Below are 144,179 nucleotides of genomic sequence, written 5' to 3'. Positions count from 1 at the left end.
TGTAAAATGGTACCATCTCCTGGCCCAGTCATCCTTGGCTAGATGGCTAAAAGGAAAATGCCCAGCTGTAGAATCTGGTGGACTTGAGTTGTAACCTTGTACTAGCTGAGTAACCTTGGGTAAGTAACCTCAGCTCTGTGAACCTCAGTTTCTGTATCTGTAATAATTACCTTGAATATTTGAAGTAAGGATTATATGTATTAATGTAGCTCAGTGTTTGTCAACTAGCAGGTGCTTCAAAAATGGTGACTTTTTGGTATTACTGTAGTAGACATGTCTTGGGGTGCTACCCATTCATAGCACTCTGCTCTGGTGCTGCTTCTATCCACAGCCCTTGATGAGGTGCCTGGGTAAGGTGCCTGTGTTTGTACTGTGTGGTTTACCACTTAGTCACAGCTAACTGGGTGAGAAGGTTGCTTGACCCAGAATGGGCTCAGATGCCTATAGGAATTTGGAATTGGAACATTGAGGAACTGAGCCATTGAGTTGTGGGGAACGGAGTTGAAAGGCCATGTAGTCTTGGGGACTGAGGCAACCAGGATGACTACCATGCATGCTGAGGTAGTGGCAGAGGAAGCCCTTTAATGGAGAGAAGTGAGGAAGTGAGCACAGGAACAAGGGAGAAGAGATAGGTCACTCAGCCTTTAAAAGACAGACTTACAGTTCTTAATATCTTCCTGGTTCTCATGAAGGCAGGTAGATTCTTTCCTGCCCTTGGAGTCCATGGAATCTGTATCCTTATAAGTCATCCTCTCTTCTCCTGGGCTGGCTTGAGAGTGTATCTATTCCTTGTCATGAGAAGATGGATGGTGAGAACCGAACAGATAAGAAATGGAGGTTCGAGAGGTACAAGGTATTGGCGAGTCTAGACACCCAGTCTAGGACTCATTCTACGTCTCTCTGCTGCCTTGTAATCCTCCTTATATAACAAGCACACGTATTATAGCTGCTAACTGGGGGTCTGAGGTGGGCTGGGGAAGGAAGGTCTGTCACAGAAGATGTGGTGTTAACCTTGCCCTGATACTTTCCCTTGCTGACTTCTGCTGCTTCTCCACATTCCATGCAGCTACTTTCCCAGGCTCAGCTCAGAGTAATGGAAGTGCCTCTGGTGTCTTCCTCCTTGAGGTGAGTACCAGCTCTCAGTGGCCTCCCTGTCTGTATTTCTCTAAAGGGGAGAAGTTATTGGGTTAGTGGGGCTAGATCTCAGGGTATCTAGTTCAACTTGACTCCTACTCAATGAAATCATCTGTCTTGGAACTCAAGTTTCTCTGACCTTTTAGTGCTATCTGTGGACCAAAGCAGAAAACCTGTGACCTGAATATAAAGAAGAATCCAGAGAAGTCCTAGGGGTATCTCTGTCAAGTGTTCCCATGATGGCTGGTTTGAACTTAGAACTCACTATGAGCATCACAGGGTCTGGAGTGTTGAGGGAGTCTGATAGTACCTCCGAAGTGCTTGACTGTCACATGGGCCAGAATGTGGAGCACCCCATGTGGGGTTGGCTGGAACTGTGCTTCCCAAGTTTGAGTACATTGAGGGCTACCTACATCAAAATCACAGGGGTTCTTGTTATACAAATCACTGACTCTCTTTCTGATTCAGAATGTCTAGGATGAGACTTGGGGGAGCTACAGTTTTAACAAGTATCAGCCATGATGCAAACTACCCTCAGGTAGAGGGCCTTGTTGACGTCAGTCTAAGAGTCTTTGAAATGGTCCTTCAGCAAACACCATGCATGACAACTTCTGTAGTCTAATCTCCTACCCTCATAAATAGATATTGTGGTTGAACTATGTTTCCCCCCAAATTTGTATGTTGAAGTTCTAACCCAGAGTGCCTCAGAATATGACCTTACTTGGAAATAGGGTTGTTGTAGATGTAGTTAAGATGAGGTCATAGTGGAGTGGGGCAGGCCCTTAATCCAGTACGACTGGGTGTCCTTACTAAGAGGTGAAATTTGGATACAGACACATACAGAGGGAAGATGATGTCAAGACATACGGGGAGAAAGTCATGTGAATTATGCTATCATGAGTCAAAGAATGTCTGGGGCTACCAGAAGCTGGAAGAGGCAGGGAAAGATTCTTCTACTTGTTTAAGAGGGCAGCATGGCCATGCCAATACCTTGGTTTCAGACTTTTAGCCCCTAGACCTGTTTAAAAATAGATTTCCATGGTTCTAAGCCCCTAGTTTGTGGTATACCATAATAATGGTAGCCCTTGGAAATTAATACAGAGCTTTTAACTTTTTAGTTTTTAATGTAAGCTGCTCTCCATTCCTCTGAGTTGCTCTTGTCTGCTATCTTGGGTGTGAAATGAAGATTCAATAAGGCCAGAGTGTAGCCTATATGCTAGGGTGGGGTAGGTGTTTAGAGGGCAGAAAATCTTCATTCCTATGAGGAATGTGACAGTGCCCCTGTGAAGTCAGAGAGATGCCTTAATGTAGAGAAGGCAAGTTACTTCTCTTTTATTCCCCTGATGAATCTGACCAGCCATTTTAGCAGCCAAGCATCTATTCATGATTGCCAATTCTGTGAACCCGGAGTTCGTGATTGTAGATAGGAGAGGGGTGCTGACATTAGGATCCTACTGGCTGTGTGGTTTTAGATAAGCTGTCCAATCCAGGAGTCCTCACGTCATAGAGCACCAGAATCATCTGCAGTTGAAATTCACTGCTGGCCTCACTCCCAGAGTTTCTGATTCAGTAGGTAAGGGATGGAGCCTGAGAATGCTCATTTCTTTTTCTTTCTTTCTTTCCTTTCTTTCTTTCTTTTTTATAGTATTTTTAATGTTTATTTATTTATCTTTGAGAGAGAGGGAGAGAGAGACAGAGTGTGAACGGGGGAGGGGCAGAGAGAGAGGGATACACAAAATCTGAAGCAAGCTCCAGGCTCTGAGCTGTCAGCACAGAGCCTGACACGGGGCTTGAACTCATGAACCACAAGATCATGATCTGAGCCAAAGTCGGACACTTAACAAGCCACCCAGGTGCCCCGAGAATGCTCATTTCTAACAAGTTCCCAGATGGTGTCAATGCTGTTGGTCCAGGGACCACACTGAGAACTGCTAACCTAGTGTCTCTAAGCCTCTGTTTTCCCATCAGTAAAATGGGGTTCGTGATGTTCCTAAATTATAGAGTTCTTAGGAGGATTAAGTGAGGTAATGGCTGTAAAGTGCTGCACATTGCTATGTGCAGAGCTTAGTTCATTTTAGTGATCACTTGCTAGTAACACAAATTGAAGCCCTCTTCTGTGCTTAGCTTGCTAAGTCACTCTGAGATGTTTCAGAAACAGGAAACACTCAAAGGTAAATCTCTATAGGATGCAGAGAAACATCATGTCCTGTTGGAATTTCCAGAGAAGGAAATTATCCTCCTGAAACTAAGGGACACTTACTGCTGTGCTGAGGTTGCATCTTCTACCTGTGCCAGCAGTGGAGCCCTAGATAAGACCTTTGGTAGAGGTGGGATTAGGAGAAGACAAGGGCTGAGTCTCACCCTCAAGCTCATCAAGCACAGAGCCCTGATAAACATGCTCAGAAGTTTGGGAGCATCACACTGCCCAGTCCTGCAGCTGGCAGCCTCCGCTATTCTATGCAGGACACTGCCCATCCATTTGGAAAACATTCCATGGTCTGTGCCCTTTCCCACACTCCCAGCTAAGCAGCGATTGTCTTGGTGTTCAAGCATCAAGTGTTGGGGCCTTTCAGAAACCACTGTATATGTTTGCCTGCGTCTCCTCCAGGCTGGGCTGAGCACAGAGAAATGGACTGTTAATGGGTTGGCCTTCCTAACTCAGTATGACATCCTGGCACTGAGTCTTCTCATTAGCTTGTTTCTTGGGATTCTAGCTTCAGAAGCAAGAGTTTATGTCGATATAAATAATGCTTTGTCTCTGGGATTCTGGCCCCATCAGAGGACTGGGGGCTCTCATTGGAAGCTGCTGGCTTGTCGCTAAGGTGCTTGGAGCTTATCCAAGTTCACATTTCCTAAGATGGTAGAGAATAGTTAATGATTACAAAGCTCTGAAAATGTATATGTGGGTTTCATTCTAATACCACTTAAAAACACTTAATTACTAAGAGCAGGATATTTTCTGGTTTTGTTTGACTTTGGTGATAGTCGATCTTTGAAGGTAAAATTCAAGTCCTGTTTTCATGTGTGTATTGGCAAAACTTCTCCTTTCAACATGGTGAACTTTTCTTGAATACCTACTATGTGCAAAGTAGTAATGTGAGGAGCATCCTTTCCAACTAAATTCTTCCAGTTTAGTTGGAGAGGATGTTCCTGGGGAAGAGGTTGTGATGTAAAAGTACAGAGAAAGGTGGCTGACATTGGAGTAGTATTTCTTTGAAGCTAAACTGTCTCTGAATTACTGTCCTCCTCATCCCCCAATCCTAGTTTGGCTGCCCATACAGATTCCGTGTTAGTTGATGGGAAATCTCATTTGTTTTCTTGTGTGTGTGTGTGTTTTAATGTTTATTTATTTTTGACAGAGAGAGAGAGAGAGACAGAGAGACAGACAGAGCATGAGAGGGGGAGGGGCAGAGAGAGAGAGGGAGACACAGAATCTGAAGCAGGCTCCAGGCTCTGAGCTGTCAGCACAGAGCCTGACTCAGGTCTCGAATCCATGAACTGTGAGATCATGACCTGAGTGGAAGTCGGATGCTCAACCGACTGAGCCACCCAGGTGCCCCAGTGTGTGTATGTTTTAATATGTGGTCTTTTCCCATCCAGTACTTCCCCCTGAACAGGTTTCAGTTGAATATTTATTTATTGTCTCTTCCACTAGAATGTTTAACTCTGGTGGGTAGGTAACTTCTCAGACTAGTCTGTCTTGGCAGCCAAATCAAAAAGTCCAAAAGGAAATCATGGGGGCAATTATATAGGATATTATTTGCTGCATCCAAGCAAGCTGAGGCTTAGGTATACACTCTGAAGCCAAACAATGTGTTTAGTGTACATTAAAGCAGGGCCTATTTTATAGTTCTACACTGTGTGAAGGCAACTCATAACTTACCACCTTCTTCCCTATTTTACGAGGTAATGCCAGCTAGAAATAGCTTTTTTTAAAAACCAGGCTTAATGAAACTAAACACTGCATTTACCATGCAATGCAACAACTGCGCTCCTAGGAACTTACCCAAATGAGCTGAAAACTTATGTCCACACAAAAAGTTGCACACAAATATTTATAGCTCTTTTCATTTATAGCCCCAAATTGGAAGCAACCACGATAGCCTTCAATAAATGAATAAATGAACTATAGTATGGATGTACCACCATCCATACAATGGAAATTTATCCAGGATTAAAAAGAAATGCACTATCAAGGCACAAAAAGACACAAAGGAAACTTAAATACATATTACTAAGTACCAAAGAAGCCAGTGTGAAAAGGCTACACAGTGTATAATTCCAACTATTTGACATTCTGGAAAAGGCAAAACAATAGAGTCAGTAAAAAGATCAGTGGCTGTCAGGAGTAACTGGGGAAGGAAGGAGTGGTGAAAAGGTAGAGCACACAGGGGATTTTTAGGGTGGCATAACTATTCTGTATAATACTGTAATAGTGGGTACATAGCATGCTATTTGTCATAACCCACAGAACTATATAACACACACTATTGTAAACTATGGATGCTAATAATTAGTAATCACGCATCAATATTGTATGACCAATTGTAACAGATGTGCCACATAACGCAAGATGTTAACAACAGGGAGAATTGTGTATGTGGTGGGGGAGGAGATGGAATGTATGGGAACTCTGTACTTTCTATTCAATTTTTCTATAAACCTAAAACTGCCCTATGAAATAAAGTCTGTTGATTTGAAAATCTAGCCAATCAAATCAATCAAATAATTTATTCACTTATTCATTTTCTATTTTGACATTTACTGAGCACCTGGTACGTTGGTCATCACATGGTCACATATGTGAGGTCATCTAGTGGCTCTTGTTCAGAGATGATGTTATTTAAAGAAACTCAGTTCTCTATTATTTGCAAATGACATGTCAGATAAAGGGTTAGTATCCAAAAGTCTATAAAGAACTTATCAAACTCAACACCTAAAAAACAAATAATCCAGTGAAGAAATGGGCAAAAGACATGAATAGACACTTCTCCAAAGAAGACATCCAGATGGCCAACTGACACATGAAAAAATGCTCAACGTCACTCACTCATCATCAGAGAAATACAAATCAAAACCACAATGAAATACCACCTTACACCTGTCAGAATGGCTAACATTAACAACAACAGATGTTGGTGAGGATGCAGAGAAAAAGGATCTCTTCTGCATTGTTGGTGGGAATGCAAGCTGGTGCAGCCACTCTGGAAAACAGTATTGAGGTTCCTCAAAAAATTAAAAATAGAACTACCCTATGACCCAGCAATTGCACTACCGAGTATTTACCCAAGGGAGACAGGTGTGCTGTTTCAAAGGGACACACGCACCCCCAATGTTTATAGCAGCACTATCAATGATAGCCAAAGTATGGAAAGAGCCCAAATGTCCATTGATGGATGAATGGATAAAGAAGACATGGTATTTATATACAATGGAGTATTACTCGGCAATCAAAAAGAAAGAAATCTTGCCATTTGCAACTACATGGATGGAACTGGAGGGTACTTTGCTAAGTGAAATTAGTCAGAGAAAGACAAATATCGTATAGCTTCACTCATATGAGGACTTTAAGAGACAAAACAGATGAACATAAGGGAAGGGTAACAAAAATAATATAAAAACAGGGAGGGGACAAAACATAAGAGACTCTAAAATATGGAGAACAAACAGAGGGTTACTGGAGGGGTTGTGGGAGGGGGGATGGGCTAACTGGGTAAGGGGCACTAAGGAATCTACTTCTGAAATCATTGTTGCGCTATATGCTAACTAATTTGGATGTAAATTTTAAAAAATAAAATAAAATAAAATAAAATAAAATAAAATAAAATAAAATAAAATAAAATAAAATAAAGGGGCACCTGGGTGGTTCAGTCAGTTAAGCATCCGACTTCAGTTCAGGTCGTGATCTCACAGTCCATGAGTTCAAGCCCCATGTCGGGCTCTGTGCTGACAGCTCAGAGCCTGGAGCCTGCTTCAGATTCTGTGTCTCCCTCTCTCTCTGCCCCTCCCCTGCTCATGCTCTGTCTCTGTCTCAAAAATAAATAAAAACACTAAAAAAATTTAAAAAAATAAAGAAACTCAGTTCTCTAAAAGGTTGAAATGAACAATGGCAAGCATCAGCAGAGCACCAAAGAGTGTTATGAAAGAGGTCCCTACTTTTGAGGATGAAATCAAAGGCCGTGAGTCCTTTTTATAATCCACACCCCAAAGGATAATAATATCTGGAGCTCAAGAACTTCTGCATGTGAAAGTGTAAATGGAAAAACTTCTGCTAATGTTAGATATTATTATTATTACAGTAATAGTGATATTCAGGAAAAAATTATGGAGTAGAACTCAGGCTTAAAAAATAATACATTCATTCATTTTTCTAAATAAAAATAAAACACCTTGAGCACCCCCTCTTCACTCAGGTGGAGGAAAAATTCAACATCAGTCATCATTGGGGCTCCTCCATTCCACTGGATTGTATAAAACTCCTGGTTCTGGGAAAATATGGGAGACACTGGGCTATAACTCCTGGCAGCTTCATTGTTGCATGGCTCCTTTTGCTGCCTTGTGCTGGTGTCTGGTGCTGTGATCTTCTGCTATCTGCCCAAGACTGCTTCTTGAAGGCTTTGATCTGTTCTGGCCTTGCTCTCCCTTGCAAACCTTAAGCTTTCCATTACCACAGTCTTGACCATAGGGACCCTCTCTACAGCTCAAGGCCACCGTGCTTAGCGTCCAGCTTCTGAAGGTATCTAGCAGTCATCCCCCATCCACGGTCAGACCTCTGTGGGACACTCCCTAGGAGCAGGGTCCATGTCCCTACCTCTCAGATACTCCTCACCCCTCTGCCCACAGTTCTCTCTCTCCAGGAAGTCTTCATGCCTTTGAATCTTGAATCATTGTTTTCTATATCTCAGTAGAGCTAAGCTTTCAAAAACAAAGGCCACTAAACTCTCCCTTGGTGCAAGAGAACCTCAGATCTCCTGGAGTACAGGGGTTCAGGAATACTGGTGAGGGCAGAGTGGGGAGCAAAAGGGAAAAAAAGCTTTTCTTTCTTTCTTTTCTGAAGAGCCTCCATCGTACATTTCCCAGTAAGGCTATCCTGCCACACTATAATTGCTAGCGGTAAGGAAATTTATTTTAAAAACAAAACCACTTTTCACGAGCCAAATATCAGGTCATATCAGATGTCAGGCTCCGGGCCCTGAGCCTTCAGAAGATCCCTCACCACATCAGACGTCCATCGACAGCGAAGTCTCACTGAACTGGGGATAATTCCAACATCAACACAAAAGGTTAAAAGCTTATCCGGTCTAAATTCTCCATGACTCTGCATCAGGGAATGTAACCCTTTGTAGAATTTTCACTTAGTTTGTCACAGAGCTCTTATTCTGTAGTATTTGGACATATAATTCATTGTTTGGGTAAACACTAGATGAATTGGTTAGTGTACATCTAGAGGTCAGAATGTATAAAAAAATACTTACCTTTAAACACAACAATCACCTTAGTGCCATTTGATGCTCTTGCTAAGAGAGGCCTGAGGGGATCTCCTCTCCTGTGGGACAGCTGATCTCCTACCTCGCATTCACTCAGGGGTATGTGTTTATGGATTATGATGACTGGTGTAGTCAACAGCACTGCTTGGACTGCTCTCTTTTTCCCTTTCTCTCCTTCTCTCTCTCTCTCTATCTTCATCTTCACTCTCTCAAGTGCATTTAGTTGGCTTAGGATGTGAAGGGACTCCACTGTGCTATAAATACCTGCTTGCTCTGTGCCAGGCCTTGGATGGTTAAACAATCCTCACTCTGTTAGTTGGCTTTCCTGTCTCTCTAAACTTTCCATTGATACTCTTTGTAGGCTGTCATCTTGGATTGTTCTTTGGTGGCTCTTGCTGTTTTTTGATTCTTAAACTTGACTATATACCTTTTACTCAATCTAGATTGGGTCTGGTCATCAGTTATGCCTTTGGGTAACCTGACTTTGGCCCAGGCCCTATTTGGAACCAGGCTATTTCCAGGCTGGTACCGGTAGCTGGAAGGACCCTGCTCTGCAGTAATGTAACAGGAGTTCTATCTGTTCCAGTCTCCTGGGCTCATTCTCACTGGTCTTTTTAGAGGCCGAAACTTCCATATATATCCAACAGGTTCCTACCTCAGCTGTTCGCTGCTGAGCAGTTTCTACGGTTCTTTCTCAGTGATCTTCCTGGAGTCACAAGTAGTAAACCTCACGGTTTGATGCTTATTGCCTCTTCTAAGCTGGGAGCAGTGGGAAAAAAATTTTGGACCTAGACAGAGTTAGAGGGGTGCCTGGGTGGCTCAGTCGGTTAAGTGGCCGACTTTGGCTGAGGTCATGATCTCGCAGTTCGTGAGTTCAAGCCCCGCGTGGGGCTCTGTGCTGACAGCTCAGAGCCTGGAGCCTGCTTCAGAATCTGTGTCTCCCTCTCTTTCTGCCCCTCCCCCGCTCGCACTCTGTATCTCTCTCTCAAAAATAAACATTAAAAAAAAAAAAAAGACAGAGTTGGAATATTGTCCCTGCCTGTAACCCAGCACAAATTCTTTAGCCTCTTTGAGCATCTCGTGAGCCCCACTGTAAAATGGAGATGTACTACATACCTGCTGCTGTGGATTACATGACTTCGCTCAAGGTTATTAGTGTGAGGAACAGAGTTAGGCCAAAGTGCACTGCACACACAGACGGCTAACCACTGTCAGCTCTTACTACTACCTCATTCACTGGGGGCAGGGATGGGCGAGGTGTCCTGTGGGACGGCTTCTCCTACTGAGAATGGTCGGAGCAAGGTCTTCTCTTCCTCTGTATAGCTAATCCTGTTTTGCTTTAGACTGAGGTAAAGCACACATCGGGACTCAGGGTCCCACACGGACACTCACTTGGTGTGAGACTTGGGTGAGTCTTTGGTCTCTCTCAGCCACAGTTTTCTCACTTATAAAATGAAGGTAATAGTAGCTACCCCTTAGGATTACTGGGAGAGGAAGAAAGAAAGGACACAAGGTGGTCAGCGCAGTGCCTGGCTCAAATCTCTCATCTGATACTGGTACACAGCTCTCCCCCCTCTCAGATCAGTCACTCCTGGCCCTGTGCTGGCATGAGGAGGGGCCTCATCAGCTACTGATGGAAAAACAAATAATTCTTCTTTCCCTGGTTCTCAGGAGACCGGGGTTTGAAGGCTAAAACCTTATTTAACATAAGGCCCCATAGCAATTTAAAAGATAAACAATTCCAGAATAGGTTCCTACAGTATTAAATAGGGCAGCTTTCAAATCGGTCATGATGGAAGAAACAAAAATCTCAACGGTGTTATATAAAGGCAGGCTCGTAGGACTTGATTCACATAGGGAAAAAACTCTGGAAAACTGTATCAGGGATTTCAAACTGAAGTCAAATACATTTGTAGTAAAAATATTACACGATTTGTTTAAAAAAAACTTTTTTTTTAAGCAAAAGAGTGTTTTAAATAAAAACACTGTGATGAGGGGTGTTGGGTCAGTTGAGCGTCTGACTCTTGATTTTGGCTCAGGTCATGATCTCACAGTTCATTGGTTTGAGCCCCGCATTGGGCTCTGGGCTAACAGCACAGATCCTGCTTGGGATTCTCTCTCTCCCCCTCTCTGCCCCCCTCCCCACGTGTGCACATGCACACGTGCTTGAGCACTCTCTCTCTCAAAATAAATAAATAAACATTTAAAAAAACCCACTGTGGGGACACGTGGGTGGCTCAGTCAGTTAAGCGGCCGACTTCAGCTCAGGTCATGATCTTGCGGTCCGTGAGTTCAAGCCCCGCATCAGGCTCTGTGCTCACAGCTCAGAGCCTGAAGCCTGTTTCAGATTCTGTGTCTCCCTCTCTCTGACCCTCTCCCGTTCATGCTCTGTCTCTTTCTGTCTCAAAAATAAATAAACATTAAAAAAAAATTTTTTAAAAAAGCCCACTGTGATCATAGCATCCCTGAAAATGTCATTCTGGTACTCAGTTTCCCTTTTCCAATGTTTGATGCCTGAATTAGATTCATGGGGCCTCACAGTTTTTGATAAGACATTAGGATTTTTTCCTAAATACAGGAAGAAGCTACTGGTATTTTATGTGGGAGTAGGCCATGATCTGATTTACGTTATTTATTTGTTTAAAATTTTTTTTTAATGTTTACTTATTTTTGGGAGAGAGAGAGACAGAGTACGAGTGGGAAAGGGACAGAGAGAAAGGGAGACACAGAATCTGAATTAGGCTTCAGTCTCTGAGCTGTCAGCACAGAGTGCAACACAGGGATTGAACCCACAAACTGTGAGATCGTGACCTGAGCTGAAGCCTGGTGCTTAACAGACTGAGCCACCCAGGCACTCCTGATTTATGTTTTTTAAAGCGCTAACTACTTCTCACTTTTCCCGTTACGCTGTGGCCATTCTCCTTCCTGCCTTTTGTGCTTTAGTTCATGTCAATTTCTCTTTCTACAGTACCCGCCGCCCCCTTCTCCATCCCATAGCAATCACTCCTTCTTCTGAGCTCATGGCATTTGCTGGGATCTTAATCACACTCTGCCCCATGACATGGCACGCTATTATTATCTTCTTCATGTTAGTTAATTAATTCAACAAGCATGCATTGAACAGCTGCTACACGTCAGGCACTGTGCTAAGTCCTAGAGACACAGAGATGATCAGAGCAGGTTCTCTACTCCCATGTAGCCTGGAGTCAGGGGTGGGGGGGACAGCTATATAAACAAATCACTGGGGGCCTTGTGGTAGCCCAGTGATAAGCATGGCAGGGTTTTTATTACATCCAAGATAAGGGGTCCCAAGCCAATGGGGGAGGGTAGACGGCCTGGGATGGGGCGTGGGGTTGTGGGAGACTTCCTGGGTGGACAGAGGTTAGAACCGACTCTCCAAGGCTGACTGGGAGTGAGGGGTGAAGGGGTGGGGTGAGAGGGGTCAGGGTCAGTAAAGGCATGGGAGCAGAAACAGGATGGTGAGGCACCACAAGCAGTTCATTGTTGATGGCATTTAGTGGGAGGCTGAGAAGAGCAGGAGAGAAGGCCAGAAAAACAGGAGCAAAATACAACACAAATCCAACAATATAACCTCCAGGATGCCCATCTTCTACTGGAAGGAATTCCTGGAGCTAAACTGGGAAAAGAGTACCAGAGTGGGACACAGGAAGGCAGAGGTGGTCTTCATTTCTTTCTTCACTGAAATACCACACTGGGGATGCCATAGTGAGCAAAACTGACCAAATCTCTTGCTGTCAGGAAACCTGTGGAAGAATGGCCGGCGGCCAGCCCAATAATCCTGTGTGATAAATACTAGGTGCTGTGGGAGCACTTAGGAAAGAGCCGTGACCCAGCCTCAGGGAAGGCTTCCTAGAGGCAGTATCCTCTGGTCAGTTGGGCTTCATGGGGTTGAAAGGGTAGGGAGTGAGACAGGCGTGCGCGGAGAGGGATCGCCGTGGCCTACCTTTCCCCTGAGCCCCCAGCCTCTAGGCCCAAGAAACCGAGCTGCAGGCCCAGGCTGGAGCAAGGGGGTGGAAGGTGGCATGGAGAAGCCTGCACAGAAATCCTGGCCGCTCTGTGGGCTTCGGCCATCTCCTGGAACACGGGCCTGTTTTGCAAACACAGCAAGTTAGGCCAACTATGTGAGGTTTGGCCCTGGCTCGGCCAACCCAGCTCATTAAGCAAACAGCAAGAGATTTTTTTCCTTTTTCTTTCTAAACTAAATCTTCTCTGGGTGCATAATTTATACAGTTCCAGCGAACTGCAGTCTGGCTTTCTTCCCAAGAAAGAAAAACATCTCCTCAGATTTTCCACACACCCTCCCCATCCTGCTGGCCGAATGCCAAGACTTCCCAGCAAGGCCGGGGCAGGGCTGCTCCGGGGAAGGGCAGGGATGTGTCGCTGTTGCAGGGGCCGCAGGGCCGCCCTTTCAGGGGTAGCGGTAGTGGTGCAGGCAGGTGTTTTGTGCAGGAGCGGGCGGTGGGCAACAGGTGTGAGGCCCGGGGTGGGCAGGAAGCTGTGCAGACAGCTGTGCTGCTGGGAATCACTCTAGGACCAGCAGACCCAGGAATAGCTCATCTGTGTTTACAAAGCACCTTCTCACCTCCTTTGAGTCACCCAACAAGTACACGAGGAGAGTAGGACACACATAATTACTATCCCCACGTAATTGATGAATTGCTAACAGAAAGGACCGGGCAATTTAAAATTAGCCTGACTCAAGTTAGAATCCCACCTCTGCCATGGAGCGACCTCAGGCAGGTTGCAAAAATTCTTGCAGCCTCATCTATTAGGGATAATGTTAGCACTTCCCCCCAAGGGCTTGTGCTGCGGGTTAAATGAGATCCCATACGTGAGGAGCCCTCTCCATGCCTGGCCCCTAGCAGATGCTCCCTTGTTCCCATATTAATGGCCGAAGAGGTTTCCCAACTCCTGCGGGCACTGCTGGGCCTGGGCCCAAGGGTTCTGACTCCCAGCACAGCCCCTTCTGTTGCCGCAGTCAGCCGTGTGCCCACCGGGCCAGTCCGTCCCCACGCAGAGGCTGCACGCTCTGTGAAGCTGCCTGTTCATCCCTGGCTCTGAGATCTTGGCAGATAGCTGAGCGGTCCTTAAGTCCAAATGCCTGCCATGCTCTGTGGGAGCAAGCCGCTCTAGAAACTGCATAGCTGGTGAAACTCAAGCTTTGGAACATGAACCCTAGCCCACAATCCGCCTGTTTCCTCTTATAGTCAAGGGCGAGCATCCAAATCCCCTGTCATTTATCATTGTCACTACTGCTCAGAAAGGTCAGTGTGCATTCTCGGTTGCCTCCAGCCCCTGGGCTCGGAGCAGTGATTCCGACTTGGAGGCGCTGAGCCTCACATGCAGGAGGCACTTGTGAATGTTTGCAGAGGAGTCGTCAGGTCATGCCCGTATGCAGACATGCCATCGCAGCCTGTGTGAAAGCAGCATTTCCTCATCCGGGCCTGCTCAGTGGCTCCTGTGTTATACACCCGGAGTGTCTCCTCAGCGAATACTCTACAACTTTTGTTAACTATTCCCTCTTCTCAGCACCCTCTTCCCCCATGGCTGGTTCTTCTCATTCAGATCTTTGCCTAAGTGTGGCTTCCTCAGGGGCCTTGTCTGACTATCCCAAAGAAAGGGACTCTCCCCTACCCCACCCAAGGCACTGCCTTTCTCATCACTGTTCATTATTTTTTTCATGGTACTCTTCACTGTCTGAAGTTATTTATTCATTGTCTTTGTGACTAGAATAGAAGGTCCATGAGAGCAGGACATAGTCTGGCTTGGTCTTGTGGTATCCCCAGTGATTGGCAGATAGCAAGAGCCCAGTAGTTATTGAATGGGTAAACGAAGGAAGCTTGAGATCATGGGCTCTAATGTCTTCATTTTGCAGAAGAGAAAACCAAGGCCCAGAAGGGTTAAGATGCTCAATGTCAATTTGCTTGTGTAAGACACCTCTGCTTTTTCTCCAGTAGCTTCTTCCTCAATTCTCAAGGGTCTCTGGAACTAACATATAGTAATGGTCTGCCTTTCTATTTGGGACTCTTTCTTGTCTCTCAAGAGTGACAGAACCAAAAATATCTGATGTGTGCCCTTATGAGCCAAAGGATAGTTTGCTCACTTGGGCTGAAAACAGAAAACACAGAGATGTACATACAAATACCCTGAAAAGAAATTAAAATGGGCTGACACGTGGGTAAGGAATGTTCATATAAAACGATGCCATCCTGTTGGGTGTCAGCTAGCCAGGGGAACACCATAACTGGGTCATATTTATTGATGTCAGAGGAGAAATTCCCCCTCCAGATTCTGAAGGAAGAATCAGGGAGGCACAGGAGGAGTCCGTGTGGAGTAGTGGGATGGATATCCTCCTCATTGAGTAATTTGAAGATTAAGTCTGAAGAGGCATGTAGAGTCCAGCATAATACCTGCTCAGTCAGGGGGTAGTTCTGACACCATCCCCAAAGATGGATTATTCTAGCTGAGGACTCACTTACTTCCATGTTTCCCGGTCTCCCACTGATTTTCTCATATTTATCCCACGGGAGATGATGGAAGATGACTCACACCAAGGAGCAAAATGAACCAGTGTTCTATCTCTGGTAAAAGGTTATGCAGAGCGGTAAGGAGCTAATAATAATTATTATAACAGCCACTACCTCACTTATTTTACATGTTCCATGTCCCAGGCCATGTGCTAAGGGCTTATGTGTATTACCTCATTCAATTGTATAAGGTTGGAACTATTTTTGTCCTGCTTAACACATAAGGAAGCAACCACTCAATCCTATGAGAAAGAGACTATTTTTATTCCTATTTTACAAATGAAGAAATGAAGTTCGGGGAGGTCAAGTGGCTTGCCCAAGGTTGCTCGCCTGATAAATAAACACAGCCAGAATTCCAGCTGTGGTACATGGTCTGAATGTTAACATGGTATAAAGTAAAGCTCCAAAAGTGATATCGTGATCCAGGAGGCTGGAACTGACGGCTAGAGTAAATTAGAGTTGGTAGGGTTTTGGTGACTGGCAGTTACCCACATTGTCTCTAGCTCTTTGCTTTTGATAACTGCATATACCAAATACATACTAATAATTAACAGGGTGCATTGTTATAAATTAAAGGGAGTGGGTTTTAAGAGAAGATACTTGGGACAGTACAAATTACTGTCACACCTATGATCCAGTGAAGTAAAGTTCCAAGCACTGGGCATTCTGTGCTCTTGGCACACTGCCTTGCATCTAAGAGACGTGCACTGCATTTTTTATCTTTCATCAAATGAAAAAGAATATATAAAAGATCCCAGCTCAGACTATGCCCAATGCCTGGCACAAAGTAGGTACTTAATTACAAAATACTCCCTTCTGTACCTTTACTTCCTGATACCTACCACAGTGCTTGGCATGCAGTAGATGCTAAACACTATTAGCTGTTTGTTATTTTTTGACTAGTAAGCACTTATTACTTAATATAAAGCTAATATTTATTGGGGTTCCATGCTAAGCATTTCCATGCAATATCGCTTCTGCCCATTATACTTATCTAGTGAAGTACACTTAGCATCTCCATTTAACAACAGGATTCCTTTAACTGAAGAGAAAACAGACTTCCAGAGGTTAAATACTTTTCCTTTTTTTTTTTTTTATTTTTTTATTTTTTAATATATGAAATTTACTGTCAAATTGGTTTCCATACAACACCCAGTGCTCATCCCAAAAGGTGCCCTCCTCAATACCCATCACCCACCCTGCCCTCCCTCCCACCCCCCATCAACCCTCAGTTTGTTCTCAGTTTTTAACAGTCTCTAATGCTTTGGCTCTCTCCCACTCTAACCTCTTTTTTTTTTTTTTTCCTTCCCCTCCCCCATGGGTTTCTGTTATGTTTCTCAGGATCCACATAAGAGTGAAACCATATGGTATCTGTCTTTCTCTGTATGGCTTATTTCACTTAGCATCACACTCTCCAGTTCCATCCATGTTGCTACAAAAGGCCATATTTCATTTTTTCTCATTGCCACGTAGTATTCCATTGTGTATATAAACCACAATTTCTTTATCCATTCATCAGTTGATGGACATTTAGGCTCTTTCCATAATTTGGCTATTGTTGAGAGTGCCGCTATAAACATTGGGGTACAGGTGCCCCTATGCATCAGTACTCCTGTATCCCTTGGATAAATTCCTAGCAGTGCTATTGCTGGGTCATAGGGTAGGTCTATTTTTAATTTTCTGAGGAACCTCCACACTGCTTTCCAGAGCGGCTGCACCAATTTGCATTCCCACCAACAGTGCAAGAGGGTTCCTGTTTCTCCACATCCTCTCCAGCATCTATAGTCTCCTGATTTCTTCATTTTGGCCACTCTGACTGGCGTGAGGTGGTATCTGAGTGTGGTTTTGATTTGTATTTCCCTGATAAGGAGCGACGTTGAACATCTTTTCATGTGCCTGTTGGCCATCCGGATGTCTTCTTTAGAGAAGTGTCTATTCATGTTTTCTGCCCATTTCTTCACTGGGTTATTTGTTTTTCGGGTGTGGAGTTTGATGAGCTCTTTATAGATTTTGGATACTAGCCCTTTGTCCGATGTGTCATTTGCAAATATCTTTTCCCATTCCGTTGGTTGCCTTTTAGTTTTGTTGGTTGTTTCCTTTGCTGTGCAGAAGCTTTTTATCTTCATAAGGTCCCAGTAATTCACTTTTGCTTTTAATTCCCTTGCCTTTGGGGATGTGCCAAGTAAGAGATTGCTACGGCTGAGGTCAGAGAGGTCTTTTCCTGCTTTCTCCTCTAAGGTTTTGATGGTTTCCTGTCTCACATTCAGGTCCTTTATCCATTTTGAGTTTATTTTTGTGAATGGTGTGAGAAAGTGGTCTAGTTTCAACCTTCTGCATGTTGCTGTCCAGTTCTCCCAGCACCATTTGTTAAAGAGACTGTCTTTTTTCCATTGGATGTTTAAATACTTTTCCTAAGGACACTAAGCTATCAAGCAGTTAAGGCGTTTGAATAAATGGGTTCTCAGAATTTCTTCCCCAGGTTCCCATCTAACCAAAGAGGATGGTGTCTGTCATTCTCTAAGTGATTTGCGGGCCATAGCATGAAGCATGACATTTCTTAGAAATCTTATTTTTGGGGCGCCTGGGTGGCTCAGTCGGTTAAGCGGCCGACTTCGGCTCAGGTCATGATCTCGCTGTCCGTGAGTTCGAGCCCCGCATCGGGCTCTGTGCTGACAGCTCAGAGCCTGGAGCCTGTTTCAGATTCTGTGTCTCCCTCTCTCTGACCCTCTCCCGTTCATGCTCTGTCTCTCTCTGTCTCAAAAGTAAATAAATGTTAAAAAAAAAAACAATAAAAAAATAAAAAAAACTAAATAAACATTAAAAAAAAAAAGAAATCTTATTTCTTTGGGGAGTTGGGGTGGTTCAGTCAGTTGAGCATCTGACTTTGGCTCAGGTCATGATCTCACGGTTTGTGAGTTCAAACCCTACACAGGGCTCTCTGCTGTCAGCATAGAGCCCGCTTCAGATCCTCTGTCCCACTCTCTCTCTGCCCTTCCCTTGCTTGCGTGCGCTCCCTCTCTCTCAAAAATAAACATTAAAAAACATCTTTAAAAAACAAAAAATAATATTTCTTTAAAAAAATTCATACCATTTTTGCTTTCTAATAATTCAATCTAAGAGAATGTTTTAAACCACTGACAAGTTTCATTACCTAACTCACCCTTTTCCCCAATCTCCACATTATCTGATGCTTCAGAAAGATGCATCATAATTTGTTTTGTGACTTCTCATTCTCCTGGCAGACCACAGACTGAGCAGGAAGCTAGAGGAATCTGGTAAGCTCCCTGGGAGAAGTGAGCTGTGAACTAGAATTAAACTGACTGAAAGAGGAAAAACTGGGACCAGGATTTTACAGCTCTTCTTTTACCTGTCCCCAACTCCCTACCCCTAAATCCATTCTTGTTCATCCCCTAATAGGGCAGAGTGGAAATCAGACAGAGTTCAGAATGTAGTAGATCCTCAATGGCAAATAAATGAATGGATGACTAGGTGGTTGGGTGAGGTCTGGGTAGTGATGGGCATCAACATCTCTTTGTAAAGGCCAATGGCTTGAGAGAGACTAAGGAGGACTTTTATATTATAAAGGGGCTCCCTAGGGGAGGAGGCTACAGCTAAGGACACTACAGCCTTAACACTCCAATGAGTCCTTTCTAGACCTCCTTACGCTATTATTGATGCTGCTGTGATCCCTACATGTCAGTCAGTTTAGGAGCACCTTCTGCCACTAGCAATCAGTACTCATAATCAACTGGGAAATAACTTGGAGGCCCTAGATATATTCTAGTCATTCTTTCCATTTTGCAGATAAGGAAACCGAGACGCAGAGAGGGAAAATCAATGACTCAAGGTCACATGGTTTGATGGAACTGTTTATTGCATATCCAACATATCCATTTCCTGCTCCTTGTTCTTTCAGAGCAAAACTCCAGTTTTGTTTGGTATTGGGCAGCCATGGTGTCAGGGAAGACATTATATACCCCTTTCCGTCCTCAGAGAATGAATCTTAATTCGTTTGAACCAATCACAACAATTCTACCCTTTCTGTCAGTGACTGGTTTGGAAATGAACATTGATACAACTCTAACCAAAGAAACATGAAGGGAAACCTGTTGATAGGAGCTTTTAGGAAAGTCTTCCTTCATCTTAAAGAGCTATGAGAGTGAAGCCTACAATCTTAGTCTCCATGGCTTTGGAGTTTGTTGGATAAGGACAGGATGCTTGGAGTAATTGCAGCCAAGAGTCATGTTGAGGACAAATACCAATACACTGTAGATGGCAAAATGGAATGATGTAAAAAGCCCAAGCCAAAGATGGCATTGCTGAGTCAATGGATTTTCCAGCCCTGAAACTCCTCTACCTCTGGACTCCTTGTCAACTGAGGTAACAAGATGTCCTTATTGTTTAAAATAGTTGACTTGGGTTTTCTGTTATCTGTCTCCCAAAGCATCCACATGGCCAGGTAAGATCAGATTCCTAATGCTGTGATTAGGTGGCTTCTTGGAATGGCTGGAGTGATCTTTGTGGTTACCAGGAGGTAATGGGGGAGTAAAGAAGTGTTCAAGATTTTCAACTGAGTAGCAGGTGGATTGAGCTCCTGCAGAAAACTGGGGGCTCCCAGGAAGCTCTCATAGGCAGGCCTGAGAGTTGGACTTGAACCTTTTAATCAGTAGGATTCGGGTTGGCTTCATGAGACAGAAAACACAAAATAATGGTTTCCACTCCCAAGGTGTTATTCTCTCACATAATACTTGTGGCTGTTCCATGAAGTCATCAGAGACTCAAAATCCTTCCACATCTCTGATCCACCATTCCTTATGTCAAAGATGGATGCTAGAGATCCACTATTTCATCTAAACCCAAGACAGCCAAATAGAAAGAGCAGGAAGAAGTGCTGTTCTCATCCCTTTTAAGGACGAAACAGGATTTTATTGTTCTTTGCATTGTTCTTCCTCATCTCTTCTCCCTTCTTTTCTCTCTCTTTCCAAATATCAACACAGAGGCTCAAGTAGATTTTAGGCCTACAATATTTCAAATTTAGTCTTCTGATATATAAATGCTTTAAAAATGTTTGTTTCTGATGATAATGGAACATATGACCCCCCCTTGCATCTTAGCTTTTAGGGCAGGGGTCACAACCCCCAATGCCCTACAGGGCCAGTGAGGAAATAATGGAAATGGATAAAACAGTTTGGTGTAAAGAAAATGAATGGTAACAATTGTCATAAACTGGAGAACAAAATCCCCTTGAAAGGAGGCATTGTTCCAGCAAATTGTTGTCAGGTAGGAATATAAGTTCCATGTTGCCAACTCTTCTATTATTCAATAAAAGCTGAAAAAAAATCTGTATTTTAATGTTAAATATGATTTTGTTTATTTTTATTAAAAAATTTTTTTGGTAATGTTTTATTTATTTTTGAGACAGAGCATGGGCAGGGGAGGGGCAGAGAGCGAGGGAGACACAGAATCTGAAGCAGGCTCCAGGCTCTGAGCTGTCAGCACAGAGCCCAATGTGGGGTTCAAACCCATGAATTGTAAGATCATGACCTGAGCCGAAGTTGGATGCTTAACCAACTGAGCTACCCAGGTGTCCCTGGTTAAATATGATCTTAAAATATTAGGTCAATATTGTGTCTTTCTTGGGTTTGAGAGCACCCTGAGGTCAAATTTTATAGATGATTAATTCAGCAGAATATGGAATATAATGGGAACTCAATATTTGTTGTTGAATGGATAAGTTAAAATTTTTCCAGTTACTTCCTCCTGGAAGACTGAATGGAACAGCTGGTCAACTGGTTGAAGACAAAGGCATGTATGCTTTTGTAGTGTATATGTTAATTTTTCCAGTGTTTTATTTCTCTCTACCAAAACAGGCTAAGCAACTCTAAGGCAGGGACTATACCCATCACATCATCCTCTTCCTTTTCTTAAATATTTACTTTATTTTTTTTTAAGTTTGTTTATTTTTGAGAGACAGAGTGTGAGCACAGGAGGGGCAGAGAGACAGGGAGACATAGAATCCGAAGCAGGCTCCAAGCTGTTGGTACAGAGCCAGATGCGGGGCTGTAACTCATGAGCCATGAGATCATGACCTAAGCTGAAGTCGGACTGAGCCACCCAGGTGCCCCCAGCCTCTTCCTTTTTAAGGAGAGTCCCCCAAAGTTCCACATAACACTTTAATTTATATCTCATTGGATAGAACATAGTTAACTTGCTGGGAATGTGGGAGATTAAGTCTTTCAGCTAAGTGAAATTGCTTGCTTAAAAACTGTAATTCTTTTACTAACGAGAAAAGGGGAAAGGATATTGGTAAGTTACTAGAAGTCCCCTCCACTCAACCCTGAAGAGAAAACTAAAGGGTACTGTGGTTAATAGTCACCAAATGCCATGCTATACTATAAAAAATATTATTTATTATAGGATTATAGGATGTGTTATTTGTATTACAGGATGTCAGAGCTAGAAGTGGTGATAAAGGCTTCCTGTCCAACTCACTCATTTTACAGGTAGGAAGTTTGAGGACCTGAGTAGGGAAGGAATTTACCCAGGGTCACATGATAAAAGAAGCAGTCCTAATACTGCCTTGTACCCTAAGTCTCTACCAACTCTTATTAATGTCTAAATCCCAATATTCAGCCCTCATTGCTTCTTCCTCACCATGGTGATACACCCAGGCTCTTTCACCTTAACACCACCTTCGAACTGGGTACAACTTCATCCTCTTTCCTAGTCAAGTTTCCACTACTGTTTTTCTCAGTACCTCCAGCCCAGGATGGCTCCTAGTTTTCATCACAGGGAGGGATAATATTGGTTGGTAGAGGCTTCCAGAGGTGGTCTTCCATGGCTAATTTTGAAGGCTCAGTTGAGAAAAATTACTGGGATTGATTAATGAGGTCACTGTGGTTGTTGCTCGATAAATGGAGGCTCTGGGGGCAAAAGTTTGTTATGAGACCTGGTTTCTTTTACTTTAGGGGTAAGGACAAAAGCCTTCTATCTGGGCATATTAATAAGGTGTCTGGCATTCACATGTAATAGCCCTGTTCCTACAAGCTGGGCAAACCTCCTACCACACTGCAGTCATCTGGGAGGATAGTGGGCAGTGGTGTGACTTCTCACATATCAGAAGCTCAAGGCCATGCATCACCCCATGCCTACTGCAACAGGCCACCAGGGCAGGCCCATCTGATCCTGTCTTGCATCAGAAAGATAACTCTTATCACCACTCCACAAAGTGAGCTTGTAAAAATAGACAGGATCAGGTTGTGACCAGTGCCCTGGAGTTACCAAGGCAGCGAGGTTCTAGTTACAGTTCTGTCACAGGCCAGACACTAAGTATATCTTCCCCACAGTGACAAGGAGTGTCAGGGAGCACGCCAGCCACATGATCCTTCCCAATCACAAGGGAGAAACCCTGCTCTCAGAGTCTATTCCTGAATCACTTTGCTCCCAGAGTCTATTCCTGAACCAGACCTTGGCTCAGACTACAAATAGATTGCCTGTGTCCTGGCCAACTGTTCTACTTGTGGTCTGCAGATAGGACACCACGTGTCAAGCATGGGGGGCAGCCGTAGAGCAAGTTGCAGGACTCCTGGGCATGTCTTGGAAGACACATCAGAGAGGGCACACATCTTCTACCTGCCTCATGGATGGTGGGAAAGGGAGGAAGTCTGGAGCTGGAGGGGAAGGGGGCTGGGAGTGCTCCCTCTACCCCTGCAAATCCACCAAAGGATTCGCTGATTCTGATTCACTCCTAAGCAAATCCATGGCTGATATCTTGTATTTGGTCAGATGTGCCCATTCTTTTCCTGACACTTCATTTCTTTGAATAGTACACATCTATTAGCCAAATTAGTAATTTTACTTACACAAATAGTACATTAATACAAGTATGTTGTATGAAAAAAAACCCTCAAACAATACAGAAATTGGTAGGAAAAAAATGAAAATTTCCCTTTTCATTTATCTCTCACCAACTCAACCTCTGTCCCCAGAAGTAACTGTGATCAACAGTTTGATATTTATCTTCCATACTTTTTCTTTCTTTTAAAAAAAGTGTTTATTTCTTTGAGACCGAGAGAGAGAGAGAAGAAAAAAAAAAAAACATGAGTGGGGAGGGGCAGAAAGACAGGGAGAGAGAGAATCCCAAGCAGGCTCCATGCCACCAGCACAGAGCCCGAGGTGGGGCTCAAACCCACAAATGGTGAGATCATGGCCTGAGCCAAAACCAAGAGTCAGAGCTCAGTCGACTGAGCCACTCAGGAGCCCCAATCCCATACTTCTTCCATGCACACAGCACATCACACCAAAACACCTGCAACACACACACACACACACACACACACACACACACACACACACAGAGTATAAGAGGTTACAAGTAATCATTCTAATATTATCTGGGTTCAAATAGCTTTGTGGCCTTGGGACAAATTAATTTGCTTCTTTGTGCCTTGCTTTCTTCCTCTGTAAAATAAGGATAATATTGGACTCTACTTCATAGGGTTTTTGTAAAGATCAAATGTAAGTACTTTCAAAACAGTGACTAACACAGTGTAAGGGCTTGAGTCTTATTACATATGTACATAAGGAGGTCATATTAGTTATCCACTATCGTATAACAACTCACAATTTAGTGAGTATGCCAATTCGTGGCATACAACAGCAAACATGTATTATCTGCGGGTCAGGAATTCAGGACCAGTTTAGCTGAGTGGTTCTAATTTAGGGTCTCTGATCTGGGTGGATGCTGGCAGGGGCTGCAACCATGTGAAGACTTGACTGGATGTGTAGAACTTTATTCCAAGATGGCTCACTCATACGGCTGTTGGCAGGAGGCTTGATCTCTTGCCCCATGGGTACGCCACAGGCTGCTTAAGTGTCCTTGCGACATCGGCAACTAACTTTCCCCCCAGGAGTGGCAATCTAAGAGAGAAGGAGGAGGAAGCCCATAGCATTTTTATGCCATTTTTTTTGAAATTGCATACCACTACTTCTGCTTCATTCTTTTCTAGAAGTGAATCACTACAAAAAGCCCACACTCCAGGGGGTGGGGGTGGGGGAGGGAATTGAAAGCAGTTGTAACAGAATTTATAGACATATTTGACAACTACCACAAAGCTTATCCTAGAGGTACATGGTATCACGCTCTGTTGTCTTGCAATTTGCTTTTTATCGTTTAATAAACACCTTAGAGATCTTTCCATATCAGCACATACAGAATTACATCAATCTCTCTAACTGCCAAATCATATTTCATTGTAAAGATATACCGTACTTTCTTTAACCATTCTCAGTTTAGTGGGCATTTAGGTGTATTTTTCTTTCTTTGCAGGAAGCAAGAGCCTAAGGCAAGGGGCACTTCTTACAGATCCATAGTCTAAGGAAAAGTTTATAAGTATCTAAGAAGTTGGCAGTGGTAGAGGGAGCAGAGACCTGTAGATTCCAAGTGACCAGACAGGTTATAATCTCAGGACACATATCAACAGTTGCTCACGAAAGAACATTAACATACAACATTGTCACCACTGATTCCAGAGCAGCTGTTGCTGCCTCTGGCCCTGGTTCTATGTTCCCTCCTAAGTGAGGCATGACTGGAATCCCGAGGTATGTCTTCAGCTTGATGTGTAGCTCAGATGGCCAAGAGTTCACAGCATTAGACACTAAACTGTGACAGAGTCTCCTCATACTAGTTGGAATCTTATTCTTCATGACAATTTTAGTCAGCTATCTGCCATCCCTCCTTTTTCCCCACATACCATGATTTTGTTTAGCTCTTCTGGTTACCCTGGTTTTGTTTAGGATGGTAATGGCCTAGTTGCAGAGGTTGAATCTGATTAGTCAAAGTCATTCACTATAATTTCACTCACCAGATACTTCTATTTCTAGCCTCTCTCACAGTGAGGGCTGGCTCATGTAGCCATTTTGGCCAATGGAATCTAAGTAAAAATCAGTTGGGAAACTTCTTGGAAAGCCTTTGCATTCCAAATGAAATCATCAGATATGACTAGCAACACCCTACCCTTTCTTTACGCCTTAAACACAGATATAATATCTGGAGCTGTGGCTGGCATCTCGAGACATGTTATAGACAAAATTGAAAAGCCATCATGCTTAAGATTTGGGATAGAAAGCCAGAAACACAGAATTTGATGATATTGTTGAGCTGCTAAAACAACCATGGACCGACAACCCCCAGACTTTTTGTTACACAGAAAAATAATTCTACCTTTTAAAAAGGTACTCCTCGCTGGTTTACCGTTACTTGCAGCTGAAAACATTCCTGAGCTATTTCCTGCTTCTCTCTAATCTCTCTAAGTTCAGGGCCTCTGTGTCATGTACTTTCATTGAATGACCAGTGCTTTTGGGAGACACCTGTTTCCTGATACCCAGACAGTCCCCACATTTCTGGCTTAGCAGAGATGGGGGTCCCCTGAACAGGCAGATGGGTTCATGATACCTAGGCCACTGCAGAAATGTCTCTGCTGTATAATGTCCTTCAACTCAGTTTCATCACTAGGAAAAATAACACATCTGACCACGCTATAAAAGCTGAGAAATAAAATTTCTTTTAATCTTTTTCTAACTAAATACTCTTAGGTAGGGTCAGAGTGCACCAATCTTGAATTCTGCTCATTAGCAAACAGTTTTCTAGCAGGGGAGAGACCAGGGAAAGTCTCCTACTAGTGACAGCCAAATCAGGGAATGTTGGCTGGCACATTATCCAGACAGAAGAGTAATATCTACTGGAAAGTGAAGTGGTTCTTTAGTAAAGTGGGGAGGAAAATATTTGAAGAGTCTCGTAACTACTGATGTAAGAAAAACACTGAATTTCAAAAAAAGGCATCTTGAGTTTGTTGAATGTAATTTGACTCTTGTAGACAATTTTAGAACCAACTTCAGGCCATGTACAGGGGTAAAATGAGGGCTGAATTAGCTTATCTTCATCAGGCTTTTGATACGTATAACTGGGACCGGTAGCATCTTAATTTTCTGGTGTGTTCCAGGAGAAAGGAAGATTTTTGGAGTTCACAAAGCTTATCAGAATCCAGCTTCCAGTTCCTACTATACGACTCTGGGGCGGTTACTTTCTTTGAGCCTTGGGTTCCTCAAAAATCTTTGGTTTCATAAATACTCCCAGTCTCAAAGCGTTTTTTTATGAAGATCTAAATAAAACCATATAGGCAACTAGCTGGCACGTATTATTACTACTGCTACTTCCTCTACTATCACTACCAGAATCACTGCTAATTATCATCACCATCACCACCACCATCACTACTATTTACAATAGAAAAGACATTAGGCTTTGTATCACTGCTAGTTCTGTTCTAGAGAGATTTTAAATGAAGAAAACAAACGTTTCAATGAATAAGGAGTGAGGTAGGTCAGAATCAAATGCCTCCACTTGGTTCAAACAAATCACCTTCCTTTGTGTTTTACAAGGATCATGTGGCAGGTGAATTGTCCTCACTGTTTTTGGTCAGAGACGGGAGAAATGCTGTCTGCACACCCCCAGCCAGGCCTCCAAGTAGCACTTTGACACTCTTGCAGGAGGCATGCCATCTACTTCTGCTGCCTTTTTGTTTGCAGGGCTGTGAGTTTCCATTTCTGTCCTCCAGGAAGAATTTATGATTTCCTCTCTACTCCCCCCCTCTCTTCTCGGTCTCTGAAGGCAAAAGATAGCTCCCCTCCCCCTCTGCAGAGGTATTTCTTAAAGTCTGCTCTCCCCCAGCCAGAGGCAGCTTTCTCTACTGATGAATACAATGATGATAAAAATAGTGTTTCTATTTTCTTAGGAATGCTATGCCTTTCTTTCAAAAACCAAACCAAAACAAAAACTTTCTCCCTTAGAAAATTATAATGCTCTTGCACTATGGAAAAGACAGATAAGCAAAACGAAGAACATAAAACTGCCCATAATCAGAGTGTACCAGGACTCACAAGCAACGAGCATCATGCTTTCAGTCTTTTTTCGTGTGCATATTTATACACTTTTATTCAAATTGGAATGTAATCACACTCCATACCATAGTCTTCAGTATATTTTTGTTAATCAGTGAGAAGTCACTAACAACTGTCCATATCTTTCGAGACATGTTTTCAACATTGTTTCCATGGAATTTGATTCTGCGGGTGCCATCATTTATTATGTATTATTACTGGTGTATTATTTAAACAGTTCCCTGTTGCCGGGCATTTAGGTTGTTAATAACTTTTCACTGTTCTTCACAATGCTATAGTTATTAACAGCCTTCACACTCATTCATAGTTTTCTCCCTAGGGTCTATGCCTGGCAGATGTGATCACACGTATTTTGGAAGCTGGGAGAACCGAAGAGCAAAGAGGTTACAAAAAGGTAAATGAATGGAGTGAGTTGCCCTAGAGAGCCTTGTGTTTGACAAAACAATTAAATGCTGAAGGACAGTTAACAAAACAAAATGACTATGGTAGCTGCTCTGAAGCTCTTCTTTTCGGAATTAGATCTTGGGGACATTTGTCTATTGAGTGCCTGGCAATAAAACCATGTCATCAGCATATAGAAGGGAGCTTACCTTTCTCTTTTCTGTCCTCAGAGCAGGCACTTGGAGAGTCAGGAGTTCAGCTCATCCAAGATTCCAGAATGGTTAAATCACTTGGCAAAGGCCACTGAGCGGGTTAGTGGCTAAGTCAGGACTGGAAGCCAGGTCTCCCCAGTCCTGGATGACTGCTTTTTGTGAAAATGTCCTTCTCCGAGACAGCTGGGCTATCACCATTGACAATGTCACTCAATCTTTTACAGTTTTATAGACTAGAGCAATGACCTGGGGATCTTGTTGAAAAGGCAGATTTTGAGCCCAGTTGGTCTGGGATAGGGCCCATTTTCTGCATTTGTAGCAAATTTCCAGGTGATGTCTAGGGTCCAGACCACTCTGAGTAGCAAGCAGCTAGAGAATGACTCAAATGAAGACAAAGCAAATGACCTAGATAAAGACAGGCTTATTGACAAATAGTACAGCATTTCAATGTCAATGACTGGAAAGGGAGCTCCTGATAGTTATGAGTCTTAAAGTAAAGGTATATCCTTTTCCCATCAGCAACACTCTGACAGGAGACCAACCCAACAAGTCAAAGGAAGGACTGGGGCTGTGGTGGCCAAGTGATGATCAGACACACCCAACAACAGCACAGTAAGTCCCTTTGTTGTGAGGAAGCAGCAGCAGCAGCAGCAAGAGAGCCAGAATAAAAGCCACTTTATTTAATATTCCAAAGGCGTTCCCAGTGTCTCCCAGAGTCCTCATTAATTACCTGGAGAATTACCAAGGAATTCTCAGAAGGGATGAGAGCCTCCTTCCACTGCCTCTCACCACACCTCATGACACCTAGATGACAGAAGAGCTGCACTTGATGAGAAGAGGAAACGGAGCCTGGGCACAGAAACAGAAGAGCTTTGGCCTGTGAGATTTCTAAATCACAGACATGGCTTGCCCTCTTGCAAGTAGAGGCAAAAGACGTCAGCCTTATTGGCAGTCCCGGGCACGCAGCTTTGGGATCGGAATAATAACGGTTTTCAAGGCATGGGGAGTAGCCGAGGGTGGCCTTTTGGTGCATGGAGGGGTGAGAGGCCAGGTCCAGGCTGGGCCAAGCCAGGGAAGGAGGGCTGTGAATGCTGGCTGTTTATTTTTTCTTCCATGCAAACTGCTCACTTGTTAGCATCGGTACTGCGACATAACAGTTTCCAGTAAATACACTGAGCTGCACGGAGGTGGCAGAACAAGGGGAGGCTCAGATGTACAAGCAGATGGTTCTTATTACTTCCAGTCGTTCTTGTCGTAGTCCCACTGGGCTGGGAAGCCCTGAATCGGGCTGACCTTCACGTCGAGCATCCTCTGAGTCTGCTTGGGCACACTCTCCCCTTAAAAGGTGTGCAGGAGGGACGCTACAGGCAGCGCTTCTCGCAGATCTGAACCGGAGCGGGACGCTTCTCGCAGATCTGAACATGGCGGCGCCCACAGCCGCCTCGCGCGCCTGCGCACTCCCGTTCGCGTCCGGAAAGCTCGGGCTGAAATTCATGGGGCCCAGTTCCACATTCTCATCAATGGAGAGGCTGCTCGAGGGGGTCTCCTTTTATTTCAAGGCCTTCTGGCTGGCGGAGAGATCTTGACGTGGGCCGCGTTAGGCAAGGGATAGTGGCGCTGGTGGACATAACCGGGGAGAGCATAGTCTTCACGCTTCACACTTCCAGGTGCTCGCACATGCACGGAGGTGGGAACAGCTCGCTTGCAGATTAGAATAATTACTCTGGTTGCCAACATTCTTGCCGCTGCCCACTCCCCACCTCTCAACCCCCCAGCCTCCAGCAAAGCCCACCTCCCTTACCCCCTGCTCAGCCCGAAGAGCGTGGTTACTTTAGACCTGGAACCAGGAAGTGCTGGCCTTAAAGCTAGAGTAACAGAATCACAGGGAAGCATCTTACAGGTACAGAATCCTAGCGTTTAAGTCATGTTCCCTGGAGTTCTCAAGATTCTGTGTGAACATGCTTCAAGGACTGCTGTTTTCTGTGATGTATAATGGGATGTGAGGCTTGGTCCTTCATCCCCCCATTTTAGCATCACGTTGTATCTATTTTATACACTGGGATTCTGAATACTATTTCTGTAAAGGGTTGTATACTTAAAAGCTGTTCTTTTTTAGGGGCGCCTGGGTGGTTCAGTCAGTTGAGCATCCAACTCTTGATTTCCGCGGAGGTCATGATCCCAGGGTGGTGGGATCCAGACCTGCATTCAGCTTGGCATTGAGCGTGGAGCCTGCTTAAGATTCCTGCCTCCCCCTCCCCGCCCCCGCCCCGTCCCTCTCTGGTGCTCATGCTCTCTCTCTAAAATAAAATGCATGAATGAATGAATGAATAAATAAATAAATAAACAAATAAAAATAGATTGCTCCTTTTCAACTTCTTCACTTGACAGGAAAGGAAGGTGAGTGTCTGAGATTTAAAGCCAGCTCATGACATAACACTATGGTGTTCACCACCACCCCCACTCCCTCACATGTGGTTGTACCATGGTTCTGTAAGTCCAACAGGATCCAGAATATCTGGCTGCATTCTTTTCTCTCAGAGAGTTCCCAAAACCCAGACTAGTGCCCAGATTTATAATATTTCATGCACACCAAAGTCTGGAAATAGAACTGACCTAAGTTATGGTGGACAGCATTGTCTATGTGGTATGATACCTGCCCACCTAACTGGAATTCCCACTACGGGGTGCACCAGCAGTTTTCAAATGAACTCGGGTGTCAGCACACCTGTGAAATACCATGAATTATTGACTTACTTAATTCCATCATACAAATGAGAAGGCCACTTTGCCAGCAGAAAAGCCAGCTGGTAATACACACAGAAATACACTGTGATCACACGCACTGCGTTAGTCATTAAGACCAGTCTCACATATTTTGGTTCTCTTCTGGGCACATGGTGAGCTTGCACTTCTCCACTTTCTTTCGTGGGCATGGCCATATAACATGTTTTGGCCAAATAAATGTGAATGGAAGCTTTTAAAGTCAGTGCATGATGCTCCTCATCCCCTTCCCTGTAGTATAGTCCTTGTGGATGTCTACGTTGAGATGAGCGTTTGTTCACCAGAGTCCCAGGGTGACTATGATGAGTAGAGGTCCTTTGCCAACCTACATCAAATGTGGTATGAGCAAAAAACACATCTTTGTCTGTTCAAGCCATTAATAGTTGGGAGTTTTGTTACCATGGCAAAACCTAGCCAATTCTAACTGATATATTTACCAAAAATAAACCAATAAGCTGTTAAATGGAGCACTGCTGATTTCCTCCTAACTTGTCTGTTAATTCAATAGTTCATCTCCAACTTTGGAGGTCCACAACCTACTAGCCATGTGACTGGAGTATTCATATTAGAAAGATTTAGAATTGAATGGGAAAGAATTACACTAAATGGACAATAACTAGATGAGCTGATGAAAGCTTATGAATTATTTTACATTCATTAAAATAGACCACAAAGACAGCACAAATAATGAAAATCATGATATATACTTAATGATGTCAAATACCAGAATCAATGATATTTAATGCACCTTAAATTAGTATCAATGGCATCTGAACCATTAATTTCCATTTATCATCCCTTATTTGAGAAGACTTCTTCAGGATTGCTCTTCTTAACAGGCTAAGAGATTTTTTTCTGAGTCTGGATCTCTGTTTCAGGCTCCATGTCTTTCTGGTTTAATGACAAAAAGTAGCTGACATTCATCTCCCCTTGTCCTGCCATAGTACTAGATAACTGAAATAATTCGGATTTTTGAGACTGAAATCATTTTGTGCAACCCATACTTAATTTTGCTCTCAAACCCTCTTGTAGGAATATATTCCGAAGCTCTGCTCATGCCAACATCACGTCAGCTTTCACGTGGCTTTCGTGTAACTTCGTGTCAATTTTGGTTCCAATTTCATATAACTATATGGCTCTAAAAAGCTGACTCAGCCTTTAAGTCCTAATTCCTAACTGCTGCAAGAGAGAGGATCTGATTGGCTCACCTTGAGCCAGGTGTGTTTATTCTTGATGAAATCAGTTGTGGGCAGAAGAGGATCATATGGTATATAGGGCTGCCTTTTCCCAGCTATGAGGAAGATAGAATCTCAGAGGAGAGAATGATGGACATTAAGGGCCTCTTTAGCACAGAGGAACCTGTATACTTAGCAGGAAATGCTTATGGTTACAAAAAAAAATTATAGAAGCAAATTGCATATTCTATAATTCCATGTGATGGACTGGAAGAGGTTATTGTTTCATTTATTATTTGTTTATTTTGTTGGCCACTAGCATTTGCTAGTGGGAAGCAACAATGGGTGACAAAAATATAAGAAAAATTTGCTGGAGAACTTTAAGTAAAATTTTTATCCACTTATTTTTTTTTGGTATAAATTAGGAAACGCTTTTTTTTAAAAAAAAAAAGTTATTCTTTTGGCCTAACACTTTGAGTTGGCTCGTAGGATATTGTAGAAGCATTGCTTTAGACAATAAAAGCAAGAACATTATTTTCATAACCTCAAGTGGTCATATGGGTAGGAATAAAGCAGAGGTTCCTTTTCTGTCCGTAGAGTATTAGGGCACCTTAAAAACAATGTAACATCCTCACACACCCACCAGAAAATTGATGATACCAAGTTTGGGTGAAGATGTGGAATAACTGAAACTCTTACGCAGTTCAGGTACGAGGTATAAATTGGTACAGCCACTTTAAGTAATTGTTTCACAGTGTCTACTAAAGCAGAACATAGTGATACCCAAATGACCCAGCAATTCTGCTCCTGAGTAGACACTCAAAAGAAATGCTTACATATGTTCACTAATAGATATGTGCTGGTATATACACTATTTATAATATCCTTAAACTGGAAACTGCCCAAATGTCCATCAACAGTAGAACGGATCACAACTTGTAGTGTAGTCCTTGCGTGGCAGTTTTAAGTCTGTTCTAAACATCTCTGTAATCTTTGAAGTGTAAGGTGGGGACTAGCTGATGGCTGGGGCAGCCATAGACATAGACAGAGTGTGTCTTCCCTGGCATCAGCCTGCTTTCCCACCCCTTACTGCTCTCCTGCCACTGTTCCTCGTCCTGGGCTCTCAGGCTCCGCCCTCTTCCTACCATATTGTGACTCACCAGTCACTTGCGTTATTGCTGAAGGGCGTTGCTGGGAGATGTCTTTGCTTATTTCTAGAAAATTATAACCACGTCATTAGGTTGAAGTAAAAATATGGTCACATTTCAATCTCTTTTTTTTTTCCTCTAGTTGGTTCCTCTAGCTCCTCTTCTCTTAGTAGCAGAAAGGCTGATATCCTGCTTTTGAAGCTCATCTCCTTCAGAATTAGCCAAACATCACAAGTGGCTATCAATACTGTTTCTATATCTAGGCAGAGAGCACTAGAATGTTCTATCATTCCAACTGTGTCACTATTTTGGTTATGGCATTCCATTCCTCCCTGTCTACAGACATGTGTTCAATGATGCAGCGAGCTCTGAGCAATCACAGCAGGGCTATGACCCAGGGTCATGGTTTCCAGTTCTCTCATGTGCCCAGTGGATGCTTCCAAAGCATGATACTGGTCCGTGGCTGGGGTCTGAGGGGCCCTGTGTTCTGTGTCATCACCCTGTGCCACACCAATTGCCTTAACTTTGTGTTAAACTCAGGGCACCAGCCCAGGGCTCTTACCTCGGGGCAAGTTCCTTCTGGGCCATTGATGCCCTTTCCTGTGAACTGAGCCATAATCAGGGCTAATTGCTTCCACCCTCCCACTCTGGGAAGAAAGTGTGGTTGTGGTCACTTCCCTTCCAGAAGGGCTCCTTTGCAAATTGCTTCTCGTCCTCTCCTGGCTCCACTGCTCCGGGGCTCTACATACAGAGGGGTGAGGAGGGGGCAGCCTTGGCCAGACCACAGGAAAAATTCCCCATTTCCCCCCTTCCCCGGATAAGGAATCACTCAAGTGATTTTTCCCATCAATACAAAAGTCTGCTCCAAGGTGACTAACCATCTCCACCTCTGGACACAGAAAAGGCTGGCATTGCATAATTTCCCTCAGCAGCCACCCCTTTACAAATAATGCATTAGCTCCAGCAGTGACTGGCCAGCAGTGACTCAACAGGTCACACCCCAGGGCATTCATATCCTAGTCAGACAATCTGCTTTTTCTTAAACATGCTCAGAGCTTTCCTGTCCTCCGGCCTGTGCCCTACTCCTTCCTCCTTTCTCTTCCAGAAATGCCTTCTCCTCAATCTTTGTCCATGAATGCTGCCCATCCTTCAGACCCACTCAGAAACCCCCTCTTCTAACTCAGCTTTTCCTGGGTACCTAAACTGAGGGCCACAAAACGACCAACGCTCCTTCTTCCTGCCCGTTGTGTCTGCCTCATTCGCTGTATTTCCACGGCCTCCCCTGGCTTGTGAGCCAGGTGGTGTTTCTTGGTCTGAGTCCTGGCTCACCATGTTTTGGCTGTGTGGTCTTAGGAAACGTATTTAGCCTTTCTGAATCTCATCTGTAAAATGGGGATGATGATAGTTCTTGCCTCGTGGAGTTATTATGAAGCTTTAGTTGGATAACCCATGCCTGCCACGTAGAAAGTTATTCATTCAATAAATAATTATCGTGGGGCTCCCCTGTGCTGGGCCCTGAGGACATCCTGGTGAACAGACCCCATCCCTGCTTCGTGGCGCTTACATTTTAATGGGGAAGAGACACAAGAAGCAAACAAATTAATAATAATAGCGATAGCTGTCCTATGTGAAGCAGTTGCTCTATGCCAGCCATTGCTCTAGGTATTTTCATTAATTATTCTCGTCTGCCCTCACTGAAATACTCTGTACTACGTACAATTGTTGTCGACCAACAGGCAGGAAACTGAAGCTCAGAGAGTTACTAATTTGCCTAAAATCACACAGAAGGTGGTGAGGCCAGGACTGGATCCCAGAGAATAAGGCTTCAAAGCCTGTCCTCAGTGTTAGGAAGAAAATAAAGCCAGGAGGGAGGAAAGGGGGTGAGGGTGTACATAGGGGGCAAGGGAGCTGGGGAAGGTCAGGAGAGGCAGGGGAGAGGGCAAATACAGAAACTCTGAGGCAGGAATGAGCTAGAAGAGTGGGCAAGAAGTCCAGTCTAGCCAGATCCAGTGACTGAGGGTGGAGTGTGCAAGGTGAGGTTGAAGAGCTGTTGATATTGACTATTTTATCTACTATTAGTTTCCGGACTTTATAATTACAGTTCTCGCGTCTCCTGGTAGACTGTGAGGCAGGGACAGTGTGTCTTGCTCGTATTTGTATATGCCCACAGGGCCCAGCTCTATGCCTTATTAAACAATAGACATTTAATATTTTGTTGTTGTTGTTGAATTAGATTTCCAGTCTAACTGGGAAAACACAGGCTCTGGTAAAAATGAGAGCTGGCTTTGCACCCTGACCCAGCCACTTCGTAGCATCCCTGGGCAGCTCACTCTCTCTCTCTCTCTGAATCTGTTTTCTCATTTGTCACATGCAGAAAGGTCACATTTCCTTTATGGAATTTTTTTTCAGGATTAAGAGACAGACTGCAAATAAAGCAGCTGGCGCATGGTAGATATTCAATAATTCTTACTTCTTAACCCTTCCCCTTCTGCTAATACTCTGATCTCTTGTCCTTAGAAGCATCTCCTGATTATCCCCCAAGAATTTTTTTTTTTTAGTCCTTGAATGCCTTGGAAAGCTGACCTGTCCTATATCCCAGATGATGTCCATGGGCAAAAATTGCCCCTTCCTCTTGTCTGAGCTCCGTGGAAACTTGAGGCATAACCCTGGATCAACATGTCCTGGCCAATCTTTGCTCCAGATGCTCTTTGTGGGGATCACCTTGACAACGAGCTAAGATTTCAGAACCGTGCATTGCCACAAAGCTCACCCAGGTGGGGTCTCTCAGCGCACGGATGTCAGCCAATTGGGGATCACAAGGGCATCTGTGGGACCAATGACTTAGCAGAGAGCCAGGCTGCAGCTGGGACCATGGCCACATGTGCAGGGTCCTTCTCCTTGCCAATTAGGCCTTTTAAGAGACCTTGTGGTCCCTCCTGTATACAAATGATTCTTAGCTTGTGGTCAGTTCCTGAATGACACCCTCAAATGGGAGGCTAGCTCCCCTTTTCATTGTCGCTTTCAGTGCCTCCAAAGAACTAAAGCCTTTTCCTTCTCTTGCCTGTGACCTAAGACCTAAATCTTGACTCCTTGTTCCTCCTTCCCCCTTAGACTTGTTTGGTGGTGAATCATCCGAAGCATATGACCCTTCCAGAGCTAAATTTGACTCCTCTATGAGGAATTTCAGGGCATATGTGACATGTAGGAAAGCAATTTACAGGTGTGCTCCAAAATCTTGGAGTCCAGGGTGGCCTGGCTATAGGCATTCCAGGGATTGCCCGGTCTGTTCGGTGAGTTTTCTCAGCCCCAGTTCTTAGTGAAATTTACTCTTTTCTGGCTGGATCTCAAGTCCAGCTCTTCTGCAGCCACTAAGTGCTATTGGCTCCTTCCCTTGGATCCCATACTCACTCAGAAACCTGTAATGTTTCCTCCACCTGGGCCCCCGAGCCTGGGGAAAGTTTTATCAATGTCCAGCATCTCAACTTCAAACGGTTATCTTTTTTGTAGGCGGGTGGGCACTCAGTCTCAGGTGTTCCTTTTTCTTTTACTTCCCCTTAGCTCAAATAACTTATGTTTACAAAACAACTCTATGTACATTGTTAATCTCAGCAAAGACAGAGACAGTCCAAACTGTTGATTGAAACAGACTACACAGCAGACCATAGGGCAGTTGCTGTATAAATATTTGCGTATTTGTTTTTGAATATATTCAATTTATTTGAATTGAATTAGTTTTTGTGGTTTTTTTAATGTTCATTTGTTTATTTTGGGGAAGAGAGAGAGAGAGAGAGTTGGAGCAGGACAGACAGAGAGGGAGAGAGACAGAATCTCAAGAAGGCTCCTCACTGCCAGCCCAGAGCCCTACGTGGGGCTCGAACTATAAACCATGAGATCATGACCTGAACTGAAATCAAGAGTCATACACTTAACTGACTGAGCCACCCAGGCACCCTTGAATGGAATTAGTTTTTGATGAACGTGCCAGGTTATATGCTTTTCAGAACCCAACCCAATGCTTAGTGTGTATGTCTCAGCTAAGATGCTTTCAGCATTACGACTTACAAATACTTCTGTAGGAGGGTAGGGGATCCTTTTTCACAGTCCTTTCAGATACAGCAGGTGCTGAGGTAACAGTAATGATCATGGGAAGGCAGAAGCCGGGTTGCAATTTGATCAAGGTTGCAACCTTATCTACCATCCACCAGATTAACTGTAACAGAGCGAGTGGGCCTTCTGGCATTACAGCTGTGGGCATACGGCTTTGGCAATTGTCACAGTGACCAACACAGCTCAATATAGAAGCCACTGGCTTAGTAGGCTCTAGAGGAAGAGGCTGTGGTGGCCTGGGAGAAAGGTGTAATGAGGACTTGTTTAGTGGCTTCTCCCTCTGGTTTGCAGCACTCTGAAGAAGGTTGGGTCAGTTTGCATACAAAGCCCTTCTGGGGAGGGAAAGGACGGAGCAGAGTGTGGAAGTGAGGGGGATTTGATGGGGGTGGACTGGGGTGGTCAGACTTTGACCTGACTGACAGAATATCTCCTCAAAGTCTCCAGCGAGGGACTTGGCATGGCGGAAAGCAGAGTCTGGCTTTGTGGCTTGGGATCCACAGAGAGCCTAATGATGGCCGTGGAAGTCACTGGAGTAAAGCTCTGAGGGCACAGCTCTGCTGGTAGGTGTGATTATAAGAGCTGTAACTTGCAGCCTGGGTTAGGACCTGGAGCAGGGCATAACCACATGGCAGACGAGTATTCTAAGAGGTGCAGGGCAACCCTTCACCAAGAAGTGATTTTCTTTTCTTTTTTTTTAATTTTTTATTAAAATTTTTTTTAATGTTTATTTTTGAGAGACAGACGGAGCGCAAGTGGGGGAGGAGCAGAGAGAGAGGGAGACACAGAACCTGAAGCAGGCTCCAGGCTCTGAGCTGTCAGCACAGAGCCTGATGTGGGGCTCGAACTCAGGAAGTGTGAGATCATGACCTGATCCGAAGTCTGACGCCCAACTGACCAAGCCACCCAGGCGCCCCAGATTAGATTTTCCAGTTGGTGTTTTATTTGTACTTAAAAAGCCCCTGGTGTGCTTGTAGAGTAAGTGGGAAATATAATGTGATGCCTGGAATGGCCATCTCAGGACGAGTCTGCCGAACGGAAACTGTGACTGGGACTACCAGAATAGAATCACGTGAGGAAAAATCTCCCAAGCCTGTTTACCTTGCCAAACGTCTGATTTGTGAAGTATCAACTTCCTTGTCGTCCTAGTTTTGGGTCAGAATTTCTGTCACTTGCAGCTGTGTCCTACCTGTTACCATCATGAAATAAGACTGGGTATTCGTCTTAAACAAAGTTAATGAGATTTCCCTTATTCTGGGACTTCTCAATGCAACCAACAGCCTTTATTATGTGGATTGGTATTGTAAATATCCAAGGGCAGCATTTCCCAACCAAGCGTGACCATGCAAACGGGCATAGAGGATCCCATGAGGCTGATATTGTACCGAAACACAAGTATAGGCGATGGGGAGGCTTGTGAGATTTTAATGCAGGCAGATAGCCGTATGTGCTCGGTAAACCCCACCTTTCATTCTCCAGCCACACCAAAGATTATGTCTCCTATAATCTTAAAACTTAAGGAAACTCAGAAGTAGCTTTCAGAAAAAGGTCATAAGCCTTAACTTAACTTTACTAACTCATTTCTTGGTCTCCTTCGGGTTCTCGAATTCTGTGGGGCTTGTATAATTTGGTACATTTGTCTGTGAGCATTGAACAAAATTTTCCTTCCTTTTTTAGCCACTCGCCAACATCTGTAAATGAAGTTGAAGTTGTATACACACACACACACACACACACACACACACACACATCCACATCTGCACACTTGTGTCTTCAACACATCTTTTTCTGGAATGAATTATTTAAAAAATTTTTTTAATGTTTATTTATTTTAGAGACAGAACACGAGTGGGGGAGGGGCAGAGAGAGCTGGAGACAGAATCTGAAGCAGGCTCCAGGCTCTGAGCTGTCAGCACAGATCCTAACATGGGGCTCGAACCCAAGAACCACGAGATCATGACCTGAGCCAAAGTTGGACACTTAACCAGCTGAGCCACCCAGGTGCTCCGGGAGTGAATTCTTTAAACAGGCTAGCTGAATGAATCCTTGCTCAGTGGGTCTCTAACATTCAAGTTTTACTCAGGTTCTGACTACATTTTTTATCTCTCTAGGTTTTTTTTTTTGTTTGTTTGTTTTTGGTTCAACAACCTTAGGGAAATGTTAGAATGTTTTCTCTGCAGTTAGTGACAGGGTAGACATCATGGCATAAAAAAGAAAAATCTACTCCATCCCAGATGGGAAAACTTACTTCTGTGTCTTTTCCTGACCTATGTTAAATTCATCATGGTATTCAAACTGAAACCACTTTGGCCCCCAAAAGCAAAAGGAAAACAGGAAGAAGAAAAATATATGGCTGATCTCTACATGGAGTGATTGGACCTTATAAGATATTGAAAAACCGTGTAGCTTTTGGCAGGCCAATAATCCTCAGTTTCCTTCTCCATGCCATGGAGTGCAGTCAGCGACCTGTGAGGAAAGACATGATGTCAATGTGAACCAAGGCATGTGGCAAATGGCAGAGCTCCTGTGAAGATGAGGTGAACATCGCTGGTGTTTTCTACCCTCATGTTGTGCTGCAGGGTGTCTGTGGTAGGTGGTGAATTATGAACTGGGGCCGTGGAAAGAGATACTTGCCCTGTCACAGTCTCTCCTTGGTTAGAAGAAAGGCCCTGTCCCCACCCAAAAGCCCAAACCTCAAAGACCTCCCTGGGAATTCCTCTTTAATTCTAGGACGACCATGCTGCTCAGCTTGGGTCTCTCATTGATCCAGGATTGCCCAACTCAGAATAAGTCCCTTATTTCTCTGTTGACAGAGACCAAATCAATATGGGAGTTGCTTTAAAAATCCCAGCTAGGGTCAGGAAGGCCAGACGAGTGGACTTTCATTACAGGGAAAGGATTGCGTGTGTCTTCTGACCAGGTAACTATTGGTTATAGGACAAAGAGGAAGCCTGATCACCAACCAACAAAGCGAAATTAAAAATTAACATGCTCCTGTTTGCTCAACCATAATCTTTGAATCAGTCAATACCCAGAGGCTGTGCCAGTTGCCTGATTTGAGGGTGGACAGACTCTGCTCAGGGACCATCCAAGATACACAGTTAAGGCTGAGACCAGTTGGGCAGGACAGGGATTTATATACATCTGGGAGATGGGTACTCGCTAAGTGCTTAGAGATTTGTTGCAGAGAGATGACATTTGTGGTGCTGGTGGGCTGGAGAGGACCCAGAGCTCCAGTCTCTCCAGACAGCATTTATTCCAGCTGTCCATTCCAAGGAAGTCCAAGGGCACCAAGCAACACCCTTCCTCTTTTCTCTTTCTTCTGTCCCTTTCTCTCTTCTCAGCCCAATATGGCAGCCAGCCAGATGGAGGTGTGTGGGCAGAAGCAGGGAGGGAGCTGGTCAGTACTGGTTGGAGGTTGAGGTGTAACCGTCCGAATCTGGGAATGACTTGCTCCCACTCTCCTTTCATTTGGGGGGTTGAAAATGCCTATGAAGAAGGGGGCAATGGTAGGAAATAGAGCTGTCATTTTGCATTTTAAATATATCTGTGAGCAGAGTTTCCAGCCCATAGTAAGTAAGCACTCAGGAAATATTTGGTGAATGAAGAGGGAAAAAAAATGAATAGACTAGGACCACAGAAGACTGGGAATCAGGAATAGGAATTTTAATTTACATTCAACCAGTTGTATGGATTTGTCTACACCTATGCCTACCGACCACTCTCCCTGCTCTCTTGCTCCTGCTTACTTGTCTTCTCTCTCTCCTTCTGTATCTGTACAGAATGGTAGTTCTCATCCAGGGTGATTTGACCCCCTGGGGGTATGTGGCAATGTCTGGAGATATTTTTGGTCATCTCAACTGAGGAGATGTTACTGATCTTCTCGGTAGAGGACGGATAGACTGCTAATCATCTAAGACAAAGAATTATCTGGCCCTAGCATGAAAGAATGTTCGTTGCCAAGCTGTTAATAATGGGTATTGGTGGGAAGGAAGCTGGAACAGAAGTTTGGAAAAGTTTTCACTTACTAAGTTTAATCATTTACGTGTTGCTAGGATTTTTTTTAGCAACGTAAGTGATTATATTTGTAATCAGAGTCAATTAGACGTAGAAATATTTACTCTACACTTAATATATCTCAGGAATCATCTAGACCCTGGGGATATAGCAATGGGCAAGTAGTAGATGGTGCACTTAAGGAGCCCACAGTTCACCAGGGAAGATCACACGAGAACTTGCTCCGCAAGGTAGAAAGTGCTCAGCGCTTGCTGAAATATTACCTTGTTCTTTGGGCAAATTGAGAAGAAAGTGCTTGCTGTCACCAGGTGTAATTACGGTGCAACGTGGTTTCAAAGCACAGCAAGACCTTCTCCGGCCTGAGGAGGAGGTGTTGAGGCTTTGCTCAGGCCTAGGCAATTCCCGTCTCTTCTGGCATCCAGGACAGCTTCTCTGCCGGGCTCTCTCAGCAGGCACAGCCTCTGCCCTGGCCTCCCCAGCTCCCTCCTGGGAGTCCTTAGCCCTGAGGGTGTGGGAAGCAGAGTCCAAGGGGAGGAAGATGTAAGAGGGAGCTGCCAGCACAGAGGGAGAAGCAAGGCTCACCGATCAAACCCAGTACTTGTGCTGGAAGGGCCTTAGGAACATCAGTGCTAACACCTCATTTCGTGGAAGAGGAAACAGAAGCCCAGAGAGGGTAAAGGCTTGCCTGAGGTCACACAGTGAGTTAATGTCAGGGCTGGGGCTAGAACCCAGTTTCTGATTCCTAGCCAAAGGGGATCTTTTGCTGCTCCAGGACACCCCATAGCTTCTTGCTGGGCCTGCCAGTTTGCTCTCTTCCCTCCCGTCACCATGGCAGCCTCCGAATGTGTTTTCCTGGCCCTGAGCATGGTCCATGTTCCCAGGCTAAAGTTTTTACCTCTAGAAGGTCCTGGAAGGGACTGGGGAGGTGCATGAGCAGCCTGTTCAGAAGCTCAGGCTGGCCAGGTGGCGCGCCTTTAACCACCTTCTAGCATCAAACCGGTGAGGTCTCGAAAGTGGTTGTGAGGGTGAAACCATGCAGCAGTGACCTCGTGTTTGTCAGACTGGGGGCAGCGCCAGCACGAATAGTCTTGGGGATGGATGTGTGTGGGTGTGTGTAATTATACACACATGTCTATGCAAACATAAGTAGGTGCAGATTGTGTGTGCGTGCAGCTATTATAAAGAGTTAGATCCATACTGAGTTGATGGAATAGCTAAAATACAGTGATAACGATGTAAGTTGCTGAAAAAGAAGTTTAATAATGATCCTGTTTTCAGACCTAGAAATCCCTGATGAATGTTTATACGTGTTTGTGTCAGTTCCAAGAAAGATACAGGAGCACATATCCCATACTGCTAACACTGATAACATAGAAGCATTGAGATTATTAAAGTATTATCTTTGCAATACCTTGCCTACTGTAAGTATAAAAATCTTGTTATTATAAAATCTTGAATAGGGGCGCCTGGGTGGCTCAGTCGGTTAAGCGCCCGACTTCGGCTCAGGTCATGATCTCACGGTCCGTGAGTTTGAGCCCCACGTCGGGCTCTGTGCTGACGGCTCAGAGCCTGGAGCCTGTTTCGGATTCTGTGTCTCCCTCTCTCTGACCCTCCCCTGTTCATGCTCTGTCTCTCCCTGTCTCAAAAATAAATAAAAATGTTTTTAAAAAAAATTTAAAATCTTGAATAAAGCAAAAAAGAGAGTTGTGACCGTGTGTGTGCGGGAATACGTTAATGTGTATGTATATCCACAGGTGTCTAGGTGTCTACGTGAGTGTGAGTGCACATGTGTCCTTATGGGGGAGGAAGTCTCCAGTGACAGCAGTACTAATGGTACAAATTCCAGACAGTGATCACATCCGCCAACCCTTGCACTTGGGAAAGAACCCTCGAGGATATGCACCTGACTTGAAACTTGTGGCATAAACATGACCTGCATTGCAGGTGTGGGCCGTTCCAGGGATCCCTGCTCAACTGAATGGCCCTGGACAAACTACAAATGGGAGAGGCTGAAGCCTTGCAGCCAAGATACTGGTAGTTTAAAGGCTTCTCTGGGAAAATCCACATCCCTTTGCCCAATACCTGTGGGGTGCCTCCAGTGTGCAGAGTGCTGTATGCAGTAGGAAATGGTTTTCTTGGGAGGATGGCTGCACAAAGGAGAGGGGGGCTTAGGAGGCTCAGTCTGCGTAGGTCAGCAGGACTTTCCTGGCACCAGGATTTATTAATTGAGTCGACTATGGCTCAGTGAAGCATTTGAAGCTGGTTTTCTGCTGGTCTGGGCTTTCAAATTCCCATCTAGAGCTGCAAGAGTCCATTTCTACCAACGAGGGGTTAGAATGACCTTTTCCTAACGTTGGGTGGGTTGCTGTGCCTAAGTGTATGTGTGCGCACGTACATGTGTGCTTGTGCATGCACACATACACTTAAGAAGAGGCAGCCCTGCCCCCTTGAGGACACACACCAAGACTGACATCAGGGTGTGCTAGCCATACCTGACCACAGACCTCTGAGCACACGTGGTCCCTTGGCAATAGAAGCCAGCCTTTCTAGTGAGCTGAGGTCCTTCCTGCCCCAAATGCCACTAGTACCCTCTCCCCACAAGCTGGGTGGCAGCAGCTTGGAGAGTTTTGAGAAAAAAGGAGTCTTCCTGTGTCATTGGATCTTCTCCTTTGGGCAGGTTTTTGGGGATGAGGCAGCTGGAGTCAGGCTGGTGGGAGTAGTAGGCAGAGGTATTCTGGCATCTTCCCGATCTTCTGGGTCCAGTGAGTGAGGACGTCTGTCCTCCAAGAATTGGGGGCATAGCTGGAGGGAGCTTTTCCCCTAGAAGCCAGAAAGTTTTATGGTCATGTTTGTTATGGTCAAGCCAGGTCATGTTTATGCCACAAGAGCCAGAAGAGGAGGAGGGAAAGAGGAGGAGGAGTGGAGAAAGGGAAGGAAGAGCAGGGAGGGGAAATGAACAGTTCCTCAGAGGGAATTTCCAAAAAGCCAGGAGGGACCTTGCCAAGCCATTTCCTAACCGACTCAGGGTGTCAGTGTGAGGCTTAATGCAGATGGGGAGCAGCTGTGTGTGTCCTCAACCCTGGACAAGGGGAAATTTTGGTCTCCCTGTCTCTGCATTTATTCTCTGTGCTTCATCCGGGAGCGCTGCCATTTCTGTCTTCATTTGTGCTTCTCCAATCCACCCACTTTCTTAGTTCTGGATGCCTCTCCCCTCTTTAGCTTCCAAAACATGGGCCTCTGTTTCTGGGGGCTGGGGGTCTCCTAGTGATTCTCCTTGTCTCAAGTTCCCCCTGCATACCTCAGCTGGACCTCCGCCACACCACTGCCCAACAGCCTGTGTCATATAATGAGATAGTAATGAGGCATAAATGGTCAATGAAGATAGGACATCTGGTGACTACAAGTTGAAGGACAAAGGAGAGGACAACTGAGGCCCCCATGGGGAGGTCCTGGAAAAGGAGAAGAGGCAGAGAGAAGAGAAAGACCACGTATATCCCTGCACTAAAGATAAGCCAGATTCCTTTCTGTATCATTAGGTCTTAGACCATAGTAGGTTATGGGCTTTCTCCAGAGTCAAGGGCTCTCAGGGGGCAAACAAGTGGAAGTAGTTATTGCCTTATGGCCTCTGACTTGTTACTAGGGAAGATGGTCAGTTTCATGTGGAATGTCTACAACGTGTCCTTCTGGTCAGACTTCATTTGGTCCTACCCATCTGAGGCCTTTTGAGGATACTGCGTAGCCCAAGATTATTGGCTAAGAGACGAGTGAGTCAGAGTAGCCAGAAACCCACTCAGATTAATTTAAGAAAGAAAAAAAAAGAGGAATTTATTGCCTTATGTAACTGGAAGGTCCAGAGCTGCAAATAACTTTAGGTACACTGGACTAAAGGGGTCATCAGAGTTGGTTCTTTTTCTCTACCTCTTTGTTCATCTCGTCTCTATAAGGCTTCATTCCTCTGATAGGCTCTCCCTGTCAGGAAAGTTGCTGGTACTCCTGCCAAAAGTGAATCCAATCGTGAGGAAACAGTCAGACAAACCCAAATTCAGGAACATTCTACAAAAACAACTGGTCTACATATTGTTTAAAATGCCAATGTCATGAAAAACAAAGAAAGGCTAAGGAGTTCCTCAAACTAAACGAGACTAGAGAGTCTCATTTTCATTCATGAAAACTAAATGCAATGTGCCATCCTAGGTCCTGGATTAGGTCTTGGATGGGGAAAAAAGTTGTTATAAAGGAATTTACTGTATATTAGGTAATAGTAGTGATTCGATGTTAAATTTCCTGGATTTGATCATTGTATTATGGTTATATAAAAGAATATTCTTGTTCGTAAGAGATAAATGTAAAGTATTTAGGGATAAAGGATCATGAGGTTTGTGACTTTCTCTCAGATGGTTCAGCAACAATTACAACAACCACAATAGTACTATAATATCACAGAAGAAAGTACAATACAATAGAACAAAACAGAATAGAATAGAACAGAAAAGAATATGCAGAGAAGGGAAAAGGAAAGAGAATCATAAAGCAAATACAGCAAAGTGTTAATCTTGGTGAAGGACATACTAGGTTCATTGTACTATTCTTGCTATTTTTGTGTAAGTTTGGATTCTGAAAACAAGATATAAATTTAAAAAATTCTTTAAAAGGCATTGATGGCAGACTTCTCTCAAAGTCTGTGTATAGATCTCATGGAAGAATCTGGTTAGCCTGGATCACATGCTCATTTCATTGAGATGGGAGTAAGACACTGTGATAGATAGCCTCACTGGGGACCTTATGAAATGGGGAGGGATTCCGCAAAGGTTCAAAGGAAAGAACATGGGAGAGAGTGGTGGACACCAAAATAAACCAACACATCCATCCCAACCCTCTCTCAGTCTTCTCTCTTCTCACAGCTCCTGGTCCCGCAGATCTGCTGCTGGTCTCCCAATGTCCACATGCTGCCTCGCTTATCTTCCCAGACCATTCTTCCCTCCGGAATCGCACCAGAGACAGGTTCCTCTCAATAAATAGCTCCACACGTGGGACTTCTGGAGATTCCTCTCTCCTTTCGTGATACCCCTTTGGATCCCATTCCTCTTGGTCCCACTATTTCCTAGTTTGTGGATGAAGGAATTTGTGTTTCTGTGAACATGTGACCAAAGTTCATCTGTGTGCTCTTACCCTCAGCTTATAGATTCACATTTTGATTGGGCCTTAATCTAGGCAAGAGATGCCAATGGCAGGAATTTCAAGCACGGAAGTAGTCCAAGGAAGTAAGTACTTTTGGGCAGATGGGCCTCTGGTTTCTTTTGCACCCCACCGTGTTGATGGCTTTTTCCTTCATCTTAGGCCAGGGTTTCTGACAGGGGCAGACTGCTCTTCCTCTTAGTTGGAGGAAGACAGGGAAGCCAAAAGGAGCCAGGCCAACATCACTTCATTTCCTAAAGGCAATTTTGACAATTGATTTGTTCCCAAGCAGGAAAGCAGAGTTAGCCAAGATGCTGCTGGAATTCAGTCAGTGCAGCCTTGGCATGGATACCTCTGCATTCAGCCTTCTTGAGAACAAGGAAAGATTTAGGGAACCCATCTGCTGAGGGGGAAACTAGTAAGAAGAAGTGAAGAGAATTCCTTCATTTATCATTTATTTATTCTCTCATTTACTCATTTATGAAACACTGAATAGCATAGTAATAAAGGTAGGCCCACATGAGAGGCCCACTCTAGAGGTCATGCTGTGTTCTGCTCAATTCCAGGGGGTGCCATCCACAGGGACCATATGTGGTAGCCCTAGGTTAGGGGCACTTACACCGGGATTTCATCGTCTGGTTTTGACTTTGTCTCCATGACCTCCTAGATTCTTCACATCTCTGTGACTTAGTAACCTTACATGTAAAGTGAGGACACTCTTTGCCCCGTAGGGTCATTAAATGAGAGAATGGGGATCAAATGAGTGAATTCATCTTCAGTTCTCTGAACAGTTTAAATAGCACTGCAATGATATATTCCTAAAGGGTTGGTGGGAGACACTTGGGAAGTTGTCTGGTCTGGAGTGTGTGTGTGTGTGTGTGTGTGTGTGTGTGTTCCTGGACATTTAAAAGGCAAATCTCAGACAGCATATTATTTCACTCATAAATACTCTATGTGCCTGTAACAGAAAAGGACTGAAACAAAATCCAAAACTACAACAACCCACCCATATACAGTGCCACTATCATATAAACATAGTTAATTATTCCTAATACCCAGTTCGCATTAACGTTTCTCTATCTCAATCACTTCTTTCTCCTTGTGTCCAAAATGTGTTTATCAGGGTGGGTTCCCACTCATCCTGATGCAGGTGCTTTTAGCGCTGTTTCCATCTGAGGGAGCGCCCTTCCTTGCTTTTCTTCTTGCCGCTGGGCAGAGAGGCTAACTCTCTTGTTCATTATTCCCTCTTCCGCTCCTGATGGTTTCTGGCCCAAATACTCAATGAATAGTTATAAATTCAATTGAACATTTAAGAGGATATTCCTGGTGCCGTGGACATTGGTGATAGTGGAAAATTCCCAATAACTCAGAAGTGGAATCATCATTCTTTTAAGAAAATCAATAATGCTGCATTACGCTTATACGCAGATGCCAGAATTTTGCCACTTCAAAGGAGAAAAGGGGGAAAAAAAGTGCATCCAAAGCTACCCAGCTGGTGCTTACAGAAACACTGCTCTGTGATGTTTCTTTCTTCACCCAGGAGAGAATATTTTTAAGCCTTGTTTCTAGAATTGTACAGTTGCATGCAAAATGCCTCGGCTCCTGCTGATGAAGTGATTTCTGTAGAGGACTGGCTGCCTTCCAAGAGGAAGGAAGGGCTCCTGAGATGCTTCTGAAAAAGATGAAAGAATTTCCAAAATAGCAGCTTAATGTTGTACCACATATGGGATTTTCAAATTCACAGCTGGTTGGAAAACCATTTCCGGCTTCAAGCCATTTGACTTACTGTCTCTGTGGCTTCGAGCACCCAGAGCTTTATTTATCTCCTGGTTACCAGGGGGTTTCTTTTTCCTTTTTCCTCCCCCAGTCCCTCCTTCCTGTTGAGTGTTTCCAACTGTGTGAAACCAGCATTTGACCAAGTGTCCACATAAAGTATAAGCCCCGTGGAGATGGTACCACATCTGTGCATTGTCCCTTTGATCCTGCAAATAGCTGTATTTGAATATGTATTGTAGAATAAAGGAGCCCCCAATCAAAAGGTTGAATGTCAATCAAAAAAGCATACAAGACAGTATCATTTATCAATATAAAAGAGAATATTGATACAAGCTGAATCCTCAATGAAATGTGCTCACTTGTGCCCAAATAACACACACTCCCTCTTCCAGTTACTATTGCTGCATGACAAGCCATCCCAAAACTTGGTGGCTTTAAAACAACAACCATTTTTATTATGCTCACAGAGTCTTTGGGTCAGGAATTCAGAGAGGGCACAAAGGAGCTGGCTTGTCTTTGCTCCATGACATCTGGGACCTCAGCTGGGGGCCACAGTCACCTGCACGCTCCTCTACTCCCATGTCTGGTGCCTTGGTTGCTATGACTTGAAGACCAGGACTGCTGACCAGGGCACCTACATGGCTTCTCCATGTGGCCTGAGCTCCCTGATACCATGGCAGCCTTGGGGCAGATGGAATTCTTACATGGCTGGAAGTATTCCAGTGAGCCAAGGTAGAAGCTGCATCAGTTTTTATGACTCAGCCCCCAAAATCAAAGTGTTACTTCCTGCCCTCCTCTGGTCAAAGCAGTTCCAAGCCCACTGAGATTTCAGGGGAGGGAAATCTGTTCTGCCTCCTAATGGCAGCTTGGCAAAGTTGCATTGTGGAAGAGAAAGTGGGACAAGAATATTTGTGCAGCCATCTTTGGAAAATACAATCTGGAACACTCCCACCAGCTTCCCCTGCTAGTAGGTAGATAACCAACTTTCAGACACTGGGTGTTGGAGAAATGACGGGCAGTCCACGTAATCTCATGCTCACACTGAACCTTTGTTGGGATTTATTTTTTCATTTCAAGAAGAGGCTCCTGTCTTTATCTTCTTTTTCTAATGTTTATTTTTGAGAGAGAGAGAGAGAGGGAGAGAGAGAAAGAGAGAGAGAGACAGAGCATAAGTGGGGAAAGGGCAGAGAGAGAGGGAGACAGAGAATCCAAAGCAGGCTCCAGGCTCTGAGCTGTCAGCACAGAGCCCAACGTGGGACTCCGGCTCACAGACCGTGAGATCATGACCTGAGCTGAAGTCCGACACTCAACCGACTGAGTCACCCAGGCACCCCAAGTCTGTATCTTCTTAATTATGATTGAGTTTTGGATTAGGGAATGGTTATTTTTAGATGCAAATAGATAGACAAGATAAGACCTACATTTCCCACCTGTTTTATTTATGAAGATATCAGTAAGTGTTTGTTGGGAAAAAGCACTTAAAGTTTGGAAAAAGTTTTATAAATGACATTTTCTCTTAGAAATTAATCCACATTATTATAATAAAGACTGAGGAGTCCTGCAACAAAAAGAAAACTTTTAAATCACATTCTATTGTATTCAGCCCCAACTAGGGGGCTTAGGCTTTCCCAGGAAATGAAAACATGTCCATTCCCAAATCCACGTAAGGTTCAGTTTTGTTCTTGAACAACCAGGGGGACAGCCAACTGTGTACAGAATCCAGTGTGGTGAGAGGAAGGTCAGTCAGACACAGTAGGAGCTGAGCCCAGAGCCCCAGGCTGGGACATGCACATTCATGTTTAAGGGGTTGGACCAGTGGGGCAGGGGAAGGAGCAAGGATACCCATCCCACTTTGCCACTTCCTGGCTGTGTGACCTGGGGCAAGTCACTTGCCCTTCAGGGGCCCAAGTTTTCCTTAACTTAAAACAGAGCTGGGGCAGAACTCTGATACACAGATGGTATATTAACTCAGTGTGAACTGAAGACTCGAACTTAAGACCTGAAACCATAAAACTCATAGAAGAAAACATAGACAGCATGCTCCGTGACATAGGTTTTAGTGATGATTTTTTTTTAAATCTGGCACCAAAAAGCAAAAGGAGCAAAAGCAAAAATAAACAAGGGGGCCTACATCAACTAAAAGGTTTCTGCACAACAAAGGAAACCATCAATAAAATGAAAAGGCAACCTACTGAATGGGAGAAGATATTTGCAAATCATATATCTGATAAGGGGCCAATATCCAAAATATATAAAGAACTCATACAACTCAAAAAAAAAAAAACCCAAAAAACCTAACCTCATAATACAACTCAATAGCAAAAAAACCAATCCAAATAAAAAATGGTCAGAAGATCTGACTAGACATACAATGAAGACATACAAATGATCAACATTGCGAACCATCAGGGAAATGCAAATCAAAACCACAATGAGATATCACCTCACACTGTCAGAACGGCTAGTATCAAAAAGACAATAGATAATAAGCGCTGATGAGGATGTGGAGAAAAGGGAAACTTTCTGCATTGTTGGTGGGAACGTAAATTGGTGCAGCCACTACAGACAACAGTGTGGAGATTCCTCAAAAAGTTGAAACAGTATGCAGATTCCTCAAAAAGGTAAAAATCTACCAATATAGCAACTCCACATCTGGATATTTAAGTAAAGAAAACAAAAACACTAATTTGAAAAGGTAGCTGTTCCATGTTTGTTGCAGCAATATTTATAATGGCCAAGATATGGAAACAACCTAAGTGCCCATGATGGATGACTGGATAAAGAAACTGTGGTATGTATACACACAATGGAATATTATTCAGCCATGAGAAAGAAGGAAATCCTGTCATTTGTGACAACCTGGATGGACCTTTAGGGCATCATGCTAAGTGAGAGAAGTCACACAAATACCGTATGATTCTACTTATATGTGGAATCAAATTAAAAAGCAAAAATAAGCTCAGGTACAGAAAATAGATTGATGGTTTGTAATAGGGTGAAGGGGTTAGAGAAAAGGGTAAACTGTGTTGTTTTTGGTTTTTTAGTTTAAGTAAATTGAATTAAAAGAATTAATTAAATAATTAAATTAATTATTTAAAAATTAAATAAAATTTAAAAGATGGTTTTCCTACTACAATACTTCAAAAATAAAAATATTTTTTTCTAACAAGAAAGAAATTTACCAAACGAAAATGTGCTGGGCAGTGTGGTGGTATAGTAGAAAAATCACAAAAGTGGGAATTCGGAGCCCAGAGTTCTGTTCTTGTATCATGACCTTGAGTAAGTTGCTTCCCTTGTTTGGGCCTCGATTTCCTCCATTTGTAAAATAAGCCCATAACCTAAACTATTACAGCCCTTGGCCTCAGATAGTTTCCTCCTACTTGGAAATAATGTGTACTGAGCATCCACAGTGGGGCAAGCACCAAGTACAGTCTTCAGTAGCCTTCAATAGTTTGGTGGGATGAGTATTACTATCCCCATTGGGCTCAGAGATGTTAACAGGCACAGAGTCACACAGCAGGAAGTGGAAGATTTACATCTGGTCTGCCCAGCCCGAGGCCTTGGTCTTCATCTTTCTACTCTCCTCATCCTTTCTGAGCCCGCCCAGATCTACTCACTTCAAACTGATCACTCCTTGGGATTCCCTGGCTCTTTGAGGATTCTCTCCTACAGCACATGCCACCATGAAATCTATGGGACTAGAATACATAGGTCCTATCTCTCTACCAGGTGGAGAGCTTAGCAAGGGTGGGGCTGGGCTCTTCTGTCATTTCTGTGTTTTCCGTGCTCCCCATGCCAACAGAGCAGAGAAGGCAGTCCAGAGCTGCATTATAAAAAAGCTTAGTGTAGAGTCCTTGGGCAGAATTTTGGGGGCTGACACAAGCAGGAAGGATCCTGGGATCTTATGGGCAGAGCCTGGTAAATTGAGACGTCCTTTGGCAGGAGTTAGGGGGTGGTGTGGAGATCCTAAGGCTTTGAAGATTAAATGCCTGGACAGGATTTAGGGAGGAATTTAGAGACACTCATCATTCCCACATTCTTGTGCAGACTGCTCTTTCAGAGATGCCAGTAAGGTCAACCCATCATCCCTGCGGGCCCCCCACCCCCCTCTGTCCACACAGTGTTTCATCAGTGTCCTGCAGTGGCTTGGTTACAGGTATCAGGCAGTGTGACTGGGAGACAGGAAGGGCGGCCTCCAGCCCCACCATGTGCTTCAGTGTTGGGCCACACGGCATGGAGAAGCCTAGATGTAAACACTTAGGGCCAGTAATGATGTGCCCATAGGCCTTGCTGCAAGAGGATATGGCTGTCAGAGCTCCGAGAAACCCTGAAAAGAGGAAGAGTGGCCCAAGGGAGCCAAGGTGGAGCCCAGAGGGCCTGGCCTGGAATGTGTTTGGTGTGGGGCAAGTGGTCCCTTCCTGCCCCCCCCCCCCCACTCCTCTTGAAGTCACTCCCCGAGGACACTGGATTGGATGGATGACATTTTCTACCCCGGGCTTTGGAGGGCCTGAGGTTCTTGCAGAGGCCTCGGGGGAATTGCATGACAGAAGCCAGGTAGCCAGAGCCCTGAGTCCCTTGTAGCTCGTTTCAAAGGAAGTAGCTCTTCTCTTAGCTAATTTCTGTGCTTGGATCTCTGGGTGCTGTCTTCTCCTCACCACCTTTCTCTGCTCCTACCCTGGGCCCTGGCCTATTTCAGCTCCTTCCACAGTTCCTAGACAGGAAATCATCAGGCCTTGGGAAGGGAAGGAAGGTGTTGTGATGAGTCATTTCACTCCTCAGAGTGGAGGAAGGAGGGAAGACTGCCAAGATGGTCAGGGCATCTCGGGACCATCTGCCTTTTCTTGCTTTCTGGAACACCCTGGATAGTGAAACCGAAATCTGATGTGGAAAAGTGGTCGTTCTCTTTTGCAGACTCCTGGAGCTCTGGGGCCTTATGTGCCATAAGATCATCCATTTCCTTTGCAATCGTGTGTATAAAGCCCCTGATGGTATGGCTGTGTTCCTCACTAGGTGGCCTCTGAGTTCTGACCCAGCTTACAAGATTTCTGCTTCTATGGCCTCTTGTTCCCTTATAGCCAGGCTATGATACTGTCCACAATGAGGAGGAAAGAAAGAAGCTGGCCTTCAACAAATCAACCTTTAGTAGTACACAATGGCTTCCTCATAATCCCCAGGCATTTGAACATAGGAACCCAGAAGGAACAGAATGCTTCCATTGGAAGGTAGAGCTTCCTGGTGTCTGAGGTCTGGTCTCACATGTGCCCTACATTCCAAAACCTGCCATCCTAGATAGAATTCTAGGTGGAAGACCTGGGGGTAGGACAATCTCCACTTACCAAACACAGGCTTATAAGCAATGGGGGGAAGGATGAGGGGCTCTTTTCCTAAGGACCTTTCTGTGCTCTTGATTGCATAGAAGGACCAGCCCTCTGGCACACAGATTAGCTGGTTGGCTTTCCACACTGATGAATCCTTGAAAATTGGGACTGATGAGAACAACTCTGGAAGGCTCTGGAGGAGATGCTTCTGAATTCTGAGTTGGAGTAGATGCTTCAGTCCTTATTCACCCCATCCCCATAGAACAAAGTACGTTTCCAGCTTTCAAGGGAATGTAGCAGTGTAGTAGCTGGATCTATATGGTGTGGCACTGGGATCCCACTTCGTCTGAGAGAAAGCTTGGTGACTTTCTGTAGTCAGGCTTTGCTCATAGGTAGTGACACCCTGGAGGTGTCACACAGAAGCAGCTCGGCCCCATTCACCAATGCTATGTGTTCTCAGCATCTTCCACTGTATGCCTCGTCCTGATGAGAGGAGAGTATGGTGACCACACCAACACTAGCAAAGAGTCTGGTGAGAAAGTAGCAAGCAGCATTTCCAGGCTGGCTACCAGCTGGGCCACCTTTCTTCATAGATTTCTGCCAACTGGTGAGCCTTGGAGCAAATGCTACTATATCCTGGGACCTCCTGTCCTGACTCTCTGGGTGAATCTCAGGATTTTCTGCATGTGAATTTTCCAACTCACCTGGTGCTTGGTGGGTGGTGTAAACACCCCCAGTGATTTTCTAAAGCTACTCCAATTTGTCTGCACTGATATTCTCACTGGCCAGAACCATTCTGGGGTCTATGAGCCATAACATATTCAGTTCACTCATGAGAATGGCTTTGTTGTAAAAGTATGCATTTAAGGGGCCAACGGTTACTTAAGAAATCATCAAGACAGTAGCATTAACACAGATGGTGCTGCTTTGCAGCAGGAGCAGTCCAGCCACCCTCCAGCCTCACCCACCCCCCAACCAGCCTTTGACCCATTTGCAACATGTGTATTTCTGGGCTAACTGTTTGGGTGACCAATGCACCCAATTACTCCCCATGGTCACTAGTGTCCCAGCCTAAGGTGAAACAGGGCATGAGAGGAGCCATTCCTGCACATCTGGACACTGCCAGTTCTCTGGAGCCCTAGTTGGAATCCCAGGAAGGGCCGTGTTCAGTATTTGACCAGGGGGCAGTCAAGTGGCAAGAACAAGGCTTCCAGAGTCCCATAGAGCTCACTTGAATCCCGCACTGCTGCTTCCTACCCGGTGACCTAGCTCTGTGTCTCAGGGTACAATGAGGGGCCTGCTTTCAGTGACTTTAGGGTCCCTCTTCTGTCAAAAGCCCTAGGATACTGTCCTGAGGAATGGGAACTGACCTATTTCTCCTGAGTGTACTGAGTGTTTTCCAAAGTATACAAACCCTGGTTACTAATTACCTGACCTACATTCCCTGTGATTGCAATGGTAGGGAACAGATCTCAAATTTCTAATGAGGAATTGGAAAGGAGGTAATAGGAAGTACCTAGAGGTGAGGCCTAAGGTTCTCATTGATTGGGCAGAATCCTGAAGTTTTGGTTCATGCTATTCTCTAGCAAAAACTATATTTTAGGAGAGCCCCTTAGTCTTTAAACATAAGCAAGTACTACCTTATTTTCCCCTGGTTATAAAAAATAATGTTTATTACATATATATTATATTATTGTATTACAGACAATATTTTACACACACACACACATATATATACACACTATATATACACATGCATGTATATATATATATACACATGTACAATCAAACGTTATTGAAGTTGTATATATATATGTATATACACATATATATATACATATATATGTATATATGTATATATATATACACATACACACACACACACACACACACACATACACACACACACACACAATCAAACCTTATTGAAATTGTAACTCAGAAAGTGAAAATCTGGAATCCTATTGCCTCTTCTTCCCTGGATAACACAGTTAATAGTTTGGTTTATATTCTTGTAGGTATTTGCTCTGTAGAAACAAACACAAATCTGTTATTTTGTGGAACGGGGATCATACCAAACATGCTGCTCTGAAGGTCGCTTTTCATACTTAACCACGAATTTTCGACATCGGTCTATGTTAGCACAAGAAGAGGTCTTCTTAATGCACTGGGGACTTTAGGAAAGGGAGGAAACCATGAAGTATATAAAGCTTACTTTCTTTCATTTTCAATATTATTTGTGCTGTATTTAGGCACAGGATAATATCTAAAATTAGTTTTCAAATACTTCAGATATAGTCAAATAAAAAAAGTCACAAGAATGACACTTGGATCACTGAAGAAAAACAGTGAATGAGAAAGACCTGCTTTACCATTCTGACCATTCTTTATTCTTGTGTCCATTTGGTCTTCAACTGGACTGGCTGAGCAATGGAAAGCTTTCTGTGGTAGGCAGAACAATGACCGCCAAAGATACATGTCTGAATCCCAGGAATTTGTGAATATGTTGCCTTAGCTGGCCATTGGGACACTGCCCATATGATTAAGTGAAGGATCTTGAGGTGGGCAGATTATCCTGGATAATTTGGGTGGGCCTGATATAAGCACAGGGGCCTTTATAAATGAAAGACGGAGGCTGGAGGGTCAGAGTGAGAGATTAGAAGATGCTACATTGCTGGCTTTGAAGATGAAGGACGGGGTCACAAGCCAAGGAATGTGGGCAGCCTCCAGAAGCTTGAAAAGGCCAGGAAACCAATTCTCCCCTAGAGCCTCCGGAAGAAATGTAGCACTTCTGACACCTTGATTTTAGCTTGGAAGACCCATTTCACACTTCTGATCTTGAGAACTAGAAGAAAATAAAGTTGTTGTTTTAAGCTTCTAAGTTTGTGGTAATTTGTCATAGCAGCAATAAGAAACTAATACACCTTCATTCATTTGTGTTACATGTTGAGACGTTGTTTCGTCTCCCCTGGATTCAAACATAAACACTGTCTGAAATCATGACACCTCCAGTACTCAGTATGACATGGCCCTCAGGTAAGCCAGAGTCATCTTGCAGAAATTATTTTAGGTTATCAAAATCAAAAAGAAAAGTGACAAAGGAGAGCTGATTGGCCTCAAGAAGAATGCACACAGAGCCTGGAGGTCTACAAATCCAAGGTTTAAAAAGTCACCAGAAAAGATAAATAAAAATAAAAAGCCACCACAGAGATCGGTGGACTTGATATTCTTCCTCCCCCCACCCCCCATTTGATGGCTACAACATGGAGGCTCTGCAAGATCACTTGCCCAAGGTCACAGAGCAGGTGAGGGCCTGAGCAGGGCTGAGATGGTCTTTTCCTCTCAGTTCTGTGATGGTTTCTCATTTTTTTAAAAAAATGTTTATTTATTTTTGAGAGAGAGAGTACTAGCAGGATAGTGGCAGAGAGAGAGGGAGACACAGAATCCTAAGCAGGCTCCAGGCTCTGAGCTGTCCGCACAGAGCCCGATGTGGGGCTCAAACTCATGAACCTCAAGATCATGACCTGAGCCGAAGTCAGATGCTTAACCAACTGAGCCACCCAGGCGCCCCTCTCTTTTCTTCAAAGGGAGCACCAGACTTAAGATGCCACTGAGGAGTGACAGGAGAAAGAATGGTGGGCCCAGATTTGCCCATCCCACCACACCCTCCTCTGCAACCCTCCTGCTCCTCACCCACCTGGGCTGGCAGCCTGTCAGATTCCCCGCTCAGGGAGGAGGTAGCTACCCAGGGCTAGTTGCCTGTGGTTCTGGATGACCAGACCTGGGTTAACCCAGGCAGCCTCCCTGGCTAGGACTTGTGTTTGGCTTGAATTTCCCAATGTTCTCATGTGAGGGATCAAAGAGGAGGGCTTGGCAGCAGTGCTCTCAGCTGTGACCTACACAGAAAACTTCCCAACTCTTCCTTTGACCATTGGAACTTCAGAAATGACAGTCAAAAGAGAAAAGTAGTTCACTTGGTATAAAGTGGGGGATTTATTTCTAGGTTTCCAGATTTCTCTCTTGGACCTAGAAAGTGATCATAGGCCCTCAGCAGCTTGGAGGTCAAGGCCGATGGGCCCACACATAAACAAGAGCAGTTGTGTAATTCAGAGGCCATTTTCATCTCTCCCTTTCACTTAATAAATCACTCCCAATGCTGATAAGCAAGGCTCCAGATGGGGCTGCTCATACTCTCAAAGAAGTCCAATGCAGCAGGCAAACCTGGAGACGGAAGCCACATTGATCAGGCACCTTCTGTTCGGGTACTTTCTGGACATTATTGCCAGGGTTAGGTTCCTGTGCCCATTACCCACCCTCCTCAGGGCTGTAGCAGATGGAGTAAACACACGTGGCTAAACGGAAATCAGACTACCTGCTGTGTCGTTTAGCTCCCAAGTACAGGCCCCTCCTGGGTTTGGAGAACATGCTGAGATCTTGCCTGACTGTTGGGTGTCACAGCATTCTGCTTTCCCCTTTTTTTGGGCCTGGAGCTGGATCACATTTTTCAGACTCCCTGGAAGTTAGGTGTGGTCATGCATGGCAGACACGCAGGTGTGCCTCCAGACACCGCTTCCAGGAAGTGTAGTCAGTAGACAGACTTCAGCTGTCAGCTCCTTCAGGTTCAGCTTGAAGTACATGGAGCCACCTCACCCAATGTCACACCCTTCCCAGGGCTGTCCTGACTGCCTGAGGCATCTGGCCATTTTGAACGAAAAAGGACAAGTCTGACATGCAATATTCGCTCCAGAGCTCCCCATGGGTTTGGCCATGGCACTGTCAGATTGTGCTATCATGGCCTGGCTTCTCCCTCTGCCTAGCTCTGCTTCCCCCATTTTCCTTCCATAGGCACTGCTTTCTAAAGACTTTTGTGCACCCCTGAACTTCATGTCAGCATCTGCTTCTTGAGAATCCAGCCCGTGGCTCTGTGACTGAGTTCTCTCCCGTGTAGTGTGTGCTATTTTTTGGCCTGGCCCGTGAAAATCTTCCGGGTGGATCTGCCACACTTTCTCCTTCAGCCCACTGGATACGGACATCAGTGATGCACTAGGGGATGGTGGAGCCACAAAATGGAAGTGGCCTGGGCATCGTGATGGTGACAGCTGCCTGATGACCTGATTATCCTCCCAGAACTGTTAAGTGAGTTAGAAATTAACTTCTACTGGGCAAAACCACTGAGTTTAGGGCATCTGTTTTGTTACTCTAGCTTGATCTTCACTGACCTATCTCCCCTCTGCACTTACTTCCCCACAAATGGAGGAGCTTGAGAATGGTGGGTCTCCATGGGCGTGGCCATTGACTAAGGAGTCTGAAAGCTCACATACCCATGGTGGCTAGGCCACCCAGAGCACTAGAGAGAAGAACAAGGCCTGGGGAAGCTTTTCCGTGCATAGATCCATACTCCAGTGAACCATGGCCCAATGTGCCCAGGCACTCATCAATCAAAAAGCAGCTGCCCCAGTCCCCTGCCCCCAGTCAGAGATTGGAGAGAAGTTCTCATTCTAACACTCCCTGAATGAAGAGGAGAATCAAAGGCCTTTTGTGTGTGTGGGTGTGTGTGGGGGGGTGAGGTGGGTGGGAGGGAGGGGTCAGTGTGGGTATGTAGGAAAAGAAGCAGGATTTCCCCAACAATGGAATAATTCAGTTGTTTTATAATTCATGGATAGCTAGGTGACAGGTGACAGACAGAAGTGGGGTGGAGAGGTAGATGACAGATGGTATATAGATTTTAGACAATGAACAGATGCAGTAGATAGATGAAGATAGGTAAGTAAGTAGGTAGACAGGTAGGAAATCGAGGCTCAGAGACGTTGAGGTATGTTTCCATAGTCCCATAACTAGTATAGAGGAGAGGAGGATTTAAATCCAGGTCTAGTTTGACTCAGAGCTGGGACTTAAAACCCGACTCTATATCCTTCTCTCTGCTGAGGATTGCAATGAACATGTCTTGTTTGCCCCATACACAGGGTTTCACTTGCCCCATCAGACATTATGTTTGCTTTTGTTTTCTTACGTTTAGGATTCATCTACTTGTAGCTTGTATTTGCCATCTAGTAGTTTTTGTTCATCTGGTTAAGACAGGCATTTGAAGGGATGCATTCCCTAAATTCTTGCATACCCAAATATGTTTATTGCTCTTTTGTTTGAGGAACAACTTGGGTGCCTACACAATTTCTTAGTAACACTCTCAGAACTCTTGTCATAGCTTTCCAGCAAGTCTGTTTGGGAGGATTATGGCACATTTGTAGGAGAAGCGTAGGCGCTAAGGTTGAGAAAATTGGGTTGAACAATGGAAAGCCTCCAATCTGCTGCCATGTTTTGACCTTGTGTTGTGGGCAACAGAGAGCTGTTGAGGGTTTTTGAGCAAAGTGGTGATGGTAGCTTGTGTGTACACAGATTTGGGAAGAAAGAGGCCACAGAGAAACCAGGTTGGAGTTTCCAACGTGATTAGATGGTCGAGGCCTGGACCAGTAAACACATACACTGTACAGACAAAATTTTCAGGGCTCAGCAACTGCTCGGACAAGGACAAGGACAAAGGGGAAAGCTGGAGTGACCAGGTAGGTGGAGAAGAAGAGAGATGAAGGACGGCGGGGGATGAGAGGAGGAAGGGAGGATCTGAGATCTGAGAACCAAGTGGCTGCATTTTGAAGGAGCTGTTAGGACCCTGAGGGGAGCACTTGGGCTGCTGCTGAAATCTGGGAGTGGAGTTCAGAGGAGAGGTTAGGGCAAAGGACAGAGCATAACCGGAAGGAGTCCCCGGGTGTGGTGATTAGGTCCAATGCGGTTTCTTTCTCCTTAGCCATGTTTCTGGAGGGTGTTGTGAGAACAGTCTCTGACATCTGTCCTGTCCAACCTGTTTTTGTCCAGTGACAAAACTGCAGCCTCTGCTGAGCAGGATAAACGTGGGCTCTATGACACACCTCACCACTTGCAACTGCTTCTCCTTTCTAAGCTGGTGTGGTTTTCTGTTTTCCCTTAACGTTGCTAGAAGTTTATTGATTGTATCAGCCTCTTCAAGGGACCTGCTATTGGGTTAATGTCTCACTTATACTGTTTCTATCTTTTCTGATTTAGTTCTTTATTGATGCTTTTCTCCTTTTCTCTTTATTTTTCTTTGTCCCACCCCCCCCCCCAACTGAAATTTTAATTTATTTGTCAAATCGACTAATTTTATCTTTTGGCAATAAAAATATTTAGAACTATAAATTTCCCCACAAATACTCTTTGCCTATATTCCAGACGATCGGATATATAATGTTTCACTATTGGGGTTTTTCTAGACATTATTACAGACTAAATTTCTTCCTTCACCCAAAGAAAATTATTTTTCGGTACTATATTTTAAAATTCCAAGAATATTTGTAATTTTTTTGAAGACAAAAAAAAAAAAAAAAAAAAAAAAAGCAAATAAAGGAATCATCTAAGGTTACCCAGCCATTAAGTGTCAGATTTAGGATGAGAACAGAGACTGACTGACTCCTGGGCCAATCAATGAGGAAATATTTTGTCCACATCTAGCAGCATAGTTTGAGCTTAGGCGTTTCTGGAAAGTCTCACTAATTGGGGAAGCATTTGAAATGGAAAATCATAATGTTTTGAGTCAGACAGACATGAGTTCAAATTCTGCCTTGGTTCCTGTGTGACCTCGGGCAAACTTCCAGACTTCTCTGAGTTTCAATTTTTGTCTCAATTTTTATGTTGTTGTTGTAAAGACTGAATGTGAAATGTATATGTCTCATACATCATAAGTGTCCATAAATATTTATCTCTGTTCCTTCATTTAATATTCTGTAGGCACTTAGAGTACTGGATAGCTGGTTTAGAAAATTAAAAAAGTTTTTTTTCCCCTTATTAGGAAGTATTCATGCAGAGAAATTAAAAACACATGAGCAAAAAGACAAAAGTAAAATTATACATAATCCCAGAGATAACTACTATTAAAAAAGTGCAATACAATCTTTCAGAACATAATACACACATACATAGGCACATACATATTCACACACATACGTACACTCATAACCAAAATTTGGATTATACCACAGAACTAATTCGCAGTCATTTTTTTCTTCCCTTTCACAGTGAATGTATGATGACCACCACTGCTCCTTGGTTTTGTTTCATTTGGTGAATGAACCACTTGGTAATTGCAGGCAGGCAGGCTAAGGCTCTATGTAGTTTGGTGTGGAAAGGTGTGCCTAGGCTGATGGGAACATGGTGGTAGGTGGGGGTTCAAAAGCTGTTTCTCCAAGGCCTACACACGGGAGTCTTGCCAGCCAGAGTGTGAAAGGGTTTGCGTGAATCAGGACAATAGGCTACGATTAACAATGAAACTACCCAAGCAGGGTAAGTAGTTTTCTGGTTCACTCCACTGATTTGATGACTGTTTCACCTGTCCAGTCAAGTCAACAAGTGAGGTAGGATTTTATCTGAGTTTACTGACCCAGCACTGTGCTAGGTGCTAGGTGCTAGGTGGGGACACGGGAAATATCTTCCATTCTCAAGCTGCTGATATGCACATACTGACCCACACAACAGTTTGAAAACATGAAGCGCCACCTGAGGAATGAAGATAGGTGGGGTGGTGTGAAAAAGAGTGAGATGTGCCTTCAAGCTAACTTTTTTGTTTGGAGGGGGGAATGATGGTTCAGGGAAAGGTTCGGCCGGAGACAGAAAATTCGAGTCTGGGAGGCTATGGAGGACAGGAGACTGTGGAGTTGATTTGGGGTAGAGCTGAGGGAGGACTTGGCTGGAGAGGATCAGGACGTGCACTTCAGAAGCACTAGGTTGAGCAGGGATGGGACTGAGTAGGGTGTTCAGTAAAGGAGGATCCTCTTGGAAGCTGGTTTTGGGGAATATGCAAAATTGAAGTGGAATGCATGTTAGACTCTGGAGTTGGAAGGTGGTCAGATAAGCACCAGATATATCTTCGACATTTGATGGCGAGGCACGTTAAAAACAGAATTTTATAAAGATTAACTGTAGGAGCCTTAGGATAAATGGGGAAAGAGTGAGCCTACAGTCAGGGAGGCCAGTTAGATGTCAAGGTTGAGTGTCTAAACCAAGGAGGAGGCTGTAGGACTGGAGTAGAAAGAAGGGTGAAATTGGGAGATAAAACATAAAGGTGAAGCTTGCTGATAGGAGGTTGAAGAGAAAGAAAAGTCAAAATGAGACCAATGTTTACCAGTCAAGTCAATCAGGAGAGTAAGAGAGAAAGAGACGAATAGGGAAGGCAAATTGAGAGGTGGGCTATATACAAGTGGAAACACGGTACAAGACTGTGCTTCTGGAGAAATTCTACTGAAATAATTCTTTTTTTTCTCTTTTGTGATGTGTGTGTGTGTGTGTGTGTGTGTGTGTGTGTGTGTGTGTGTTCATACACATAGAAAAAAACAAGTTTTGTTGCTGGAAAACCCAGCAGCTAAACTTGATGGGGACTAATGCTCCTATTGTATGTATACCCATGGGTGCAGTCATAATATCTAAATGGCATGAAAACATTGAGTTGTATAATTGCTATGAAAATCCTGGAGAAGTTTTTTTTTTTTGCTATAATACATATTTTAATGCTTCATAAATATTTAAAATTACATCTGCTTCATATGTTTGTAAAGAATAACCAAGAGGTGTATGGAGTGGAAGATCTGCCTCCAGCTGAATATAATAGTAACTCAATAAACAAGTGTTAAATCAAGAAATTAATAAGGCTTGTTGCAAATAAGCTACAGAAAACAATGTTTTTAAAAGTTTCATGCATTGGATGGGGTAAAAGAACCAAGGGGCACGCTTATATAGGCTGAGCTGAAATGGAAGAGGCCATGGACTACTGTAAAATTTTATAAATTTTGGAAACATATCTATAAAAATCTTAAAATATAAATGTCCAAGATTGAAAGGAAGGGAAATCATTAGTTATAGGAAATGAGGATGAAATGAAAAGCTGAAAGCGATAAGCAGGATTAGGTGACTCATGGGGTGATGAGACCTCTCATGGATTTCCACGTGCATGCGTTCAGTAGACATGCCTCAGGCCTATTCAAGGAGAGGAGCCAAAAACTAACCCCACTTTAGAAAGCCTAGAATTTAAAAGGGTTGTTATGTCTATGAAAAGGGGATAGAAAAATTCTACTCATAAACCCACTACAGTTGAGGGTGTCCACATTTACATGGAAAGGGAACCCTAATCTAAGAAGTTAACATAAATTGGTGTGGGAAATATGTGTGGCCTTGGTTGAGAATAACATGAAACTACTGTGCTAGGGCACTTGCACGATTCAGGACCCAAAATTAAACAGAAAATGCAAAAATACAAAATTACAAATTACATGAGGAAGCAAATCACTACGAGAGCCAGCAGATGAAGAAATACAAGAATTAGGGGCACCTGGCTGGCTCAGTCGGTGGAGCATGTGACTCTTGATCTCGAGGCTGTGGGTTTTACCCATGTTGATGTAGAGAATCCTTAAAAAGAAAATCCTAAAAAGAAAAAAAGAAATATGAGAATTAGTACTTCAAGAACTGAAGAGTAGAACCATCTACAGGAATATCAAACAGGTACGCTGAAAATTGTTAAAGAAATAAAACCATATGAAGGAAAGAACAGTATGAAAAAAGAGTAGGTGAACTTGAAAAGGAACTGAAAGAATTTCTAGAAATAAAAAGTATAGCCATTGAAAAAAAAAACCCAAAACCAAAAACTCAGTGAGTTGGTTAAACAACAGATTAGGCACACAGAGAGATGGAATGGTTGAATGAGATGTTCCATTATACGCTTAATAGGAGATATTAGAGAGAAAAGGGAAGAAATAATATTCAAAGAGGAAATGGCTGAAGAATTTTCTAGAATTGAAAGTTACAAATCCATAGATATAAGAACCATAATGAATTCTAAGTGGGATAAAAAATACACTGCATATATATATATATATATATATATATAAACATCTCAACATCATTTTAATGCCTCAGAAGCTCTGTGTTTTTATATATGTGTGTATATATATCTATATATGTCATTGATGTTCAGCAGTGTCATGAGAAAATATTAAAAGTAGAGAACAAGAGATTATCTTCCAAGGAATGGCAATTACACCGACAGCTAACTTCATATCAACAATGAAACTCAAAGATAGTAGATTAATATATTAAAAGTCCTAAGAGAAAAAAACCACAAAAAGCATCAACATAAAAATGCATGCTTAATGAATCTTTCATGAATAAAAGTGAAAGAAAGTCATTTTCAGACAAATGAAAAAAGAATTTACTACCAACAAACATTAAAGGAGCTTTTAATAATTGTAACTTAGGAGGAAGAAAATTGATCCCGGAGGTAAGTGTGAGGAACAACAGACAAGGGAATGGTGTGCAAGGGGATTGTAAATACGTGGTTAAATCTAAACAAACTATATAATGTTTTATTTTAGGGACTACAGTAACAGTTAAAAATTTGTATCATGAAAGTCAGGCCTCATACTAGAAGATCTCTGCGATGCATAATCTATACTAATAATAGTCATCATACAAACACATAAATGATCATGGGATAAATTCTGATGCTGTTTCTAGAATAAGAAATATTCTCTTAACATCATTTTAATGCCTCAGAAGCTCTTTGCGTTCTTTCATCTGTGGTTGGCCCTCATGTCTGATAGACCAAAACCTCCAGAAGGCTTCAGAAGCAGGGGTTTTAAGATGTTACCACATTACCACCATGGTTCCTCTTGCACCACATCATACGGTTTACTATATGCCAGGCACTGTGAGTGCTTTACACACATTAATCCATTTAATCTTCCTACAACCCTATCTACGAGGTAGGTAGGTTTGTTAGCTCCATTTACAAATTATTTTCAAGCAGCAATCGAGGCGTGAGGAGAGTAAGTAACTGGCCCAAGGAAACAAAAGTAGTACATAGTAAACCCCAACCCAGGCGGTCTGGCTCCAAAGCGCGACTGGTAAAACTAAAGGATTAACAGCTGTGTGGCCATCTGGGTGAACTGATCTTGTATTTGCTCCTGTGAAAGGCCACCCTGGTCTTTCTCCCACCCAGCTACCTATCTTCTGTTAATCAGTTATCTACCTTCTTCCATTAATCACCCATAATATTCTCCCCTACATTCTCACAATCTCCTCTCTCTTTTCCTTAAGCATAGGAGATGTGGGCAAGGGGGAAATGGCCAAACTAATGGTTTTGGGGAGGAACACATACGATCTGAAGTTAGCCAATGAAATGCCATACTTAGTTTGTTTCCAGTGGTCTCCATGGCATTTTAACATTCATTTGACAGAAGACACTGGATATACATTGTTTCATACTGAAAATAATGTGAAAGAAGTTGGTTTTATTTGGTGTCAATATTAACACATAGCTTTTGAAGCTGTATGTATTAGCAGTTTTCCTAAGCACTAGTTTAAGAGTGTAGTGAAAAGAATAGTTTGCTTTTATAATGTATTTTCAACTAATGGTTTTAAGGAATTGCCAAATGTTAAAAAATTGAGCTGAAGCCTGACTGATTGTATAACTTTAATATTTGAAAAATTTTCTTCCAGAAATGAACAACTTAATACAATACAGATTTGTACAAAAAAGACAGACCATTAAAAACTTTTGATCATACAGACAAAAATATGATTAAGCAAAGATTTAAAAAGGACAGGACATTTTGTAAATACTGATAAATACTGTGCAATGCTTTAATTTACTGTGGCGGATATAAAAATCAAGAATTCCTTAACAGATTATATTTAAAAAAGCAACTACATGAATTTTCTAGCGATTTAAATTAATGAAATAGAACAGTAGTGATTTTTTTAAAAAAATGAGGTATTATTACACTGTAAACCAAAAACAGAACATAAATAAATAAAGGCAATGTGTAAGTAAGTGATAAATGGTTACAAATTTCAACTTATTAACAACAGACAACAATAGTTTTCCAGTTATTTATGGACTTTGTCATTTAAAAATTTGGCTTGCTTGTGTACTTATTTAAAAGTGACGTAGCTATCGCTATACAAGCACATCGTTAAACATGCAGACCAAGCCAGCACAATTTTCCCGTCTCTACCAAATAAAAACTGTTTACACTTTATTTAAAACACTTAAGTCTGATTTCTTATACATGATTCTTTTGTGCTTACTAGTAAGCAGTAACCTACATTAAACATCTTACGTTCTATTTCAAGCAGAGTAACCGAGAAGCAGTTTTATTTGCATATGGATAGAAAACAGAGCAAACGAAACAAAACCAACATGGCTTGAACTTTCTTAGGATTTTCCAAGATTTTTAAGAAGAAAAATCCTTGACATAGTATACCCTATGGAAAAGCAGAGTCACTTCCGTCTTAAAGAGAATAGGAAACAAAGTAATTAACTCCTTTTCCTTGAAGATTGGCGAATTGGCTTTCGAACTACAGGAGAATGAGTTAATTCATTCCTCCACCCTAAAAGAATTCTGCTGGTTGGGTGCAGGAAGCAGAGTGATATAAGAAAACAGTGTAACTGAGAAAAAATTGGGGGACAGTATTATTTGCCTGTGAACCATATGCTGGTACTAGATGCTGGCTTCATTATTATTGCAAATACATCTTCAGAGTTTTCTGAAGGAAAGCTATTCAAAGTATAATAGAGAAGTCTTGATTCGAAAATATTTGTAACATGCTAATAAAACTGCTTCAGTTGCTGTAAATAAAAAGAAAACCATTTACTGTCTCACTTAAAATGTAGTTTCTTTTTACATGCTGCTTTTTTAAGAAACTCCAAAAAGGGAACTTTTGAATTTACTACATTCAGAATCCAGTGAAATACAAACATTTTGGCCAAAATGTTGAACTTTATTTTTTACACCAAGCTATATCATTTTGACACAGATGTTATTATTGTATTCACTTTTGTCAAATATCTTATCCTAGCCTTTAGCAAAAATTAGTGTTTCAGTACAACTGGTGATCAAAAATACTAGAAATAAGCCTTGTATGTCAAAGTATGTATAAAAACAGTTCTTTTCTTTTGTGCTTGTAATTGACTTAATTTATCAACAATTCGATAGATCTGATTTCCTTTCTAATATTCTGACCCTTAAGAAGAAATGATCATTATACAAATATTACAGAATACTCTAACTAGTTTACTGCCAACGTGCATGCAGACTAACGTTACTTAAAAGAACATAACCTCGAATCCAATGGTCTGAAAATAGTTAACACTCCTGTACAGTCATCTTTATTGATTTGTAAAAGCTGTATACACATCTAAAACCCTGAATTTACTTTGTAAAAATAAATCTTTTAGCAATAAATGGCACTATCAAAATCCCATTATTCTCAGGCTAGTATGTAGTTATTTACATGCTTTTCAGCAACAGTTGAAAAGAATCTTATAGGACCAAAGCCAGTATATCAAAAAACCCTGTAAACTGCATTTATACTGCTGTTTGTTGTTGCCCTCAGGTGTATGAAAATATGGCTACATGCCTTACATGAATGAGAACGTAGCTATGTGCGTTGCTACGTGTGCTGGCAGCACGCAATCTGCCACTGGGCTCCGCTACAGGGTCAACGCGTGATTCACTGTGCTTTGCTTTCCCAGTGGAACACCTGTGAGAAGCTACTTACGGAGAATCATAAAGTGCTATAAAAAAGAGGGGCCGGACCCACACCTGTCTCTGCCGTCTGGTCTCTTCCTTACTCGAGCGATTTCTGTGTTTTTAGAAAATCGTGCCTCCCCCATTGAACATACTTCATACTCGATTTAAAAAAAAAAAAATCAGTATTTTAAAGTTGGTGAGCTTTGTCAAGGTGTTGTGAGACAGAGACATGAAAAGGTTAAAGGCACAATAAGAGGGAAGTGAATGCTACATATAAAATATATTTCAAGTCTTCTAGGTTACTCAAGTCCAAAACCTTCTGAATTTGAAATTCCAATGATCAATTTCTGCTTCAGGTCCTTTTTGCTCTTGTAGGGGGGAAGGCAAAGTTGATTGAAGCAGGTGTGGGCCACAGGCAACCTAGGGGAAAAAATGCATTTTAAAGATACTAAGTCTCAAAATACATACAGGATAGCTGCTAAACTACTTTCAAACAGGGCAATTCAAATCTATTTCGCTATGGTAGGAGGCGGCTCATCAATGCCTTCGCTGAACAGATACTTACGGAGTACTACTACGTATCGGCACCAGTCTAGACACTGAGGCAGCCTCTGAAGACAAGGCAGTCAATGTCCCTGTGCTCCTGGGAAACTTTCATCCTAGAGGCATTATGTTTGGAGTCAGACTGAATTTGAATGCTGTCTCCCCGACTACTGGCCGTGGGACCTTGTTCCAGTAGCTTCATGTCTCCAAATCTTAGTGTCCTTGCCACCATGACAGGGTAAGCCATCCAAGTGGGTTGTTTAAAAGATTTAAACAGGCAGGATGGTAGACAATATAACTGTTACTATAATTTCAGTCTTGACCGTCAAAAAGTAATAAAAAGATCACTCCTGGATACTTGATATCTGCACTCTCCATGCCGCTGCCCTCAGCGCAGCACCCCCCCCTTCAACCCCCCCCCCCCATCCTCTCCTCCGTGACACTGTGTATCTATCTTCACCCTAGAGGCTATGGATTTCTTAGGCCCTTCCTTCAGTCTTTATGAACTTCACAGCATCACAAAGGTGGTCAGAGAAGTCCGTGAATAAAAATAGGGAATGTACCAGGGAAAAGGAGAACATTTTAAAAGAAGTTTATACTATTAGAAACTAAACGTTGACAGCCTTCTGTACTGAAAGACTTAAAACTGTTATAGTCAGTTTGCATTTATTAGAAACTAAACTTTGACAGCCCTCTGTACTGAAAGACTTAAAACTGTTGTAGTCAGTTTGCATTTACTGAGTGCTTGGTCTATGATAAGCATTGTGCCAAGTGCTTTTATATGCAGTGTTTAAGACTCAAAGCGATCTAAAAAACAGATTTTTGTTATCCTCAATTTACCGATGAGGAAAACTAAATATGGGAATATACGAGTTAAGTAATCTGTTCCAGGTTGTAGAGCCGGTGAAGTCACACACCCGAAAATCAAATTCAGATCAGTCTGACTTTACACCAATATTGTTACCATGTAAAAATTTAACATTCTTATTTAACAAAAACCTAGTGGGTCTACGACAGTGATGTATACATCTTTGACGGTCACTTATATTTAATCTTTGTGAATGTCTTACTACAAATCCTAGAGTTGTGGAAGATTCATGCCTAAGCCATGGGAACTCATAAAATAATCCCTGAAATAATAATAGGAAAAGTTTAGATGTAATGTCACCTTTGTATTAAATTACATAACTCAGATTACCTTTTTTTTTTTTTTTAACTTTGAGAAAGAGAGAAAGCGAGCTGGGGAGGGCAGAGAAAGGGGGAGAAAGAATCCCAAGCAGTCAGCACAGAGCCCAATGCAGGGCTTGAACTCATGAAACATGAGATCATGATCTGAGCTGAAATCAAGAGTTGGACGCTTAACTGACTGAGCCACCCAGGCACCCCTCACCTTAATATTTTTTAATTAAAAAAACCTTTAAATAAAAATGAACATTACACAATATTCTACTAAAAGCCAGCTAGATTTTAAAAGGGACTACAAAGCAGTTGACTTAGCATTGTAAAAAAGGCAATAGGTTATCATTGGCAAGTCTCAAAAATTAACAGAAACTTTAAAGCACACTCTCTCATTTCAGGCTTGTTTTTACTCCCAAGATTTTTCTATGAAAATGACTTCAGATTGAAAGACTCCTCTAAGTCCAAGCATATTATTATTAGCAAAACTTACAGATTAAAAATAAAATTACAATCTGGAAAGTTACCAGTTAGTAGAAGTTTCATTCTTTGAGATTTTAAAGTTCAAGTCAGCCATTCCTCCTACAGGCACTCTGTCACTTCCTGTAGTAAAATGTAGCAACTTCTTTTGAAGATCAAGAGGAAATCCAAGCACAACATCCCAAAAATATCTAAAGAACACCAAAGGAAATTTATATAAAATGTCTTGTCAGAAATCCTGCAGGTCAGAGTAAAGTAACATAAAGTAAGCTCTGAGGATAAAAATTCCCTTAAACATACATTAATACTCCTTAATGTGAGATTGACAAATGACAAGCCTCTATGTATGACTTATTTCTAACATTATTATAAAAGTAACATTTTTATAAAATTATAAAAGTAGTCCAACAGGGTATAGTACAAAAGCCATTTCTCTATTATATAACTTACAATTCTTATTTCTTCAGTACAGTGCTATTAAAATTCTACTTATAAGTATAGCATCCCTAAAATTCTAGAACCAAAGTCATTTTTTAAAATTTAAAATCTATCCTTTTTATTTTTTAATTTTTTTAAATTTTATTTTTTTAATTTACATCCAAATTAGTTAGCATGTAGTGCAACAATGATTTCAGGAGTACATTCCTTAATGCCCTTTACCCATTTAGCCCATCCCCCCCTCCCACAACCCCTCCAGTAACCCTGTGTTTGTTCTCCATATTTAAGAGTCTCTTATATTTTGTCCCCCTTCCTGCTTTTATATTATTTTTCCTTCCATTCCCTTAAGTTCATCTTTTTTATATCTTAAATTCCACATATCAATGAAGTCATATGATATTTGTCTTTCTCTAATTTCGCTTAGCATAATACCCTCTAGTTTCATCCACATAGTTGCAAATGGCAAGATTTCATTCCTTCTGATTGCCGAGTAATACTCCATTGTGTGTGTGTGCGTGTGCGTGTGCGTGTGTGTATACTACTTCTTCTTTATCCATTCATCCATGAATGGACATTTGGGCTCTTTCCATACTTTGGATACTGTTGATAGTGCTGCTATAAACATTGGCGTGCAGGTGTCCCTTCGGAACAGCACACCTGTATCCCTTGGATAAATACCTGGTAGTGCAATTGCTGCGTTGTAGGGTAGTTCTATTTTTAATTTTTTGAGGAACCTCCATACTGTTTTCCAGAGTGGCTGCACCCACTTGCATTCCCACCCACAATGCAAGAGATCCTCTTTCTCCGCATCCTTGCCAACATCTGTTGCTGCCTGAGTTGTTAATGTTAGCCATTCTGACAGGTGTAAGGTGGTATCTCCTTGTGGTTTTGATTTATATTTCGCTGATGATGAGTGAGTGATGTTGAGCATTTTTCATGTGTTGGTTGGCCATCTGGATATCTTCTTTGGAGAAGTGTCTATTCATGTCTTTTGCCCATTTCTTCACTGGATTATTTGTTTTTCAGGTGTTGAGTTTGATAAGTTCTTTATAGATTTTGGATACTAACCCTTTGTCTGATATGTCATTTGCAAATATCTTCTCCCATTCTGTCAGTTGCCTTTTAGTTTTGCTGTTTCCTTCACTGTGCAGAAGCTTTTTATTTTGGTGAGGTCCCAACAGTTCATTTTTACTTTGGTTTCCCTTATCTCCAGAGACATGTTGAGTAAGAAGTTGCTGCAGGCAAGATCAAAGAGGTTTTTGCCTGCTTTATCCTCGAGGATTTTGATGGCTTCCTGTCTTACATTGAGGTCTTTCATCCATTTTGAGTTTATTTTTCTGAATGGTGTAAGAAAGTGGTCCAGGTTCATTTTTCTGCATGTCGCTGTCCAGTTTTCCCAGCACCACTTGCTGAAGAGACTCTTTATTCCAGTGGATATTCTTCCCAGCTTTGTCAAAAATTAGTTGGCCGTACGTGTATGGTCCATTTCTGGGTTCTCTATTCTGTTCCATTGATCTGAATGTCTGTTTTTGTGCCAGAACCATATTGTCTTGATGATTACAACTTTGTAATACAGCTTGAAGTCCAGGATTGTGATGCCTCCAGCTTTGGGGGTCTTTTCTGGCTCCATACAAATTTTAGGATTGTTTGTTCTAGCTCTGTGAAGAATGCTGCTGGTGTTATTTTGATAGGGATTGCATTGAATATGTAGATTGCTCTGGGTAGCATTGACATTTTAACAATATTTGTTCTTCCTATCCAGGAGCATGGAATGTTTTTCCCTTTTTTTTGTGTCTTCTTCAATTTCTTTCATAAGTTTTCTATAGTTTTCAGCGTATAGATTTTTCACCTCTTTGGTTAGATTTATTCCTAGGTATTTTATGTTTTGTGGTGCAATTGTAAATAGGATCGATTCCTTGATTTCTCTTTCTGTTGCTTCATTGTTGGTGTATAGGAATGCAACCGATTTCTGTGCATTGATTTTATATCCTGCAACTTTGCTGAATTCATGAATCAGTTCTAGCAGTTTTTTGGTAGAATCTTTTGATTGGTAGAGTATCATGTCATCTGAAGAGTGAAAGTTTGACCTCCTCCTGGCCTATTTGGATGCCTTTTATTTCTTTGTGTTATCTGATTGCTGAGGCTAAGACTTCCAATACTATGTTGAATAACAGTGGCGAGAATGGACATCCCCGTCTTGTTCCTGACCTTAGGGGGAAAGCTCTCAGTTTTTCCCCATTGAGGATGATATTAGTGTTGGGTCTTTCATACATGGCTTTTATGATCTTGAGGTATGATCCTTCTATCCTTACTTTCTTGAGGGTTTTTAGCAAGAAAGGATGTTGTATTTTGTCAAATGCTTTCTCTGCATTTATTGAGAGGATCAGATGGTTCTTGTCCTTTCTTTTATTGATGTGATGAATCACATTGATTGTTTTGCAGATATTGAACCAGCCCTGCATCCCAGGTATAAATCCCAGTTGGTCATGGTGAATAATTTTTTAAAATGTATTGTTGGATCCAGTTGGCTAGTATCTTGTTGAGGATTTTTGCATCCATGTTCATCAGGGAAATTGGTCTATAGTTCTCCTTTTTAGTGGGTCTCTGTCTGCTTTTGGAATCAAGGTAATGCTGGCTTCATAGAAAGAATTTGGAAGTTTTCCTCCCATTTCTATTTTTTAGAACAGCTTCAAGAGAATTGGTGTTAACTCTCTCTTAAATGTTTGGTAGAATTCCCCTGGAAAGCCATCTGGCCCCAGACTCTTATTTTTTGGGAGATTTTGATTACTAATTCAATTTCTTTACTGGTTATGGGTCTGTTCAAATTTTCTATGTCTTCCTACTTCAGTTTTGGTAGTGTATATGTTTCTAGGAATTTGTCCATTTCTTCCAGATTGCCCATTTTATTGGTGTATAATTGCTCATAATATTCTCTTATTATTGTTTTTATTTCTGCTGTGTTGGTTGTGATCTCTCTTCTTTCATTCTTGATTTTATTTATTTGGGTCCTTTCCTTTTTCTTTTTGATCAAACAGGCTAGTGGTTTATCAATTTTGTTAATTCTTTCAAAGAACCAGCTTCTGGTTTCATTGATCTGTTCTACTATTTTTTTTTTTTTGGTTTTGATAGCATTAATTTCTGCTCTAATTTTTATTATTTCTTGTCTTGGGCTGGTTTTGGGTTTTATTTGCTGTTCTCAATTCTTTAAGGCATAAGGTTAGGTTGTGTATCTGAGATATTTTTTCCTTCTTTAGGAAGGTCTGGATTGCTATATACTTCCCTCTTATGATGGCCTTTCCTGCATCCCAGAGGTTTTGGTTTGTGGTGTTACCATTTTCATTGGCTTCCATGAACTTTTTAATTTCCTCTTTAACTTCTTGGTTAGCCCATTCATTCTTTAGGGGGATGTTCTTTAGTCTCCAAGTATTTGTTACCTTTCCAAATTTTTTCTTGTGGTTGATTTAGAGCTTCATAGTGTTGTGATCTGAAAATATGCATGGCATGATCTCGATCTTTTTGTACTTGTTGACGGCTGTTTTGTGTCCCGGTATGTGGTCTATTCTGGAGAAATTTCCACGTGCACTGGAGAAGAATGTATATTCCGCTGCTTTAGGATAAAATGCTCTGAATATATCTGTTAAGTCCATCTGGTCCAGTGTGTCATTCAAAGCCATTGTTACCTTGTTGATTTTTGATTAGATGATCTGTCTATTGCTGTGAGTGGAGGGTTGAAGTCCCCTACTATTATGGTATTACTACAATGAGTTTCTTTATGTTTGTGATTAATTGATTTATATATTTGGGTGCTTCCACATTTGGCACATAAATATTTACATTGTTAGGTCTTCTTGGTGGATAGACCCCCTTAATTATGATATAATGCCCTTCTTCATCTCTTGATACAGTCTTCAACTTTAAAGTCTAGATTGTTGGGGCGCCTGGGTGGCTCAATCGGTTGGGCGTCTGACTTCGGCTCAGGTCATGATCTCACGGTCTGTGGGTTCAAGCCCCGCGTCAGGCTCTGTGCTGACAGCTCAGAGCCTGGAGCCTGTTTCAGATTCTGTGTCTCCCTCTTTCTCTGACCCTCCCCTGTTCATGCTCTCTCTCTCTCTCTCTGTCTCAAAACTAAATAAATGTTAAAAAAAAAAAAAATTAAAAAAAAAAGTCTAGATTGTTGGATATAAGTATGGCTTTTCCAGCTTTCTTTTGCTGATCATTAGCATGATAGATGGTTCTCCATCCCCTTACTTTCAATCTGAAGGTGTCTTTAGGTCTAAAGTGGGTCTCTTGTAAACAGCTTATAGATGGATCTTGTTTTCTTATCCATTCTATTACCCTGTGTCTTTTGATTGGAGCATTTAGTCCATTGATGTTTAGAGTTAGTACTGAAAGATATGAATTTATTGCCATTATGTCGCTTGTAGAGCTGGAGTTTCTGGTGGTGTTCTCTGGTCCTTTCCAGTCTTTGTTGCTTTTGGTCTTTATTCATTGTTTTTTATTTTTATTTTTTCCATCTTTCCTCCCCTCAGAGAGTCCCCTTAAAATTTCTTGCAGGGCTGGTTTAGTGGTCACGAACTCTTTAATTTTTGTTTGTCTGGGAAACTTTTTATCTCTCCTTCTATTTTGAATGACAGCCTTGCTGGATAAAGAATTCTTGGCTGCATATTTTTCTGATTCAGCACATTGAATATATCCTGCCACTCCTTTCTGGCTTGCACATAACCCTTCTACCCCTATTTCTCTCTCTTCCTCTTCTAGGATCCCTATGATTCTGATGTTGTTCCTTTTTAATGAGTCACTGATTTCTCTAATTCTTAAATCATGCTATTTTGCCTTAATCTCCCTCTTTTTTTCTGCTTCATTATTCTCCATAAGTTTGTCCTCTGTATCACTGATTCTCTGTTCTGCCTCATCCGTCCTTGCCACTGTGGCCTCCATTCGAGATTGCAGCTCAGTTATACCATTTTTTATTTCATCCTGACTAGCTTTTACTTCTTTTATCTCTGCATAAAGGGATTCTAATCTATTTTCGACTCCAGCTAGTATTCTTATTATTGTGATTCTAAATTCTGGTTCAGACACCTTTCTTGTATCTGTGTTGTTTAAGTCCCTGGCTGTTGTTTCTTCCTGCTCTTTCTTTGGGGGTGAATTCCTTCGTTTCATCATTTTGAAGGGAGAAAAGGAATTAATGAGGTAGAAAAATTAAAATAAAAAACTGAAATTAAAACAATATTAAAATTAAAAAATTAAAAACAAGCACACACACACACACACACACACACACACAAAATCAAATAAATGATGCTAGATCCTAGGTGTGTTTTGGTCTGGGTGTTCAAAGTGGCTTGATAGACTAGAGAAAAAAGGGGGGAAAAAAGAAAAATTGTTTGAATATTTGAAAAAAATGAATACACTGAAGTAGACTAAAATGAAATGATTGCAGTAAAATAGAATTTGAAAAAATTTACACAAAAGTAAAAAATACAGTAGAAAAAAATTAAAGAAAAATATTTTTAATAAAAATTGAAAATAGAAATGAATTTTCTCTCTTTCTGTATTCAAGAAAAAGAAGAGAAACAAAAAAGAAAAAAAAGAAAAAAAAAACAAAGAAAATTGGATAGACTGGCTAACAGACTGAAATACGACTTAAATCACTTCATTTTCCACTAGAAGTCAAACTATGAAGTGCTTTATAGTCCATAAACTAAGCAGCAGTGAGACGTGTTCTTGAAGAGCGAGGTTGGCCCAGTTGGGTGTGGCTTAGTGTAATGGTTCCGTTCTCCACTAGATGGCACTGCTTAGCTTACTGGGGTGGATTGTTATGGCGCTTGTAGGTGCGTATACACCGGAGTGGTGAAAATTACATCACCCAGCTACCCAGTCTCTACTATTGGAACTCTGTTCTCCCCAATCAGCAACTGTGCACCTGTCCTTTGTCCTCGGCTTCCGTCCACTCCCTGCTTTTACACAGTCCATGACCAAGCCCCAGGCAGCACGTCCCTCCCGAGTTTTGTCTCAGATGTGGCTGTTTTTCCTGGCCCCTTTCATCTGAGGGACTGTGGCTTTGACCCGTTCAGCCCCTATGTGGAGGGTCTCACCGAGCAATGGCCAGGTGCTGGCCGCACCCAGGAGCGCTTGCAGGACTGTGCTGCTGCAGATGCCCAGAGACTGTGAGCAGGTGCCAGCCCGCCCCAGAAAAAGTTTGCGAAATAGTGTAGCAGCAGCATTTCAAGGATTATGAGAAATCACAACACACATCTGGCACCAGGCTTCACCCTTAATGACCTTGTTCCAGCACCAGTGAATGTGGCTGTTCTCTGGGGTCTGCTGGGACCAGATGGCCTCACATCCTCTAACTAATGTCCTTCCAGCAGTGGAACTGGTTATCCCCGTGTGGCCTGAGAACCGCCCAGACCCCACTCTGCTCCTGGGGATTCGCCCTTCCCAACAGAGCACCTCCAGGTATCAGCTGTGGAGTTTCAGACTCTGTGCTCCCTGTTTTTTATAGTCTTAATGGAATTTAAACTTTCTCCTTTCTCCCTTTTTAGTTCAGTCCCTGTGGCTGTTTCCAATTTTCCACTTTCTCTCCAGCTGCTTTCAGCGGGGGGTACTTTTCCCATATTCTCTCCCATGGTCTCCACCCTCTCTCTGCATGCAAAAGCAGCTCCCTGTCCTCCGTGGCTTCTCTTTCCCCAAGTTCATCTCTCTGTGCCATGTACCTGCTGAATTCTGTGGTTCAGGCTGTGCAGATTGTTGTGTTAATCCTCAGATCAGTTTTCTAGGTGTGAAGGATGGTTTAATGTTGGTCTGGCTGTATTTCATGGATGTGAGACACACAAAAAACCTCCATGCTGTTCTGCCATCTTGGCTCCTCCCCAAAGTCTTTTTTTTTTTTTAAGTAAAGTCTCTAGGGGGTGCCTGGGTGGCTCACTAGGCTAAGCATCCTACTCTTGATTTCAGCTTAGGTCATGGTCTCATTGTTTGTGAGTTCAAGCCCCAAGTTGGGCTCTGTGCTGACAGCTTGGAGCCTGCTTAGGATTCTTTCTCTCTCTCTGTCTCTCTCTGCCCCTCCCCTGTGCTCACTCATGCTCTCTCTCTCCCTCTCTCTCAAAATAAATAAATAAACTTAAAAAAAGAGTAAATTTTCTATAGTTTTATAGAAACTTACTTAGATCACTTTCTCCCAAGTGGATTGCTAAGTGATTTCATATTTAATAGTCTCACCTTACTTTCTAAAGATAAAATAAGGTAGGGTGGGACTCTACAATATTTGAGCTAACTTAACTTGATTCAAAGACTGTGAATTTGACAAATAAGTCACATTCTCTTTCATTCCCTCTCTGCAATCTCACTTTCAGAAGGAAATGAGCTCACCGTATAGTTAAGTCCGTTTTCGCGTAGCCATCATACTGAGTGCTTCTCTGCAGAGCGTGCATATCCAGCTCAGGACTTCCACAGACCAGAATTTCAACCTCTTCTGGACGAAGCAGCTGCCGACAGTCATTTCCCCAAAATAATAATAAAAAGTGATGATTAAAAAAGTGAACTTGGAACTATCTTCCCTGAATCAAATTACAAAACATGTCTTCTAGTAAATCAAGCCATTTTTGTTAAGGAAAAATCTCCGTTTTTATTTTTCTACCGAGGTTAAGATATTTTTGCTTCTGAAAGTTTATAAATCTTGTCAAACTATTAGGCTCTCCCTTTTGCAAATAGTAATTAGCTGTTTGCCAGAAAAACAAGCAGATGACTAAGCATGAATCCAAATTACAATTCTCCCCCCACAGCCTGCTTGAAACTCTGAGTTACTCCAGCCTCCTCCCGATACCCCATGCACCTTCTAGGTGCATGCAGAATTTGGGTACTTGGGTTACAGTCTGTCTCATGTCGCCTACTTGTTTTTTCACCCATATAAGTTGTCTCCCACCTAAAGAGATTAAAACTTAAGAATAGAGACCATGCTATGCCATTTCATTCTTATTTTCCCTCCTTCCACCCCCACAACTACCAGTGCGTCACAGCCAAAATCCACTTAGAACTCAATAAAGTGCTCCATTTTCAAAGGTGTTTTTAACAACAAGTATGTGACAAAGGTTACTCTAAAACAAGCTCTCTTCTATAAAAATAACTCAAATGGAAGACCTTACTCCAAACCCTCATAATAAAACCGAGGGGAGATACAAGTGGCATGACGGAGTGCACCCTACGTAGCTTGGGTGGAGAGCAGTGCTTCTTTAGAAAGCTATGCTTTTATCTTAGGATATTTCCAACACAGTGTTCTATATAGCAGCTGACCCATATTCACATAGCTAAGGCAAGCCAAACCAACGAGAGTTCATCATGATTCTGAAGACAAACTATTTCCTATGGGTAAATGATAACTCCGAGCTGCAGCCAGAAGCAGTTTCAATATGTTCCTTAATCAGAAGAAGTTGTGGCTTTTGCCCGGGAGCTTATGTGTTGACTCCGTTAAGACCTTGAGCCTATGGGATCTCTTCATCTACTCTTGAGGAAAATTCTTAAAGCCCCAAAAGAGACAGTATAAGACACAGCACAAGGAAAGAAAAATAGAGTTGACTGGCCTTTTTTCCTATTAGAGAATTAAGGCTGAAATGAGAAAACTCTTTATTTCTAGCTCTACCTTTAAAAAGTAGAAATTATTTTCTATTTTAGAAGCTTATCTATTAAAATACTTAAGGAGTTATTTGTCAATATTATAGTATTACAAAACCTAATTAAAAGCCTAAGTTAGTTTTAAACTCACCATCAGGGCATTTGAAGCACACACACTATGAAATCCATAATAAAATGCAGCAAACTGCTTATAGATGGATTTGTTGAGAAGAAAGTCAACATAAAGCTGTACATATTCTGGAAAGCAATTTTACATCTGTTAAACAGTAAAAGTAAATGGTAAACATTGATGCATTTTAATTAAGAAATGGTGTCTAACTTACCTTTCCTATTTTGATTGGTAACTGGAATTTTATCACCACCTGGCTTTAAATTATAGGACTTAATTATTCCAAATTCTTCTTGAAAAACCTGATGGGAGATTCCAACACACGATATTTATTGCTATGGTTAATTTAATAGTAGGATTCAGTGAACTGGTCTGTGACATTTAAGAACAGTTTTCTTCCTGGTTTTAAATATAGAAACTACAGGGACAAATCCTCTCTGTTGAATACAGTTAAACACCTAACAGCTGTTCATAAACTTGTGTGGCCATTTAGATAATACACAGGTCTTTGGAGCTTTTGGAGCTATGTGGATTACTCTGATTTCCATCTCCCAATTATTGTTAGGGGAATGGAAATGAGACCATTTTGGTCTGAACCATTAGTTCCTGCTTCTAACTTTTTTCTTGTAAATGTTTAGCCATTTTTGAGAGGTGGTGGCCGGGGCGGGGGGGGGGGCAGGAGAGGGTGGGGATGAGAGGGGAAGGGGCAGAGAGAGAGGGACAGAGGATCTCAAGCGGGCTCTGTGCTAACAGCAGCAACAGCAAGACTAATGTGGGGCTTGAACTCACAAACCGTGACATCATGACCCAAGACGAAGTTAGATGCTCAACTAATTGAGCCACCCAAGTGCCCCATGCTCCTATCTTCTTGTATGAAGCTAAAATAGAGGCTTATTTTTATTTTTGTTTGAGAGAAAGAGAGAGCATGCGTGCACAAGACAGGGAGGGGCAACGAGAGAGGGAGAGAGAGAATCCCAAGCAGGCTCTGCACCACCAGCCCAGAGCCCGACCTCATGAACCATGAGGTCATGACCTGACCCGAAACCAAGAGCTGGACGCTTAACTAACAGGGTCACCCAGGCTTCCCGTTTGTTTCTTTTAGTTTTTATTAGGAGAGGCTTATTTTTAGAAGCTGAAAACTGTGAAAAAGTAACTGAGTCAAGGAAATATGACAGTTGCCTAGCAGAGTCATAGGAATTTCTTTAGGCACTCTCTTGACTGCTCATCTACAAGTGTCTACTTCACTGTCTCTGCTTTATTGAGTTAAGATCCTTTATGACAAGGAATGGTGTGTACTGATTAATCCTTGTTCATCTTTTCTAATGATAGGTGTTAAATAACAAATGGCATTTTTTCATATATGAAATACATGGTTAACAGAAAGCTATTTGCCTTTAATAGTACCTGGAATGTTGAATAGAAATCTTCTTCAACATTGCCTTCATATGATAGGAGTTCACTTAACCCATGGGCCAACTCCTGTAGAAAGAAATCTGTTACCCATGTTTTTAAATCAAATAACGTTACCTAAAATAGTTAAGCACGTCTACTTCAGTTAACTTACATGTGAGATAGAGTCGATACACTCCAATTTTAAACTAAAGGTAATATTTGGGATATATTTTCCAGGGAATGAAATGTTTGTTAGTGATTTCTACGACATAAAAGGCTTGGAAAAACTCACTAGAAAAAGTCATATAAGAGGAAAACATCTAGTTGAAATGATGGAGGCATGACTCTGGGATCTGTTCTTAGGTAGCAAGAGTGCAGTTTCCATAGTAAATCACTGCTTTCTGCAACGTTACTACTTACGAATTTGTAGTATTTAAAAAATCTGCTGTATTAGGATACATCTTTTAAGCATAAATACACACAGTTCATATACGTTAAGTGGTTCCTACATTTGTTACAGTGCTCTCCTCTCCCCCCAAAAAAGTGAGAACAGTGGAAGAAATAGTTTCCTCTAACTCATGTTATCCATGAACAAATATTTACAAATAGAAAAATTAATGCATTATTAAAAAAATTTTCACGTTTTATGAAAAATATTATAGTTTAATTTATTTTAAATTATTAGAAGAAAAGGTAAACAACAGAATAAGATTTTACATACATAATACATTTTCCATTCCATTAAAGTCAGAAAATTTTATACAAATCTAGGCTGGCACAGATTCGGTATGCTTGTCATCCTTCAATTATTAATAAAAATTATGGATGCTGAAAATTATAATTGGGAGTTTGAAATTTGTAAGAACTCCAGGGACTAGTAGGTGAACCCAAGGGAAAGGACTTCTCATCTTTCAGAGGTGAAACTTTTAATGACAAAGTTAATAGGTCATGAAGTTATATATTCAGATCTGTTTTATTTAGGACTACAGGCCCTTTATTTCCAGACTTTGTAGTCTCAAACCCCTATTTTTGTGGAGAATTTTTTTTTTTACCTGTACTGTCAGTCTTAGACTCTTAACTATAATATACTATTTCTAAAATATTAGTTACCCACATAAACTTATGATTTTGTAAACGTGTAATTAAAGAAAGAGTATGTGAAGATACTGAATACTATTTTTATACACCATTTGAATACTCTGGTCTTGTTTAATACAACATATTCGGGAGTGACTTAAGCAGAAGAGATATTACAGTTGCTGATTCAGGGTTATTCTGGAGTCTCTTCTATTCTCATCTAAAACCCTCAAGTGTAATTTTCACAAGACTGTGTTGGGAAGATTTCTTATTGTTGCCACTGGACAATTCTAGTGCTTTGTCTAAGGAAACAGTCGAGTATTACTGCATTTATTACTGTATTTATTAACAGCACACACTAGGCTCCATCGTTGGATATTTCACTTACTTTCTGTACTTTTCATCCTGTGTTCACATATACTGTCCTTAAATTAAGAAACCTGTCTACTTCTACATGTTTCTCTTTGCTTTCCTGTTACTCTTCTTAGAAACATACAGTGAACAAATGGGTAAACAAAGATTTGAATAAAAAAGCATTAAAAATTTTTATGGATATATTTACCCCACGTGAAGTGGAAATTAGGCAGCAACTTTTAATAGGTGCTATTAATAAATAATCCATTCATAAAAATTAAAAAAAATTACCCACATTCCACTACTCTAACACAGCAGTTTTTCTACATCCTTTTAATCTTGATTAATGCATGTATAGAAACTTAATTTCTTCTACAGCTGATCTCCTGGTATACGCAGAATCTTGATTCATTAAAGAGCCAACATAAGAATATGAAATTAGTGCAGTGAAATCTTCAGCTCCATAATATAAAACAATGTTTTGGTATGGTTATTCATAAAATATCCATTATTATTGACAACAACAACAAAATTAGACCTAAATGAGCCAAATTTGAATAACTTTAATCATAAAATTAGGCAATTTATTGGCCAAAACCAGTAATAAAATGAGAAGACTGGTAACAAATTTGACAAAAACTGGATATGTGCAACAAAAAAAAAATCACAAAAATCTAAAATGAGACAGTAACTCAGATATCAGTCTACTCCCAACATTTGACAGATAAAAAATTAAGTGAATCACCCAGAGTCATAGCTAGTGTGTTGCAGATACAAGACCATAAAAGGGAGACCTCTCAGTTTCTTAATTAGATCCTACTCTATTAACTTGGGTAAACTCTCATATCATATTTTTTTCTAACTACTAAGTCTAATAAAAATGTGGTTTTATGCTCTTAATTGAAAATATCCCAAACTAACTTCCAAAAATGTGCCTGATGTCAACCCACTGAGGAGTATGAAGAGTAGTTTTCTAACCAAACACGTGTTCTGGACGCGTTTCTCAACTTTCACAGGAAGGCGCCAACCCTGCACCAAACTCATCGGGCCATTAAAACACCGGGGTATTTAGATAGGAATACTTAGCAACAGAGATTCTCCACATCTAGGCTATTTGCCAAAGACTTTACTGAGAATTTTCTGCTGACCAATAGTTATGAAAACTCAGCTGTAAAAAACATGATCATAGGGGTTTGTCAGAAGGATATGGATAGTATCCACTCCTCTACTAAATTTTAATCTTGGATTAAATCTGATGATCAGAAATCTAATTTCTGAATTGAGGAATGTTATAAGAGACAGTACCATGAAATTCATTTGTTGTCTTCATTTTAGAGACATTTTTGCAGATACTATTAACGATACTGCACAGTATCATCTTAATAAGAATCCACAGAAGTAATCAAGTACCAAGAACTTTATTATCCCATGTAATCCTCCATATATAAGTTTTGCTATCCCATTGTTCACATAAGGAAACTAGAGTTCAGAAAGATTAAACAACCTATCCAAGTTCACAGGACTGTAAGTGGCAGAGCTCACTTCAAAGCCTGTTCCACTACGCTGCAAGAGCTTAGGGGTGCTGCAAAGTGGGTGATGTGTCTCTATGAGGAAGGAGAAAGACGAAAAAGGAGATGAGTTCCAAAGGTAGAGAGAAACCATATTTAAAAATAAGAATAGCATTAGAAGGAGAAAGGCTTCAGGTAGAAGAGAGATGATTTAGCATTAAGGAATAAGATGCTAATGACTTTATACTTACAGGCATAATTTGACATAAGTCGTCAGTGGTCACACTGCAGATGCCTACTGGTATATTCTGATCACTAGGAATGATGGGAGGGCTCAACAGTTTCTTGTAACAGCAGGGGGGGAAACGAATATCCAAGGTAATGCTGTTATAAACAGCTAGTCCCATAAGCTATGCATACTGAATGTTAAGCATTAACATAAAATCCATGACAACAAATGAGTTTTGAATTATGCATCAGTATATTTCTTGCACAGTTTTTTCAGATCTAACACCGACTTTAATTAATCCCACATACTTCCTTTCCTTTATTTTCCATAATATAATTCCTTGATTACCAAAAGTCATGTGAAAAGAGGGAAGGGTTCAGGTGACAGTATTTGATGATTTCCCTAGAAAAATTCATCTAAGATCACAGTAGATAACAACTTCAGACATTTCATAAATTGGTTAACATACAAGGAAACATTTTCTAAATTTAAACAATTTTGGTGATTTTATAAGTAGCAGCAATTTATTCAGAACTCGATGCAGAACACACTACTAATTCTGGTGATCATTTTGCTATTTTAAAACTAACTACAGACTATGTAAAGACAGCTGAACTGAATAAACCATATGGATACACGCACACAAACGCACACACATGCTACTGGTAAGCTAATAAGACGATCAGTCTCCTACAGAAATAATTGAAAGGGCTTTATTACCTGGAGTTTACTCAAAGTGCTGAAGTTAAAAAGCTATAGATGTTATATATCTAAACCCTGCCCCACTATATATTATTTATTACTTATATGGCAGAATTTAACTTACCCATTTGCTGAAAGAGGGTTTTAAAAAATTTTTTCAATGTTTATTTATTCATTTTTGAGAGAGAGAGAGAGCGCGCGCGCGCGCCCGCGAGCATGCGCACAAGCATGCGCACAAGCAGGGGAAGGACAGAGATAGAGACACAGGATCCGAAGCAGGCTCCAGGCTCTGGACGGTCAGCACAGGGCCTGACTTGGGGTTTAAACCCACGAAAAGGGGGTTTTAAATGTCATATTTCAACCGTCAAATAAAGACTACTATATCAAGTTATTAAGGAAATCATTAATTTTATAGGCTCAAAAGGAAATCTAAACATGTGGGCTGGCTAAATTACTGAAAATAATTTTTAGAAATTGGAAGGGGCGCCTGGGTGGGTCAGTCGGTTAAGCATCTGACTCTTGATTTCAGCTCAGGTCATGATCTCACAGTTGTGAGATCGAGCCCCAAGTTGGGCTCTGCACTGAGCACGGAGCCTGCTTAAGATTCTCTTCCTCTTGTGCATGTGTGTGTTGTCTCTCTCAAAAAAATTTTTTTAATCGGAAGACAGGCAGTATTTCAATTTACTAAGGCAGAACAAAAGTTAATAATAATTTAAGGAATTGATAAGTTATTTTATAGGTAGCCATATCGACAGAGACCGAGCAGTGTATTCAAGGGACAGATACTGAAAATGAGCTATAACATACTTCTATAATTGCAATAATAACAATGATAATGACCATAATATAATTATAGTTACCATTTATGATCATCTATCAGAGTGACAAGTTCCAAGCATTTTTGATTAAAAATTAAAAAAAAATCATAACTCTAAAGGCAGGTTTTTAACAGTAGGCTCATAAGATTTGCTACAGGGCACTTTCATATGCAGAGTACAGTGTTTCATTTCACAGTAAGTCAGCTGCGCTGGTTGAAGCAGGGGCGAGACAAGGATAGGGAGGTTCTTCTGGGTCACTGAGGGAGGCATCATGTAGTGCAAACAGGGTAGGGTTTGAATACCATGCGTCAATGCCCTTTTTGGTAAAAGCCATTCTAGTTTTTAAAAACTGGTATACTATGGTTCTTCATGCAATCTTCGAAACATTTTATAATTATTGTTATAGGTTTCCCTATATCATTTCTTGTAAGCTCCAAAGCCTTCCTGTATATAAAAATGAAGTATTTGGAATGCAATGCTGTCAGAACTACTAGCACAACAAATCTTTGGAACTGAAATTTATAAGGTGAAAATACGTTATAGAACCAACTACATCTTCTCAATTGTCATGTGTGTTCTCAATTTTTACTTCTCCTCACCTTTGATAGATCTCTCACCTACGTACATGATCACAATCCATGTGATCTCACAACCATCTCACATTTTTCCTATATATTATCGTGCTTTTTGGGCGTCAATCTCACTTTCTATAGTTTTGTCATGTGTGTGCATGTGAGATAAAGACACATAATAATGCGATAGTAGTGGCTATAATAATTTAATTTAGATTTAATAAATTAACTTGAAATATGCAGCATATGTAAATATGCTTACTGTGCTTGCTTTTTTGGGTAATGATTGGATAGAAACTAATGCCTATTTGCCAAAGAAGCTAATTAGTAAGCTCATGACTTAATGTATAATACCATTCTAAAAATGTGATGGCTAAGTAAGCTCTAATACTTCATTATAAATATTAGAAAGTCAAAATATCACCCAAATCTAAGCTGTGATAAGAATGTAAAGTATAATAAACATATATATGAGGGAATTCAAACAACTCATACTCATAGTATAGTGAGAAGCATCTGTGACTCAGGCCTTCAGTGAAACTGGAACGTGCAACAATGATTACTGTAGATAATACAAAATAAAACCATAGGTCTAAGAACTGGTAAGCGTTCTGTTTTGTGGAACTTGGCACTTCAGACCTTTGGACATAACAACATATACAAAATTTCAAACTAAGTTTATTCTCTTAATGTGTGGTTTTCTCCCTACTACCTTTTCTTCCATCTACTCTCTCAGTTTTAATATACAATCCTCAGGATTTATTACAAGTATAAGAGACATTCCAAGCCCTCTCTATGGTCATTCCTGACTGCTGAAGGTGTCCTCCCTAACTCCCGGGGTGCCCTCTGCTTCAATCAAGGCCCCCCACACTGCTCTGTAACAAGCCCAGCACAATGCAGCCTGTTTTCTAGCCATTCTCCCAGTCACTCCAGCCCTGTGCTAATCAGATAGAATGGTTCCATTTTTAAATCTCTATCTTCTCTGGGAAGAATACACTGACCCTTCCTTCTCCAAACTCCTTACCACTTCATGTCAAATAATCATGTGACTCTGAGAATTGATGACCTTGAATTGGTGGTCATCTGCCCATCTAGAGGGTAACCTTCTTAAAGGTGGATATTCTTCTCTCTTTTAAGCTAGTTATCTCCAGTGCTAGCTCACTTATTTACTCTTCCCTCCTTTCTTCCACCGACGATTATATTTCTTAGAATTAAAAGACCTAATGCGGTAGGTATCTTTTCCAATCTCCTACCCAATGCAGGAATGCCATCTTCAATACACCAGAGAAGCATCAGAGGATGGCACAGAGGATGTAAATTAATTTACATAATTAAAAAAACACTTTAAATAACAACATATACTTTAAATATTCCCACTCTATTCAATTTAAAATTTTTATGGATGTCTCAGGATTTGGGGGAATATTAAAGACATAGATTTAATTTCCACAATTTCAATTTATTAAACTCAGTGAAATAAGCACAAGGTAAAAGAACAGAAAAGTAGCTCATTATGAATGGGAAAGATACTTTTGTTTTAAAAATATCTTAATTTTCTAATAATTTAAATAATATATGAAACAAGAACTGTTTTTATTTTGAGATCATGTTTTCAGAGAAAAATATAAAAAATTCATAATTCCTTTTAATTAAGTCTGCTGACATATAACTGTGATATACTGTGATACTGCAAATGATTTAAAGTCTATTAGCAAATTTGACAAGAATATTTAATCTGCAAGACTTAATGAGAAGTTTTCCAAAATTCTGATAAAATTTAAAATTTCTAGTCTATTAGCACCTCCTAGTGGAAAGTTTAAAGGATACAATTCCAACCAATCGGAATTCAGAATAGTTATCACATTTAAAACTGCTAAACCAATGGCAGTGTGAATCCTTGTGATATGTAAACATGCCTGAAAAAAAAAAAAAAAGAAACATTTCATTAACATGACTGATTAAAAAAAATCAAAGTACTAAAAATGTACATGATATCTCAACTATTAGAAGCAAAACATTTCAGCACCAGTTATTGTTATAAACCATCTTTCATGGTAAAATATATAAAATATATACACAAAGAGTATGTGAGAACATTTTACTGTTTATTGGTATCCTGAACCAAGGGTATATATGCATTAAAAAGATAGAAACTAAATTAATCAGTTGATTTTCTTTTTTAAAAACAACAATGTATAATTTATAAGTTATGATCAAAATTAATTATGAGGATTATCTGGGGATTTTAATTTATCCATGTCATCTCTATTTTCCATTGCCAGAAAGAGGTTATATCTACATATATACAAAATAAAAAGTAAGAAAAACACTTAAAACTGTTTGAAGAAAAATATTTTATAGATACTAAGGACTGTATAGGTGTTTTCTCTAAATAAAAAATAAAATTTAAATTTCAAGTTTACTTTTGTCTTAAAAAATTAATGAATTCTTATTTATGAAAATGGCTCACAATCTAACGAAAAGCCCTCAGCTATTAGTGTAAAGCAAGCTGCCATCTTGTTTCTAATTCTGTATGTTCTTTATTTCAATGACAAATTTTCATAAGTTGGATTTATTCAGGAAAGAGGTGGATGTTGCCTTGCAAATATATACTTACAGTCTTTATACATTTTGTGTATGATTCCCAGTAAGGTAACAAACATTTTGATCATCAATTTGGTCACTTTTAAAAATATAAACAAAAATCCTTAAATTATTCAACATTTTTGGTTGACAAAAAAAAAACAAACAAACCTATAAAGTCATAGGGTAGGTGAAAAATAAGTCACTACTTGAATCTAACAATTATGAAGAAAGACCAGTTCATAAAAATTAAATGCTCACCATAATCTGGATGAAAAATTTGGCGAATTAGAAGAAGGAACCATTCTTTGGTCAAGCCACCCATATCCAAACCAGCTTCCCCTACAAATGTAACTTTCAACTTCTTTTTTAAGTCTGCTCTTTTCCGGGTTAACTATTTGAAGAAATTATATTATAGAGATGAACAAAGAGCAGTAAAAAGGAAATTAACTTTTTCAATTCTGGGAAATGTGGTAAGCAATCTTTATCTTTCTTTACAATGTCATAAAACTCACTCCATTCATCCATTCATCCTGTAATTTGTCAGATACTATGTGAATTAAGCATTATTATGTCTGTCATATAGATTAAGAGAAAGATTAAGAGAGATCAAGTACTTTGCCCAAAGTTACTGTCTTCTGGGTTCTTACACTGCCTCCAAGATTTTAATTTAACAGGTTATATCATAAAATAATTAATTTCCTTTTCTTTAACTTTCCTTCCTGATTTTAAAAATCACATAATGACATCAGCCATTATCTTATAACAGCCACATGAAGATCTGGCTGAAGCACCGTAAACACATGAAGCTCTGTAATATACACATATACATACAATCAAAGTACCTCTGAGCCTGAGTATACTTAATATACCCTGTAGGTCAGACCTCTATAGATGAGTAATCTCAGGCCTGGAGAAGTTAAAATGACTTGTTACCCACCCAACCAGCAACAAAGGTGGGTCTAGAATCTAAGTTACATATTCAGAAACACGAATTACTCATTTTCAGTGTTCAACACAAAATCCTTTTCTGGGGAGTTAACAACAAACCATTAAGAAACATAAATAATGAACACAAGGCTTAATTGTGAATACACGACTGATTTTAACTATGGTATCAAAATATAAGGATGCACACCTACTGGCATACAGAAATGAAAAACAGATTACTAAGATTTCAGTAATACACCATGTTGTAGAATTTATTTAAAGTTTTAATCAATTAGTTCCATGTTGGAATAAATGATCTATACCTCATCAAGCGAATCACTAACCAGATGTGTCCGTCTTACTTTCATATTTAGAAATAGCATGTTCATATCAGGTCTCTGTCTTCGAGATACTTTATCCACCAGACTTTGCTGATTAAAAAAGAAAAGCAAACATTTTACTTTTTAGTTTTTACTTAGACTATAATTTCATTTAAAACATTTAAGCACTTGACTAAAAATCAGTTGTATCCTTCTCTATGCCCTCTCTCATATAAATATTTTCATAAACTCAATTATACAAATTATTATTATTATTATATATTTATATATTTTTTTCATTTTGAAATAATGATAACCAAACGGGGTCCAAAAGGGAGGACCAAAAATAATTCACCTTCTACAGTAAAGTATGTTGCATATCAGTTTCCATATGTCTCATCTCTTAAATGGTAAGTCTTTCTGTCCAATAGATACAAAGTGGGAACATTTGAAATGAGGTACATACTACTGATGACAAGCTTGGCTTAAGCTTTTTAAATGGTACTGAATTTACTCTAAAAGCACAATTAGTCTACTTTTAGAAAATAATTTGTCAACATTTATCAGAAACATTAATAAGGTCCATACCCTTTGTCCCAATAATTCCAATTCTGGGAATTCTAAACACAAAAACTATTTTATACAGTGAGATGTTCACCACAGCATCACCTATAAAAGTGGAACTTTAGAAATATTCTATATATGTATTTATATAATGGAATCTAATACTATTAAAATGGATGGTTATAATTATATAAATGCCATGAAAATATCCAAGAAAGGTACAAGTGAAAAAATAAGGGAACAAAAGTGTGTATACAAAATGGTTTCAACTCTATTGCCTTTTAAAAATAATACAGAGAAGGAATAGCAGAAGAAAATTTACCAAAATATTAACAATTGTTATGTTTGGCTAATGGAAATGTAATTTAAAAAAATCTTTTTTTTCATGGTTTTTCAAAATATAAGTAATGAGTATGTAAAAAACATTTAAGATATCTATTAGAAATACATAAATATTTATCATATAGCATCTACAAGCTTGTATAATTTAATTAATTTTATATAATTTATCTAAATAATTTTTATCAGACTACTTCATCTTCCTTGGTAGTAAAGGAAAATTACTCTACAGACTAGAGATGAACATTTCAGACATTTTAAATACATGCAGCAAAGTGCTTTAGTAGATAAAATTTTAATACCAAAAATCTACATAACACTGTACTCATGATTTTATAGATTACTATAATAAAACACTCTAATTCAGAGCACTTCATCTCTCTATTTCCAATTCTAAAGACTTTTACTTTTTATTTTTGTTTCCTATTTTAGAAATTTTATTCTTTTTAAAAATTTATTTGTCTAAGTGATATAACGTACAGCATAGGGAATATAGTCATGACACTGTAAAAACTTCATATGGTGACAGATGGCAACTAGACTTATCATGGCGATCATTTCATAATGGGTAAAAATATAGAATTACTATGATATACATCTAAAACGAATAGGATACCGTATGTCAGTTACACTCCAATTAAAAAAATTATTATATTTTTTTTAGTTTCACATTTACAGGGTAAATATTAGTTAACATATAGGGTAATATTAGTTTCAGGTGTGGAATTTAGTGACTCATCACTTATATACAAGTACCCAGTGCTCATCACAAGTGTCCTCCTTAATGCCCATCATTCATTTAACCCATCTCCTCCAAACTCCCCTCCAGCAACCCTCAGTTTGTTCTCTATTGTTAAGAGTCTGTTTTATGGTTAACAATAAACCATAAAACCACGTTTTATGAACCACGTTCATTTGTTTTGCTTCTTAAATTCCAAGTAGGAGTGAAATCACGTGGTATTTGTCTTTCTCTAAAGGTTTTTAAAAGTGTTTTTCTTCCTTCTCTGGGTCTTCCCTTTGATACTCAAAAAGATCTATACTCCTGGGGTAGTACCCTACTGTCCTCTTTCCTATGTTCTGTTCCCAGTCTAGCTCCTGGAAAGCCATAGCTCTGGAAATAATCAGCAAACAAATTTATACTAAGATGCTAATGGGAGACAAGGTTTAGTGGCTACTCCTCCCATCAGGAACTAATATTTAATAGAAAATACTTCAAACAAAAGAAGTAAGCCCCAAATGGTAGAATTTGGGACACAGTCTGATGAGGAAGTTATTTTTGTTGGGCAATCTCTTTCGCAACTTCAGATAAGCTCTTGTTTACATTAACTACTTGTAAGGCTGTCTGTCCTTGGGTCAAAATGATCACCAGTCATTAATTCCAAGTGGTGTGACAATTTACAAGTTAAAATGTTGGGAAACACCCATAATAACACATAATTCCACTTAAGTCTTCAATCTCTACTCATTTGTGTCCATTCTCTGTGGAAGACGCCTGTGACAGCGTCTACAGCTGCCACTCTCCTTTTAATTAGAAAAAAGTTCCACAGAAGATATCTGATGTTTCAAAAATGAGTGCCACAGCAGAAAACTGCTCAGAGGAACTAAGGGAAACTTCTATCTAGCTCTTTCAGACTTTTTGTTTTTACAAATGTACAAAATCATAGCCCTAGGTTAAAAAAAAGTACTAAAATTGCATACAATTGTAACTATTGGCTGCATTTATGTTCTGTTCCCAGTCTACCTCCTGGAAAGCCATCACACTGGAAATATCCAGCAAACCAAGTTATACTAAGTTGCTAATGGTAGACAAGGTTTAGTGGCATGAAATTGCATAAATGCAACTAATAGAAACTGCCAAAATGAGTAGCTCTATAGACTAATATTTGAGCCAATATCTACCCGAGATTAAGTAATAATTCTGATGCCAAATATACCTGTTTAAATTTACTTTTCAGGGGGGTACAGTGGCTTTGGAACTCCCTTGGTACACACAGGCAATAACGTTTCTTCTAATATTCTCATAGTCAGTGTAAGCTGACTCTGGGATGTCACCAGTCACTCAAATCTTTTGTCCTGCTCTGTGACAGAAAAAAATACTCACCTTCTGGGAACTGAATACTTAAGAATAAACATTTCTTATTTTTAAAAGCATTTTGAAGTATTATAATTTATACTTTGGAATTGTTTTTATATTCTTGGACAAGACATGGAAATCATTTCTTTTTATTCTGAGGATCTCTTTTTATCTTTAGAAGACTACAGCCAACCTTTCTTCTAATTTTTAAAGTAGTGTCATGAAAGCAGATACTCCAAATATATGAGCATTTAAATATATAGTCTAGCATTCTAATAAAAGAAAATCTGCTCCTTCAGAGCAGTATCTATTAGATAGATCTGTATCTATTAGATAAAATACGTAGTTTTCCTGCGCTGTGCTGGATCACAGGCGGCAGGGGTGGTAAGGATAGGCCCAGAGATCAACTTCATCCGAACGCACGATGTGCCTACAGCCAGTCTGACTACCATCCCAGTTTCTATGGGTCTCCATGCATTTTGGTTCCCTGAGAATCGATAAAATGTCTTTCACTTTTTTTGGACTTATTTCCCAGTTTCCCAACATTGTACATCTTATAACTTTCAGGTTATTTCTGTTGGATTTTCATAAAACCTAGGGAATATTCCAGTGGTTTGAGAGGTTTGCTCGTAAGGACACGCCTGGCCTTCCTATAGTTCCCATCAGTGCTCTGACGCTGCCATGGAGCTGGAATATGGTCTCCACAGAATGGCATCCAACAAGTTCCCAGTACTTTGCATCTGTGAGAGGCTTCTAATCTTCCTGCTCTACTCATAATACAGTGAGAATTTGATGAGGGCTATCTCTTTCTTGTATAGTGAATAGGTTTAAGCACTTCTGGGGGGAGTTAGAAAATGAATTTTACTTTGAACATTTCCTGATTATGCTAGAACAATTCACAAGACACTTGATTTATTTATTAAATTATGTACTATATTGATTATAGTCAGCATAAATACGTTTTCGCAGCTGGCTTACCCTTGCGATGCTTATCATCTGTTGCTCTGAGTCTCTTTGAATAATGATTTTTTTTGCAGCTATAGAAATAACGAATGGGTACTGACAGAAGGAAAACCTGCTCAACAAGTAAAAACAGAAAAAGCAAAATGGTGTATTTTAGCAAAATTATACTAAGGGAATCTAAGGTACCCCTCCTAACAATATAAAACATTGCTTTTGTATTGTGTTTTACCATTTACAAAATGATTTTATGTGTATCATCTCTTTCAATCCCCACAGCCTTGTGAAGCATAGATCATTACTAGATGCACTCTGCTTTCATCCTCTAGAGCAAGCTACATCGAACGTTCTGAAACGTGCTCATCACTTACATGGTTTATACAGAAAATTTCAGTTTATGAATAGTCACCTGTAGATCATTACCTGTGAAAATATGGCCGGCACCAAAACCAGGAGGCAGAAGTGCTAATGAAGGAGGATTAGGACAGAAAATTCATGTGTGGAAATTATTATAAAAATCCATTATTACATGGATATTTCTGATGTGCAAGCTTCATTGTATTTAATGCTGTAGTTGAATTGAATGGTATGTATTTGTAAAGACACACAACATTATGATCAAAGGTCATGAATATAACTAACTTCCTTCCTGGATCAGAGCTGATCTTATGTTAATAAAAGAGCCACAAACTATCCCAAGAGAAATGCCTTTAGAGAGAACTACTATGGCAACCGTGACACTTCAGGAGCCAGCCTTTCACCAGAAGTGGCTGCAATCACTCCATCAGTTACAGCTGGAATCCATTCAAGTACAGTCAAACCCTGGGTGCAAAGAAGGCATTATGAGGAAAAAGGAGATAGCCCTAGTGTGAACCACAAATAAAGCAGCTTTCTCCAAGAGGCGACTGTCAATTAATAAGAGCTGTTCAGTACTAATGTGTAATAGTTTTGAATCACTAAGTGCTAACTAAAAATCTGGAAATAAAACAGGTACAATGAGCTTAGCAGGATATATAACGGTCTTATTCTGTTCTTTCAAACAGTGTGTCTCAACCTTCTCCTAGTCATGCACATAGAAAAATGGTACTAAGCAAATAAACTGATGTATCTGCTCAGGGCCAAAGGTGACTTGCTCTAGGGCTCCAGGTCCCCCTCTAAGTCCAGGCTGGCTTCCCCCAAACTGAAAGGATCATAGGATCAAAACTCCCCTGTAACTCATTCTGGTACACCAATGCTGTAGCCCAGTGGTTAGAAGAGCTCTGTATTAAAAGATGTCACTGAAATATGCACAGTAACTTTTGGAATTGTTCTGTCTACAACATTACAATTATATTAAAGGTGGAGAAAAAAAGTCTTTGTAAAATAAGTCAGCTTTGCCAAAAGAACATCCATCAGACAGAACAAGGTCCCCAGAAACAATTCTTATCTGGTTCTGAGTGTTCAGATATGGACTGAGATATGTCCATAAGGCCAGTCTATGGTTTTGGCCAATTCTAGTAGAAAGGGTCCCTGGTGGACTGAACCAATTTATAAAGTAATCTGGGGTTTTGAGGATACTTATATCCACACTATATCTCTTAATCTCCTTTAGAATAAACACACTCTCCAGGATATCACATGGTCTGGGATTAAATTATGTTTGGGACAGTCTCACTGGTTTAATTCAAACTATGAATGTGGATATAGGTGCAGTGTATTAAAGAATTTGGTCAAGTGTTTAAAAAATCTATTATACTATTGTAGTAAATACTTTGTGGTGAAGCCCCTTTGCTCTAACACCCCTTCTTTTTATATTGTGTATAAAGGATACTTTTTCTGCAGAATAAAGTAGAAAAAGAATGAAATGTATGTGTGTATGTGCACATGTGTGTGATTGCTGTGTTAGATCAGGCACTGGCAAACTCAGGCCCGTGGAACAAATATGGCCTACCACCTGTGTTTGTATAGAAAGTTTTCTGGGACACTGATGCATGCATTTATCTATATATTCTCTAACACTGTTTTTGTGTTACAGTGGTACACTAGAGTTGGTGTAGTCCAAAGAGCCAAAAATATTTACCATCTAGTTCTTTAGAGAGAAAGTTTGTGACCACTGTACTGGATGATAGCATATAGAAGAAGACGACATAAGAAACTTGCATACTAAGATACAACTTTTCCCTTCTTAAAAAGATGTTGTTAATCAAACCAAAGCCAAATTAACATGTATATAAACTCAAAATGTAAGAAAAAAATGCCTTAAGAAATATAATAATGTTTCAGGACTGGATATCCAAAGTTTATATATAAAGTCATATGCAGATTTAAATTTATTTTTACAAATTTAACGTCCAGTCATTGTTTTGAACAGTATTTCATTTAGGTAAGTAACCAAAATGAGCTTTTGAGCGTACCTGTGAGAGTTTCCAAAGCTCTGCCAGGTGTGGTATTCTTCCATGAGATCAATGTGATCCAATGTAGAATTATAGAAATCAGTATAAGGAATAAGGGGAGGGTGAACCAAACTGTTTGCAGTATCTGTAAAGATAAATTCTAACAATGATCTTTTCCAAAATACACGTGATTCACTCTAATAAGAACACTTTAATGTCCACCAGACAGACTTTATCTAGAAATTCCTATTTTAAGCAATTGTAGTTCCGAAGTTAAAAAGTAGTTTTAAAATTATGGTCCAAATGCAGCCAATAGTTTCTTGCTTTTATAAAATAACTTGTGGTGGGGACTAGAAGACTATAGTAAAGGGAGTACACAGATGGTCACCTTCTCCCACCACTTCCCTGTCAGTGTGTTCTCTCCTAGGAATTCTCAGGAATCAATGCAAGTTCCTGTTTCCTTATGGGTCACTACTTAGCAGGTCACGTGCAGCAGATGGCCATAACACAGAACACTGCCCAATAAAATGCATAAAGCTTTTCCATGCTTATAAATTGACTGTGAAATCTGTTATCAAAACAAGTAGATTACAACTCTTCACTTCAAAGGAAAGTTTTAAAATTTAAGAGAATGCCTCTACAGTACTTTGAGATCCTTATAGAAACGTCCCTAATATTTCACAAAATAGAAGATAAAATCATAAAACCTACTGAGTAAAGACAACACTTTAGATGCTGATGGGATCCACCAGGAGCACTTTGTTATAGGTGGAAATTCTTCAGGCTTTGCAGGAAACAGGCGTAAGGAAATAAATTGCAGCAATCTCTCTACCAATTGTTTGAACCTCTTCTGGGATAATCTGGTAAAGATTTTGAAATAATTCCAATAAAATTCACATTTTCTATTTTGGCAATATATTTGTTAGATATCAAAGTGCATCCTGTACACATACAATTTTAGAATATCCCCTCAAATTTTATTTCTTAAATTGCCAAACATTTGAAAAGATGCAAAATCTTACCTTGAATAGTGTTTCTTGGTTAAATAAGAAATAAACACCAAAATTACTATAAAGTTAGTCTTGAGCATTTCATTTTTAAGGCTTTCAATATGCAGTCAATCCTTGTTATTCAGACTCAGTATTTGCAAATTCGCCTACTTGCTAAAATTTAATGGCAACCCCCAAAACCGGTATTGGTGGAGCTTTCATGTGTGGTCATTTGCAGATGTGGAGAAGGGCAAAGAATGTGAGTTGCCAGATGTGCATTTTCCCAGCTGAGGTCGAACAAAGAAACACTCTCCCTTCTTGTTTTAGCTTTCATACTGTAAACAGGTATCCTTTACACAATTTACTCAGTGTCATGTTTTCCACACTTTTGTGCTTTTTGCTGTAATTCTGTGTTTTAAAAGTTCCCAAAATGCAGTGCTGACGTTCTGTCCAGTGTTCCTAAGTACAAGGGGAATGTGAGGTACCTTATGGAGAATAAACTTGTGTTAGACAAAGTTTGTTCAGACATTATAGTGCTGTTGGTCGTAAGTTCAATGTTAATGAATTGACAACTTATATTAAATAAGATATCTTTACAGAGAATGGAGATAAAGCAAGATGATGTATTCATTGGTTGATGGAAATGCTATGACCCACAGCTCACATGAACCTAACCATGTCATGTCTCATGGGAACAATGGTTCAGTATTTGTTAATTCACTGTTAGCAGCAACTTTACAGAACACGAATATCATGAGTAATGAGAATCCACTGTATTTAAAAATAATTTTGAAAATATTTTGCCTCTAATATTTTCTCAATCATAGAGAAAAGTCACTGTTTATGTGAGTATAGTTCTATGAAAAAACATACCGTATTTTTAAAAAATTGATATTGATGGCTAATCTATATTTTATGATGATGTTATTAGGTAAGGAAAAGACACTATGTGTCTTTACTGACATAAAGATAGGAAATTAAAAAACACACACTGAAATAGTAGTATCTGAGCAAATCCAGTCACCATCTTTGAGATATATGAAAACCAATGACAGGAAGGTGAAAGCAGTGGACAGAAATCTCAACAGCTTGCACCAGCAAATGGTTACTTGCCCTCTCTGTGGTACTAACATATATGTTTATAACTGGCTTTGAAATACTGTTAATTAGAAGATCATTTCTAAAGACCTGAAAACATTTAAATATATTTTGTTATAAAAGCACTAATATCAAACTTGCAACTGTACGATTATAAGAGTTCTTATTAGTATCATAGAATGATTTACTTTTTAAACCAGTGAACTAGGAAATGATGATCAGCTTCCACTAAGGTAGCTATCTGTCGTAGCAAGTGAGCATAGATGACATACGTAGATGTGTTATTAAATTGAGGATTCTGAAAAAGATATTAAAGATAATTGTGTTAAAATTTTGTTAACATGTAAAAGGAAAGACACTATGCTTAATGAGCTAAGTGGTAAATTAGGAAACTACATTTGAGATTATGAAATACTGGGTGAAGTTCTAGAAAACAATAATCTATTTGATTATTTAATTAACAGATTTTTAGATTTTGGCTATGGTACAGCAGAAAGAGCATGGGCTTTGAAATTTAGACAGATCTGGGTCTGAGGGCTGATTCTACCACTTAGGCATGTTCCTTAAACTTTGATTCTCAATTTCCTCATCTGTAAAACAGGAATGATAATACCTATCTTACTTGTTTTAAGTAGTAAAAAAGAAAATGTATGTAAGGCACCTAGCTCGGTGGCTGTTATAAGTGATGGCAATCACTGTCATCCAATTTAAAAACCTGGTTCTTCCTTGATTAAAAAAAAAAAAAAAAAACAATGCTGGAAAAACAAAATAAAAGCTGGTTGTGAAACTTTGGCCACTATGAAATGAGTTAGTTGCATATCTCACAAAGAACAAGGAGAGAACCATATAACAGCTTTCGACAACTTTCAGATGTTAAAGGGACACTGAAGGAGTACCTGAAGGCTAAGCAAAACCTCTAGTTATATTTCCAAAATCTAGCACTCTTCTCACGATGTGCATTTCAAAACGTCATTGAAGAAAGGATTATTAATGAAAAATAAACTGAAATTGTGGGAAATAAGAGAGCACCATGTATTTTCAAAATTGACTTACTGGCAAGCACAAATTCAAATTCAGAGAATGCCCTCAGTTGATAGCCTCACCTAGTGGTGCTCAAGAGAAGGTATCATGGGCAGAGGGGACTGCTAATTAATATACGCACTTAACAAATCTGAACAAGCTGTCATTTCTCTGGCTTTTACTATCTACATATGTTTCCTCTCTTTCTTCTACCTTTGCTTTTGTCCTCCTACCTCTCTCTTTCCCTTTTTTCATCTCTCAACTACCTCCTTTCCATCTTCCTCTTTTTTTCCATTTTTCCTTTCTCCCCTTTCTTTTATTCCTACCATGTAGGCTTCCTTTTACTGGACATAAAATCGAATTGAACACCGTATCTTATTTAACATAATTTTTTCTTACCTTTAAATGAGATAAGAATATACACAAGCACCTTTTGTAAATTGTAAAGACTATACAAAAGCAGTATGCTAGCTATGTAATAACATATTTCTTTTTCAAAAAATAAGACAAACTAAAAATTGCTTTTCATTTGTCTGGACCTTATTTTTTCATATCAAGAACCTGTATCTCTCACGAGGAAAAAGTTCATCACCTTCGCAGAGCAAATATAAGCAACCACTTTGATTTTTCCATTAGAACTCTAACAAAAGCATTTACTGAAAATACCTAGAGAAGTTAGAAACCTATTAGTTGGGAAATACAATAAAGTTGTGAAGCCCGTTAGAACTAGTGACAAGAAGAGAGGTTGGCTGGAGGAGGAAGAGGAGCTTCCATGCTGCTTGTTACCCAATTACCACAGCAGAAAGGCAAGAACTACATTAAAATTTTAATCTCCAAGATAATTTAGCTTCCCATTGTTTATCTGTTATAACTTTAATGTTCTGGTTATATTATAACCTAAAAAGTATCAATAATGTTGCCCAAAATACTACTTAGTACTTGATATCATTTCCCTTAACACATGCATAGACCAAGATCTGAATTAGACAACTTCGATCTTGCTTTCTTACCTGTAAAAGTATAAAATATGCTCTAAGATCATCTTTTGTTCGTGGACTGTAAAAGAAACAAGCATAATTGATTATAGATTCGTATTTGATCTTATAGCATCTAACAAAAAATGATCACTACATGTTTCTGCGAGAACTGAGTTGGTAAAAGCCAAAAATGAGACTTGAGTTAATATGTATGATTACTGAGACAGTAACATTCACGATATGCTGGGAATATAGGTTCCTCTGTGCTTACCCTTGGCTGGTTCTGAAGATAACTAAAAAGTGAATTAAGTAGGCTATAACATTTTGGGGGGTAAATATCATGACTAACTCAGGAAGGAGTTAAAAATCTATGAACAATCAACAATTTTAGAACACTTATGTTTTTGTTTTAATAAAGGATAGCTGATATCTCACTTAAAAATACTGATGCACTGAAATAAGAAAATATGTTTGTGTTTACAGGTCTATTTCTGAAGAGATAGATCTAGAAATGTCTGCAAATCAAATCACACTTTAAATATATCTAGTATGTTTCAAATTAAATTCTAAATTAAATTCATATTTTAATACCTCTGAAAAATGACTAACTGGTAATTGTCTTCCATGTTAATCTGGATTGTCACATTATCAAATCTGACCAAGAGTTTTTGATATTCCAAAGCTGGTAAGGGTTTCTTTTTCACCCTCTCGGGATCGACTGAATACGTTCTCGCAAATACCCGGAAGTAACTTCTTCAATTAAAAATGGTTCACCTGTATGTTAACCAGATGCAATTCATGATCCTTGACTGGGTCCTTGATTGAAAAACAAAACCCAGATATTAAAGAACACTTTTGAGACAACAGGGGGAAATGTAAATGTGGGTTGCATTTGAGAGAGTCCTATTAGAAAAATGTTAAATTTGTTTGGTGCGACACAGTGTTATGGTGATGTAGGAGAATGTTGTTAGGGAATACACACTGAAGTAATTAGAGGTGAAGTGTCTTCCACTTGCTACAAAAAATAATTACACATGTACTCACATACATAGGGCGAGAAGGCAAAAAGCAAATGTGGCATTAAATTAACAACTGGTGAATCTAGGTGAAAGATGTACTGAGTTTTCATCATCTTTAAGTTTTCTGTGGTTTGAAAATTTTCAAAATTAAATGCTGGGGAAAAATGGTTCCCCTTCCAGTATCTCCTTGAATTTCCTTTAAGAAAATAAAATCACTAAATAATTATTTACTTTTCTGTTATAGTTACAAAATAAATCTAAAAACATAAACCATTACCCCAAATGTCTTAAACGACCTTTACAAAATGTGAAGCTACATAATCTGAAAATATATAACGTATGTATTAAAATGTGAAAAATGTATACACATATTTTTATAAAAATGTTTAGTCAATAACATTTCTTTGTAGAAGAACTATCTTGACTGAATGAGGATTTAAACTGTTTGTGCTTAAAACAAATCTAAACTATTTCTGTCTGTAATATTCTAAATAACTGTCATACTATTTTCTGAATGGGACTATTGTTATGTTTTAGAAATTATATTTGGAAGTATTTTAGGGGCGCCTGGGTGGCTCAGTCGGTTAAGTATCCGACTTCGGCTCAGGTCATGGTCTCGTGGTTCATGAGTTTGAGCCCCACGCTGGGCTCTGTGCTGACAGCTCAGAGCCTAGAACCTGCTTTGGACTCTGTGACTCCCTTTCTTTCTGCCTGTCTCCTGCTCACACTCTGTCTATGTCTCTCAAAAAATAAATAAATGTTAAAAAAATTTTTTTTTAAATGCTCAAGGCAATTCATAAATATTAAAATTCCTGGTGACAGGCAAACACTATTTTTTCCATTTTATAGCAATACCATGCCAATTTCCAATTTCCTGTCCTGGGGACTAGTAATCCAATGCAGTACACAGTTCTGCGCACTCAAGTTGTGGCGGGAGATCACAGCTCTAGGCCAGACTGCTTGGGTCCTAGTCCTGACTCCAGCACTTACTGTGTTAACTTGGGCCATTTATGTAACTTTTCTGTAAATTAGTTTCCTCTACTGTGAAATGAAAATAATCGTATTACCCACTTCACAGGCTTGTAGTGAAGATTCAATGAGAAACACATGGATGATTATTAGAAAGGTGCCTAGCCCATAATAGTCAGCGAGCTTTAGATCTTGTTGTTATTCTAATAAACCCAAAATAAAACAAGATTTTTGGGTAAAGACCACACGCTCCTTAGATAGATCAATGGAATTATCATTTAATGTGTCTCAGGCACGCTTCGGCAGGGCATGTGCTAGGCTAGAAAGCACTGAGTATGCTGAGCGTGGACTGAGGCCGGGCAGGGGCAGGCCCCTGGGCTTCCTCATCTCTCCGGAATGCTCCGCATGTGCTAAATCTCTCCATTTTCAGTAAAGCACTACGTGTTTGACCACAACCATACAATTCAAGGAAATGTAAACTTATTACTGGAATGATAAATTAGGAAAAATACTGTTAAGTTAAAAATCACAGGAAACTACACAGTGTGATGTCAATTGTTTAAAAAAGGTGACTAGGAAAAAAGATGGCAAAATGTTAACATTTTATACTTTAAAAACAATTTGTTTTAATGTTTTATTTTTTGACAGCGTAGAAACAGAGTGTGAGTGGGGGAGGGGCAGAGAGAGAGGGAGACACAGAATTCAAAGCAGGCTCCAGGCTCTGAGCTGTCAGCACAGAGCCCGATGTGGGGCTCGAACACACGAACTGTGAGATCATGCCCTGATCCGAAGTCTGACGCTTAACCGACGAGCCACCCAGGTGCCTCAACATTTTTATGCTTTTAAATAATACTAGTAGTGCTTTCTCTAAATTTTCTGTAATAACCATGAATTTCTTTGAAAATCAGAGCAATGTTACTTAAAAATACGGAGCACATTTAACATTTAATAATTTTGATATTATTTTTAAATGGGGCTTAATATAAACATTCGGATTATAATTTAATGGTATTTCTTTGGCTTCAAAAGAAGCTATTATTTACATTATATCCTACTTAAATAATATCATTTTAAATAATATGGACTTTTGAAAGTATATTGTTGTGTTATGCATATCCACAGTTTCAACATTATCAATCACATGGCCCATCATTCCTTATATAACGATTCAAGATTTAGTTCTAAGAAAAAAAATACTTCAGTAGCCAAACTTACATTTCCTTATATTAGAAAGAAGAAAAATTTTGCTCTAGTTACCAGGAAGTCCAAAGCTAAATTTAATGTCCACGTTATTTAACTCTAGATTACAATGTAACTACCCATCCCGTTTTTGTTCCACACACATATCTGTACATAACAAATTTTATATGCAATTTTTTTAATGTTTATTTATTTTTGAGAGAGAGATAGAGTGCAAGTGGGCAAGGGGCAGAGAGGGAGACACAGAATCTGAAGCAGGCTCCAGGCTCTGAGCTGTCATCACAGAGCCCAAAGCGGGGCTTGAACTCACGAACCGCAAGATCATGACCTGGGCTGAAGTTGGATGCGCAACTGACTGAGCCACCCAGGTGCCCCTATATGCAATTTTAAAGGACTCACAGATCCTCTGAAGCTCACCTATGGACCTTCCTGAGAAGTCACAAATCTCAAGTTAGAAAGCTTTGTCATAAACAGTTTGTTTGTTTATTTATTTATTTATTTATTTATTTATTTATTTATTTTAACGTTTATTTATTTTTGAGACAGAGAGAGAGACAGAGCATGAATGGGGGAGGGGCAGAGAGAGAGGGAGACATAGAATAGGAAGCAGGCTCCAGGCTCTGGGCCATCAGCCCAGAGCCCGACGCGGGGCTCGAACTCACGGACCGCGAGATCGTGACCTGAGCTGAAGTCGGACGCTTAACCGACTGAGCCACCCAGGCGCCCCTGTCATAAACAGTTTATAATTTCTTTCTGATCTATGTTTTTATAACAACTAAAATTTTTTTCTGAGAGTAAACTACATACATATATATTAAAGACGTATGGGATGTAGAAATTATCTGTATCAATTAGCTAAATGATAGTTACAATTACCCTTTCCATTCTCGTAATAGGCTGTTAATGATTCCCTTTAATACCGTCTTCTGAATGTCTTGAGGCTGTAGGCAAAAGAAAATCATAAAATAATTAGGATTAACTACTTAGGTGACTTTTATATGTTAATTATAGTGACAGATCTGTTTCAATAGTTAAAATCTGACTTGAGGACCCAGAACTGCCACTTATGGTGGTATCACTTTCACATCTGAGAGGGCTAGAGCACCAATGACATAAGATTACAATGAGAATGCTCCCCGGGATGGGTCATGCACCACCAACTGCACAAACATATACGGTGGCCCTTTGATGACCAACATCAGTTTTGTATGACTGAAAAACAATTTCACTCTCCCTGGATTGACAGGATAAAATCACGAGCACAAGTCCAAGAGTAGCATGTTTAACAGTATAAAATGGCTGCATATATTTAAACATATGAATACCACCAGAACCAAGTTATAATTAGCAGTTAAACCCACAATCCTATTAAGTGCAATGAAATTATGTTCAATAAAAAAATAAGACTTTTTTTCAGGGGCGCCTGGGTGGCTCAGTCGGTTGAGCATCCAACTTCGGCTCAGGTCACGATCTCATGGTTTGTGAGTGGGAGCCCCCGATCGGGCTCTGTGCTGACAGCTTGGAGCCTGGAGCCCGCTTCAGATTCTGTGTCTCCCTCTCTCTCTGCCCCTCCCCTGCTCATGCTCTGTCTCTCTCTCTCTCTCTCTCTCTCTCTCTCTCAAAAAAATAAAACATTAACAGAAAGACTTTTTCTCATTGTTGGATTTGGAAAAGGCATAAAAAAAATTCCTATATAGTTTAATAATTCAAATACTAAAAAAAATCGTATTTCCATTTTAGAGAGTTTTCCCCTTGTGTTGTAGATTTAATTTTTTAGTGTCTATAAAACATTGACAATATTCCAAGTCAAAAAAGGTCAGACAAATGTCCTAGGAGTGGAATTTTTGGGTCACAGTATATATGTACATGCTTAAGAGTTAGTAAGTAATGCCAAGCAATTTTCCAAAGTGGTTGTACTAGTTTATCCATCTCTCATCAAGGTATGAAAGTTCCATCTGCCCCACAATATTGTCAATTCATGGTAAGGTGCTTAAAAAACTTTTTACTCATTTTGAACAAATATGTAATGTTATTTACATTTCTCTCATGACAAATATTATTATGTACCTTTTTATGTATATTAAACAGTAAAGTACTCAGATATCTATTACTTCTTTTATTTGAAAGTGTACAAGAGGTCCTAGCCAGGGCAAGATAAAAGGACTAATGAGGTCAAAGTCTCCTTTTTCACAAATGACAGGATTGTCCATACAGAAATCCAAATAAATCTACTGATGCACTATTAGAATTAGTGAGTGAATTTGGCATGGTAAGTAAATAAAGATAAATATATGAAAGTATTTCTATCTACTAGTAATTAGAATATGAATAGCAAATTACAATAGCATCAGAAAAAATTCAAGTACTAGAAATAAATGTAACAATATACAGGCAAGACCTTTATCCAGAAAACTACAAGGAATCACCAAGAAAAACTAAAGAAGATCCAAGTAATTGGAGGGATATATCATGCTTACGGATTAAAAAAATGTCAATTCTTCACAAATTCATCTGTTGTACTGTGGTTCTCAAAATGTGGTCCCTGGATCAGGAGCAACAATATATCCTGGGAATTTGTTAGAAACACAAATGCTTGGGCTCTACCCAGACCTACTGAATCTGAAACTTTGTATTTTAAAAAGCCCTTCCTGTGATTGCCATACATAGTAAAGTTTGAGAACCACTATAAATTCAATGCAATGCCAGTACAATCAAATAATTTATCTTCTTTTGCTGACTAAGTGAAGCGTGATTTTATTTCGGCAAGACTTAGATGAACTGGACACAGAAGTATTTTCTGCTTAATTCTTTAATTAAAAAAATCTAATTTTCTGAGAATTCCAACTAAATTTACTGTAAAATTATATCAGAATTTCTAATATAATTATGTTACAAAGTGATTATTACAATATTTCTGTGGCTGCTTTTGAAATGCAGAAGAGATAGAGAGTTATGCTATTTGCATCTGTTCACAAACAATACTTACAGTATTAAGTAAGGCATCATATACAGCATTCACAAACTTAGCATTAATCCCAGAGTCTTCAATGGTATTAAATGAGGTGGTGGCATCTTTCTGCAAATTCAATTAGTAAGTTTAGTGTATATATAACATTTAAGGACTGTTCTTAGTAATATCTGAGCCCTAACCACTACTTCATAATGTCTTGGTAGGATGTTGAAAAAGAACTTTCAGGGCCAAGTTGCTAAAAATAAAAATGAACGTATGAGAATTATTTTAGTCACTTTCCTTTTTAAAACTGAAAGAGTGGCGTGAAGCATCAGCATTATTACAAATACTAACAACCTTTAAGATATCAGTTAAGTAATATTTATTTGTGATATGCATAATTTCAGAAATTAATACCTATAAATGTCTGTTTAAACGGCTGCTTAAGTCAATATTGGGTAGGGAAAGAGCTGAATTATCATATCTTCTTTGGAAAATTGAAAACTAGGGGCACCTGGGTGGCTCAGTTAGTTAAGCATCTGAAGGGCTCAGGTCATGATCTTGCAATTCGTGAGTTCGAGCCCCACCTCAGGCTCTGTGCTGACAGCTCGGGGCCTGGAGCCTGCTTTGCATTCTGTTTCTCCCTCTCTCTCTGCCCCTCCCCTGCTCATGCTCTGTTTCTCTGTCTCTCGAAAATAAATAAAAACATTAAAAAAGTAATAAAAGAAAAAAAAGAAAAGAAAAAAAAAGAAAACTAAAATTGAAAAATGTGTTTTATGTGTAATTACCTTAAATGCAGCATTTAGTTCTGGGAAAGAATCAAATGTTGTCAGATAAAAATCATGTACTGCTTTCCAATCTCCTGACGACTTAGCTTTTTCTGTATCTTCCCTAAAATGAAAACATACATCAACTATGACAGAAATACTACCCGGATAAAACAGCATTTCTTCTTTACAAATGTCACCAAGCATGTAACTTGAAATACCGAAGCCGTTCAGTATGTTCCAGTTAATGTAAATATAGTTTATGAATCTATAATTCTTAATTAGCTCATGATATCAATTCAGCTTTCCCATCTACATGCTTTTGAAAAAGGTCATTCTTGACATGCTCCTTACAATTAACACTTCCTTTCCTCCACTTCACAGCTAAGCTTCTTGAAAGATTTGTTTACATTCTCTGTCTCTACTTTCCCATTATCACTCAGCCCTTCAAGTATCCATTTGGACTTTCTTCAGTAGTGACATAGGCTTTAGAGTTTATGTGTTACATAGTAGATGAAATACTACTTTTTTAAAAAGGCAACATTTTATTATTTTATCACCACCTTCATCTCCTTTTTGTCTATTTTAACTCATATTGTTATTTAGTGTTGCTGCCACATTGTCTACCCCTTCCCTGTTATTTATACATTTGTTTTCACCTTCAACTTTTGTGTCTTCCCTCTTGACCAATGCCTTACAAACAGCCACGAGTCCAATTTCTCACACAAAAATATTAAAATATGGAAAGTACTAGCATGCAGATATCCATATGTCTACATATAACAGTGAGCTGAAACTTACTGAAAGTCTTTGATGGTCTTGGGCTGGTTAGGAAGAACAGGTTCTGGAAGAACTGGGGCCTTCATTTCAGATGATGATGCTTCTGTAGAGATACGCTGTTTTTGTCTAACATCAAGGCAAATTGGTGGTAGGTCTCTCACTGTGAAGTATAAAAAAAGCACTCAATGTAATTAATGGTAAAACTTTTCCAAATTATAAAATGCCAGGCTACCTCAACGTGAACAGAAAACAAATGAATTATTTAATAATACATTTGCCTTGGGATCACATAACAGAAAACCCACCACAGTTAAAGGGCGCCTACTGTAGGTTCTATTGCCACCAGTCCCCTCTAACCCCAACTTCACTCACAACGAATATTAGGCCGTATCTTAATTAAAAGTTATCTACAGATATAATCTACTAAATTTAAAGTTTCTTTCCTTGCTCCTTTCCAGAAAGTTGTGTTTCGGGGAGTATTTCAGTGAGACTCAATGTTTTTAATGTTTATTACCTTCTTGAATATATGTAAACCATTTATTTACATCCTCTGTAATTATTGACTGTAGTTTTAGTTTTTTTTTAAAAAAACTATTTGCATGACACTTTTCCATATTTTCCTTTTTCTTTTTGCAAATATTTGCCAGTTCACTGTTTGCTTTTTTGTTGCATTTCATAATCTTTTAATTGCAAAACAAAACAAATACAGAAGAATCTCACAAAAGGAATGCATGGCTTAATGAATTATTAGAAGACAAATAGCTTTGAAATCATGAATCAGTTGAGTGACAGAGTCTTACCAAGCCCCTCCTTTCTCCAATTACCCAGATGTGAGCCTCTGCCTGTTTCAATTGTAGTTAATTTCTGTCAAATTTTTTATCAATTTCTTCATTTCTTTTTAAATTTTAAACATTTCCTCCTTTTCATCTTCTAGTTCTCTTAGGGCATTAGGTGGTATGTATGTTTGCTTTTGTGTTCCCTCTGGTTTATTTCTAAAATTAAAAAAAATATATTTCTAATTCTTTCTTTATAATTCTTTTTTTTTTTTTTTAACATTTATTTATTTTTGAGACAGAGAGAGACAGAGCATGAACAGGGGAGGGGCAGAGAGAGAGGGGGACACAGAATCCGAAGCAGGCTCCAGGCTCTGAGCTGTCAGCACAGAGCCCGACGCGGGGCTCGAACTCACGGACCGCGAGATCATGACCTGAGCCGAAGTCGGCCGCTTAACCGACCGAGCCACCCAGGCGCCCCTCTTTCCTTATAATTCTGATTTTATCATTATATAATATTTCTCTCTCTCTCCAGGATTTTCTTTGTTCTAGGTCTACTTAGATTATCTGATATTAATACAGCCACTACTGTATATCTTTCCCCATCCTTTTACGTTTATCCTGCCTGTATTGTTATATTTGAGTTGAATTTCTTACAGATGACATACAGTCAGGTCAGATTTTTAATCTACTCTGCCAATCTCTTTTTTCTGATGTATTTTAGACCATTTACAATCAATGTAATTATTGATCCATTAGGGCTTAAGTCTGTTGTTTTATTTTTTGTTTTCTATTTGTTTTATTTTTTTCCTACCTTCTTGTGGGTTATTTTGAGCATTTTTTAGAATTCCATTTTGATTCATCTGTAGTGTTTCTGAAAGGTTGCTCCAGATATTATATACATACAACTTATCATAGTCTACTGGTGTTACCATTTTACCAGTTGGAGTGAAGTATAGAAATGGTACCTTTTACTTCCCTTCACTGTTTTCTGTTTATAGTGATCTTACCCTATAGGTAAGGTGCTGTGTTTGGCTGCTTTTCAGAGATGTGATTATCGAATGTCTTGACGTAGATTTCTTTGGGTTTATCCTGTATGTGGTTCACAGTTTCTTGAACCTGTTTATGTCTCTTCCCAAATATAGGAAGCTTTAAGTCATTTCCAAGTACTTTTTCAGCCTACCCTCTTTCTCCTGTCCTTCTAAGACACCAATGACAAGAAAGTAACCTCTTTTGTTACAGTCCCACAAGTCTCTGAGATAATTCATGTTTTCCTTCTAGTCTATTTTCTGCCTATTGCTCAGAGGGGGTAACTTCCATTGTTCTATGTTCCAGCTAATTTATTCCTGTCTCCTCCATTCTGCTTTCGAGCCCATCTACTAAGCATTTTATTTTGGTTATTTTACTTTATGAATTATTAATACTTCCAAACCAATAGAGTAGATGAATATTTTTCATATCCTAAATTCTACAATAATGAAATGTACACATATAGAATTTAATTCTACTCTTATGTAATCAGGATATATCTTCAACTAAGCAAACATAGCTGTATCAATCATCACAGTCGTAACATAGCTATAAGGTCTTTCCTTCCTTATCCACTCCCCCAGTCTAGTATCGGTCCTTGCATCTATGACTAACTTCAATAAACTAGGATAAATTTCATTAGTGTCAGGGTGTATTTTAAAGTAAAATATCTTTCATATTAGAGGATACTTCAGACATGCCAATTTCTTATAATTAACAGCAATGATTTTCAAACTTTACTGTGTATCAGAATCACTTGGAGAGCTTGTTAAAACACAGGTTACTAGCGCCTTCCCCAAGGTTTGCGATTGAGTAGGTCTGGGGTGGGGCCCAAGAATCTGTATTTCTAACATGTTACCAGATGATGCTGATGCCGCCGGTCCGAGGATCGCACAGAGAAACATTGTTCAGTGGGTACTAGGAAAGGCCAGCGATGCTGACAGTACAAGAGAGACGATTAAATTTCTTTCATTCAGTTCCAGAACTGATTTTTATACACTTTATTCAATATGGAAATACCCAATTTCTAGCAATTTTTACTTTAGGCATATATTGGACTGAGGTTCAATTTATTAGCAACTAAAATTAGGTATCTCTACAAATGATATCTTGTTGTGTTTGGAAACCTATAACCATAAGACAGAAATGGGCATCTCAGCAGCAAAGAAACAGATGACAGTCTCCTCTCTCCAACACCGGTCTTGTTACTGTTGTCTTGAGGCTCCTCTACAGTTTCTCTTCCTCTTCACCAGGCTCACCCTTTCCTATCCCTTCCCACACACCTTTCCCAACCTGGGCTATAAACACCCACTATTAGATACACACAGACTCATTCAAATATAAATTAACTTATTCACTCACAAAGCGTATATACACATTTTTATACCCACTCATTTTTATTAATACCATGCTGAGGTGGAAGAAGAGTGAAAAAGTCTAGTTAGTAAGAGAGCTGGATTTTGGCAAAGCCTGAGAGTGGGAAGATTCTTATATAAGAGAAATAGTAATGCTGAGACCGAGAGGATTATAGGGTGAGATTAGATCCAGAGGCCCAGATGGGATTTATTGTTAGGTCAGAAGGTAACTTGGACAGAAGAGTAACACAGAATGTTAACGTACTATGTAAATGGAACTTGAGTCAGAAAGAAAGGCAGATCATTTGCTCACATTAGTGAATGAAAGCCAAACTACAGGATGTGACTTTCAACTATCAAGAAAGGAAGAACAACAGCTCACAGCTGCTCTCATGTCCCTAAATATCAAGGCATTGTTTCCAGAGACAGGCTTTCAGTCTGTTCTCACAGATGGTTATTAAAGTCTAATTCAAGAGAGAAAATCAATAAATGTGGTGATGAGAGATTAATTAAATCTCAAACTGATATTATAAATAGAACAATTCTTTGTTCCATCACGTGCAGGCTTTTCTGCAATATAGAATACTGTAATACGCTGAAAAAAGCCAAAATATGTTTATCAGTGAAAACCTGTCATTTTGGTTTCATTCAGCCAATACTTGGGAACAATTTGTGCTAAATTGATAAGCAGTAATCGTCTTCCCTAGCTTTTAATATAGTGCTGCCAATTTTAGTTGGTTGCTTAGAAACATTAAGTGAAACACTTGAAGCCAGTGCAAAAAGATTAAGGGTTCTGGTGGGGGCTGGAAGTATATTGGGGGGGGGGAGTGAAGATCATAATACAACTATGTATAAGGGTGTGAGATTATCAGCCAAATTTTGCCAGCTCACTCACTGTTTTCAAGAAGCGATCATAAGCTGACTCTGGTTGGAAACTCGTAATATGTGGTTTTCCACAAGTGGAGCCACCAAAATTAAGACTGACATTTTAAATTGGCCACATGATTAGGACACTGAAGACTGTTCCTGGCCATCCAGCACAGATGGCAATGGCAGCATCAGAGGTAAACACGAGTCTCTGTGGAGGCTGGGCGTTCAGGAGGAGAACCTGGGCCTGTTCCTTATCCCTCTACTGATGGAAAGGAAACACTAGTTTAAAAGGTTTGCTGCTGGTGACACAGTGTTGCAAAATGCCATCCTCTAAGTGTCATCCCAAATAATTTACACTCAAGTAATAATAAAAAAGTAAGGACTTGGTCCCATTGTTGGCTCACTTACTCCTATAATCTTAGACATGTCACTGAAACTCCTTAGACCACACTTTTGACATTATAATATGAAAGAGATGGGGGCGGTGCGCCTGGGTTACTCAGTCAGTTGAGCATCCAACTTTGGCTCAGGTCGTGATCTCGCAGTCTGTGGGTTCAAGACTAGTGTCAGGCTCTGTGCCGACATCTCAGAGCCTGGAGCCTGCTTCAGATTCTGTGTCTCCTTCTCTCTTTGCTCCTTTCCTGCTCACACTGTCTGTCTGTCTGTCTCTCTCCCTCTCTCAAAAATAAATAAACCTAAGAAATAATAATGATAATATGAAAGAGATAACCTAAGTTAATTATTCCCAAGGTTCCAAAGAACTTCAAGGACCACCTCATGGGACTGGTGCTGGTGGATATGTTTGCTCAGAGCAGCTTAGCTTTTCTCTGCTTTTAACATAATGATGCCCCAAGAAAAATTTTAGTTTTCAAAAAAGTGTTTTCTATGAAAATAAAAAATAAAAATAAGTTTGAAAACCACTAGTTTAATAATTTCTAATGTCCATCTCTACAACTACTTAAGAACAAAAGGGGGACTTACAAACCAATCAAAAAAGTTGAAAAAAATTCTCTATTAATAGAGTGAACTATACGATGACATTATGACAGAAACTGAAGCAGCATGGAAACGGAACATGCATCTGTCTTCTAAACACCTGATTTTAGTTATGATTTCCTGTCCTACAACAGGATATAAGAAAAAGTTCTAAAACAAGAGTCAAAAGACCTGGCTCCTCTTTGAGGATTTTACACTCACATGGTGTGGTCATTTTAAAATACATAGATGAACATAGGGGAAGGGAAGGAAAAATAAGAGAAAAACAGAAAGGGAGACAAAGCATAAGAGAGTCTTAAATACGGCGAACAAGCTGAGGGTTGCTGAAGGGGAGGTGCGTGGGAGGATGGGTTAAATGGGTGATGGGCATTAAGGAGGGCACTTGTGGGGATGAGCACTGGGTGTTACCCGTAAGAGATGAATCACCAGGTTCTACTCCCGAAGCCAAGACTACAATGTATGTTAACTAACTTGAATTTGAATTAAAAAAAAATAATAAAATACATCTATAAATCCTTTTATATTTCCCCCATGAAAAGATGGAGTCTAACTCTTCTCCCTTGGAATACGGGCCAGCTTTAGTTAATCCTTGCTAATGAAAAACTGTGACAGAGTGATGCTGTATGACTAGGTTACGAAAGGTAATAAAACTTCTGCTTGCTTGTCTCTTTTTGGGGTGCTTGACCCTGGGGTCCAGTCACCATGCCGTGAGGAAGCCAAGCAGTCCACGAAAAGGCCAGGTGCAGGTGTTCCATCTAGAACCGATTTAAAGTCCAAGACTACAGCCAGCATCAGTCACCAGCATAGGAGTGAACAAGCCTTCAAGGGATTCCAATATTGTAGAAACCAAAACAAATAAACAAAAGCAACCTGGAAGAGTCAGAAATCATGCAGGGAGGGAAAAAATTTAAAAACCTATCGCCAGCCTTTCGGCTGGAACCGCCATCTTCTAGTGATTCGCTAAAATGACCAACTCAAAGGGAACGGGGAGAGGCACCTGCCATATGTTCTCTAGGCCTTTTAGAAAACATGGAGTTGTTCCTTTGGCCACATACATGTGAATCTACAAGAAAGGTGATGTTGTTGACATCAAGGGAATGGACATTACTCAAAAAGGAATGCCCCACAAATGTTACCAGGGCAAAACTGGAAGAGTCTACAGTGTTACCCATCTTGCTGTTGGCACTGTCGTAAACAAACAAGCTAAAGGCAAGATTCTTGCCAAGAGAATGAATCTAAGTATTGAGCATATTAAGCACTCAAAGAGCCAAGATAGCTTCCTGAAACCCGTGAAGGAAAATGAGCAGAAAAAGAAGGAAGCCAAAGAGAAAGGTACTTAGGTCCAGATGAAATTTCTTGCTGTGGTATCTGAAATCAGCTGAGGGCACTCAGTTCACCTCACTGCTTTAACCTGGGGAACTGCTGACAGCTGGAGAGACCATATTTCTGCCAGACATTTACTACATAGTCCAAATCACAGCTCTGTCAGATATGCCAATGGTTCTTTTGTTTCCCAGGACTCACTCATGGCCTGGAAGCCCACTGACTTCCCCAGAAAGGACTCATAAATTCTTGGGGAAGCTGGAGCCACATTTGATTCACAGACTCTGTTCAGACTATCATCTCCTGGGAATCTTCACCTAATAGTGGCAATATTGTCCCTTAAACATCCAAGGTTTATGCTCGCTATTCAGTTTTTCAGAACTAAGCAGTGTGTGTGTGAGTGTGTGTGTGTGTGTGTGAGTGTGTGTGTGTGTGAGTGTGTGTCTGTATAATTATATAATTTAGGCAGTATATTGTTTACAGGAATGTATAAAAACTATTTTTTTTTTTTTAAATCAAGGGAGGGTGCCTGGGTTTGTGAGTTCAAGCCCCATGTCAGGCTCTGTGCTGACAGCTCAGAGCCTGGACCCTGCTTCAGATTCTGTCTCTCTCTCTCTGCCCCTCTTCTACTCATGCTGTCTCTGTCTCTCTCTGTCTCTCTCTCTCTCTCTCTCTCTCTCTCAAAAATAAACATTAAGAAAAATAAATAAAAATTAAAAAAAATCAAGGGAATAGTAGTTACCTCTGGACACAAAGGCAGGGCAATGCAACTGGGGTGGGCTCAATGGGGCTTTTAAGGGGCCCGTAATGTTCTTTTTCTTGATTTGAGTGCTAAGTTCGTGTGCTTTCCTTTTATTATTATCAAAACCATACACAAATGTTGATGACATTTTTCTATATGTGTGATGTTTCAAATTTTAAATAATTTGTGCAGTTACTCATGAAATAAGTAATGGAAACTCCTGCCCATTGTAATCCCTTCCGTCCAATGTAACTGCTTGTCATATTGTCACTCACACTTACTGAATTTCATAAGGCACAGAAATGAATGCTTTAAAAAATTTTTTTTAACATTTATTCATTTTTGAGAGACAGAGACAGAGACAGAGCATGAGTGGGGGAGGGGCAGAGAGAGAGGGAGACACAGAATTCGAAGCAGGCTCCAAGCTCTGAGCTGTCAGCACAGAGCCTGACGTGGGGCTCAAACCCATGAACTGCGAGATCATGACCTGAGCCAAAACTGGACACTTGACCAACTGAGCCACCTAGGCGCCCCATAACTGAGTGCTTTTAAATGCTTTTTTTCATTAATCCTTACAAATTTATGAGGTGATTTCTTTATTACGCTATTTTATAGATGGAAAAACAAGCACAGAGAGGTTAAACAACTTTTCCAGGACCATACAGCTGGTAAGTTACAGAGCCAGGATTCAAACACACCCTGATAAGTCATAACATCCATGTTTTTTCCACTGTCTAATAATGCCAAACCTTCTACCATGTAGGAAAACAAGTAGCAAAACTAAAGCCTAAAGTGCATGGAAGTAGGGGCTGGTAAACTATGAAATGGCAAACAAAACTCAGCAAGGATCGAACAAAATCATTATGTTAGAAAATTAACCCTTTAAATCATAAAACTTTGAGGTAGAAGGTATTTTCAACACATAACGCCCCATTTCCTCACTCTATAAATGAGTAAAAAAGAAGGCTCATGAGCGCTATATGTAATGTCTAAGGTCGCAATGACAATTACTGGTAGTAGTTAACTCAAAAATTCAATTCTTATTTAATATTATAATTTACAATGTGTGGATACCAGGCAGTAATAAATGAGCTACAATTTGAAGGATCCCTCTCTCAGTTCAGTACTTTTATTGCTTTTGATTACTTTAGTAGCGGCAGGCAACTGAAACAGAAAGAGACCAGAGTGGATTAGTCATAACAGGTGGTGTTTACATCATTGTCTATAGGGTGACTTTTCTGAACATTTGGCAAAAAATAAAATGGAAGGTGGGAGAGAGAAAGGAAGAGAGAGGGGGGAAAATCCTCTGACTCATAGGACTTTAGCCACCAGAACCAAATATACTGCAATATATTCATTAGTTTTTGGAGATGTACTTTTTACGAAGTTCAATGATGTTTATGTTTGTAAAACTGCAACAAAAGCATAGGCGAAATGTTCTCTTGTGGGTCTACTTATAAAAATATTAAAAAGTCCTTTTGATGTGCTACTGGACATATCTTTGAAAATTTATTATAGGGATGAGTCTGACATTGCAACAGGGAAAACTGACCAGAAACCCAGAAAAAAACGGTCTCCCATGTATTTCTGCACTGAGTAAAGACACCATGTACCGTGGAGGCTGGATCCTGATGCACAGATGTATTAAAAACTCAAGGAGATTGTAGATGCATTTGCTCTCAGACCCAACAATCCCACTTCTAGGAATATCCTAGAAACACTGGCATATGAACAAAAAGACACGTATAAATTCATTCAGTGTGATGCTGTTTACACTAAAAGAATGGACACAACTCATTAAATTTCTCTTAATATCATCTTATTAAATAAGCTATAGTATGTCCAATACAGGGGAAGAAAACTATAAAAAAGAATAAGGGTGCTCTTTATGTACTGATACAGAAAAACACACAGGATACACGGACTAAAAAAAAAATAAGGTGCAAGACAATGCACATGCAGTTACTTTTTCTTTAAGAAAAGGTAGGAAGTGAAAATGTGTATTTGTATTTGATTTCATTTCCATAAAGAAGCACAGGAAAGAATACAACAGACAGCAGGGAGGAATGTAAAACTGAGACGTCCAAAACATAACTTATTTTTTATAGTACTGATTTTTGAAACACACAAATGTGCTACCTATTCAAAAAATTACCTTCAGTATAAAAAATAGAAAGGATAGATAGCCCTTTCCCTCTCCAAAATAGAGGCTTAAGGAGCCTACAGACTAGTAAAGAGACAGATGAATAAACAAATAAATGCAGCAAGGCACTCTGAGTTCACGATAGATGTACTTCTCCCCTAGGTAGAGTTAGGAAAAGTCAAGTCCAAGGTACGCACTCTGACCTAGGGAAAGATTTTGGAGATTTAGTCCAAAATCAGTTCATTCTCCCCAGAAACCTGGAAGTGGGGTCATCTGAGGTTTTGGAGATACTTCTAGGGTAAGATTCCAAAAGCAGCTATTTCAGATCCTTTTCTCTCTCCCAGATGGCAAGTCCTGTGCTGGATTTCTCCTAACAGCTTGTGGCTCGGTCGGCCTCTGAAGCCGCTGTCGGAGAAACCATGCAAACTCTGTGGTGCTTCACCTGTTCACCTGTGTAGAGGTCGCAGGACCCCGCCACACACGGCTCCACCCACCATTTGAGCTGAGGACCACTCTGTTTCCCAGAGCTATTTCAGAGGGGCAAAGCTCACAGGACACCTTTCTCCGGAGTTACGCCTAAAACTGCAGAGCTCAAGGTGTCACCTCAGGGCTCTTCTAGATTAAACTCACCAAATGCACTGAGCCAGAGAGGGACAGTGACCCTGAGGGAAATGTCAGGGTTCCTGTCTACTCTTTTCTGAATTACCAGAAGGGCAAAGACATTTTAAAAGATACGGGGAGGATACTGCTTCATTTCTTTTAAATCTTTCTGTGCTGTTTAAAGATGTTTTAAATAAGTCTGAAAGGGGACATAACCACTTTAGAAAGGAAGATACAAAAGAATAAGAGAGAAGGTAGTGCTAATCCCCCTCCACCATTACTTACCATTTATATTGTTTCTCTGAAGATGTATCATCCCTAGCAGCTGTTGTAGTAGGTAAAACTCCTACACTTCCCTGATCTCCAAAAGGACAGCCAACTCGACACACATACCTAGTCATGTGATCTCCAGGGAGGAAAGGCATCCCTCAGCTGTTAGGTAAACCCACGCTGGGCTTTTGCAGCTTCTCTAATACCACTTGAAGATCAGATGGGGAGACAAGCTGTTAGAGAATACCCAGCATAGGTCCTGCTACCAGAGGGAGGAAATTGTAATAACTGCCAAGAATGATGCATCTTTGAGGAAACCATCTTACTGGCAAGTAAAAGAGGCTTCCCAAAAGATCAAGGAATTATAAACATGCTTACATTTGTCAGACTTAGTCTAACTTCCCATTCAAGAAAGTAATTCTGTCTACAGCATCCCTGACATATGAACTCCAGGTCATACCTGAATCCAGCCGGCATCCAGACAGAACAGCTAGGAGAAGTCAGCACTAGGAATTCCAAGAGGGTAAAAGAAGTCTGCTAAGAGGTCTTTTCCTCTAGAGTGGTGCATACAAATACTCCAAGTTCAGGTTGGGGCTGAGCCCAGATTCCACACGACTGGCACAGATGAGAGGGCCTCAGACAAGCAGTGGGGTCTCAAACACATGGACCATATTCAGAGTCAACGCACCCACCCAAGGAAGAGGCAGGTAGATTGTGGGCAAATAAGTTGGTTCAGACATCAGGATTTTAGTATGGACAGAATGGAATACAGGAATCAGTGTGGAAGCAAAGGCTAATGAATTTGAACAAACAGTCCAAACAAAGAAGGTCACAGCTAATCATGACTTTCTTTTTGACTGTCATTCTCCACAGCAGACATTTCAATGTTCTTAAGGTTCTTGACACTGTTGTGGACTGAACTGTGTCTTTCAAATAGATAGGTTTGAAGATACACTGAAGTCCTAAACTCTAGGACCTGTGAATGTAACCTTGATTGGAAAAAGGGTCTCTGTAGATGTAATCAAATTAAGATGAGGTCATACTGGATTGGGGTGGGCCCTAATTCAATGACTGGCATCCTTACAAGAAGAGGGAAATGTGGACACAGAAAGGCATACACGAGATAATGCCATGTGAAGACAGAGGCAGAGATTGGAGACAGGCATCTCCAAGCCAAGGGACACCAAGGATTGCTGGTAACCACCAGAGGCCGGGACAGAGGCATGGAACACATTCTCTCTCAGAACCTTCAAAAGCAATCAATTCCCCCAATGCCTGGATTTTAGACTTCTAGCCTCCAGCACCTTGAGAGAATAAAGTTCTGTTGTTTTAAGCTATCACGTTTATGTTCTATGTTACAGCAGCAGGAGGAAACTAATATACCCTCCACAGAGAGAAGTGAATTCAAGGCGAGAAGTGAGTTTCCTACTTCCATTTCCTCTTCCTACTTCCTCTCTTCCTTCTAATTCCACAGTGTGAGTAAGAGGTGCTCTTCTCTCCTCACTGGAGCTGACGTCTCAACCCCTACGCTTTGCGTTTTTCCTTGATCCCATCCTCATGCCGCTCACTTCTTTAGTCTACTAGTTCATTTTATTATTCTATGTTCCTACTGAAACTTTAGTCTCCCTCTGTATTAGATCCTTGCCCTTGACAACACTACCCTGCAAGATCCTGCTTTTCTTTCAGTTCAAGCTACTCTAAAGGCAGTCTACGTTGCCCTTACATCCTCGCCACTAGTCCACCCCTTAACTTTTACAATTTGCACTGTCCTCACACCATCCTACTGAAACTGTTCTGTTAAGTCACCCATGCACACATTAACCAACAAATCTTTGGCTTTGTCTCAGTGCTTACTCATCTTATCCTCACTCAGCAATGACACTATAGACTATATCCTCTCCTTTAATTTTTTCCCCCTTGATTTCTAAGTCACAGCGCAACATGATTTTTTCCCCCTTTCAGGACTCACTTCCTTTTCTTTCACCAACTCTTCTTTCCATGAAGGCATTACGAAAAACTACTTTTGGCTTTCTTTTCCTTTTTCTATTTCTGCCATTCATTAGCTGTGTACATTCAAGCAGGGCAAGTCACTTAAAAGTCTCTGTGGCTTAAGTTTCCTTAGCCTTGAAATGGGAAAAGAATTCCAACATCAGACTGCTGTAAGGACTAAAGGAATTCATACATATGTACAGTGCTTAGAACTGTGAGTGGCACACAGTAAGCACTACATGAAGTTGCTGCTGTGGCTGCTGCTGTTACTGCTTGGGGACATCCACTCCGACAGCCATTTCCTCTGTTCTGAATTCTCTTTGGTTTTACTCTATGTAGTATATACAGGTGACCACTTAACAATGTGGGGGTTAGGGGCAACCAACCCCTCATTCAGTTGAAAACCCAGATATAACTTTTGACTCCCCCAAAACTTAACTACTAATAGTGTACTGTCGACTGGAAGCCTTACTGATAACATGAACAGTTGGTTAACACATATTCTGTATGTCAGATGTATTATATGCTGTAGTCTTACAATAATAAGATAGAGAAAGTAAAATGTTAAAAAAATCATAAGGAAAATATATTCGCTGTACTGTATTTATTTTAAAAATCTGCATATAAGTGGATCTATACGGTTCAAACCTGTGTTGTTTAAGAGTCAACTCTACTTGCTAAGAACCTCTAATGGACAAGGTAACTGCCTAGGGCCTGTGGGGATTACAGAGGTATTTATTCCCTCATGGAACATACGGTCTAAGAGATTACAGTATACAAGTGATATTTCATAAGACTGGGAGACTAATAAGAGGTAATAACAAAAGAAAACCTAAATGGAGCGTCAAAGAAGGGAAGAACTGTATCTGGTTGGAGAGAATCAGCAAAGGTTTGGTAAAGAAGTAGTTTGGAAGGACAGGATCTCTGTCAGGTGGAGATGAGGGGAGAGTGCATTCCAGGCAGTGGGATCAAACTGGCAAAAAAACCCCTCTGAGGTAAGGTGTGAGGAGGCATCCAGGAGAAGAGTTGAAATGTAAGTTATATGTAGGGGAAAAGTGGGACATAATGACGAAAAGCTGTCATATTTTGAACATCCTTGAGTGTCATGGTAAAAATTTTTTTTAATTTAATTTTGGAAGCGTTAGGGAATATGAAGATGATATAATAAGAGTTGTATGATTAATGTGATATGATTAATCAGGCAAGAGAAACAAGTCAATCAGGAGTTTCCTCTATCTGTCAGAGGAACAAGAGTTTTGTTGTCAGAAATTGTGGACTGAATTTTGGTTCTGACACTTAGCGGTGACCTCGGCCTAGTCATTTACCCTCTCTGAGCCTGTTTCCTTACTTATAAAATGGTGTTATAAACAGAAACTAAGATGGCCCCCATGAGTCTCAGCTTTCTAATATTCCATCGGGATTACATGACAAAAGGGACTGCAGAGAAATAAGTACTTAAGGTTACTAATTGGTTGACCTTAAAATAGGGAGATTATCCAGGTAGGCAAACCTAATGACTGAGACCTTTAGAGGCAGAGAGTTTTCTCCCACTGGTTGCAAAAGATAAAGTCAGAGAGACTGGAAGCAGGAAGAGGATCCAACACAAGGGCGCCGGCTGCCGGCCTTAAAACAGGAAGCTGTGATACTCCAGGGTCTATGAGCGGAGGTGGAGGGTGCAAGTGGTCTCTAGAAGCTGAGAGCATCCCTGGCTTATGGCCACCAGGGAGGCGGGACGTTGGCCTTACAACTGCAAACAACGAATTCTGCCAGCAGCCTGAAGGTGCCTGAAGGATTCTTCCCCAGGGTCTAGCCCAGCCAACACCTTGTGAGGCTCTGAGTAGAAAACCCTGCCCACCCACCAAGACCTCTGACTTAAAGAGCCATCAGCTAATAAATAGGTGTTGTTTAAAACAATTAGGTTTATGGTAATTTGTTATACAGCAATAGATAACTAATACAACAGGGATTCTAATATCTATTCTATTTTGTGTGACTGCTGTGAGGCTCAAATAAAATGATGTATACACAAATAATACACAAATAAAATTTATAGCTGGTATGCAGTTAACATGTCTCATATACATATCATTTCTCTCAACTCCACTCCCTCATCAAATAGGCTCATTTTCTTTGTTTAATGGTACCAAACTACAGGTTTATTTTATTTTGTTGTGGGCTTGGGGACTGTGACATAAAGGGCACAAGTGCCTCCTTGGAGTAAGCCTGAGATGACAGAATATGAATTTATGTATGTGTGCACACTGTTGAGTATATAAATAAAGGAAAAAGGAAGTTATCAAAGGCAAAGGTTGATAAATCAGATAATGTAAATACTAACCTGCAAAAGTGTAAATTATTGTGTAAATTAAGTAAAAGTAAATTAAGTAAAAGTGTAAATCAATAGGTCGAGCACTAGTGTGGAATGTCACTTAAAAATCTGTGTAAGAATAATTTATGCCAGGGGTGCCTGGATGGCTCAGTCGGTTAAGTGTCCAACTTTGGCTCAGGTCATGATCTCATAGTTCATGAGTTTGAGCCCCACGTCGGGCTCTGTGCTGACAGCTCAGAGCCTGGAGCCTGTTTTGGATTCTGTGTCTCCCTCTCTCTCTCTCTGCCCCTCCCTGGCTCGTTTCTCTCTCTCTCTCTCTCTCTCTCTCTCTCAAAAATAAATAATCATTTAAAAAAATTTTTAAAAAAGAATAATTTATGCCACATGCACCTGATGGACACAATAATTTACCAAAAACTGTGTCCTTAAACATTTCTAGGTTTGTTTTCTTTTGTTTGGATGCAAGGGACATTTAAACCTTTGCAGATTTCTTTTGTTATAGGCCAGGGGAACTCAAAATTATGCAAGTAATGGATGTTTCCTGTGACAAAACAATACAGAGTTGTATAAAGAAATAAAGCATATTTATAACATACACCCAATTCTACTTTTCTGAGAAAACCATTAACTGATTGGTGGGCATCCTTCCATGCCTCTTCATATGCTCAAAGAAGTAAAAAAGGTTTCCCTATTCTTAGAAAATTGGAGTCATATTATGTGTAACTTGGGTTTTTCATTTTACAGTGTATTGTGTGGCTCTTTCTCCTAGACACTTTATATACATATCACATTTTTCTTAATAGAGGCATAGTATTCCAAGCCATCCATTCATAAAAGTGCCAATTTTCACACTCCCTAGACAACATCACAGATATAAATCCTTTCACTCTTTGCAACTGAAGAGGAAAATGTTAACTTCTTGTTATAATTTGTACTTCTTTAAATACAAGTGAGACTGAGCATCCTTTCACATGCGTGTTAACTGCTCACATCTCCTCTTTTGACTGGTCTGCTCATACCCCTCGCCTTTTTTTTATTGGAATATGCCTTTTATTGATTTATTCATAATCTTTAAGATTAAGGATATGTTTTTCACCAACTGTGACATTTATATTTTAACTTTATGACTTTTAAAAATTCCTACGGAAGTTTTACATTTTCTTATGTACTCAAACTTGTCAATTTTTTGTTTGATGGCTCTTGGCATTGTTGTCATGCCAGGAGACCGTATAGAAACAACCTCCTGCCTTTTCTTCTAGTATTTTTTAGTTTTAAAAATCTCAAGTTATTATTTTTGATAGGTTAACCAGTCATCCTGATTCCATTTTTTGAATAGCTGAATACCACGTATACACTGCATTTTTACTGTCCGTTTGGCTACTTTTGATGCAAGTAGAATAGCTTCATAATATATGTCCTCTGGAGGAACGGGCTTCCTCAGTGTTTTTGCTTGCATTTTCTTGGACAATGACGCTTCTAGATCACATAGGGTACCATTTTCTTAAGTTCCCCCCCAAAGAACTGCCCAAAATTTGATTAAATGTAGAGAGTAAACCAGGTATACCTGACATCTTTATGATATTCATGACATTTTTCCATCCCACGACCTTTTAGTCTTTTGATAAAGTATTACACTTTTCTTCATGTAGGTTTTGCTTGTTTCCTTTTAGGTTTATTTCTAAGTATTTCATTGTTTTCCATCAAGTCTTCTAATTGATTATTCCTCAAATAAAGGAAATCTAGTGAATTTTCGTATATTTGTTTTGTGTCTGGCTGCCTAACCAAACGTTATTATTCATGAGATTTATATGTCATTCATACCTTACCCTCTGTAACAATCGCCTACAAATAACAATTTTGCTTCTTTCTGTAAATATTTATACTGCTTATTTCTTTTTCATACTGTATTAATTAACTTCACCTACCAGATGTCTCTTTAATAGTTTGATAATATACTTTCAACCAAAATATACAGACTATGCGTACTTTTAATTATTATTAATTTACCATTCTTGATGTTAGGGAAAACAAGATGTGTAGGTGAACTTCTGTTTTCAGCAGCTTCTTTCTTCTGGTTAACAGTTGAAATAAAACTGCTAAAAGTGGAAATTTGGCCTTTGGATCCTCTGTCCAAACCCTAAAAACAGAAAAGTTAACATTGCAGCACAATTCCCACTGGCTACATTTAAATTATTTTATTGCAGAAATCATAAACACTTATAACAGAGATTTTAATTTGATGATAGATGTATGATAATAGACAAAATATATAACATTGACTTACCTTTTCTAGGACCAAATTGTTTTAAATATACAATGAAAATAGTCATATCATGCTATAAACTGACAGAGTTTGGAAACAGGGGTATTAACAGTGTCTTCCTCACAGGGTTACTGTGAGGTTTCACTGAGATAATGCACGTAAAGTAACCGGCATAGCTCCTCGCACAACACGCTCCATTCATGTTAACTGCTCTTTTCATTTTGTATTTAGATAACTTTATTTTTATGAGCTCCACAAATATTATTTCCAATAGGTAACATGCATGTGATACTTCACACATCAATTCATTGAGGGTTTTGTTGTCTTTTGATGCAGCACCTTGAAAAGTTCAGGCAAAAAGATAAACCTTTTATTAGAGTTCATTTCTTTTCAAGCACTGTGACTATACCTTGGGTGTGCCAGAATTTAAAAAGATAATGCTAACCTAATAAAGGTCACATGTGAAAAACTCACAGCTAATATCATCCCAAATGGGGAAAAACGAGAGCTTTTCCTCTACGGTCAGGAACAAGACAGGGATGTGTGCTCTCACCACTTTTATTCAACATAGTACTGGAAGTCCTAGCCTCAGCAATCACGCAACGGAAAGAAACAAAAGACATCCAAATCAGCAGGGAAGAAGTAAAACCTTCACTATTTGCAAAAGACATGATACTATATATAAAAAACCTGAAAGACTCCACCAAAAAAACTGCTAGAACTGAAAAACGAATTCAGAAGTTGCAGGACACAAAATCAACGTACAGAAATCTGTTGCATTTCTACACACCAATAATGAAGCGATAGAAAGAGAAATTAAGGGATTGATCCTATTTACAACTGCACCAAAAATAATAAGATACCTACGAATAAGCCTAATCAAAGAAGTGAAAGCCTCTACTCTGAAAACTACAAAACACTGCTGAAAGAAATTGAAGATGACACAAGGCAATGGAAAGACATTCCATGCTTGTGGACAGGAAGAACAAATATTGTTAAAATGTCTGTACTACCCAAAGCAATCTACATATTTATGCAATCCCTATCAAAACACCAACAGCATTCTTCACAGAGCTAGAACAAACGATCCTAAATTTTGTATGGAACCACAAAAGACCCCAAATAGCCAAAGCAATCTTGAAAAACAAAGCAAAGCTGAAGGAGACACAATTCCAGACTTCAAGAAAACCCAGAAATGAACCCACAACCATATGGTCAATTAATCTCCAACAAAGCAAGAAAGAATATCCAATGGGAAAAAGACTGTCCCTTCAACAAATGGTGCTGGGAAAATTGGACAGCAACATGCAAAAGAATGAAACTGGACCACTTTCTTACACCATATACAAAAATAAATTCAAAATGGATTAAAGACCTAAATGCGAGACAGGAAACCATTAAAATCCTAGATGAGAACACAGGCAGTAACTTCTTTGACATCAGCTGCAGCAACTTCTTTCTAGATATGTCTCCAGAAGGGACGCAAAAGCAAAAATAAGCTATTGGGACTGTATCAAAATAAAAAGTTTATGCACAGGGAAGAAAAGAAACAACAAAACTAAAAGGCAAACTACAAAATGGGAGAAAATATTTTCAAACAACTTATCTGATAGAGGGTTAGTATCTAAAATATATAAAGAATTTCTAAAACTCAGCACCCAAAACATGAATAATCCAATTTAAAAATGGGCAGAAGACATGAAGAGGCATTTTTCCAAAGAAGACATACTGATGGCCAACAGACACATGAAAAGATGCTCAACAGCACTCAAGATGAAGGAAATGCAGACCAAAACTACAATGAGATACCACCTCACACCTGTTAGAATGGCTACAATTAACAACACAAGAAACAATAGGTGTTGGTGAGATGTGGAGAAAGGGGAACTCTCTTGTACTGTTGCAAACTGGTGCAGCCACTCTGGAAAACAGTATGGAGGTTCCTCAAAAAGTTAAGGGGCTCCTGGGTGGCTCAGTCAGTTAAGCGTCTGACTTCAGCTCAGGTCATGATCTCACGGGTTGTGGGCTCAAGCCCCGCGTGGGGCTCTGTGCTGACAGCTCAGAGCCTGGAGCCTGCTTCAGATTCTGTGTCTCCCTCTCTCTGCCCCTCCCCCATTTGCATTCTGTCTTTCTCTCAAAAATAAACATTAAAAAAATTTTTTTAAGTTAAAAATAGAACTACCCTACGATCCAGCAACTGCACTATGTATTTACCCAGAGAATACAAAAATACTAATTCAAAGGGGTACCTACACCTTGATGTTTATGGCACATTATCTACAATAGTCAAATTATGGAAAAAGCCCAAGTGTCCGTTGATTGATGAATGGATAAAGAAGATGTGGTGTATATATACTATGGAATATTGCTCCTTTAATTTGTCTTTCAGTTTCTTTTTTTCTTCTCCTCCTTCCTCATTCACCAAACTGACCTCCATTTGCCTTTTCAGAATCAGCTCATATAACATGTAGCAGAAATGTTTACAATTACCATGGATTCATGCTCCCACTTTCCCTACTCTTTTACAGACAAGTGGGGCCATCTGGCTCATTCTAATGGGGACAAGTAGAAATTTTACTTCCTCATTGCCTAGACTTAGGCTCAGTGAAGACTAATTAGTATTTCTGAGTTAGGATTAGTCTATATAATCCAGCCCATTAAACATATTGCCTAACTAAAGTAGTCTTCTTTTTTTATGTTTATTTATTTATCTTGAGAGAGAGAGAAAGAGAGAGCACATGAGCAGGGAAGGGGCAGAGACAGAGAGAGGGAGAGACAGAATCCCAAGCAGGCTCTGCACTGTCAGCACAGAGCCTGACACGGGGCTCGATCCCACGAACCATGGGACTATGAACTGAGCTGAAATCAAGAGTCGAATGCTTAACTGACTGAGCCCCCCAGGCACCTCTGTAAAGTAGTTTTCTAATGGATGTAGGATATGAATCTGTTTTCAGAATCATAAACAGGATTATGTAGGGTCTTATACAAAACCTATGATGTAATGAGTGGCTCAAGAAATGACTATTCCTGTGATAACACAGTAAAACAAGTCATTTATTGAGTACTTGCTATAGGCTTGGTGCTGTATTAAGTACCTTAATATAACATTCCTATGAGGTATGTATTTACACCCCACTTTGTGAATGAGGAAACTGAAGTGCCAAGCCCAAAGCCACAAAGCTGGTAAATGGGGATTCAAACTCTGAATGACTCTGAACTCTCTACCCTTAAATCACCTTATATCAAAGTCTCTCGGTATAGTAGCTATCACTGATTAAGAATCTATCCTGTGACAGTAAGTGTGTTATACCTAACACAGGCTGTTTTCACAACAACCTTTTGTGGCTGACATTATCTTCTTGACTTTTACAGATATATGCTGAATGAAATTCAATAGCTTTAGGAGCAACTCACCTAAGCAGAGGAAATTAACGTTAAAGAGAAAAACTAAGTGTACTTTAAGGAAATATTTGATGTCCTAGCAATCCAGGAAAGACTCAATGTTTTATTTTCCTCTTGCTTCCTCTACCCCTTCTCAATAAAAGAAGGTCCCAAAGAACATTGCTCAGTTCATATGTGGAATCTCCAAATAATAAAAAATAACAACTAACTGATCCTATCAATAAAGCCATTTAACAGTTATCAATTCTAATCTCTAGTAGAATTAGAATACAGATTCCCAAGGAGAGAGAAAATTGGATAAAGAGATAAGACAGTGATATCCAGGGGCGCCTGGGTGGCTCAGTCGGTTAAGCGGTTAAGCATCCGACTTCGGCTCAGGTCATGATCTCAGTCTGTGAGTTCGAGCCCCGCGTCAGGCTCTGTGCTGACAGCTCAGAGCCTGGAGCTGCTTCGGATTCTGTGTTCCCCCTCTCTCTCTGCCCCTCCCCTGCTCATGCTCTCTCTCTGTCTCAAAAATAAATAAAAACATTAAAAAAAAAAAGACAGTGATATCCAATATTTTTCTATAAAACAGTCTTAGTAAATTACATAATTTGCATAATCAAAGTCACAAAACTAGTATGTTGATTAGGAAAATAAAATAAAAATAAGCTATATATTTAAAAAGTAAATCATTCCTTACTATAAATATTAGGATACTTAAATAAGAATTTTATTAACTACTAGGGCCAAGTTTGCTTATTTGTATGTTTTGTTCTATAGAATATCTTAAAGGATAGTGGGAGCAAATGCCAAATTTGATGCACTATATATTTCATTTACACATAGTAAGCAATATAAGTAACCAATTTGTAAAATGAGATCAATGAATGGCCTCTCAATAATGGAGCTTTGTTAACTTAGCTTTAAATATCTCTAATAAATTAATATGCAAAGAAAGGTTTTTGTTTTTTCCACTGATAACTGTCAAAGACAGCCGTTATTTAAGACTTAGCAATAGTAGGGGGCGCCTGGGTGGCTCAGTCGGTTAAGCGGCCGACTTCGGCTCAGGTCATGATCTCACGGTCCGTGGGTTCGAGCCCCGCGTCGGGCTCTGTGCTGACAGCTCAGGGCCTGGAGCCTGTTTCAGATTCTGTGTCTCCCTCTCTCTGACCCTCCCCCGTTCATGCTCTGTCTCTCTCTGTCTCAAAAATAAATAAACGTTAAAAAAAAATTAAAAAAAAAAAAAAAAAAAAAAAAGACTTAGCAATAGTAGGATTTAGGGAGCAGTGTGGTTGAAATAGAGAATCAGAAGGGGAGAATGGCCCAGTAAGATGAGACTGGAAAAGCAGGCAGAACCATATCATGAAGGCTTCAGGCTATGGAGTAGAGATGATGTGCTGGAAGGAGAAAGGGAAAAATCACTGAGGACTTCTAAGCAGGGAGTGACATGATCATATCTGTATCTTAGAAAAATCACTCTGTCGGCAGTGTAGGCAAGAGGCTGAAGGGACTAATAGTAGAAGCTAAACCAGGCCTATCAGAGGAAATCTGAAGTCTGAACCAAGGAAGTCTGAACCAGGACAACAGGAACAGGGAAAGAAGAGGCATGGAGGGCTGGGCCAAAACAATGGCAAAACGTAACAGCTATTTCAGTTCCAAATGTGAAGCATAATGAGAATCACAGAACTCTTCCATAAATTACAAAATAAATAAGGAATGTAAAATGCTCTATTTCAAATTTCAGGAGAACAGGCATACTTTGACAACTCACCAAAAACTTGAAAATTCTAGACTGGGTTTTATAAGACTATGATTCATGAGTGACCGGAAAAGGAATCAATGCTCGCTGCTAGGCAAAAGCATGTTTCTCATGTCAAGATAATGGATATTTTACTAATTGACAGGGTTATCATTATGCCACTGTTGTGTAGCCATTGTTATGCACAACTAATATAAGGACAGAACTGTGGGAAATACAGGCACACCTTCTGTTATGCTTTACTTTATCCTTTTTCACAGATACTGCATTTTTACAAATTGAAGGTTTGTGGCAACTGCATCAAGGAAGTCTATCAGCACCATTTTTTCAATAACATTTGCTTACTTTGTGGCTCTGTGCCACATTTTGATAAGTCTTGCAATATTTCAAACTTTTTCATTATTATTATTATGGTGATCTGTAATCAGTGATCTTTGGTATAATTGTTTTGATGTATTGTAATTGTTTTGGGGCACCACAAACCATGCCAATATAAGATGGGAAATTTAATTGATAAATGTGTGTGTTCTGATTGTTTCATGGATTGGCCTTTCTCCCATCTCTCTCCCTCTCTTTGGGCCTCCCTGTCTCCTGAGATACAACAATATTGAAATTAGGCCAACTAATAACCCTACAATGGCTTCTAAGTGCTCATGTGAAGGCAAGACTTGCATATCTCACTTTAAATCAAAAGCCAGAAGTGATTCTGCTTAGTGAAGAAGGTATTTTGATGCATGAAATAAGCTGAAAATTAGGCCTGTTGCACCAAACAGCCAGGTTGAAAATGCAAGGGAAAAGTTCTTGAAGGAAATTAAAAGTGCTACTCCCATGAACACATGAATGATAAGAAAGCAAAACAGCTTTGTGGTTGATATGAAAAAAGGTCTAGTGATCTGGACGGAAGATCAGACCAGCCACAACATTCCCTTCAACTAAAGCCTAATCCAGAGCAAGGTCCTAACTCTCTACAATTCCATGAAGACTGAGAGAGGTGAGGAAGCTGCAGGAGAAAAGGTGGAAGCTAGGAGACGTTGGTTCATGAGGTTTAAAGAAAGAAGCTGTCTCCATAACATAAAAGTGCAAGGTAAAACAGCAAGTGCTGATGTAGAAGCTGCAGAAGTTATCCAGAAGATCTAGCTAAGGTTAATTCACGAAGGTGGCTGCACTAAACAACAGATTTTTCAGTGTAGACGTAACAGCCTCCTATTGGAAGAAGATTCACCTAAAACTTTCACAGAAAGGAGAAGTTAATGCCTGGTTTCAAAAGACAGGCTGACTCTCTTCTAGGAGCTAATGCAGCCGGTGATTCTAAATTGAAGCCAATGCTCATTGACCATTCTGGAAATTCTAGGGCCCTTAAGAATTATGCTAAGTCTACTCTCCCGGTGCTCTATAAATGGAATAACAAAGCCTGGGTGACAGCACATCTGTTTACAACATGGTTTACTGAGTATTTTAAGCCCACTGCTGAGACCTACTATTCAGAAAAAAAAGATGCATTTCAAAATATTACTGCTCATTGACAAGGCACCTGGTCACTCAGGAACTCTGATGAAGACGTACAAGGCATCGAATATTGTTTCCATGCCTACTAACACAACATTCTACAGCTCATATATCAAGGAGTCATTTGGATTTCTAAGTCATATCTAAAAAATACATTTCATGAAGCTATAGCTGCCATAGACAGGATTACCTCTGATAGGCCTGGGCAAAGTCAACCGAAAACCTTCTGGAAAGGATTTACCATTCCAGATGACATTAAGAACATTTGTGACTAATGGGAAGAGGTCAAAATATCAGTATTCACACGAGTTTGGAAGAAGTTGACTCCAACCCTCATGGGAGGACTTTGAGGGGCTCAGGACTTCACTGGAGGGAGATGTGGTGGAAAGAGCAAGAGAACTGGAATCAGAAGTGGAGCCCAAAGGTGGGACTGAACGGCTGCGATCTCACGATGAAACTTGAACAGGTGAGGAGTTGCTTCTTATGGATGAGTAAAGAAAGTGGTTTCTTGAGATGGAATCAACTCCTGGTGAAGATTGTTGAAATGTCAAGAAAGGATTTAGATTATTACGAAAACTTAGTTGATAAAGCAGCAGCAGGGTTTGAGACAAATGACTCTCATTTTGAAAGAAACCCTACTGTGGGTAAATGCTATCAATGAGCATCAGAGGCCGCAGAGAAATCATTTGTGAAAGGAAAGCTAATCGATGCAGCAAACTTCACTGTTGTCTTAAGAAACTGCCACAGACACCCCAACCTCAAGGCAAGACTGGGGTGCTTGGGTGGCTCAGTTGGTTGAGTGTCTGACTCTTGATTCTGGCTCATGGGATTGAGCCCCATGTTGGGCTCCACACTGAGTGTGGGATTCTCACTCTTCCTCTGTCCTTCTCCCCATCCTTTAAAGAAAATAAGTAACAAGGCTTTGCTTAAAAAAAAAAAAAAAAAAAAAGGCAAGACCCTCCACCACGAAAAAGATTACAACTCACTGAAAGCTCCAATGATGGTTAGCATTTTTTAGCAATAAAGTATTTTTAATTAAGGTATGTGTATTGATTTTTAGATATTATGCTTTTATACACTTAATAAGCTACAGTATAGTGTCAACATAATTTTATAGGCACCGGGAAACCAAAAAATTCATTTGACTCACTTTATTGCAATATTTGCTTTATCGCAGTGCCCTAGAACTCAACCTACAGTATCTCTGAGGCATGTATGATTAAGCTGACAAAGAAGAGAAGGAGTCAACAGCCAAAGAGATATGAAATCCAAGAAAAGGTGATGTGTTAAAAACTAAGGGAGGATAAAGTTTCAAGAAAAAAGTGATCAATGATGTTAAATGATGGAGAGTGGTTAGGTCTGAAATGAGCCTACTAGAATGAGCAAGTGTGAAATCTAGGGGACACTGGAGACAACAAATTCAGGGAAGGCAGTGGCAGAAACTATATGAAATGGACTGGTGAATGAATGGGAAATTTGGGATGTAGGCAATGAGCAGGGATTGCTCTGTCCAGAAGCTTCATAGCAGGGGAGAAAGGCCAGTGGCTGGAAAGGTACAAAGGTTTGAGGGAAGATACACCGAGCATGTTTCATGGCTGCCAAATCCAATGTTTGCTTCTGTTGACCCCATAGCATTACTGCTATTCTTTGTGCAGGAATGGCCAAGGATGGGAGCGGAGACAGGCACTCAACCAAAAGGCAGCCATCTGTAGCCTATGTGGCTACACATTAGGTTACCTGACATAAAGGGCATCGATGCTTCCTAGCATTTCATCAGAAGGTCTTTCCAGATTTCAGATAAAGGAATATGGAAAAGAGAGCCCAGCCAAGAGTAAGAGAACAGCAGAGGCACAGAAAGTAGCCAGTCTCTCTTCCACTTTGCTTTCTGGTTCTGATATGCATGCATGTATCATTGCAATAAATCCCCCTTTTTCTTTTCTTTTTTAAAAAATTTTTAATGTTTATTTTTCAGAGAGAGACAGAGCGTGAGTGGGGGAAAGGCAGGGAGAAAGGGAGACACTGAATCCAAAGCAGGCTTCAGGCTCCAGGCTCCAGACTGGAGCCCAATGCGGCACTCAAATCCATGAACTGCGAGATCATGACCTGAACCGAAGTCGGATGCTTAACTGACTGAGCCACCCAGGCGTCCCCCACCTTTTTCAAAAAGGAGGCATATTTGGCCTTACTTTCTGCTCCTTCTAATCAAAAAACCTTAAATGACATGAAAAAAAAAATCCTTGGTCTCATAAGTCTCTCGTTTGTAAGACAGCTGTGTTCTTGATACCTTATACTTAGATGACATGGGATAAATCGTGGACCGTTTTACAGGTTGACAGTACACTACAGATTAACAACAGCCAACTCTCAAAACAGCCGCTGCCCCACACTCTTGTCCAAGACATAAGAGAACTCTTACACGAAACCAATACTTTCATGAGAAGAAACAGGGCAGCATATTGTGCCGTGTAAACTAAAAATCAGAGAATCAACTCAACAAGCTACTGGGTATTAATTGACATCAAACATCAGACTAAATTAAAGGTTAAAGATCATTACTTTTTGAGTCATCTAAGAATTGGATCTACCACAACTATTACATCTGGTTTCGTGAGGAGTTTCGGAAATGCGATCTGTGAGTCCTACAGAAGGAGAACATTAAGGATGAAGTCCTGGAATATGGCCAGCCTGCAAACAGTGGGCTGGATGTGTTGAAGAACACAGAGTAGCAGGATACCCAACCAGCTGTTACAGATTGAAGATAAGCACAAATGGGGGGGGGGGGGGCAGGGAACAGCAAGAATTCATTGAGGAAAAAACTCAAAATATTTAAACCTGGTATAGCAAATAATAGACTTGACTCTCTAGGCAGAGGCAACTGTGAGTTCAACGAACAGCAGAAAAATTTTTACGCAGTAATTATATAACTAATCAAAGATTACATTTCACAAGTACCTAACATTGACCTCAGTGGTCTCTATAATCACAAGCAATTTCAAAAAATGGAAATAAAAAATACTTAGACAAATAGACAAAAACTGCTCTGCTCCTGTTAACATATAATACTGTCAACTTTATTTTAAATTTTATTTTAATACAAATTCCTATTTTCAACTTTTACTGAGGAACAAACTACCCCTGAGTTAAATTTCTGATTTCTTTACCATATTTCTCATCAGATACTAATAAAAAGGACATTCATAGTTTTCCATAATAGCTTTTGTGCTGAATACCAAGTTCCACCATATTCAAGATTGTGATAAAATTTACCTTGCTCATCCTCTAATCCCCAAAAGCTGCTGTACAATATAAAACATTTTTGTTCACATTCTAAACCAATCATTGATAAAATAATCCTTGCTGGCTCTGTTTCATCATGAAACATTTTCAAGCCATAGCATCTCACCACTATGTTAGACTGAATTAAAATTGAATTTCTCTACCTACAAAACTCATTATTCATTCATATCGTGGTTCAACCTACTAGTTTTGTGAACAAGCTGGAAATGCTTGCATTTTAAACTGTATCAAGTGAAAATTAATGTGACATTCTAGCTATTTAGATGGGTCAACTGGCTGAAATTTTACTCACGGAAGAGACCAACACTGCAAATGTACAGCTAGATGAACTTGACACAGAGCTTCGCGGATACGTAAGCTCTGGATGCAGAGCTGTCGCAGGGGTCCAGTCAACAGGACATGCTAGATTACATTCAGTATCGTCTATCTGACATGTACATGATGTATTTTAGAAAATGCTCCATACAATAAACAACATCTGGACATTCTAAAATGTGCAATAACACTTCGTTAGGTGGAAAACACACTTAATGTAGAATACCTGTCATCAATAATGCCAAATAAAGAACCAAGGGAATTCAACCTGTGTCTCCAACTTTCTGGTCTCAGAATCCCTTTACCCTCTTAAAAATTATTGCATGTATTAATTCCTTTTAAGAGAACAATAAACCCATTTGTGGAAAATATTATTTTCCCAAACAAACAAACCAACCTCTTAGTGAGAAGAGTGCCATTGTTTTACATTTTGCAAATCTATTTTTTAACATCTGATTTCACAGAAGACAGCTGGATTCTTCTACCTGCTTCTGTGTTCAATTTGTTGCGATACCAAGTGTCATGTATCCTCTAGAAAACTACACTCTACACTTAGTATCATCATAGAAGTAGTTTCCACCTCATGTATCTCTACAAGGAGGAGGAGGAGGACACTCTGAGGATTGCAACAATAGGCATTCAAACTAAGAATGAATTTAAGGAATCTTGGGAGGACAAGAAGATATTCTCTAGATCTGCACTGCTTAATATGCCCATTTGCTGGAGCATATTCTACATTTGCTAGAGGGAGCTACTGAGTACTTGAAATGTGCTAGTCCAAACAGATAATCTATGAAGTATAAAATACACAATTTTCAAAGACTTAGTACGAAAGAGAGGCAAAGTCTCTCAGGAAGTGTCTATATTGGTTAAATACCGAAGTGTAAGTTTCCGGATATGTTGGGCTAAATAAAATATATTATTAAAAGTAACTTTTCCTCTTTATTTTTACTCTTTTTAATGTAGCTATTAGAAAGTTTTTAATTGCATGTGTGGCTCACATTATATTTCTACTCGACAGAGCTGATCCAGACAGATGAAAACATACTTTCCTAAACTAGACTCAATACAACATACAACCTTAGGAAAAAGAAAAGAACTATTATTCTGATTCAGAATATCCCTGCATCACTTTTGGATGAAGGGCTTTGCTGGAAAAGTGGTAAATATAAATGCAGTAGAAAATAGACTATAGAAAAAGAACGAAAGATTATCTAAATGGATAAAAACTGAGTTTCTTGCATTGGTGATTTCTGATATGCATGTAGGGATAACAGCAATCTATACTTTGGGCCGTGCCTCACTGAAATTTATTTTTCAAGTCCAAAGATAAATATTTCAGCAACAGTTTAAGTGCTCCTAAGGTAACGCATGTATCATTCAGTATTAAGGAGTCCGGGGACTACCTATCATGCATAGAAAAACTACTTTACAAAAGATTAAGTGACTTTCTATGATACTGAGCAAAGGTCACCGTATCAAAAGGCAGGTGAACATATGTACATTTATATGTTTTAAGTTAATGGGGCGCCTGGGTGGCTCAGTCGATTAAGGGTCTGACCCTTGATTTTGGTTCAGGCCATGATCTCATGGTTTGTGAGTTCGAGCCCCATGTCAGGCTCTGTGCTGACAGCTCAGAGCCTGGAGCCTGCTTCAGATTCTGTGTTTCCCTCTCTCTCTGCCCCTCCCCTGTTCTTTCCCTCTCTCAAAAATAAACATTAAATTTTTTTATATGTTTGTTTTAAGTTAAAATAAAAAGCATTTAAGATTCTCTGCTTTATCAATTTTTTTTTTTTTTTTTTTTTTTTTTTTTTTTTTTTTTTTTTTTTTTTTTTATAGAAACTGACCTAAACCACCAGTTAGGGACACATCAGATGAGAGGTCTCAATTCTATTTAAGCCCTGTTACTGGATAAAGACATTTTGTTTTTCTTTTTTTGTTTTTTTTTTTCACAGTTCCCTATTAGGATGCTGCGTTATAAAATCAGAAGCGCTAACTTTGCTCTATAGCCTTCTATTAAGATGTGAAAAGTTAGCTACTTGCAAGGTGTGAACTTCCCTCCAAAACTAAGTAGCACCAGTCCAAGTGGAATTGCTTTTCTTAAGTGACATAAACCAATTCTTTCAAAGGAGACTAGGAATAAGGATGTGGATTCTGAAACAAAATCTTGACACCAGAAAAGTCACAATGCAATTAATTAATCTTATAAATAACTGAAAAGTAATCCAACTTAATATAAAAGAAAGGTTAGTCCTGAAGCTCAGAAAATTCAGTATTCACTTATCAGGAAAGCAAGGTGGCATGGGAAATTTTATTCACGTATCTTACAACATAGGAATAGAAAAAAAATTTTCATCAACAGATTATCTTTAGACAGTAAAATACTACTTTTAAAATGTCTGATTTGATGCAATCGCAATTCCTCAACCAATTTGCTATTCTTTAATAAAAACATGTGGATCAAAAGCAAGGTAATTTGAAAGAGAGCTCTTTTTAATGACTAGGCTCAGACTTCAGACAGACTTTTCAATTCAGTTGAATTAGTAAAATTTCAATAATTTCTAATTAAAAAAATTTTTTTAAATGTTTTATTTATTTTTGAGAGGAGAGACAGAGTACGAGCAGGGGAGAGGCAGAGAGAGCAAGAGACAGAATCCACAAAGCAGGCTCCAGGCTCCGAGCTGTCAGCACAGAGCCCTCCATGGGGCTCCGACCCATGAACCACAGGATCATGAGACCTGAGCCGAAGTCGGACACTTAACTGACTGAGCCACCCAGGCACCCAGGCAATAATTTCTATTTTTAAGAGGCATATTCATTTACTACAATCATTTCCCCAAAGATGTTTTTTGATTGCATACCAAAATGTCACTAAGTTACAAATATCAACTTAGGAACAACTTGTTATTCATATAAGGCGTAGCAGTCTAACATTTTTGCAAGGCAAGACCAGAGAAAAAGTAGGGAAATCAAAGCTTCCCAGAGCCTTCTCAGCTCCACCTACTTCCTCACTTGTCTTCTGTTGATCCTTCTCTACTCTCTCTTCCTCAACTCAAACTCAAAATAAGTTAATTTCCAAACACTATGCCAAAACAAGCTGCTGCTCTGGCAACACTAGCTGTATCCCTTTGTGAAGCTATTTCTTTTCCTCTCCAAAAAGAAATTCACATGAACCCAGGCATACACCAGCCCTGAAGAGTTCAGAGGACGCGTGAGGTCCTTTAATTCAGTGTGTGTGAGTGTCTGTGTGTGTATGTGTGTGTGTGGTGTCTACGCACAGAAGGAAAGGAGAAAGAAGACAGGGTAATACGGGGCTTGATACACAAAGTTGTGAAGGAAAGTACCAAAGCCACAGGATGGACTTAGAAAGGGCTGGCTGGCTTACAAACAGCTTTCCAGCGACAGATGTTGGTTTGCAAATAATAATAATAATAATAATAATAATAATAATAATATCATCCAACATTTATTCAGCTCACTTTGTCAAGCCTCTTTCCTAAATGCTTTTTGTGTATTAATTTAGTCTTCTCATTTCCCCTGTGAAGAAGATTCAGAATCATATAAGGCACTTTTGGAGGTTCCCTGGTTCACAACGCACAACGACCACTTTTCTCCAATCGTTAAATATAGTCAAATTACTCACGTCCTAACATTCTGAATTAGTTATGAATGAGAGAATAAGCAGGCAACTACATAATGGCTGTGCAGTTAAAAAAATTGACAAACAGACTTTACAACCCACTCAAAATTAGAGACACCCTGGATATGTGTTTATATAGCTATAGCCCTTCCTTTTTACATCTCAAGACTCTCAGATTATTTTTCTCTAATTAGACTGCTTTATTTTACATAGAAGTTAATGATATATTCACACCATCACGAAAACTGACACTATCAGATATCCTTGAACACATCTTTCTCCTCCATAATAGTTCTAGCTCCAGTAACAAAATTTTGAACAAACTTGTCACTGGACCATAACCTCTTTTCAAAAATAACAAATACTGTTGTAGGTGCAGGTTTTTTGAGCCACACTGCCCCTCACCAGCAATATAGTATGTGGAAAGAGCATACTATAGAGTTTTTGAGTCAGAAACATCTCAATTTTAAAACCAACTCTGCTCCTAACCGGCCATTTTACCCTCCAGCAAGGAATAGGTAACCTCTCTCTCAGATTCCTTTTCTGTGAAATAAGAAGATTATCTTCCTCACCATCACAGTGGTTGTGGTGACTGTTTTTGGTTGCAATCTGACTAAACAAGAGACACAGGGAAAATGCTTAGTGTAGAGTAGGTACTCAAATACTAGCTATTATTTATATGACTTATATGTATTAAGCATACACATATATGATGTATTTTTGTGATATCTGTTGTTTATTCAATTGCTTAAAATACCTTCGGCACCACAGCCTTCACTCTTTCCTGTCTCACCTCTTGTTTAGAACAAGATGGACAAAGGGCACAAGATTCTCCATATGTTAGATTGTTCCGAACACTAGATGGGACAGAGTTTATGTGAGTTTATACACATCATTTGGAATGATGTTGGCTGGATTACCTTTTTATGTAAACATGTTTCTCTGAGAGAACCTGTCTGGAAACTGCAGAATCCTTTTATGTATCAATCTTCCTTCTTTTTCATTCTGTTGTCTAATAAGGTTCCACATCACTCGGGTTCCTCCATCCCTTACCGTTATCACGTGGCCACCACCTGAGTGGATGCACCTGTCATCTTGGGTACCAACTACAAAGCTCCTTCCTTTACACTCTTCCTCCTCCTGTCCATGCTATCGCTAATCACCACCATGGATTTCATTATGTCATTCATTCTCTATTTAAGCAACTCCAGTGGCTTCCCACTAACCATGGACAAAAAAAAAAAAAAAAAAAGTCCATACTTCTGTGCCTAGTGATCTGGCTCCAGCCCCCATGCAATCTTACTTACCTCCCACAAGTTCCCAGCACGCTTCCATTGGACTCGCTGTATGGCTCCCTAATGCTTCTCTGTAAGCCTTGTTCATGTTGTTTTCCCCACTGGAGTACTTTTCCCACTTTCTTTTGCCCATCCAAATCCTATCATCCTTCAATGGCCAGCCAGCTTAAATAATTACCTTTACTTCCAGGCCTTTCTTCACAGTTCTGCACACATTGATTTCCTTACTCTGGTCTCCTATGGGGCAAATTGTTTCTATGGCTCACTGTGACTTCTACACATTGCTTTGCTTTGTTATGTTTCTATGTGTTAGCCCTGCCTACCCCGAGGCAGGAATGTTTTTAAACCTTGTTTTTATGTTTTCTTAGCATCTAGCCGAAAGCTAAACATAATAGGTGTTTAATAACTGGTAGTTACATTTTGGCTAGTGGTTCCACTAAGCCCATTTATACACACCTCATAGAATGTGTACAAACTTCTCATTCCTGCTACTGATTTCCTATCAAATCTTCTCCACAAACTTTGTGCTTTCCTCAAAACCTTCCCTCACCTTCCACCTACTTGACAAGTCTCCTGGCCCTCACTGTGGGCAAACTTCTCTTTGAAATCCTAAACTGATTTCCCCATTTCCCTTCACCTTCTTGACCTGATTAAAGCTAACTCTTGCTAGAACCCATTCCACTCCTTGCCACCCTATCCTGTGGAGAACCTCCTCCCTTTTCCTGTTCATCTGATTTAAATGTTGAAGTAGACAGTCAAACTCATCCTCACCACCACTCATTTCTGCTCTTCCTTTGACCACTTTCTTCTCCCCCATTCACCATATTTTTCTAACTTCCATTAGCAACTACAGTAGCAACTAATTTGCAATCTTCTCCTCCACTCTAATCCATCAGTCTCCGTATATTCAGTGTTCACACCACCAGCCTTTCGTATCCACGCACTATTTCCAGTTCCTTGGGCTCCTCATCTCTGCAGATCTGCACGACCTCGCCACACAAACCACGCACCTTGATGGTTCTCTCAGGGCTCTATCCTGAGCCTCTCGAGCATCCTAGAGCCACTTTAACCACCTTTTCTCTCAGTTCTCCCACCACCCCTGGTTTCTGCTGTGCCTCATTCATTTAATCCATACCTTTCACCAGTCCATTTCAAATACTGCTCTACAAACTAAGTAGACTTGAAGCAATGTAGTTAAAACACAGATTCCATGGAGCCCTTAATTCAGTACATAAAACATCAATTTTTCAATCTTAGCTACATGTGAGAAGTAAAAAGAAGCCTGAGATTGATTTCACTGGCTTGCATTTGAAACCGGGCAATGATGGCTCTAACAGCTCCCCAGGCGATTCTACGGTGCAACAAATGTTGAAAACCCGCGCTGTGGAGGGAGACCTGGGAATTAGGATTTTGACGTGCTACCAGGGGAACTCTGGTCAGTCAGGTTTGAGACCACTGTGTTAGGCACTTCCTGGCTAGAATGGGCTTCCTTCACACTTCAGGGGTCTTAGGATCAATCACTTTAGGGCTCTCTTTCCAGCACCCTGAAGCCCACTCCTGCACATTTCTTTAAACTTCCAGGATATAGTCCCAACTCCTCAGGCTTCATTAGGGTCTTCATAATCTGACCTTCTACTTATTCTAGGGAGCTGTCACTCTGAATTATTTCCAAACTCTCACAAAAACGTGACGGAATGATTTTTGGAAAAAGCCAATAATGGAGGGTTACATTAATTGAATCATGAACTCTGTCTACATAGACAGAACTGATCACCTGGGGCAAAAAAGAATCACGAAAATAGCCCAGAGAAAAAAGTTACTGATGGCAATCAGGTTCCTAAGCAAACTTCCAGAAGCTCCATCTAATCCACAATGGAGGCTGAAAAAGAACCAAACAGGCCACAAACTGTCTTTCCCTGCCCCTCCACACCAAGGCCTTCCCCACTTGCTGGTGAACTGAGACATCATCCCAGCTCTCTTGCCCTCTGGAGAACCAAACACATATTTTCTTCAATTTTCTTTAACTTCTGTAATTCAAGGTTAAAAAAAAAAAAAAGCTTACTGAACTCTATTCTTCTGTTTGACTAGTGGTAAAAGCCCATAATACTTTATTCACACTTCCGAAACCCCATAAGCTATTAAAACGGAAAGGCTTTTGTAACTCATATGGTGATGAAACATGTACCTGACCTGAACTCTTTGACAATCCAACCTGATCTGAACTGATCTGACGCTATTTATACTTAAGTCTGACTTCACCTCACTTAGTGGGAACAAACATACATTACACTGCAGAACTACTGACATGTTGATTATAGGGAACTGGCCAGGACCCCACTTGTGGATATTATACATGACCTATATACCAAATTACCTTCCTAAAAATCTGAAAATTTCTGAATTCCAAGGGTTTCAGGAAACAGTCTGTAGTCCTGGGTCCGTACTATCAATTTCTCCAAGTTTTTGTTACAAGCCTTCAATTTTTCAGCCACACTGAGATAAATATGTTTTGGGGAGGACACTCACTTGAGGACCCACATTCATGTAACTGTTTCTCATAAGTATATGCATTCATTGTTTTAAACAACCGATTTAGAAATGAACTTTTAAAACACTGCCTTTTTGCAAGTTCAGAAAGTCCTGGATAAGCTCTGAAAGTCCAGGGTACCAACACAGGAACCCCAATGGGTCTGCAAGCAGTTGGATGACGAATTCCTTCAAAGCATTTCCCAAAGTGATTCCTAACCGCAACTCCAATTTACCACTCAACTGTAGCTATATTTTACCATATGTGTTCTTTTATTACTGTCCACACTTAGCCACAATGATTTAATGAAGAGAGCTTGTTCTAACAATTTCCAGTTATCACAGTCCTTAGACATTTTTGAAAAACCTACAGAATCAAAACATTATTCCTAACGCTTTAAAGAGTGAGCTATTTTAGTAACTTCTTAGTCATTTAAGAGGGAGGTTTTAAGAAATGAATTGCAAGTAGGAATAAAGAAAATGTATCATGTTCTTTAAACTTTTACTATTTTGTCAAGCACAGATGCATGACAAGTCATGGTCTTTAAATGTACCAAAGCAAACTTTCAGAAAGTACATGTTATGTCAAATAAAAATCCCAGAAGTTAAAGATTAATTTTTGTGTGTGTGCTCCAAAGCACCAGAGTCATAACCATCAGTAAAAACAGGGAAGGGGCGGGGGGGGGGGGGGGGGTTGTCCCATTACATCATCTGGCAATATGTAGTTTGAAGCCGCTGAGCGCTCTCCAAATAATCCTTAAGAAAATCCAGCTGGGAAATCATCCCTGTCAAGCTTAGATAACTTGAGTTTAAATAAAAGGTTAAAAAAGCCTCCCCACCTTACGTCACATGTCTGTACCATATGAAAACTAAAACCATCACCGAGGCATCTATCTCCCACTACCCTGACAGCCACGGAAAGGTCACAATTAAGTGGAAACTCGCCGCCCAGCCTGGGCAATCCGAAGGGGGGAAGGGAAAGAAAAGCGAAGCCCGGGGGGAAATCTCGGCGCCCCTAAGGCAGGCAGGCAGGCAGGCAGGCAGGCAGGCAGGCAGGCAGGCAGGCACCTCCGTGGAAAACCCACTCCTCCCTGCCTGACACCTTATCCTCATCCAACAGATGATAACGTCGCCTCCGAGATGCTGGCCATTTCCTTAGACAAAGTGGGCCCCTCAAAGCAGACAATAACCGCGAACAGCCAGCGGACGCGGCCACCCCAACATTTCCCGAGGGTGAAAGGTGCAGCTTTAGAGGTGTTCGCGGCTGTCCACCAGGCACACTCTACTGCAGCCCGGGGAAGGGTGGCCCGGGCGCATCTCCGCGGGGGGCCCCGAGGGTCTCCGAGCGCCCCCCGCCCTCCCTCCAGACGCCCGCCGTCGGGGCGCCCGGCTGCCCCCGCCCGTCACCCACCGCAGTCGCGCCGGCGCCCGCCGACACGATGGGCGGCAGCTTCTCGCGCTCCGGCTCCTTCCCTTTCCTGTCGTCCGGAGCGGCCGCCGCCACCTCCGGCGGCGCGGCAGGCGAGGGCACCCGACCCGCCTCACTCATGTCGGGCCGGGCGGCGGGAGCGCGAGGCGGCGGCGGCGGCGGCGGCGGCGGCGGCCGGGCTGCTGCTGGGGCTGGCGCTGCTGCCGCCGCGGCCGCGAGAGGGCTCTGGGCCGCCGCTTCCAACCGCCGCCGCCGCCTCCGCCCGCGCCCGCGCTCCCCGCGCCCGCGCTCCCCGCGCCCGCGCTCCCCGCGCCCGCGCTCCCCGCGCCCGCGCTCCCCGCGCCCGCGCTCCCCGCGCCCGCGCTCCCCGCGCCCGCGCGCCGCCCGGCCTGGTGTGCGAGCCCGGATGCCCCGCCCTGCCACCACCCCAGCGCGCGCCCGGGCCCGCGGCCGCCGCTCGCCGCTCGCCGCGGCCGCCCCCGCCCCGCCCCGGGCTCGCGGGTTGCTGGTCGGGGCCCCCGCCGCTGCCGGCCGGGCCGTTCTCGGGGTTGGGAGAGGAGGCGCCGCGGCCGACGCCGGCCGCCATGTTGTTTGCCGACTGTCG

The 144,179-nt window shown here is 40.5% G+C and overlaps 1 protein-coding gene and 1 pseudogene across 7 annotated transcripts; both read right to left on the bottom strand.

Moving 5' to 3' along the window:
- Positions 1–28,450: 28,450 nt before the first annotated feature.
- On the bottom strand, positions 28,451–29,571 carry LOC122231997 (annotated as a pseudogene).
- Positions 29,572–63,431: 33,860 nt separating this feature from the next.
- Positions 63,432–143,695, bottom strand: HECTD2 (HECT domain E3 ubiquitin protein ligase 2). 7 transcript variants are annotated; one of them, XM_042960738.1, is made up of 23 exons: positions 143,558–143,695; positions 124,169–124,298; positions 107,764–107,902; positions 106,984–107,086; positions 106,232–106,321; positions 104,122–104,186; positions 100,091–100,136; positions 98,249–98,358; positions 96,685–96,833; positions 95,995–96,118; positions 93,620–93,716; positions 89,668–89,775; positions 88,676–88,808; positions 88,449–88,514; positions 87,659–87,747; positions 83,762–83,920; positions 80,584–80,658; positions 79,394–79,481; positions 79,201–79,307; positions 77,811–77,926; positions 70,046–70,189; positions 68,116–68,219; positions 63,432–63,690 (listed from the first exon to the last, which is right to left on the bottom strand). In XM_042960738.1, exons 1-23 carry the CDS (start codon positions 143,693–143,695, stop codon positions 63,677–63,679), a joined length of 2,394 nt encoding a protein of 797 aa, XP_042816672.1. In that variant the 3' UTR covers positions 63,432–63,676. The 7 variants fall into 7 exon arrangements, with proteins under 7 accessions (XP_042816672.1, XP_042816671.1, XP_042816673.1 ...); XM_042960737.1 differs by lacking the exon at positions 63,432–63,690 and having other exon boundaries at positions 65,766–68,219; XM_042960739.1 differs by lacking the exon at positions 63,432–63,690 and having other exon boundaries at positions 65,766–68,219; positions 89,689–89,775.
- Positions 143,696–144,179: the final 484 nt, after the last annotated feature.

Source organism: Panthera tigris, chromosome D2 (genome assembly GCF_018350195.1).
Source record: "Panthera tigris isolate Pti1 chromosome D2, P.tigris_Pti1_mat1.1, whole genome shotgun sequence".
Lineage (NCBI taxonomy): Eukaryota > Metazoa > Chordata > Mammalia > Carnivora > Felidae > Panthera > Panthera tigris.
The sequence above is the reverse complement of the archived record's forward strand: the minus strand, read 5'-3'. Positions and strand labels throughout refer to the sequence as shown.

Bases quoted from the DNA above. Each gene is read 5' to 3' on its own strand.
- HECTD2 (XM_042960737.1), bottom strand. From the start codon at position 143,695: ATGAGTGAGGCGGGTCGGGTGCCCTCGCCTGCCGCGCCGCCGGAGGTG. The intron at 107,903-124,168 runs GTAAATTAATAA...TATACTTCACAG, and splicing joins TTTCCCTAACATCAAGAATG to TGAGAGACCTACCACCAATT. The intron at 88,515-88,675 runs GTGAGCATTTAA...TATTTTTAAAAG, and splicing joins AATTTTTCATCCAGATTATG to TGACCAAATTGATGATCAAA.